This window comes from Styela clava, chromosome 13 (genome assembly GCF_964204865.1).
Source record: "Styela clava chromosome 13, kaStyClav1.hap1.2, whole genome shotgun sequence".
Taxonomy (NCBI): domain Eukaryota; kingdom Metazoa; phylum Chordata; class Ascidiacea; order Stolidobranchia; family Styelidae; genus Styela; species Styela clava.
In genome coordinates, this window is record NC_135262.1 from 17,155,859 (window position 1) to 17,287,966 (window position 132,108).

Consider the following 132,108-nt stretch of genomic DNA (forward strand, 5'->3'; position numbering starts at 1 on the left):
CATCTCAACAATTTCGGACAGAAGAAGTTTGCCTTTGTTTAATGTGTGCTCAATCCACAGCGTTTATTAATTAGACATGTCAGATTGATAGACAATATTTTCTGATGAGATATAAACAACACAACTTAGATCAAGATCATTTATGATTAGGTGAATGAGCGTGTACTTCCTGCATTAATGATATAAGAATGATTTCACAATGCAACAGAGTACTGAAGTACAACCAATGTTTCACCATGTCATTTAATTTCTTGTAGTTATAATACAGAAATGATATTGTTTAATAATCCTGATGATAATATGAATGCAATTTTCAAACGAAACTTCTTTTTATTTTGGTTTTGGAAATAAAGAATATATAACAGACGATGTAGCAAAGTTGCATTGTCCATTATATATCTTCAGGTGGTTTTTGGTACTGAAATTTAATCTTAGCAAAATATGAATAATTCCTTAATCTGTTCTTATCAAAGCATTGATAGTTTGCCTCAAATATTATACACCACTGATAAGAGACTGTAAGGGTTGTATTCTCTTCATCATTTTTAGTTGTTACAGCAAGATTTCCTATTCTCTTTACCGCCCTCTGTGTTTGTTGGCGGGATGATGTCGACTACATCATTGGTCGGTGTATCCTCTGTTGTGTTCTGTGAGTCTCGAATTTGTTTCTGAGATACTATGCGATAAATCTCTGCGAGAAATCAATATAGTAAATAGGCTACATAGTTGACTTACCCATACTTAAATGCCCAGAATGAAATTAATATATACATAATCAGTGTAAATATTCTCAAAACAACGTTTTTTTTTAATTTGGGATAATTGCAGCCTTCGAAAAAGAAGTAAATATTACAAATTTCATCATCAAACCAATATTTATAGCAATCTCATAGTCATAATAAAGTTAAAATGTAGCGGTTAAAAAACCCTTTCTTGTATTATAAAATCAATTTGACTTGGGCAATCCTTTCCGAAATGGGAAAGTTATTCACCAATTCCAAGAAGAACCTGTGTTGCCCAATGCTTACTCATAAATGACGTTATAGTAAAAACACCAGTCAACAATCAGTACTGGACCGGTAATGACTTCCTGTAGAAATTCAATCTGAAACTGTGCCATTATGCTCGGGCTACACAACATTTTTAAATCATAAAGTCCAGCATTGAAATAGAGCACCGTTGGTACAGGATGCAATTGCCTCCTCTTTCGATAAAATTTTTGCGTTGCCTACCGTGTGAGATTCAGAGTAGGCTACTTCCAAAAATTTATAGCTCAGTAAGTATATTAGGCTATCTATTTAGTATTTAATATGAATTATGATTAACGCTTACTGTAATTGCGATAATTCTTGCTTCAAATATGAAAATGACAAGTGAATTCCCAATTCTATGAAGCAAGTTTCATTTATCATACCAATTCACTTTCATTTTATAAGAGACAATAGAATCAACATTACTATACCAATACAGCAATTCAATCAACTATCCAAATCTTTATGATAGAATAATAAAATAGTAAGATATTGATGTGCTTGAGTTAAAATTGTTCTTTAAGCCCTTTCCTCCAACTAATAATAAATCAAGCAATGAAAACTAAGTTTGGCTTGAAATAATTTTACAAGTATCAGAATATTAGACACATTGAAGCTTTGAAACAAGTACCAATATAGTCTTTTGATATATATTATTAAATGATGCCAATATTATTTGAAATAAGATACCAGAATCTAAGTTATATATTATATAGGCACGTTCAATTATATCAAATCAATTCTAGTCAACTGTGTTTAATCATCACAGGGAACGCTCTATTCATAACTGTTTAATCTCTAAATATGAACGAGATGTCACCACAGAGTCGTTTGATTAAACATATGACATCATTCTCATGAATGAGGAAATATCCACATGAATAAACAAATAACCTAACATTTCTGAACTTCAGTATTGAAAGCAATAGCCTGGTTTGACAAGATAACTATAAGTTGTAATGTTTGCTATAAATACATTAGAAATGGGATTTTTATATACTGAAATCATGATCTCAAGATGGAAACAAACTACCGTACTAATTTAAAATTGTGAAAAATTATTATTCAAATTATAAAAGACTGAACCAAGATGAAAATATTCCACCACATATTCAGCAACTTAAGTCAAAAACCGAATCGCTGGTAAAATTTCCATTCCACTAATAGTGTTGAAAAAATCAGCAGCATAACCTCAAATATCCAAAAAGGATATGAAATTGATTTCATAGCATATAAAAATGCACACAATGCTAACACAATTACAATTGTAAATAATAAAAAAAAATTAAACGTACATTACATAACCAGTGGATTCTGAAGGCAAATCTCAAACAAACAGTCAAACACACTCTCAACTCTTTCGTTATACTAACAATCAACTAAAAGAATTTTCTATTATAAGTAAAACATTACCTGTAAGTATATTATGGAAAGCTGTCTCTACATTGGTTGAATCTAAAGCCGAAGTTTCAATGAATGATAGACCATGAGTTTCTGAAAAAAAGAGAATTAGGTTACAGATTTGTAGATCTCACAAATTTGAATTGACAAAAATATTATAACAATAGAAACAGAAATTCGAATTGTGACGATTCTTAAGAAAATTTTCGTTTTTATGAATCATACAGGGTGGCCATAAATGGTTCCATTACATTTGAACCCACGTACATTTGAACCCATGGCAATTGCACCTGTATGCTATTGCACCTATGGAATTTTTTTTGTTTTTCGGATAGTTGAACCCACACTAACCCTAACCCATGAGTTTTAGCACCCGCATATAGATTGAACCCGTGGATATACACATGGGTTCAAATGTACATGGGTTCAAATGTACGGTCACCGCCATAAATACCTATACAATATCAATTTTGTTATGAAGTCAGTTCTCAATATTCATCTGTGAGCACCAAAACAATTTATGGTATCGATAAATTCCCTTTGCAATTGTATTGTACTGCAATTGTACTGTATTTGAAAAAAGATGTAGCTCACCTGAAAATGCTTTCGCCTCATCAGAAGGTACAGCTCTCAAATGTCGTAAATCACTCTTGTTTCCGACTAACATGATGACTATATTGTTATCTGCATGATCACGGAGTTCCTTCAACCATCGGTCAACATTTTCATATGTCAAATGTTTTGCTATATCATAAACTAACAAAGCACCAACTGCACCCCTGTAGTACCTGTTAAGCAATAAACAATTTTTTCCATCTTTCAAGCAGGACAAATGTAGGCTTTTTTATTTTAGAAGCGTTCAGCAATATTTTCTCCAATCTCCAAAGATATTCTCATATATTCCTTTATTGGGCTCATATTTCAATGTAACGTGTGCCACAATTTGAAATATATGGTTTTTTCAAATAAAAATGAATGGTATGGAATAAAAAATAATCATACTACAACAATATAGTGTCTATATCTATAGCAATTATGTCATCCCAACAAAATGTACGGTCAGGTAATGCAGCCAATATTGCAGATTAAGATACTATATGATAATGATAATCTTACGCCGATGTGATGGCCCTGTATCTTTCTTGTCCTGCAGTATCCCATATTTGAGCTTTGATTGTCTTCCCGTCAACTTGTATACTTCTCGTTGCAAATTCTACACCGATTGTACTTTTGCTCTCGAGATTAAATTCATTCCTCGTAAATCTTGACAGAAGGTTACTTTTTCCGACACCAGAATCTCCAATTAGGACAACTGTAAAATGAAAAAAAAATCTTTGTTACACTGGGATGTTCTGATTATCCCAAAAGATACGAGTTGAAAATGAGTAACATAAAAAAAAATCTGAACTGCAGTGGACCTCAGTTAAAAAACAACTTTTTAAAATCAACTTGGTATCATTAAAGTTGTGTTCACAAGTGCATGGCTAGAATTGTTATTTATATCGACGATACCGTCCCTATTAAACTATCAGTTTGGCTTATCAAATTAATAAATGAGTTTTAATCTTTACTCATAAACTAACGATACTACAGAAAACTTATCCATTGTAAGAGCTCATGACTGAGGGTATAATAATCCATAGAATTAAATGTTCAGGTGTCTATTGATTTATTTAAAACATGTGCATGAGTGCCGATTACATACCTGTGTTTTTAATTTGAGACTACCAATCAATGTTAAATTAATTATCATGCCAATTCAAAGCCGAAACAATAACGACGAACAGGGTTTATTTTACATTACCAAGTAGCCTTTCAATTCAAAGTATTTTAATGATGTTTGTGGTTTTAAGGTTAATGAGAGAAGTTTTTATCTTGGATTTTCCAACTAACAGGTGATTTCAAATTTATTCTTCAAATTCAGAATATTAAAATTACTATTCTGACACTGACACCCATCTGGTATCTTTCTTCATATCTATTATATAACATAATTTCATGGTATAGTATTGGAAAAGAAAATAGCAGCAGAATAATGATACCTCTAAAGATCTCTCATTCCAAAGATGAATGACTTAAATATAAAAAAGACATCCATGTTCTAAAAGCCCCAAAATTTGAGTAAATGGAATCTCATTGTAAAAATTCATGTTAAAAGCTAGTTTGAGTAAATGGAAACTCATTGTAGATGTTCATGTCGAAAGATAGTTTGATATGCCTGATTTCAGGTACAATACAATGGTATTTCACATAATAAACAGTTGATGCTCTTTTTGTAAATATGAGAAAGGTCTTGTCTGGGTGCAAGCCGGCACCAACATCAGTGATGCAATACCAATAGTTCAATAGAAAGCTAATGCAAACACACAATGTATGTCAAATTTGTCTATATACTGCAAATCATTTATTAGCTCTGATGCATTACATACCCAACATAGTTGTATGCATTGATATTTAAAAGAAAATTCTTATATTCTCTTGTTATCAAGAGCTATATCAAGATAAATATCTTACACTATCTTGTATAGGCTACTAATTATAATTTGATACCAATTTAAATGTCTTCACAAAACATGTATATTTTAATAAATTTAAAAAAAATATATATTTCTCCATTTGAAAAATGCAGTCATTTTAACAACAAAATAAAGTACTACAAATAAATTCTATATATAATCAACCGCAACAAAATGATGGCCAAAAAATTGATTAATATATATGACATTTGAGTCCAACGGCAAAGCATTTTCTAGTCTAGCTAAAGTAATAATGGTGATATTACATAACCTAGTGAAAAAAATTCTAGTGTAACGTGATGTATAATTTTGAACTTTCATTTTATTAAAAACCGCCACTTTTGAATTTGTGGATGTGTAAAGGCTTGTTCATGAGCTCTAATAAGATTTCAGTTGTAAAATGCTTTAAAATAAGTATCAAAATAATTAATGATTAACAAAATTATGAATCGGCCTGAATAGACAAACACCACAGCGGTTGAAAGACCATATATATCGAGAGTTTGTATTCACAATATAGAATGTAATTTGAATTGAGAAATATGCCTATATTTGGTCTGGAGATAAATGCCTAATTTAACAAAGGATCAAGCTAGTCACATAGTATATGTCGGACATACCAAAATTTCATTTAGTGTATTTATGCCTTGATACAAACCTTTAAATAAATAATCGTATTCATCATCTTTAGTACCCATGATTTGAGTTTGTGATTTTGATTTTCAAATTTGCCCTGTGAAGATAAGTATAAAAATCATTACGTCAACGACTCAGCATCAAAAATTCAGACATTGTTCATCAATGTCGATATGCAACCAATATATTTAAAATTCAAAGGAATACATTGACATAAAAGTTTTTAATTCAGAATTACAAATTCTGGCAAATCTATGGGAAAATTTTTTAAAGTCAAAAAGTGAATATAATTTGGTAGAAGTATAACTTTTTATTAATAATGATATGTTTGATAAAACAAAACTAAAACTTACTGGTACACTGGTCCAGAGATCAATAAGAAATCCAGGTAGATTGGAGTGTGATACCCAATTGCTAAAAAGCAATTAACTGTACTGTTCTGTGGCTTGTAGAGCTTAATTAGGGAAATATGTCAATCACACTAAAATAGTCAAAAAAAGAACAAATCATATTTAGATCTTGTTTGGGCGCTCCAGAAGTACGGTATGTGTACCAATATGAAGGTAACTAATTTTGTTCAGCTACTTGACATCAAGTGTAAAGGGATGGGAGCCTATGGGCAGGGGGTATATTCACTTGGCTAACACAAACAGTGCCCAAAATCGTAATAGGACTAAAATAAGGAAAATCGGAATAAAATTATGGCCTAACCCTCACCTGGTACACATACTATGGAGATACCCTTGTTTGATATGACACTGTATGGCCACCCTCATGCTCCATGGAAACTAAACTCTCGTCATTAAAAGAACGTAACATGGTACCATTGATTGATTTTGGGCCACATTGAAAATATTATAAAGAAAGCAAGGCAAAATATAAAGTGACAAATCCATATTTTGCAAAATTAAAACTAAAATAAATATGAACTGCTCACACAATAATTAGTTTACCATTATAAATTTGGCATATGAAGGAATACTCATAAAGGATGCAAATAACAGAAACAAAAACATGGGCTATTTGATGAAACACACCATGGTATGTTCCACAACACACTGGTTTGCAGTGAAGTAGATCAAGGTGTACCAAATAGGTTTTGAGCTCAAACAGAAAGCTTATAAAATGCTTGGTCCATGCTGCACTGTTTGTTTTCAAACTACCCTTATATATTAATTAACAATTATTGTTGGGTTATTTTTACTTGATCCAAGCCTTCTGAGCATAATGAACATGAACCGTGTGGGCTTTGTCAGCATTTGAACTACCGGTATTTCACACCTGTTTTTCACTGAAATGGAGCATACTCTGCAATAATTGTTAACCCTAGGAAAATACATAGGTATGTAAATCGCATAGTGAAGACTACTGGATATAACAAAGCAAGCACTTCAGTAAGATATTAATATGACACTGCTGATATTCGTAAAATGTCAGCAACCAAAGTAGGGCCATTCCAAGGAACTGTTGAACTTCATAAATTTTTTTAATAGTGTAGTGAAAGTAATTGTTTTGTATTTTTTATATCAAAAGACACTTGAACGTTATTGGACTGCATTCATTTCACCAAAAAAGTTTAAATTTCATCCAGGTTTTTGATGATTTGAACAAAGTGGCCTGAAATGTAGAAATTTTGTTTTCTGGTGACTCATAACATGAATTGTTTGATTGTCTGGTACAGTTATTTCATTTCGAATAGATGCACTAGACTTGAGTTTGAGCCTAAGTGTTTGCAGTGCTGTAGGACATGTCTTTACCGATTTAACGATTTATTACCAGAATTTTAAGAGATGATAGAGGCTGCTGTTCCAAAGAGGAAAAATGTGTCCCGTACAATGTGCACATTATCGTCATGGATCTACAGTGTTACATTGAGTAACTTGAGTGACACAGAGGGGTCTGTCCTTCAGTTATTGCACCAGAAAATAGCTCTTGCTGTACTAACGCGACAATTTACAACACAACACAATGAAACGTTGATGCATGGTGAACTTGCCGTTCCGTAATGTCACGCTATATTTTATATCCACTAAGTGAATCTTGTTTTTACCTTTCGTGCAGTTTTGTTCAAACCCTCATAAAGCAACTGATTGGACAATGATACAAAACATGTAGCTGACAATGTGAAAATATAGTACATCTCACAAGTCCGTACATTGTTCCGTAGAGTCACTTGGAATAGCCCAGTACGCAAGTAATAAGTTCCAAACGGACGCCAAGAGCAAGTGGGACAGGACTTAACAAATCACAGCTAACCCCAATACAGCCCATGTTACAAAGGCACAATGATATTCTTTCGCTTAGAAAACAATAATACAAAAGAAAAAAATCATTGAGTCTAAAATGTTTGATGGAGCCACATAAACAAGTATGAATGAACTTATTACAGTATTTCTGTATTGTGGATGAAACAAATGTTCAAAACTGGGGTACACGTCCTCAAGTACTTCTACTGGCAGACTGGGCGTAGGATAACGATTTTCGCATATAATATTCCTAACCCCAGCGACTTCGCAGTGATGTAATTTTCGGATTACGTAGTCAGGTGGGGATTAGGCATGAGATATACAAAAATTGTCCAGCCGGGCCAATTAGAATTACTTGCTGCGTGTACTTCACGAGACCCCAAAACTGGAACCTATTTCAGGCTGTTTTGCATGTATTTGAAACAATGTTCGCAATGGCGTAGCCAGGGGGGTGGTTTTGCGGGTCGAAACCCCCCCCCCCCCCCTTTTAAAATGTAAAAAAAATAAAATCAATTTTCTGTATCATAGATAGCAATTTTCCGTAGCTTGAAATGCTTTTTAGACCCACAAGACTACTAGAAACAGGCGTATTCCAGAGTTCGATCGAACCCGCTAGCAGTTTCGGTCTAACTTGGCAAAAAAAAATTCAGAACCCCCCCCTTCGAAAATTTCTGGCTACGCCCTGGCATGTTCGGTATGATAGCAGGGGTCTGGTGTAGTTTCATAACTCAAGTACTTCCAATGGGCGTAGCATAACAACTTTTGCATATGTCAATCCCAATCCTAACCTCCACCTGACTGCGTCACTGAAAAATCACGTCAGGACGTCCTAGTGCAGTAGTGATGTAATAGGGCCCTTCAAACTATAAGAACTGTCATCCATAATGGGCAGGCGATCACCTAAATTTAAGCAAGCTATTTCTCTCGTTTTTGGATGACATCGTCAGGTGGTGGTTAGGATTGACAAAATCGTTATGCTACATCCACTAGAGGTATTTGAGATACGATACTACACAAGACCCGATAGCAGTCCTTAGCAAGCTTAATGCAGTAATGATTTCATGGTGCCGCGGTGTCCAGTAAAGTCATTATAACGATATGAGTTTTTTGAATCCAACTACTGAACTACAATATTTATCTGCAAGATGAGTCCTGTATTCTTTCATGCGCCTCGAAATACAGCATCACTGTACCTAACAGATAGATTATCAGAAACCTATAATGCCAGATCTAAAATCAAACGTTTAACCGCAAGCACACTATTTCATTGGTGGACATTCAGACATTGGGGTCTAGTAAAGTTTAGTACCACAAGTACTTCCAGTGGGCGTAGCATAACAATTTTTGCATATGTTATTCCTAACCCTCACCTGACTACAGGACTATGCCATCCAAAAATTACGTCACTACCACGTCATAGGGATTGCCAAAGTATAACTACGATCGCCCAAAATGGCATCTGCGCCGCCGATCAGAACTTGCTAAAGCCGGCGATCTCTCTCCTATCGTGATCGTTGTGACGAGAAAAATAGCTTGCTCGATTTCGGGTTATCGTCTGCGCGTTTTGGATGACCATCCGCATACTTCGGTGAGCCGTATTACGCCACTGTGACGTCGGAATGACGTAATTTTTCGGTGACGTAGTCAGGTGGGGGTTAGAATTGACATATGCAAAAATTGTTGAGCCAGGCCAACTAGAAGTGGATGTGGTACTAAACCAGTAAACTATACCAGACCCAGACATTGAGTGGGTGTATAACTGCTGAACTGTATAATGGTATCTCTCAGATGCCCCAACCCTTAAACTGATGCCTAGATGAGAGGGAATTTACAGACTATCTACGTACGGTCCCGGTACCGGTACTATATAGCATCAAAATTGTTACAATAGCATTGTGAGGCAAGTTTTATTTTTCATTGGAATGCAGGAATGGCATGCTATTTTCGGGTGGAGACTGACTCGCCATGGAGGCTGGTATGACATACCAACAGTACCAATGCGGTAATTCAGTAATATTTTGATCTAGCCAGACTGTACAGCTGTAAGAGAACTAGCAAATCGCAAGCAATACAGCAATGACCGACTGACGTCTCCACCGTCAGTCGTAGTCTACCGATAAGGTGCTGAAATAACTCTGTATCGTATACCGTAATAGTATAATGAAAATCAGATAGAACTACATCCTATCCCTGGATACGTTACACACAAGGTGGTACGCCACTTACATTATTCAACACCCTCGCATAAAATACGATAATACGACTAAATCAAAACGAAACAAAGATTTGGCCAGGCCGGCACAAACGCCCCGATGTCTCAGATTGAAACGCTTGCGCGATTAATGTGACGTCATAAATAACGACGATTTCAGGAAAATATGAGCTCACGTGACGGAAGTTGACAGGAGGAGGATGGGGTCGCGATCGGGTTTGCCGGTCGTGCATTAACTTTTGTGGTGTTTTCCCGCAGTGGGATTAAATATTTTGAAAACGAATTATTTTTATATCGAACTCACTAATAACAGCTTCTCTCATTTCAGAAAATATATATGTCACTGAGTTCTACCGTAAATATGGTTCTACCGGTACTCCTATCCTAATGATCTTGCTGTCCTGGATAAGGATTACGGAGAAGGTTCGTGTCGGCTCCGTGGAGGGAGAGAAAGGAGAAAAAGAGTAAATAGCCATTGTGGTTCTATGCTATTAAAAGTTAAATGAATCAAATACATAACTTTTGTAACTTATTTCCTGCAGTCGTGTAACGGATAAATCCAAAACGGGTTCGCTTATTATTAAGACATTTCAGGAACGGGTTCGAGCCAGTATGTTCCCCAGCTTTTCCATTTAGGGGGGGTGTTTCGAAATTTAGGGGGTGGTAAATAATTTGCTATTTGAGATAAAACTAGGCTATTTGTATTCTTAAAAAAATGGTATGTATTTAAGAAACGATGTACAAGAGGGGCCCCCCAAGTTGATTGACGGCGAGCCAAAATCCACAGCAGAATAAAATTGTAGGGCCAGAAAAGGGCAGCGAGGAAAAGTGCGGGACGGCACGGCTGGGGTTCAGGGCGCTTAGAAAATTTTGAGAAATAGGCACCAAAATAGGCTCTAAGCTTGATTTTAGATACACCTAGCATCGCAGTTTGTTATGTAATGAAATCAATAATTATAATATTTAGCTGATAGAACTCCCGGGAAATAGATAATAAAGCAAGGCTTTCAACCGTAACTATATACTACTAGGTTTCAACAAGTAATTTGCAATTGATAGTGACTAATGAAGTTACTAGCTCATCTGGTATTGTATGAATGGCTACTTATGGCTTGTTTTGTTACACATTTCACATTGTTTTTAACATGTTTGTTTGAACTTTGTATGAATTATGCAATGAATTAAATTTTGAAATACGCGCGTCAACTGATCATAATGGCGCATAATGTTGTATTCCTTCAGAACTGAAATATTTTGTTGGTAAGAAGACAAATCGCTGAAATTTGATTCTTTTCAATAAAAAAATAAAAACGCTGTCATTCATCTAAAAAACGTCTGTTTTCGGTGCCTAGTTTTCGTTTTGTGACATTATTGAGCTTTCCTAATATACGGCTGATATCTAAAATACTGCAGTGTGTAATCCTAATACCCATACGTATACATAAGATACCGATATAATTCAATTGTTACGAAATAAACGTCCTTAAACTATGATAATGATGTAACAATAGACGGTATCTAAAACTCAAAAGGTACCATATGAAGGGTTAAACTATTTCACTCAAGTTCGGCGGGCCATTTTAAATCGCCACGCGAGCCGTAATTGGCCCGCAGACTGCGGTTTGGAACCCCTCATCTACACTGATGAATATGCCATAGGCGTTATATTTGAATACAATTATACTAGAGTTAGGAATTACAGTGTGGAATCTCACCCTATAGGGGGGGTGTAGGGAAATCACTGGTTCGAGCGAATCCCCGAACTGCCTACCACTGGTGAGTGGTGATATCCAATCGCGAAAAGTTATGAATTATTTTATTCGAGGCATGTGAATGACCAAAAGGATTAGGTAGGTGCAAATGATTTATTAATTTCGTCCAATGCATAAGTGGTTTCCGAAAGTTTCAAATATTAGACCAGAGCCGGTATATAATGGATCTGATTAAGGATTCATAATAGAGGTAAGATCGGGCCGAAAAATTCCAGCTCGGCCTGACCCAGTCCCGAAATTACCTATTTTATTTAGGAGTTTTGTGAATTGTCATTGCAAGAGTTTAGTACAGTATGCAGACCGCGGTCTCTCGCGGCCGAAACGCCCCAACGCACTGTGATGGGGAGGGAGAGAGCGCAAGCAAGCAGCGGGCACTGCACTGCTGGATTATCGACTGACGTGATTTAAAATTAGTTAGCGGTTCAAACCCCGAGATCCTTCTTTGATTTATGAGGTGACAACCTCGCTCACAGGCTATCGCCACGGTGACAGCCAACTGTGAACCATGCATAACACCATATGTTGCAGGTGTTTATTTTTTGGTGAAGCTCATATCATAATCTTAATCAAGCAATATTATTAACGGACAGTCACCAGAGAAAGAGAGAGGACGGAACTGTAGTCCGTATGAGTGATTTTTGTTCTGAAGAGACTATTTTTAGCATCTGGTGATCTGATTTGGGCACGGTGTTTCTGGCTCAACATGGGCCATGCTATTACCGTAGCTCTGACGCTGACAGGCCATTACGCACTCATATGCGCACTTGCTTAATAACGGGAGAAATGCTGCAGCCCACTAGGCTTACAATAGAAAAAATGCGAATCAAATAGGAAAAGGTATATGAAATTCAGCTTTAATTTTCTCTATCTTTAATTTGGTCCAAAAATGGAAAATCTAATGAAATGATCAAAAACCAAGAAAACAGAAATAGCCTAGGCTTACAATAAATCTACATAAACTAGATCAGCGAAGCCAACGCAAGTTTTTGCAGCATTTTCAACAATCAGTTTGAAGGTTTTCCACACCTTACTCTTACCAGTGTTTGTTTTCCTTTTCAGTTCCCCTGTCTTTAGTTTATCCTTAATTTATTGCTTCTCCATATCGGGCATACCCCGCCAAAATTATGCGGACTTGCGGAGGGGAAGATTATCAAGAGAGCAGTGTCCAAATGCACAGAGCATGCCCTGGCCTGCGGCTCGTGTTTAGTAGTTAAATTGCAATTACGGCTCCTTCCCCGTTTTATCCATGTTAGCGTAGGTATTTTATATCAAGTATCTTAATTTAGTATCCACACATAGTTTTAGTATATATATATTATTTATAAACATATATATACATTTATTTAAAGAAAAAAAAGTCAGCGATAAGGAAGCCCGGCCCGAGAAAGCTGCGCTAAAATTAGCTATTGGTAAGTGAGAGGCAGAGCTAGTTTGGTAGATACTGCCCTTCTCCCGACCATACAATACACTTCAAGAAATTGATTGATGCGCTGGTGTTCGGACAGGATATTATCTTATCTTCTGTCAGTTGTCTTACGATGTTGGCTGCAGGATGCTTGGCGGCTTGACATTTTGTTGAAGATGCTTGAATGTCTTCAAACGACCTAACTCTGGGTCGCGACTAGGGCTGGGCATTTCGAATCGAATAGTAAATTATTCGAATCGGTTCAGAGCGAAATTCTGAATCGCCGCCATCTTGTTTTTTTTCCGCCAATTGTCGAGTTAAATTTCTCAATTTTTTTTATTGAAGCCATACTTTTTCAACGCAATTGTGACATATGACTCTTTTTCTGTAGTGAGTTATTGACGAAAACGTGTTTTTTATTGTGTGCAAACGCTCAGCAATCTGTCTGAGGGATGTATATTACGTTCCCAGTGATTTATATATATGTCTGGAGAACCAAATACAGAAAGAAAGTTACATACAATTCTTATCTCCCAAATATTCGGGATTCGATTCGAAAAAAATATTCGATTCGATTCTGAAATCATCAGGTATTTGAAAATGCCCAGCCCTACTCGCGACCCACAGGTTGGGAAACAATCCATCAGCACCCCTGAAAATGTACTTCCACCTATGTTTATATTACTACGCGTAAACTTTCACAACCACTTCGTCATATGGGGATCACCGGACTGACAAGCAACAAAATCTGGCTGGAATGATGAAGAACGTATTCTTGTGTAGGATATCGGAACATCTCCTACGCCAGGCATTGTATAGCAAATTCAAATGACAGCTATGACATTGAGAAATATTTTATCTGGATTCCAATCACTGGAATATGCCCTTACAATCGCGATATTTTTATCGATGTAGATTTTGGCTCTTCCTGTTAGCGTGAATCATATAATAACGCGTTTATAATTTGGTGACATTTTACGTTGTTACGCAGACGTTGCAAACGTCCTGTTTCTAGATTAATCCCAGGAACTCTAAATTATCGCCGCGCTGCTCCGATGAGTTGGCACCTTCTGTCTTGTATCCAGTGTAGGGTTACCATATTTGAAAAAGCAAAATTCCGGACAGTGCATGAGTATTTTCAGCGCTCCCAAAGTATGTGCACCAAGATGGCACACAATCTATACTATGTTCAGGCTCTTATGTGTAATATAATTATAAAAACAAGAGAGCTATGCTCAAATATATGGACACGTAGAGTCACATAATTTTGATGACGTCATAGCGAAAAAAAAAGTAATAGCCTTCTGGAGAAAATTTTTATCTTTAACCACTAAAAATTTCAAAGCAATTGGTCCAGTATTCGAAGAGAAAAGCGACTTTTTAAAAACGTGTCAAAGAACAACAAGAACAACAACAACATAATATTGAAACGATCGTTATGTCCACTACGTGTCCAACAATAAACCACATTAGTGTATTATCCATTAAAAATAATCACAACCAACAGTAAAAAAAACAATTTTTACGAACATTTTTAGATTTTTCAACTGTTATATATAGCCGATATATATATCGACCGTTTACTGCCGATAGAGATATCGGTAAACACACAACATTTGGCCGATGTAACGGTTGAGCTCTAATCATGAAGGATTGTGACAATAAAGATTCATGCCTCCAGTCTCAACGTGAATCGAAATACCAATAGATACAAGTCACAACTGTAGTTTGAAATTTTACCGGTACCTAGTAGTCTACCTCAGGGTGGTTCAAGGTTGCTAGGTTGAAGGACCGCAAAAACTTTTGAGGAGGTCTCGCGGGCCGCAAGTCGGAGAAACCCAAAAGTGATCGAATTATTGCGAGTTTACTTACTTTTAATTTGATAAACAACGAGAGTTTACCGTTCTAATCAGACTATTATTATGTTGTTTCTAATAAGTTTCAGTGTTTGTTTTTGATAAAGAAGGATAATATTATGATACTTGAAGACGAAAAATAAGCGAATATGGTGAAGTTTGAGTCGCATGGTGAACTCGTAATATTTTAAATAAACACCGATAAACTATATAAAATTCTGCTATAAAAACTTCTGTGGGGCCCCTTTTTGCTTGGTGCCATAAGCACGTGCTTATAATGTTCAATGGTTAATCCCGCGCTTCGTATATATTCAGGCCTGACTTATGGCTAAACCAAATCATTTATATCAAAGTTTAACATGAGATTTCAATTGCATCACAGATTGTTTTATATAATGACCTGCACTTGAACCAAACTCAACGGAATTCTGGATCATCAAATATTTCATTTTTATAAAATGAGTTTCATTTCGTATGACAAAAGCCCAATTTTTAGAATAAATCATCAAAACTATACTGTACATCAGCAATGCAGTTATTGCAAATTTGCAACTCAGAATTGAAGCAAGAAAAAATGAAGTTACGTCTTTTAACGTATTGAACATGGATACTGCACACAAACTACAGATTGAGCATAGTATCAAGAGTTATTGCACACACGAGAGTCTTGCTTCGCCACTGCATATGCAGTATATGTATCGGCTAATTCGGCCAATAAGCTGGTATTCGTTCTCCTGGAAGTGGGAATTATAACGCCAGAAAGCGATGGGAATGCAACAAGAAACGGAGCAAGTGTCACCGACAAGTGGAAACCACTCGGCCACGCATGAATGTCGTCAATGGTAGCACAGTTCCAGTACTACTAGCCTTTTAACTACAGTAGCCAATCGCAATCGCCCCAATCTTGGTGAGCATTTTCGCATTGCACTCAGGTGAAACTGAGTCGTGAATATTACGAATTGGAAACTTCAGTTTCATCTATCACACTTATGAGATAATGACTGCTTTCTATAATAAATCCTTGTTTCAGAGTATTGTGTGCTATTACTAGGGCTGGGAATGGTTATCTGATTAATCGATTTTAGTTGGTTAACGGTTACGATTTATTTCAACCGTTAACTGACACCTCAGGTACAAATCATCTTTATAATGTATATGTATAATGTATAATGCACTCAGGTGAAACTGAGTCGTGCATTGAAAATATTACGAATGGGAAACTTCAGTTTCATCTATCACACTAATGAGATAATGACTGCTTTCTATAATAAATCCTTGTTTCAGAGTATTGTGTGCTATTACTAGGGCTGGGAATGGTTATCTGATTAATCGATTTTAGTTGGTTAACGGTTACGATTTATTTCAACCGTTAACTGACACCTCAGGTACAAATCATCTTTATAATGTACAATTTCCACAAAAATGATTACGTCATCGCTAATTTATCTCCTGTGGCGTTTAATTGAGAATATATTGTCAAAATATATTGTTCACGATTTTATTGCAAAATCGTATATTCAATGTCATCCAAAAAGTGCGCAGTTGATTCTTTTTTTTTATGATATCTCAAAGTAGAATTTGCAAGTAAAGCACTAAATATTTCGCACATAAATTACATTTAATACTGGAATCTGGTTGTACTTATATGCTTCAATATATCCGGAGCACGCTGCAGCAGAGCTCTCTTGGATCAGAGCGATCACGAAACTATCTCTTAATTAGGCAATGCCGGGATAAGATCACGCGAAATTGCTTTGTAACCATTGTGACGTAACAAAATAAAATCATAAATCACTACGTCAAACGTCACGCTGCGGTTAACCGGTTAATTTTACCCGATTTACGGTTAAAGTGTTTTCCCTGAAATTTCCAGCCCTAGCTATAACTCGTATGTGCCATGAATATATCACACATATCTGAAAAATTAGCGGAGTTCTAATATCAATACATTTGCAAGAGGTTCATAAAACTCAAATTTGAGTCGTGCTTAGAAAAGTTAAAGAACCACTGGCTTAATATACTTCACACGTCGTGTCGACCGAAACCTGCGGACTTTTGCTATATAAAAATTAGAATATTATTTGGGGTATTTTAGATCAGTGGTTCCCAAACTTTTTGTACCATCGCCCCCCTAAAGTAGTTTATACAACTTCATCGCCCCCCGGCACTGCGAAAAAAAAGGTTGAAACGAATATATTACAGACCAAATAAGAAGACAAATCATAGTTCATAGTGTTTTTTAATGAGATGGATGAGCTTGGTGTTCTTCAGCGAGTTTTTCATTATATCTAAAATTACCCCGTTTACTGAGGGAAAGGCGATTTAGTTGTTTTGATAGCAATAGCAGCACGGCTGAAAACCCTTCTTTCACCATATCAGAGGTCGGAAATGAATTTCACATTGAAATCACCGCATTTCACATTGAAATAATGAAAACAAAATTAATTTTTCAAAACTTATAATGATGATTTTCGTACATCTCATTCATCCCTACAGCCTGATGATGAGCTTTACCAAAATACATGATATACAACGGTCTCCGGTAAAATTCATCCCCTATTCCACGTCCTCCAGTCCGATTACCAGTCCATAGATTTAATCAGCCATTTGTTTTGGATTCGTGGACTCGGATGGCCCAAGGGGCGGCAAATTTTACGTCGCTCGCGGGACAAAATTTAGGGTTGCTATTCTTTCGCGGATCGCATATATTTTTTGAAAGTTAAAAACGGAACATCGTGCAAAAACTGCGACAATTCGTGAATTCAACTGAGTCGTCTTATTAAAAAATTATTACAATGACATTTAATGTGACACTGTCTTGTTGCTGCATCACGCTTGATAGGACGCCAAGATTGGAAGATTTTCTAAATGGGCATCACTAATCTTAGTTTTTTGCTTGTTCTTTGTAATGATCATTTTTGAAAATAATTGTTCGCACAAATATGTACTTCCAAACATCGAAGTGAATATTTTCGCATGGTTTGTGAAATTTTGATAAAGATTTTCTTTAAGAAGATACATTCTTACAAAAATTGAGCAGTGATGAATCTTTGGAATAGAATATGAATTTTTTTTTCCTTATTGCATTGCAATATATTCGAATATTTACTGCGCTATTGAACTCCTGCATAAACTTTTCTGCGTGTTTCCATTTGTCTAATTATAATTAAATTGTAGGCTCATTAAACGAGTAGCTGTTATATATAATAGCTGTTATATAAAGGATATAATAAAATTTAGTCTAAACGTGTCTCACGATAAATTCTGTTACGTAAAAAAATGTAATTTACTCCTCGAGCGTAGATGATAAATAAAATCAATTCATCATTAAAACCGCCGTTTGGACGTTTCTCCTGGCATAGACTTCCTTGTTTACTTCTTGACATAGGCCAATCAGCAAGATGCAAAAATAAACGTAACAATGCCCCCTTTTGCATCCACTCAGACACATTCCTCACTCAGACAGACTCACTTTCAGGCGTGGTCGTAAACATTACCTCACCTCATTTTCGCGACTTTGAATTATATTCGTTAGTTTTTAGTTTTTCGGAAATTTAAATATAATAGGTCAATAATCACTTTGTCCCCCTAGGAGTTTCAGTCCAATTACAGTGATCAAAAATTAGTGTAGAAATAGCTGTGATAGACTAGGCTAAAATTATTTACCGGTACTCCCTAAAAAACAGATTGTTGAATAGTATGAATTAGAAAGATAGTTTGAAACAAATACCTTATTTTATAGGCCACGGGAAACCACTCTTAAAAATAAGCACCGAAAATTTTAGAATGATAAAGTATAGGAAGAATTTTCCGGGGTCAAAGGTCGGGGAAAGGTCCATTAAGTGAAGCGTCCCGGGCCAGATTACTACAGATTTTCCGACCTCTGGGATACGCAAACTACCGTACCTCACTGCGAAGACGAGTCCAGCTATCATTTCGCGTGCAATCACATCGCCCACGTGATTCAAACCTACGAAAGCACGCAGAGTACAGTAATCAAGTGCACGAGGCGCCGAGCAAAAACAGGTTTCGCGAAATCGCCCCCCTATCGCCCACTCCGACTTTTTCGCCCCCCTCTGTATCGTTTTCGCCCACCGGGGGGCGATATCGCCCACTTTGGGAATCACTGTTTTAGATTACTCCCACATCCTTCGTGTGTGCTAACATTAATTGATCCGTATTTGATTTTGAAAGTAGAATAGTATAAATCGTTTCATTCCATCACATAGCTGTAGATCACAAGCTCTCGCCAGGTCCTCCTATATGATTAAATATATAAATATATTTATATATTCAGGGTGTCCAATAATTCGCCCGATTTTATAGTAATAACAATTAAAAGTTTCGCCTGGTTTTAAAGAAATAACAATTGTAAGTTTAATTAAATTTTATTGTATGATAGATGAGAAATACGATCACAAAAGAACTATTAATAAACAAAGACAAGGAAATTTTTTAAATGATATTACTATAAAATCGGGCAAAACTTTATGGACACCCCGTATATAGGAATAAAACAAAGTAGAATTTCCAATCAAAAAAATCTAAAGATTCTTGGATAATAAAAATGAATGTTTTTTTTTTCAATTTTATTTTTCAATCAAAATACTGTTGTTTGTTTTAAACGTAAAATAAACATGTAATTGAACAATTTTATTTACGTGTATTGAACAAAATTTAAAATCTCAGAATCTCTCTCGAGAAGGACAATCAGATTGTATTGTATTTTTTACGTGATTTTCTTTTCATTTTCTGACAACTCTTCCTCATCACTTCGGTGGTCGCTGAGTTTCTGAAAACAACTGCAGTTGGGTATTTTCTCTCTTTGCACTTCTGATGGTACTCATGTAGTATGCGAACCAGAAGGCGGGCACCGGAACGAACGTAGTATGTGTATCAGATTAGGCCATAATCCCCGAACACGTAATAGAACTAGGATAGGGAAAATTAAAATAAAATTATGGCCTAACCCTAACCTGGTACACATACTACGTTCCGGTGTCCGCCATCTTGGTTCGCATACTACGGGAATACCCTTCTGATAGCACATGATCCAACTTACATTACTATTTACAAACAGTAACCAGGATATAATTATACGCATTACGATAATATTCTTTAAACCAAAACTGCACTGAAACAATCGCATGGTTTTCGCATAAAATATGTGTCATGGTCCAAACGATATTACGATATATATATATATATTGAGTTGTTGAAGCAACAGTTTAATTGTAGTTTAAAAAATACCTCTCCAGGTTTACGGAACATCATTTCCTTCGCCATTTTAAGTATAATCAAAGACCAGTATACATGTAAACACTGGAGAATGCATAGAAGTCCAGTAAAGAGGTAATTTGCTGTGTATGGTCCTATTATCGAAACGCTCGTGACGGCGTTATGAATTATCCTGTGAAATAAATAAAAAAGGAAAAAAAAATTTGTGATTTACAAACACATATTGTATCTAAAGGCGAATCTAATCAGACATAAATAAGCTGTAATTTGTGACTAACTAACTTATTCGTAGGGGGGAATTCAAAATGACGAGAAAGAGGAAAAAATTGAAATTAAAATCGAATATTGTCCTTGTTAAATTAAATTAAGTGAATTTGGATATTTTGTTAAATCATACTTTATTAAAAAAGCAATTTTTTCTATACGACCCTAGTCCACTCGAGATTTAGAAAAATACAAATCGAAAAAACTTAAAAAAGAATGTGAAACTTCTCATTCTCACCACCTATTGTGTTGTTAAATAGGCATGTATCAATCGTCTATTTATGAATATTCTTACCAAAATGGAAATATGACAAGTCTCGTCACTAAGAAAGTGATTGCAAAACATAGAAAGGTAAAATCCGCCATTTTTGATTTTTGAATATATGCTAGGCATTTTGCCCCTTGTAACAACAAGTCTGCGGCATCATGGAGAACCATAGTCAGTGCCCCTATTCTGACAAAGTTCAAGGCGTATGAGAATATTATGAGTATCAATGTTGCAATATGATGTATCATCTGTTCCCAAAAGTCCTAAAAAAGAAAATAGGAATTCAATAAACCAATTACATGGATTCGACAACTATATTCAATACAAAATTCAAAGTAAAATTCCGTGCTAATAATCATTCGAAATGTCAAATTTCAAGTATTAAAGGTGCCATAAACATTGAATGTGGCGAGTATTGCTTACAACAGTGGTTCCCAGCCGCTGATCCAGTGCCGTTCCGCGAAACTTTTTTGCCGGTCAGCGAAAAATTTCGTTGTTTTCCTCTGACTCAATCGCTTTACCGAAGCCGAAGTTGCGATGGTTTATTACGCAATTTCTCTTCCGCCGCGATATTGCTGTTTGATAAGTGCGGTATTAATGACCCGGTGACGTCTTGGCTCCGAGTAATCACGCTTTTCCGGTTCCGATTCATCGCGAAAGCGCTCCGTCAAATCTCGCAAGATTCAGAAACCTAAAGATCGGCGTGATTTTTCAATTCTGCATGCTATTCCTGCTTAATATGACCATCCAAATAAAAGGTTTTAAGCCTGGTGCCAAATTGCCGACGACTTTGTTACTATGTTATTATTTTCCGTTCCACTCATTTCAATTTTTTGCCGGTCCGGGAGTATATTTTATTTAATTTTACCGGTCCCCCAGGGTAGAAAGGTTGGGAACCACTGGCTTACAACGTAAACAGACTAGAGATGTACCGATGTATCGGGTATCGGTATCGGCAATATCGGCCATGTATCGGTATCGGTGAGATTAAGGCCGATATTTCCGATATATTTACCTTTTTGAGAATGTTTTAAAGATAAGTTGGAATACTACTTTTTAATTTATTTTTTGTCTGGAGAGATCGTGAGCTATGAGCCATACATGTCCCCACCCCCGCGAGAGAATAGGATTCACGTGTTTTTAGCTATTTATCAGCTCAACTAATTTGGCTATTTTCGCTGTCAAATTTTTATATTGACATTTTTATTATTACATAGTAATCATGAAGAAATATATCAACACGGCACATAACAAAAAGCAATTAGACGCCCAGTTTTAAATCATACATGGGGTCCTTATTAACGGCACATGGACTTTTGGCACGGGTATAAATTCTGACTGTTTGTCGTCAAGTACGAGTGTCATTTAGTCCGTCGACATCAATAAACTAAATTCCGACACAATTATCTCTCTACGCAGGTATTAATTTTGTTTAACTACACAATTTCTTTATAGATATATTGACATGACCGCCTAGCCCTAGACTGTCACAAAATATATGATAGCAATTGTATAATAATATAAAATAGTAAAGTAAAAAAACGTCCTCGACGGTTATAGGTAGGCCTTCTTTTGGTCGGTGCTGATTGATATTCTTTCATGTGGGCTTTGACTTACTTATTGCGTCGACGATTACGATCAGCCACGAAATGAAATATTTGAAAAATGCTTTTAATTTGATCGTAGGACGGCGGCTCTAGAATGTGTGGGTGATATTCGATATTCTTTTAAACACGAATAACGATTTTTGAAGGTCGCGATATTAACATTAAATTCATATTGGACATTCCGGCTTATGAGTTTCAATTGAACACCGAGATTACTAGCGTTACTGTACAATGTATCTTAATCAGTTAAAGCATATGGATACCAAACATTAGTTTCATATTATGCGACATATATATCTTTTTTTTTCGATCTGAAATATTTTGTACTATGAACAACGCTCAAAGACCATTGTTTTAACCCGTCTGCCCTACACAACACATCTAATTAAGTAATATTTACATAGTATCGGAATATCGGTAATATCGGCCTTTTTGTAGTATCGGCGTATCGGTATCGGCGTTTTTAGCTGGTATCGAATCGGTATCGGCGACAAAAGTGGTATCGGTACATCTCTAAAACAGACTAGTGTTTTGTATACCACAGCTATGAAATCGATGTGAAATAAACGTAGTAACACTTAGAATGAGGTGTATGATTCCCTACCTTTCTTATAATATCATTCGGTGCTGAAATCACGAGTGATGCATAATATCCTGATTCAATAACGAAATGAATGTAAATAGCAGCATCGAGATTCTGATGTGGGAAATTATCCCAGCATTTAGCGTGATCCCAAAACCAAGGTTCCTGTAGGAGGAACAAACATTGTCAATCCAGTGGCAAATTATTATTACATGCATCGATCAATGGCAGATATATACAAAATTTGTAACAAAAATTGGAATTAATTTAAACAACAGTTTACCTTCCAAAGATATGACATCCCATAAATAAATATTGCGGTGTAATATGTGAATTTCCAGCTGTAAGAAATTGTAAAACCGTTGATTTGTCACCATATTTATTGATCATCAAAACTTAAAAAATGCTTCGAATTTATTTTATTAGGTCTTACTTACTTGTAATATGGCATATACAGGATGGGTCAAATATAGTGTAATATTTAAAAGCAATCAATAAATAAAAGTATGGGTGCTCCCGAAGTATGCGAACCAAGATGGCGGACATCGGAACGTAACACCGGTAACAGGTTAGGGTTAGGCGATAATTTTTTTCCAATTTTCCTTATTTTAGTCCTATTATCAGTTCGAAGACTAGCCAAGAGCCTCCCGTAGTATTTATACCTAAAATTGTGGCCTAACCCTAACCTAGTACACATATTACATTCCGATGTCCGCCATCTTGGTTCGCATACTTCGGGAGCCCCAAAGTATGTAATGATAACTGTTACCTATGCTTTAGGCCCACGCTGTATATTGACTCGATATTGCTTTGATAACAAGCACTACTGTTATACATAGGTAATAGTAGTAACAAAATGGTTAGTGTGACAAATATACAGTCAAACGATTCACACTTTTCAATACTTTGTTCTGATAATATGTTTTACAGTCTTTATGAATAACCTCGTTTCGATGAACTTCGTTTGTACGCTCGGTTTGTCATTATTTCTTCTGCGCCGGAACCAATTACGTATGTCCGATTGATGCATGTTTAATCGTTTTGATAATTCTTCGATATTCGACTAAAATGAAACAAAATTGGGTTTCCAGTTTTCACAAGACTGTAAATTTGACTGAATTTTCGTTACCAATGCTTCAAAGATAAATTCGGATTACCATGCTGAAATTTCAATCAAGATTAAGGACATATATGCCCGTGATCGTCCTAATTAGGAATAATGCAATATAGTCAAAATCACAATAAGCAAGCTCATTTAAAATGGCAAACTGTTCAGGGCACGTGGAAATCTAAAGTCTGATTTCGGACCGCAGTTTACATTCAAAAAGGTGTCAATAATAATATACGGTTTCTGTTATTCCCTAGGAATTCTTGTCAAACAAATCCAGTACAAGTATTTTAGACTAATCTAACTAATCAAAAATACATTTGTCTTTATACCTTCGTAGGATGTACTGATTTTTTCCTATAAAAAGTTTCCAACGTCCTATTGGGTATTTGAGATTTCATCTTTTTTTCATCAGAAAGCTCATTGTACTTTGCAAACGGGAGGGCAACGAATCTGCAATATTATATTTAACGTTTAGAATATAGAAATGGTGATCGATAAGCTCTCTGCTAATCCCACAGCCACAACTAACTTTTAGAACAACCCATCACCCATTATAGTCGCCATAAAGTAAATAAATATTTTATGTACATGATTTTTTGCGTCTTCCCGCCAGTCTCTACATTCACCATAACATTTACCTTTCGAATAAATATCTTATTAACAGCATTGCGAGTGCAAAACATGGCACAAACAACATATCTCTTGGTTTTGGGTATGATGTACCTTCATTATCTTCAAAATCATCGAAAGATATACCATCTGGAAGCCAGAATGAACTTTTCCAAAACCATTCTGAAAATTTCCACATTTGTTCTTTTTTGTGCAAAGCGACAAAAGATATATTTTATACGCCTAACTGTAAAATAAATTTGGTAAGAATTGTCTACGTTATTGCACAAACAAATTATTTCCTAGAAATAAAATAATGTATTTTCCGTTTAGGCTTTGGAAATAAATGAAAAATAGTAGTCAATATTTAATTGTTGCTTGAAGAAGTTTACCCTGTAGCGTAGATGGTCTCAACCGGCCCTCCTAATTTGTAGAATTACAATCGGTCTTTCACCGGCTGCGGCCATCGAACCGGTAAACTTGCAACAAACTGTTGAGTGAACAGACGTTTCAAAACATAAATATTGTGACGAACTTTAACATGACTTTTGTTCAAATCAATTTCCTGTGCAAGACAAATCAATACTTGTATAGTTCATATTGTATATATCCTTCAAAATTTCTACGAATTTCGCCATATTAAACTAAGGCCCAGTAGTGGAATTTTGGTACAAATATATCTCTACGCAGACGACAGCGTGTTATATAGAGGATTGGATGTCCCTATCTGCGTGTCCTTACTCGCGTATTATTATACACGCGTTAGCGGAGTAAAACCCCAACTGACTTCTCAGAGGTCAATAAGCCCACAATATATTGTAATGCGAGATGTTCGTATATTGTAAAGTTGCAAGATCGAATTGAATCCAAACAGATATATTCAGTGGTGATATTCGATTTTTTTTGTCAGCCGGTTCCATCACAAAAGTCATATTTTTCACCCGGTTCTGTTACAAAAAGTCATTGACAGTAGCCAGTAATGCTAACCGGTTCGCTAATCTCATGAAACTCGGTAAGACGGTTCTATAGAACCGGTGTGAACCGGCTGAATCCCACCGCTGCATATATTGAAATATACACTTACATCTTAATACCAGCTGTCCGATTGAAATCCAAATCAGCAAGCAACAAAAAACATGAAAAACACTGAATCCTTAACTCTTGAATGGGGGCCGGAAACACGTCACAAACTGATCGATATATAGAACGGTCGATAACAAAGAAGCATTGCTAGGACTTTTTGCGATAAATCATAGTCAGGGGAATAGGGCACTGACCATCGCATACTATTAACACAAAGGGGTTAAATAACATTAAAATCCATAGTTACATTTCACATTCGCTATAGTGTTAGTACACTATGTACAATTCTCACAGAACATTTGCATTACCAGTAAGCATTATAACCCGGGAAATATTCCGACGTGAATATTTTCAGTGGAACATATATAATTTACTATGAGCATGTATGAATCAGAGCTTGTTTTTTAATAATGAAAAATAAGATATAAAAACGAAAAAGCATTGTCAATCTATGGCGAGCAACTAAACTATCTTTCAGCACTCTAGAACCGATATGCCCAGTATGTAGTTGTTTGATTTAAGATATAAAGCAAGGTTATAAAGCAACGACACCCAAGTCTTGGGGCCAGTGGTTCTCAACCTTTTTTCTCCCGTGACCCACTTCCGTTGCACAAAAAATTCTGTGGCTCATTAACTTTCTCGTGCAAAGGATAAACTACGAGGAAAGCAAAAAAAATCTTTATACAAAATTAGACTGTTCTATATTCATAATTAATATAATAATTACCATGTAGTAGCTTAGTACAGTATTATCATCCATTGCTACTACAATCAAAGTTTAACTATAGTTAACTCTTGTAAATTTTTATTATGTTTTTGGCCCAGCAATAGGCTAGACAATTTTGCATTTTTCTTAAAAGGGTTCCACTTTAGCGTACGCTCAACCATAGTCCGATTAATATTAGCACATCTGGACGTTATTATAAGAAATGTATCTATTGGAGTTTCCAAGTGTGTCTCAAACCATCTGAGAATAACATATTTGCTTTAGACTGCAATACTCTTCAATCTAACCAAAGTAACGAAAAAATAGGAATCATATCCTGATTATATATACACATACACTACATAATTTCACTCTGTCATTTACACATTTTATACTTTCAATTTAAATAATTACACTGTCGATAAGTCATTACAGTCGTTAGTTAATTTTTGTCGCAGTTCATTCTGTTATATCTACCTACTACCACACACGAGTTGACGCGTTGAATGCAAGTAAGAATGGATAAAATCAATCTTTTTACAAGTAGGGAAATTGCACAAGACGCCGCCAGTATCCGCTCGTCTCGTTTTTTTTTCTAGTTTCTTTACAACTTCACGGAAATGCTAGACGCGAAGCTCAATACAGTCAATGGTGTATGAACGTACAACCAACACAATACGCTATTACTTGAATTAAAAAGTGCCCCCTTTAATTAAAATAAAAGAGCAATATTTTGGGTTATTTAACGCGTCCATAGTCTCGAAAAAAATGGCCATCTAGCGGCTTCAAGTCTAAGCATCTCCATACACTGAGAACTTGTAATCGATTTTCTCAACAAAAAAACAAGAAATCAGCGTAACGTTCCATATGTACGAGTACACTTCTTGTCATAACATTTAAAAATAGGATGTTTAGATACCTACCTACCTACTGACATACAGTATTCATAAAGTTACGTAGTTTTAAACAGACCTGAAGTACGTGTACCGATAATGAATAAAACAAATTCTCCATCATTTTTGTTATGGCAAGATTATTCTGATGAATCAATATTTCGACTCACAATCGGGTTTTTAGTAATTATTACAGTGTTTGCATGCGGTTGTCTGGTTATAGTGCAGTGGTTCCCAAACTTTTATGGCTCGGGGTCCCCCTCCAGAAGCTTTCTGCACCCTATTCACCAATCCAAAAATATTATGTATAATACTACTTTTATGGTATATATAAACCAAAGGCTAAAAAGTCAAAGGTGTTTAATTTACAATCAATAACAAAGGTTAAAATTAGAGAATTCGCGAAGCACATAGGCTACCACTATATATATTGTTATTTTGTATAATCAACTGTATAATATATTTCATGTTGTTGTGATACAGTTATGTCATTTCTGGTTTACACACTGTGTGGCTTTGAGACGACATCTTAGTTCTGATGTTTGTGCCTGATTACAAGTGAGGGTCATGCAATATTTTCATGGATGCGACCTGGCGGTTTGAATTAGTTCTACGTCACTAATCAATTCATAATTACCATGTATTAGAGTGGCATCTTCGACTGTATGTTGCCCCTGAAAAAGTTTTAATCCCCCTTTCCCATATCATTTAAAGAATCGTGATTTCTAATTACATCCAACATGATATAGCACGAAAAATACTACTGTATCTGCAAAATAACTCTTATACTAAGAGACTTGTTCTTCTTTACCCAAATATTTAATAGCTTCTTTATAGCGAAAAATACACACTGTTGAGAAATTGTGGATTTTTGGATAATGCATGTCGTTTCTGACTTGAGAATCAAATCACAGTGAGAATCAAAGTGTTAATTGGCTGGTAAGACCACGGATATTGCTACAATTATCGGTAGCCACCGTCGAAAGCCCGCGAAGTTAATATTAAGTCGCCACACACTTTTTGTTATCGTATGGCGAATTAATTCTAATCGAAGTTATGCAAATACGTCGAAACACAGCGAAATAAAATAATAGCGACAACCCCCAGAGCGCCACGGGGAAGGTGCGAAAAGAGAATGCATCTACAAAACGCGGTTTAATTTATCTCTTTGTGGGGGATAGGCTATAGCCTATTAAATACGAATAATTTTGTAACATTGGTTTGTGTACTAGCATTACACTTACAGGTTTATATGTCCTACAATTGGTCATCCAGGTATTACCGTCAGAATTATATTAACTTGTTTTCCGCCTTAACTGTTCACGTCCTTAAAACTTGAAAAAAAAAAAATTTTCGTGTCGCGAGTGTTTCATTATCAGAGGTCTTTAACAGGCTTCCCGCGTAAAAAAAAATTTGCATTTTATTGCTAGCTGAGAACTTCTGCACATTTGAGGTGAATTTCAAGTTTGTAGGACCAATTTGGAAAAATAATAATAATAAATAAATAATAATAAAACACAGGAATACAATAGGTTCCCTGCTGACAAGCAGCGGGAAGCCTAATTAAATATAGCTCATAAAGGGCGATCTATCTTATTGGCGGCCGCAGTGCTTTTACAAAAACGTAATGCGGCCGTCTGTATAATGATGTACAGTTCACCCATGGTCTGATGTTTAGAGAAAAAAAGACTAGATTGACTGCGTTTACGACATTCCAAGAACGAACCTCGTCAGGGTGGGGGACATTTTAAAGCTGCACGCAGCTCTAGTTATAGAATTGGTTTTTATTGATATATCTCATAGACTTGCGCCTAAAACTGTGTTCATGAATAGTCAAAATTTGAACGAGTTTACTGAGTAAAAGTTTCCAAAAGATGTTGAATATTTTATCGAATGGATCAATTTTCAACGAATGCTGTCAAGATTTATTGCTGTCAGGTTTAGACCGAGGTTCTATGCACACAATAAACTTGATCCAAATATTCATCAGCCGGACGAACGGCCTTTATTAAACAGTATACACTAAGATTCAGCACGATATAATTACACAGTTATAAATAGACAGCAGTCCCAGACAAAGAAGACAGTGACAAGCGTATTCACGCTGCACGTCACTTCTCGATTATTACGTCACAATCCCTTTAATGGAAGTCAACGTAAACAAGTCTGTAAAATCATAATACTACAACAAATACTATATATTCGTATACTTTTAATCTACAGTCGGAGGGGAGACCAATGCACTAAGGGCCGATACTACCTATAAATTATTATAAGGACGGAAAAGTTGTTAAAAACGCGACGTATTTTTCGTCGTAACTGCAGATATTGTTTTCCAGCGTTCATTTATCCCTGAGCAAGTACTCGAATGAGTTATATTTTCAACGTTTCTGCCTACCTCACGACTTGAGCTAATTCTTGCGCTAAAACAGGCGACGCGAAAGTCGTTGGGCTATCATAGATATTGAAGAATTTGGATTTCCGTGGAGACGATGATCACTTTCATCTACTTCACGACTTTTTGAATTATCATGATCATGAAATAAACTTTAAAAGTTCAGTTTCTTTATTTGACCTGTTATACCGAGGCCAATAGGAAGTATACTAACTGCAAATAAAATTGAAATTCCTGCAAATGCGAATGAATATACACATGATCCACTCATATCAAAAAGCAGGCCGCCGATGATAGGCCCAGATGCAATTCCAACTCCATGCATAAATTCGAGATATCCAAATGCTGTGTTGAAAAGTTGTCGATCTGAAAGAAAAAATTGTAATATTTGAACGTACATTTTGCTCTCTCCTTTACCCAAACGACATTTCCTTTAATCAAGGCGTATGTTCGAAACGTTGAAGGCGAAAACCTATTTATTCTGCAAATAAATTTCAGTTATTTGCAACTTGACAAATCTCGCATATACTAAATTTCTTGAGTTGTTTAAATAGCGTTATATATTCAACTTAGACATTGAAGTCTTGTTATCTTGTTAAAATGGGACTATGAAATGCCGTTATCTTGCTGCATAGGATATGCACAATAAAAAATGATACAAAACTTTTTCAAGCAACATTATATTGACAACATTTTCAGCAGAATTGCTCATCCAATAGATATTGAAGAAATTGATAGGCATTTTATATCCATATGTATAGAGTCATATTTACCAAGTTTTGTAACGAAAAATGCGTGTAATGCAACCATTTATTTAAAAATCCATTTGAGTTTTTGGTAAATATAAAAACTTACCGTATACTTCATACACAAGTAGATGGTAATGTGAAAGCGATGCAAACAAAGATGCACTAAGCAAGCAATAGATTAGTTGAAGAGTAAAGGTTTTGGCAAGAAGCGAAAATAATGCCAATGCACCGGCTGTTGCAAAACACGACAGGTACACCACAGAACATTTGATAAGTTTCATTTCCGCAATAATACCAATGAATATTCGAGAAAGTGAATTTATTCCAAATGCTGCGACCAATTGGGATGCTGAAAAGGATGATTTGTAAAATGATTAATAATCAAGAATAGGGTTGCCAAACGTTTATCGTAATACGTCATATCAATGGCGCATGCGCGGCGTTGAAGATAATTAAAGGAGTGAATCCGTCACACAAATTTTGACAGCCGATGTACAAATACAGAGGGTAGGATGGTATTGTGTGCTGAAATGTAACTCCTTATTTAGTGCCTACTTCGGATCCGTATGTGTCAGTTGCCACTAGGGCTGGGCATTTTCGAAACACTGGTGTTTCGAAATCGAAACGAAACACACGTTTGTCACAAACAGTAAAACATGTCCAATATTACCAATCGAATTTAATGTATAATGGACAATTGCACATATTTTCTAGAATTAAAACCACAAAAAGGAAGCACTGGGGGATAATTCGAGAGCATGAAACGATAATGATAATTCCACGAAGGTTTCTGCTTAATGACAAAGCAGAGACCAAATGGCAACATAATAATACGGATTACGTCATTGTTTGAGATGGGGCTCACAAGCAGTATAGCATATGGGGCCTCTCAACGTATCAATGCTCCTTTTCTAGTTTATCCGTTGCCACAGATCCTCGTGATCCAGTACATTCTAAAAAATATTTTTGATCATTGATTGAAATTAGTTCTTTTGGCTCTAGGAAAATAAATACTTGATAAACATTACAGTAGGTACGAACTGTGGTGTATATTGACAAGCTCAGAAAAAAAAAACTAGGCGCCCAGAGAAATGTTTTAAATTATACAGTAAAATTAACATTAACTCAGATTTTTGACACGGCTAATTTCTGACTGTTTATCGTCAGCGTGACATCGTTAAGCTAAATTCCGCCACGATTCCCACCCACAGATATTGACTGTTGTGCTACTGGGGGGACATAATTTTTATTTTGCTTTTAACGCGATCATCATCATAATCAAAGGAGTGAACCCGATTCACAAATTTTCATCCGCCAATGACGGAGAATTAGGACTAAAAATCGTATTTTATTTTTCTTCAAGTCAGCTCTGATTTAAATATTCCATGTCGACTGTTATGCTTTTATTATTGTTTTTGAATTAATACCGCACATGTCGGCAGTAATTTATTGCGCGTCGCAAAGAGTGTCTTCGATTACGATAAAACATAAAAATGAAATAAATATGAAATGATTTCAATCGAAACGTGGACCGCGGCGCTAGGACTTGTGCGCGATATGCAATATTCCTATTAACACTAAAAACGATATTTGAGAGTCGCAATATTCGATTAAATTAAGATATTAAATTCGAATTGGACATCGCTGAATGATACCTTCGTCCTTCACAAATTTCAGATTGCATTCGCTATGACGTCATAATATCTGTTTCGGAAGTCGAAACAGCGTCGTTCGACATATCAGTGTTTCGAAACGAATCGAAACATTGTCTCGAAACGCCCAGCCCTAGTTGCCACACGGGTGATTTACATGGAAGTGTTATTGTAACTTACTATTAATATGAATAGTATCATAGTAATAGTATCATTCATATTAATAGTAAGTTACATTCTCTGAAAATAGGTCACTTTATGATTCATAGTTACAATCCACATTCGCTACAAGTTGCCACAAGGACGCTTGACATGTACGAATAATAGTCTTATAAAGAAAAGATAAATAAGAATAGCATAATCTCTTTCCACAAAACAGCAATCCTGGAGGATTACTAATATTAAAAACAGTGGTTTAACGTCGTCAATTTTTCTGATCTTATGTCTTGTGTCGACTGATCGACTTATCTCTGATCATAAAGTTAATTTAAAGTGAACCACTCATAAACGACTGGAGGATTTTGATTTTTGCAATTGACGAAAAAAGTGTTATTTTAAAACGGGTTACCTTGTTCTATCGACATATCCAGATCATATGATGCTCTCAGTGGAGTCAATCCAAGTACTAGGTAGTAGCCCATGTATAAAGTTACGTTGTGGAGAACCATAATATAGAAACTCCACAAACTTAGCAACGTTTTAGAAATTTGTAGAAATGACATCTTTGTTGAAAAATCTGCTTCATATTTTTCTGCTACAATGTTAACCAAAGTTGAAATCTCAGTGGTATCAGAATGAATATGTTCTACATTTTTGTCAAAATAGGCAACATTATTTGATAGTTTTGCATTGTCATTATCGCCCGTTTCTTCACACATACTTTCTTTTATTTGTTCATCTTGTTGAGATTCAGCATTTGTAGGATGTGATACATGTTCTTGTATTATGTTGTGAGTATTTGATTCTACTTCTATTGATGGATTTGCATTCGGCATCTCAGAACAACTCGATTCTTCTTTGCACGCAGTTGAATACTCGATGGAAGTATTACTTGCATCCGAAATTTTATCTTTTTTGTCAAAAAAATATGACTTTGGAAACGGAGGAGTAGCAGATGCCGGATACAGCAAAAGACCGCAAACTAATAAATTTCCAAAAATCCCAGCCACTACTATCATAGCACCTCTCCATGTGTATTTAACAATTAGTACTTCAAACAAAAGGGGGAAAATTAACCCGCCAACACCGTATCCGCTAGTGACAATTGCGAAAGCAAGACCTTGGTGATCGGTAAAGTGTTCACTCACAGCGTTTACATATGAAACATGGCACAACGATGACCCAAAACCTGTAAAACAAACTTTTTTATTACCCAGGCAATGACATGGCCCATCTTGATCAATTATCTGATATAAGTCAGCAACGAAGAGGCTTTTAAAAATGAAAAGGACTTATGTAACAGACGCTATTGTTGGAAAATTATTCAATATATTCTATATTCACTATGATGTTCACAAAAAGAAACAAACCTCCCAAGATACTGTAAGCGAAAAACATCTGAAGCAGGGTAGTTACGTGTGCTGAGCAAATAAATGAAATCATCATCATTACTCCTCCGATAACATGAGTCCATCTATATCCACTTTTTTCCACAAAGAAACTTCCTAGTGGACCTGGAAACAAATGATGCTTAGATTAAGATAATTTTTTTTTACAGATCAGTCTTCAAGAATAATTAGGTTAGGATTTACATATTTATTCCGGGAGGAAAGCCGATAAGACGGCTTAATCATATGTCGAACCACGACCTCTTGTCCGGTTAACAGTCCAGGAGGGTATGGGGTTAGTTAACCAGTTACTTTCCGGAAGCATGGACGTAACCGACCAGCGGTTACGTGAACCCCTCCCCCCCCCTCGACGGCGAGGAGTTCAGCAGTCTTCTCGCACATAATCATCCCCGCATGAGATTCTTATGTGCGAGAGCATTGCTGGACTCTTGGCCTTAAGAACGATATTGATAAATCTCATCCACAAGTATGACTAAAATCAATATTGCAATAAATTTGCCAATTTGTAGCGATCGCCGCTCCATTTTTGTCAATTTATACTTCAAATTAATATAATTAATTAATATTTATGTATTTATTATAACGATTTCGAAATTTTGTGAGATTCGATATTGCTACATACATCCAATGGAAGAAAGTGCAGCCCCACAACTGGTCACGGTCGCAATGGCAGCTCCAGATGCAGAGAATTCATCTTTCCAGGGTAAAACGAAAGTTCCAAATGCAAAGAAAACGGTTGAATTGGCCATCGTGGAGAAAAAGCAAGCGATAAGCACAACCCATCGCCACTTCCGCTGATCTCTGTTCATTCTACCAATGACTCTAATAATCTATGTTCTTCAAAATAATTCAGTTTAAAAGAAAGTAGAGTCCGCTATAACGAAGGACCATAAAGAAGTAGTGATCTTTTATGAGCTAAGCGGAAATCACGTATGCATGACGGAATATATTTGATATCAACTGAAACAAATTACAATCATTTCCATTGCCAAGCGTACATGGTAGTGAATTATAGCATAATTTGTGAATCGGTCGATTAGTGAATGTCAATTACCCTTACGGAATTACTCACAAATGAGAATATCAAATTTCATCCGAAAGGCTTAGCTATCCTCCGTCATCGAGTCATAATAGATTACTAATACGTACCGTTGGTTCCATTACATTTGAACCCACGTACATTTGAACCCATGACAATTGCACCTGTATGCTATTGCACCTATGGAATTTTTTTTGTTTCACGGATAGTTAAACCCATACTCACCCTAACCCATGGGTTTTAGCACCCGCATATAGATTGAACCCGTGGATATACGCATGGGTTCAAATGTACATGGGTTCAAATGTACGGTCACCGTACCGTTCAACACTTTCGTTTGGGGTAAAAACGAAGATCGTACACAGGGCATAAACATTGCGAAGACGGTGAAAAATAACACTGTACGAACTGGAATAAAGTGGGGGTGATACAACTCTATGCAACTGCCTTACGCTTGCTATTCCTCGTCCAATTCCAAATAACATACATCTACACAGATTTGACTATCAATACATGCGTTTATAGTTTATTTAGATGGCGATTCGCTGTAAAAGGCCGTTAAAACGTATACGTAGCCCCTAACGAATAACTCCTGTGCCTGTTAATTCATTTGAATCGCGCTCTTTCACTACAACAATGGGTAACTCGAGCTCAATTTCAGAATTCAGAGACGATTACACACGCACGCGGCGACTAAACTAAATGGGCGCAGTAATTGAGCATTTTGTGATAATGTAACGATATAGAAATACGCGATTGTGAAGCCAGCTATCATTAGGGAGGACGGTGTAGCCTAGTATAGGTATAGTATATCCAGTGCAGTTAATAAACTACAAATATCAACGTCTTGTTAATAAAACACGAGTATATAATACAATAATATATATATCAAAATGATTAAGAGTCCAACGCAAATACTGAGTTACAAGAACGTGATAAAAGCAATAAACCGCCTTAAGCATTTATTATTTTGCCAACAGAAACAAACATGTATGGAATCGAGAGTAACTCGCTTCCACTAAAACTAAATTAAGGTACGTTTAACTCAGGTAGTTTTTGCAGGCCAAATGAACACTAACCATGCGTAACGAAATCCATTTGTCGCCTGACTGAGAGCAGATAGTTTCATATAAAACAGCCTTGCGCATGTTAGTATGAGACCGCGGATTCTGCCTGTCTTTCAAATGTAATCGTATTTTGGAGAATTGAAAAAATTGTCCAAGCCGGAAGCCTACACTGCATGATTACTCATGGTAATGTTGGCAAGCTAGACTAAGCTAGGTAATTGATAAACAGCTGTCATTTTAGCGCAGGGATCACCAAACTTCTTTGGCCGCGGGCCAGGCATGACTCAAACAGAGTTGAAACAGGCCGGACAAATATTTTTGTCAATGCAATACAATAAATGTCCAAAATTTGGGAAATCCATTCAATTTATTCAACTATATAAATTCTACATTTTTGATGTCTTGAATATTAAATTCTATATATCGCAGAATATAGATCAAGAAGATCATAGCAAAATAAATATACAAGATTTTTAGACAACTATCCCTAGGTTAGCTGTTAGCAAAAAAAATTGCTGTCATGAATATACGCATGTAAGCAGTACATAAGTTAACTTGTACTATAAGCGCAAAATGCACGTTTGATGTTCATTTTAGCACGAAAAACGAACACAGCAACAGTTTCGCCGAAAGTATGCGCCACGAGTGCAAACTTCGCAGAAAACGTTGCGTACCGGTAAAGAATTTTAGCCTATTTTATCACAGCTATTTCTAGACAATTTTTGATTACTGCAATTGAACTACAACTCTTCGTAAAGCAAAATGATGATTGACATACTAAAAATTCGGAATCACCACCAAAAACTGACGAATAGCATTCAAAAATCGCATATCGCAAATGAGGTATTGTTTAAAACCACGACTGAAAATCTGTCCCAGTGACAAAAGTGTCCGAGCGGATGCGAAAGGGTCTATTGCAGGGGTGAGCAATCTTTTTCGGCTCGCGTGCCATAATCGACTAAATTTAACGACAAAATTCTTCCGCGTGCCGACCAAAATTAAAAACAATGCTTTGCTACTTTCAAAGCAAAAATACATAATAATAAATCTTTTAAACATGTACAGACATGTTCACTATTCAGGTAAATACGAGTCTGATTAATAGATTTGATTAATTTTATATCATTTTCTATCAGTGAGACTTCTGCTGCTGCATTACCGCTGATAGAGATTTCACGCTGGGTTTATATTTTGTATCTTTCAAAGAAATACGCGAACTACTGGTTTCATCTTTCGGCTACTCCTGTTACGAGACTTAATAAATTACATAACTGAGAACAGAGATTCACAAATATATTTATATGAAAACATAGTTCCTCACGCAATAGTTAGTTTTCTGCACTTGTATTCCCTTCCCTAATCGCTTGTATTTCTTCCGAAATCAGTTTATAACAGTAAGTTAGCAAGCATTTCTAACCAACACGATGCACAACCTCATAAATCAAGCAAAGAAGAATACAAAGGGTGGCACAGAAGAACTATATGTAAGAATATAGCCAAAGGGATGCTGCCCACTTCTCGACGAGAGCACACCCAGTTGTTAGGTCATAATATATTTCTTTGTGGCCATATGTCATGAAAGGACAAAACGTTCAAATAAATAACGGATTGTTAACAAACGATATTGAATAAACGAACACCTAGTTTCATCAGATACTTCAGTCATGAAAGTTTTTATCTGTAGAAGTCAGAAGAATGATATCGTTTCCGAGGCCTCGCTCGCGTGCCGAATAAATGAGCTCGCGTGCCAAATGTGGCACGCGTGCCAGGGGTTGCCCACCCCTGGTCTATTGTTACGTCAGTTTTTGCATCTAGCTGATTGGCCAATGTTACGAAATGAACAAGAAAATCGATGCTTGGAGAGGAAATACTAGACTCTAGAGCAGGGGTACGTACACAACTTGCGCCGTCGAAAATGAACTTTGTGACTCTGTCGTTGTGTATTTTAGCCGCAAAGCAAGCACAAGATAAAAATATATACAACGCCATTATTAATAATTATATTAATTATAATTAATTAACCAGAATTTAGATGAACTACATGTGGTGTCGTTGACGTGTTGGCTTCTTTGTACATCAAAAACTTATCCTTGAGTTAAAAATAACTCATAAAAAGACATTGACCTCACTGACAGCCGCACTGTTTATACCAAAAACTCAAGCTTATTGTAATAATTACGCATCGCTAAATATTACTTATCAAGCTACTGTTCTTTGCACTGCGTCTGCTACATTACATATCCGTACGAGACAAAGGCAAGTAATACTCAATGGGACAAAACGCGTAGTTAGTCGTTCACCAGGGAGTTGTGAATACCACCAACAAGTTTGAACTTGCTATACTTTAATTACTCAATTGTGAGAATTTATGCTGTGGGGACCTGTAGCAATGGTTGCTGAAGCCAACAAAGAAAATGTGATTCGGAGGATGTGGACAGACGCAACACGGAAAGCTACAAATCAAGTAGTGAATAATAAAGCAATCTTAAGGTAAATGAACTGACTGGTGTTACTGGGAGAGCTGATTACTTGCTGATAAAAATGAAGTTGCAAATCAATTTAGTGCATTTTTCTGATATTGAAAGCAAATTGGTCCCTACAATTAAACCCACATCAGGAGCCTCCACGCTCACCTCTTCAACACTCGCTCATCGCACCATCAACAGATATGGAAGATTATAATGTGATAAAACCTGAAAAATGGAATGGCTGTTGCAGTGGCGGCGCGTGGTCATTTTGACAACCGGGGCAAGCTACTGCGGGACCAAGTCACCCCCATCTACGGGGACAGGATGAGCGCTGTAAGTTCTCCCATCATTTTATGAGTATAAAAACCATTCCATCGGTAACAACCAATCGGCAAAAACAACAATTTTTAACGATAAGAAAGTGTTTTTAAAACCGGTCCAAGTCAAGGGATTAATAAATATAGACATAGTTTATTTTGAAACCTCTTTCAAAAGGAAAGGCAATATTTACCCAGATAAATACAATGACATATTAACAGAAACTTCGGGAAAGCAGACAAAACCTAAAATAAGGTTTAAAACGTTACTATGAAGAAAGGAAAGCTAATGCAAAGATAAGGACATGCGTCGCTCACTCATAGATATATATGCTGCTAGACTTCTACTGCTTGAACATATGTGCAACACGCCGCGGTTTCTTGGAAGCAAAATGCTCAATAACGCGCTGATTAAAGTCATGCATCCCAGAAATAACGTCTCTGTGAATGGATAAAACAGCCAAGGAATTTTATCTATCTTGCTTCATTGTGTTTCTGGGATACGTTTTAATACGCTTCAGCGTGCTGAATGTTCGCTCTGCGTCGGCGGAAGAAATAGGCGTCGTCAAAATGATGTCCAGAAATTTTGCAGACGCCGCAAAGGTAGTTACTAGAGTGTTATCTATGAGGAACCCATAGAGCGCGCAAGTTGATGTGATGTTCAAAAAAGTTTGATTGGTGTATATACATCGCAAATCATTTTCCAATTTACCCACGCTTATCATGGGATAAAATTTGGAGACAGTAGCCGACAAATGGATGGGAAATTGACGTGCAAATTTTGAAAAATTTTTGGGGTTCATCAAAGAGAACGCGGCAAGGTGTTCAGTGCGCAGACGATCGCCTATTTAATTCACCAGAATGTCACAGCATTCCTTTGCAGACAAAATCAAACGCTGCGTTGTTTGCCCGCGGCATAAAGAAGCACTCCATGTGTCGTCGTATTTTATTGTTTCCCGGATACGAGATACAGCATCGCAGAAGTCTGAAATACACGACTGCACAGACGCTCCATCCATTAGCCTTGACTGCAATGCGCCGTATAATACATCCACGTGATAGAATATTGTGGAGAAAAAAGCGAGAAAAAATGAAAACTCACCATCTTCTAGCAGACGCTTTAGACCTGCCGCCTCCCTCACAGAGCGTTCGTCCCAAACCGGAGAGCTCTGAATGCCATTGAAACACTCAATGAGCTCAGACCTAATTTCGGACACGCCCTGCACCACGCGTGATTGGAAGTTCCAACGTGTTGGTGCACAAGCTGGGAGACGGCGGCTACATATCTGGCGAAGGAGGTCAGAGCGCTTCGGCGAAACGGAAAAAAATGAAGAAAACCCCGAAACATTTGCAAAAAATATGCGGACGAGAGGTGTATCAAGACACATATTTTTAATAACGAGGTTAAATTGGTGTGCATAACAATGTAAAGAATGCGCATGAGGAAAATCTTCTTTTATATAAACTTGAACACCATGTTTCGACCCACTCATGACTGTCGCGCCGTCATAAGTTTGAGCTATCAATTTTGACTTCGCGTTGTAAGGCTGTAACACTTCTTTCAGTACAGCCGATATCCCGCAAGCTGTGCGATCAACGATTGGTACAAAGCTGTGAAATCTCTAGGTAGGTTTACCATCTTTCACAAACCGAAAAATCACAGCCAGTTGGGAAACGCACGTGATGTCAGTTGTCTCGTCAGACTGAATCGAAAGGGACTGGCAATTCTCAATTTCCAGAGCCAAATGTTGTAAATAACTTTTATACATTGAGTCGAGCAAATCATTTTGGATATCCTTTGATGTCCCTTTCGAAACAGTTGCGGCATCAAGATGATCTCCACCATATCCAAAAATACCCCTCTATTAGAAGAGCCAGCCCGTTCATCGTGCCCACGGAGGGACAGCTCGTGACAACCAATGAACTTCAAAACATCTATCAATCGACCGAGAACATGGCGGTTTTTTTCGACGTTTTGGTTGTGCCGACGAATAGAAACCGCGCGTCCTTCATCCAACTGTGCTGCAATATTAACATTTCCGAATGTTCGGTATTTTACTGCATTGTCCAAATGCTCCATAGAAGATTGATGATCCCTGGCACGCTCGGAAAGATGTTTAAGATCTCTAAAACCAAATTTACACCAACGTGAGTCACGGGCGGTAGCAAAAAGTAGGCAATAAAAACAAAAAAGTGCATTTTTGTCCTCGCTGTAACACAACCATTCGTGTTTTTTATACCAAGTTTCTGCGCAGAATGTACGCCGACGCTTTCCTCCGTCATGGGATTGTTCCAGTGAACAATTTTTTGGTTGATAAGGCCCAAGACGTTGTACCTCTAATTTTTGTTCCAGCGGCAGCTGCGAAAACGGAGTGCGAAGTAGTGCATCAACCTTATTCATTATGAGGTCTAAGGCTAAGAAATGCGAAGCCGGAAAGAAGTGAGGAGCTCAAAAGGAATGTGGAAAATCGAAAGCAAATGGACTAAAGGTCTCTAACTGATTTAAATATCGAAACAAGCGACAAAAACGAAGGCGAGGAAACTATCAACTCTTCAAGCAACCAACGAACGAGAAGGAATGCGTGAATATGTCAACACGTTGTTGTAAGAAACGTCGGCATTGTGTCGTCATAATTTCGGGGCTAGCCCCAATCGGCCCCGATGATTTCGTAAAAGAAACAGAAAACAAACGAGACAAACGCGGCGAGTGGAAGTTAAAGAAAGAATACGATATACAATGAGCAACCGGGGCAAAATCGGCGTCGCCCCGTCGACGTTCGGCGAAGGCTTTGCGAGCGAAAAATGAACCATGTCGGGAGAATATGGCTAGTGTAGACAGTCTGTGCAACCGATATTGAGGTATTTTTCGAATATTTTTCATTATACCGAAAAAACAACCGGGGCATTGCCCCTATTGACGCGCCGCCACTGGCATTACCACTGCATTCGGCGCGTCTCGAGGAAAAACTAATACTGTTTTAGTGAAATGTTGTGACCAATTCTACCAAGAAATATTTCAATTTTTTCTTCACTACGGTTAAAACTCCGTACATCGAAATGCATCATGTCCATTGCAATTATCTGCCTGAGCTCGCCCTGAACGCCAGCCGGACCGCACGCACCCCTCTCCCGGCCCGTGGATATGCTTCCGCTTCTAATTCTGGCTCTCGGTCAATCAACTTTGGAAACCGCTGTATTAAAGTGTTGGTATATTTTCTAAAGTTAAAAAATGTAGCTAGACCCGATATTTCAGGAAAATTGCATATTTCTAATATGAAACTATCGAATTTTTACTACATCATCAGAAAAAGATGTTTTCAAAGAGGCTTTCATCGTAACGGTTTCAGTAGTCAAGATGAAAATACTTTTTTGGAGAAGAAAGTCAGGCATAGATATACGCTACAGCTATGCAAGGCCGAATTGTCAGGTGAACGGTTATCTGTAGGCGCTGCAGTAGTATGTGTACCATTATGGAGATAACTAATTTTGTTCGCCTACTTTACATCAAGTTGTGTAAAGGGACTGAAACCCACGGGCATTGAGTATATTCACTTGGCTAACACAAACAGTCCAAAAATTCGTAATAGAACTAATATAAGGAAAATTGGAATAAAATTATGGCCTAACCCTAACCTGATACACATACCACTGGAGTACCTATCTGTAATGGATACCAATAATGTTGATTCTGTTGAACCAGGACCAGCTCTAGAAGCACAAATCTTCTTGGTATGGAAAATCTTTCGTCACCAAAGATCGCGCAGTTTACGAAATTTCTCTCATAACCTTCCAGAACAATTGGCTTATTATTATGCCTAAAATGAGCTTCATTTATTTTTACGATTTTACCCCTTGTTCGCGAGTGGACTTGCAGGAGACACTGATAGAATCTGATATGATCAAAGTTTATCAAAAACAGAATGCCAAAAGTGCGGTGGTGAACAAGAGAAAGCCAATGTAGTGGTATCTCATCACTCAAGAAAACTTGCACGAGTGTGACCAATACTATTCAAAAGAAAAATCTACAGTCAAGAAAATTATAAGAAATTCTGGTCATTCTATTTTACAACTATTGATTAGATTTTAAGATCAACCGCAAGAAAAATCCTGAAAACCATCTAATATCCAAACACATATAACACAAGCTGAATCCAGGACTGCAACCAGTACTATATTTATTCATATTCACAATGTCCTTTCCCAAAAGTACATTATCAGATAGCAGAGTTCCAAACAGTAATACTGAATTTGATTGAAATTGATTTCACCACATATAGAACACCTTTATACATATGACACAATAGTGGCACACGCTATTCAAATAGTATGATATATCTTAGTACAATCCATCTGTTAAAGATAGGGGGTACTCCCCTGACTCTCATATCTATGTCCTTAAATCTCCCACACAAACGAGCCATTCAGCTGATGATTAGCATGAAACTAAATATACTGGCTTAAAATTACATTATGCACTGCCCAATTAAGCAAAACGCTATTTTGCTCTCGGCCAGTTTGTACACAGCAGTTGACCCAATAATGGCAGCACTTATTGACTGATAACTGTAAAAGATTGAGAGATAATTTTTTGAAAATATAAATACAATTCTGTGTGATGCGAGTGCCAACGAACATGATAAAAATAACTGCTTTCTGAATTTTGTGACAAAGTCTTCGAAAAAGTTTACATTACTCATGTAGCCCTTGCTCTCATCCTTGGGATTGTTCCAGTGAACAATTTTTTGGTTGATAAGGCCCAAGACGTTGTACCTCTAATTTTTGTTCCAGCGGCAGCTGCGAGATAACTAATTTTGTTCGCCTACTTTACATCAAGTTGTGTAAAGGGACTGAAACCCACGGGCATTGAGTATATTCACTTGGCTAACACAAACAGTCCAAAAATTCGTAATAGAACTAAAATAAGGAAAATTGGAATAAAATTATGGCCTAACCCTAACCTGATACACATACCACTGGAGTACCTATCTGTAATGGATACCAATAATGTTGATTCTGTTGAACCAGGACCAGCTCTAGAAGCACAAATCTTCTTGGTAGGGAAAATCTTTCGTCACCAAAGATCGCGCAGTTTACGAAATTTCTCTCATAACCTTCCAGAACAATTGGCTTATTATTATGCCTAAAATGAGCTTCATTTATTTTTACGATTTTACCCCTTGTTCGCGAGTGGACTTGCAGGAGACACTGATAGAATCTGATATGATCAAAGTTTATCAAAAACAGAATGCCAAAAGTGCGGTGGTGAACAAGAGAAAGCCAATGTAGTGGTATCTCATCACTCAAGAAAACTTGCACGAGTGTGACCAATACTATTCAAAAGAAAAATCTACAGTCAAGAAAATTATAAGAAATTCTGGTCATTCTATTTTACAACTATTGATTAGATTTTAAGATCAACCGCAAGAAAAATCCTGAAAACCATCTAATATCCAAACACATATAACACAAGCTGAATCCAGGACTGCAACCAGTACTATATTTATTCATATTCACAATGTCCTTTCCCAAAAGTACATTATCAGATAGCAGAGTTCCAAACAGTAATACTGAATTTGATTGAAATTGATTTCACCACATATAGAACACCTTTATACATATGACACAATAGTGGCACACGCTATTCAAATAGTATGATATATCTTAGTACAATCCATCTGTTAAAGATAGGGGGTACTCCCCTGACTCTCATATCTATGTCCTTAAATCTCCCACACAAACGAGCCATTCAGCTGATGATTAGCATGAAACTAAATATACTGGCTTAAAATTACATTATGCACTGCCCAATTAAGCAAAACGCTATTTTGCTCTCGGCCAGTTTGTACACAGCAGTTGTCCCAATAATGGCAGCACTTATTGACTGATAACTGTAAAAGATTGAGAGATAATTTTTTGAAAATATAAATACAATTCTGTGTGATGCGAGTGCCAACGAACATGATAAAAATAACTGCTTTCTGAATTTTGTGACAAAGTCTTCGAAAAAGTTTACATTACTCATGTAGCCCTTGCTCTCATCCTTGCTCTTCTGCCTGTGACAGCTTGGAAACCTGATTTGATGCTTACGACGGAGCAGCGTGATTGACATACATTACATCGAAGAAAATATAATCTATCCTTTCTCTCAAGAACTGTGTCAGGTGAGCGGCAGGTATGACAAGTCACATATTCCTCTGAAAAAACGAGAGTAAGAATGTCATGTACTATTCGGATATTAATTTAAAAAAAGTCAACAACATTGGCTTAATCCAGGGGTGTGCAAGGGCGGCCTGCTGGCCACAACCCGGCCCGCCAAACCATTTCGTGTGGCCCTTTCCAACATTCAGATTTTTCCCCATCAAGCATAAAATCTTTATCACTACTTTTCTTTGAAGCCATGATCAACGGCAAAAAAGCAAGAAAAAGCACACAATCACAAAAATTTATTCACACATGTTATTCTGCTAACATCTTGATTCGTCGAATGGTTGAGAGGCAGACAAAATGCACGGTTTGAGTGGTGTCATCTCACTAGGTCGTGCGCTAGTCTCAGCTCAGTTGCAGAGCTCCCAATTTCCATTTGAAGATTCCAACAAAGATTACAAATTAAAACATACTTATGTAACTTCTCAGGACACTTTCAAGTTGTTTTTGTTGGAATCTTCCTTTTATAATGAGTTGATTGTTTCCGTCAACAGAACCACTAAAATAAAGAGTATATTTATATAAACTTGAAAACATATCCACTCAGACTTTGAATTGATTATAGTGAAAATTGCGTCACCAAGAAGCAAGAGGAACAGTTAGTCTGGTTGATTTATCCTGTTGCTTTGATTTATTTAACTCATTTCAAGAAATCGGAAACCCGACAGAAAATTATTTGAAAAATATCATTTGAAAGTACACTCAATGCAGTGGCATATACAATCAATAACAAATTAAACCTTTTTTCGTTCTTCAAATAATTCAGTTTTGAATGGAGTATGAATTCCAACGACAAGAAGCAAACACACTCACGACTAACAAATGGAAATAAATGCTACGAACCTCGTTCCAAGCTCAGCGAGAATAAAAGAAAGGCAATGTTTTGGTTGTCTTCGAAGGCTGTAAAAAGAAGAAAAATAGTAAAAAAATAAGCTCGAAAAATCATGAGAATACTAGAAATAATTCAAACCCGAAAATTTTATTTTTTAGAACTGCAACATTGCTCTTAGGTATACAGCGTATGAAATCGCTAAACACAGACCAACTACACATGGGCTCAAAATTTAGTAGTATGGAACACATTGATGAACAATTGCATTTCATGTGAGCATATGACTAGTTTAACTTACACTGCGCATATTTCTGTGAAGTTAATAAAAGAGGTTTTTCTTGTTCCAACACGAGCACATTGTGGGGGTCTCATTATAAATCTCTTCTTTTCACCGGCGACCATTTCTGGATTTTTTTTTCTCATGATGTCAAATACCCTTGCCAATAACTGAAATGAATAAATTAGACATTTTACACGGGATTTACAGTTAAATGAGCAAACAGATAGCCAAGTGTGCCAACTAAGTACATTTATCCATCAAATATTCATTTTTATTTACAATTCTTCTCCTGATAGAGGGACCAAGTAAGAAGATAACAGTTGACACAAGGGTACTCATATCATATATGAACAAACTTGGCTCAGACAAAAACATCAAATGAAACCACATTTTGTGTACCACGTGTTAATTACATTAACATATTCATAATAATAAAATAACACTTTAGCATATCAATAAAGGTGTTGAAGAAAAATCTGTTATTAACATTACTATAGATATCATGACATTTTAAATAAATTAACTGCCGCCCTCTCATCGTTATTCGGAATAGAAATACGAGTCTGCAGAAGTATTTACTCAAACCCAACTAATTCAGCCAACGATATACATGCAATGACATAACCAGGCCAAAATGAAGATACCAGGTTAGAGTTAGCCCATGATTTTATTCGATTTTTTCTTATTTTAGTTCTATTACGAGTTCGGGGACTGTCTGTGTTAGCCAGTGAATATACCCCCTGTCCATAAGATTCAGTCCCCTTACACATCTTGATGTAAAGTAAGCGAACAAAATTAGTTACATCTATATTGCTATACACACTCCTGGAGCGCCAAAATGGAAATATAGAATGTGTGAATTAACAAACCTCTTCATATGTATAGTCTCTATCTGTTCCTGCCCATGTTGATTCTCCTGGAGTTACATGAATTTCTTCTTGTTCTGAAATAAACAAATGAAACCCATGAAAATGTGTTAAATTATGCATAGAACAAATTTCGACAAAAAATTGACAAAACAAATACCATTTTGTTCCTCAACTTGGTCTGCGAAAGCAACTTCTTTGCCCTTTTTCTTTTTCTTCTTATGAGTTAAATCGAGTTCTTCTTCTTCTCCGTCTTCTTTCTATGGAACAAAACGTATTATCCAATAAGAATTGAGAACAGGAATAATACTTAGAACGGTGGACTATAAAAAGTATTCAGATATAAACTTTGTAGATAACTGATAAAAATGACATTCTATATAAATAACATTAAATTTAACTACCATACTGATGAGATAAAAACAACCAACACATAAAGTAACTCACAATACAATTTCAATAAAGAAAATATTAAAATAATTTACTTTTTCTTGAGCTGTGCCCTCATCCCCAGCATCACCTGCAAAATATGAATAAACAAGATATTTTAGATTTATTTATGCAGAGAGATGATAAAAATATTAAAAAAAACTTTTTCCTATAGGCACCCAAAGTTTTCACCGTAAGTTTCTACAGGTCACATAATGAAATGTATTGTTTTAATTCTGTTGGACCAAAAGTATTACATTGATGCAACATAATTTATTCATTTTTATTTACACCATTTTTATTTCACCTTTTCATCCTCGGAATAAGAGCAAACCACGAAAACAGTTTTATCGTCAATTAAAACACAATTTAAAGCACAAAATTAGTACCACTGCAAAAATTATATCCTACATTTTTAGGTCAAACAAAGCCAACAAAAATATTTTAGGCGAAAGGAATTTGTGCATCACTGTTTACACTATGACAAAAACTTGGTTATCACTTATCGATCTCGATCGGTAAGTATGTTGATAGGTATTTGTCTGTTAGACACTTTCGTATGTTACGCAATATCTCACGAAAGCGAAGTTGAATCTGCTCCAAATTTTGCATGTGCATACATCATATCTAGAAGCCTATTGATTTTGGATGAATTATGTCGTATAATTAGAGTTATTAATTAATTACTGATAGGACACGCAGTGTCTCTATTAAGTCAGAGCAAAGGAATCGAAACCGCAGATCGATAAGTCGGCGGTCTCCGATCGCAATCTAGTTGATCCTTTTACAACTTTGCTTTGCACAAGCTTGTGTTTGGGGCACTGTAACGTCATAGACATAGATAATTATTGGACTAGGCCTTGCAATGCAAAGGGTCGCAAGTAACAGATAAAACTGAATTAAAAAAACTTGTTTCACGGGCAGCACACTATTCAAAATTAGCACTTCTCCACAGGCCGCACTATTTTTGTGGGCCGCAGTTCGCACACCCCTGCACTAAATAACCCCACAATACCTGTTTCGTTTTTATCTTTGTCACCTTCACCATCTTCGTCATCCAGGACAAACTTCTTTTTCTTCTTCTTTTTTTTCAGATTTGTGAGTGATAATTCATCTTCAACTATAAAAAGAACATTTAAAATAATTTCTACCTATATTCCATCTCAAGAATTTTTCCTGCCAAAAAAATTCAAAGAGCAATCATAGTAAAAATGACTCAAAACTTGAGTCAAAAATGGAGCTGGACAGCAATTTTCAAATTTTATCAGATATCACATATTCCCGCCACGCTAATATTCTGTGGCTTATTATCTTATTTTTGAGAAAGTAACTGAGTGAAAATATTAAAAGATTATTTATCTTGTCACCGGATCGTATCATCATGTAATCACACATGGGGAAAATTTGCTAGAAATAGTAATTGTATTAACAAAGGTAGTCTTTTAACAGTTTTTATCATACTCTTAGTGGTAATACCTTCTGGAGCCGGAGTTTCTCCATTTTCTTGTTTTAGTACTTCGGTCGACTCTGTATTACCAATGAGTTCATCTAAATTTGCAGTCTTCTTTTTCTTCTTCTTCTTTGTTAATTCAAGATTCTGTGATTCAATAGTCAAAAAAAAAGTTCGAAGTTACACTCAACTAGTATACAGGGCTTTTTGGTTAGAAGGATGAAATATTACTATTTATCCTTAAAGAGGAAAGTAATCACGGATGTGGTGGCGAGCATATTCCAGTTCCTTATGACTGTATGCTTTGAGTGATGCCCCACACTGCATAGCTGATTAATATGAAATATGGGAAATTTATTTTAAGATCGGTACTCGGTATCCACATACCGTAGGTACAACTGTACAAAGCAAATTTCAGAACACAATGCACAGAATATAGAACATAACTCTGTAACTTCATGTTGCACCTGACAAATCTGAAATGCCAAAACTTACCATATCGTCATTGTCCTCTGCCGCGGCCATTGCTGATTTATTAATCAATTCGTGTATTTATGAAAAAAACTAATATAAATAAGGAACTTGTTAGCTGAACAAAAGAACTGAGAGCATACGGTCCAAACAGCTCCACTGCAATTTCTGCGTTAAAACGTGAGCAAGACCTCGTCAACGAATGACGATTTCGCAATTTTTCATAACAGAACAGATGGTGTTCGGTGTTGCGTGAAGGGTGGATCTCATTAAAATTTCTTAAAATTGCATCATTTTTACATTGAATCAGTCGTACATTCAATTACTTCATGATCAATCAATTTTTGACAAACTTTTTACTTGATATTTGTTGTCGAAATATTGCCAATAATGACATCCATAATACGGTGCTCACTCAGCCGTTAAAAAAGAAATCATTGCATCAGCCATATAGAAAAGGGAACGCAGTTGGCGTAGTGATACCAGAGCCATTATATAACGGCTTTGGTGATAGTGACCACGGCACTTGCCACGCTGCCCTTTGCGATTTTCTCAAAATTATGGTGACTATGGATGTTTCTCCGAGCGTCGATTCCCTTGTTTATTTTGTACCAATGAACAATCAGCAATAAGTCAACAATGGAACTTTGTGCAGTCGCTCGTACACTTTATTTCGGCCTCACTTTCATTATTAAATTTAGAATATTAAATTGTCGACTCGTACATATACATTTTATCTCTATTTTTTATCCATATTTCATCGCCAATGCTTTATCTGACTGATTTTTATATACAGCATGGATCAGGAACCTCGGTGACTGAAACGGCGCGGATTTGACAAGCCAACCTTTCATTCCAGGGGCATAGTAATAGTTTAATTTAAACGTTTTCCATACCATTGTGGGTAGATTACGGGCCTAAAAATTAGCTGTAAATACTTTTAAAAAATATCCTCTATGACTATAAGTCTTTGCTTCAAATAATTGAAATCGTTCAACTCATTAGAAAACTTGCACTTTGTTTCCGGCACTTTGATAATTCAACGACATTCGGGTGTTAAATTAACGCATGGTTCATACTGTCATATCCTAACCATGACGCAAATATTTTTCTCTATATCTGAACTAGTCAAGTGAGACGCGAATCAGTGGTGAATCGGATGCCTCCGTTAAAAACATTTAGTAGTTTCAAATAGAAAAACTATTTATGACTGTCATACTGCAAAACCGTAAACCACATTCAAGTCTTTCGGCGGGACGGCGGAAAACATGCTAAAACCGGGACGTATGGTAAGCCTAGAAATTAGTCCCGAAAAATCTGCGACAGAATAGGCTAAAACTGACGTGTTATGACCTATGGAAATTTATTCGGTCAATCACTTTTACATCGTACATTTTAGTTTACAAATATATCTACTGCTGTACAAAGTTAAATTAACAGTAACTGTCTCATATTCCAATGTCAGAGCAGATTATGGAGGAGGATAATGCGTAATTTAATTGACTCGACATGAAATGAATGCAATAAAATTTCTCTCCCAGTTTTTCGATATCTTTCTGTTATTAGTATAACGAAGTTGTACCCATGTCTGTCAGAAATAATACAAACAAAAAAAGCAAAATTGGCATTTCTGTACTGGTATGTATATATACCCCAGCATCGTCCTAAAAAAAGGTTAATGTAAATGATGAAAACAAAATGTATAAAACTGATCACAGAATCGGGAGAGCAAACAAAACTTAATAGTGAGTGGTACGTGTTCGCTCACACAAAAGTCCAAGAAAAACTGCTTTAAACACTCCAAAAAGAGGAAAAACTTCAGATGTAATAATAATATAGTAAGTTTATTTCGACTCCATAATAAGCATAACAATACATTTGACAGATAAAAACAAATAAATAAAAACTGATTATGAAATCAGGGGAGCAAACGAAACCTTAGATAAGGTTTATAACGTACAAAATATAAGATGGGAGGTTTTGCCAAGAGGAAGTGGTACGTGTTTACTCACCTAAAATGATTAAGTTATTTCACACACGCTGACATGCACACACACTCAACCACTGAGAAGTTATTTTAAGTCAGAATAAAACGCGATAAATTTAGGGTAGACTATAGGGCAGTAAACAAAAAAAATAAAAATAAATACTAGAGAAAGAAAAAAAAAATTATTTGCCACTACATATGGATAATTTTGTAATGGTTGCCATTGCCAAATTGATCGATCTTCTAATCGTTAATTAAAATATAAAAGGAAGATTCTATTGAAAACATATTGCCAAGCTGATTATAGTTGGAGTCAAATGCCAAGTTGCCCAATCAAAGTTACCAGAATTGGGTGCATGAAGAGGTGGGCGAGACCATTTCATTCCCCAAGTTAGAGCCTATTATTGCCAAATTATAGTCCAGATTGTAATAAGTAATTAAAGTTACCGGTAACAGTAAAATTACTATAATTAAGTAAAGTAGGATATGGAAATAAATTGGTTACAAAGGGTGTAAGTGAGGTTTTTCATTTTTGGGTATTGATTTCAGACAAGGATATAGGAATAAGATTGTTATTTCACAGGATATCAGAGTCTTTGTTTGATTTTTTTCTTATGTGTTTTACTTCATTTAATCACTTTGAAGAAACCTGAAAAACAAAAAATAAAACTGCGAGTAGATGTTTCAATGATTTGGTGAAGGGGAACAAGCTGAACTATTTATTACAGGCAAAAAATAAGTGTTTAATTAAATGGGATGTATTGTCATTATATAGCGATGGATAGATGATCTATGATGACATTCTGCCTGGGACAGAGAAAAATTTATCACACCATGCAAAAAACACACAAAATTTTACTATCTATACCTTGGCCAACATGTCAACTCAAACACCAATACCCTGCCTTAACATAAAATGCATGCATACATAAATGATATAAAAACCACATCCAATTAAAATGACCCACCGCAAATTAAAATCTGAAGGGGAGAATCCAACATAGCTCTACTACTCGCCTTGTTGCAATGATTAGTAACCTTGCAGGAACTATATTATACATCTACAACCCTTACACCACCACTCAAACATAAGACCATGCATGTATGATAAGGACATCACAGCTAGAAAAAGGTAAAAACACGAGCGTGAAGTGATAGAATGTGTGCAGTTATTTAAAGATAATATTATCCAGGTATGACAGCTACCTATATATTTAAAAAAAATATACTCATGCATGTCACAATACCATTTTTTGATGCTGGACTAGGTCTGGCCAAGTCATGGCAAGATATAACCATATTATTATAGCTGTTCAACATTTTCATTAAAACAATAATGTGCAAGGGTGGAGTGGAGTGTCCCAAGTTTTTGTCATCGAATACCGCCATTAGTAATTTTAATATTTGCAAACTAAATGAGACTTGACTTGTTTTTGAAAAGATTTTTTGGACTTTAACGTCTTCAAATTTAGGGGAAGAGAATTCCAAAGTTTGGGTCCAGTAAAAGACAAGGAATGCTGACTCACAGATTTACTCATGAAAGGTACGAATAAATCAGAACTACTTCTTCGGTTGGAGGTATTTTTGACAAGTATGTCGTTAAAGCAATTGGGCAGCGCATTATTAAGGAAATTGTAATCTAGGGATAATATTTCAAATTTCATCATATCTTCAACCTTAAATATATTTAGTGATTTGAAGTAAGGGTCTACACTTTCACGTTTTCTTTTACCAAAAACTATTCTTAAAAAATTATTACAAATACTCTGCAGTTTTGAGACAAGTGTTTTATTACCATGAAGCCAGACTGAACAACAATATCGAATATGGCTAAGTAGTAATGATTGAAACATTGCTAGTAGAGCTGATTGATCAACACACTTGGATACTTTGGCAGAAACTGCTAGGTTTCTTTTAGTTTTACGAATAACATGCATTATTTGTGATTTCCATGACAGATTTTCATCAAAGATAACTCCTAGAAATTTTATTTCTTTCCCTCTTTCAATTTCATTGCCATTGAGCAGTAGTTTTTTTGAACAACTCACACTTTTATGCTTGCTTGGATGGAATAATACAAATTTAGTTTTGTTAGCATTAAGAGATAATTTATTAACTAACATCCAGCTATGAATGTCGGTTAGTTCTTGGTTTGCAACTGTGAATAGATCTTCAAGGTTTTTCCCATGAAGAATCAAATCAGTGTCATCAGCAAACATGATCGACTCAGAGGATTTCAGACACCTGGACATGTCATTAATGTAAGCTAGAAAAAATAATGGGCCAAGTAAAGATCCTTGTGGAACTCCGTGCTTCATGACACAAATATTTGTAGACAATGAGTTGTCATATTGCACAATTTGCTTCCTGTCTTGAAGGTCCTGATCCAATTGAATGGGACGCCTCTAATTCCATAGTGATAGAGCTTAGTTTTGAAGATTTTAATGAATAATCCACTAGATAGTGAGTGGTTGAGTATATATGCCTTGATATCAATGATATCTTCTGGAACATATTACTGCAATATTTTGAATGGAGTACAATCGATTCCAAAACTTGAGTTGGACTTTGGCAGTTCGCATAATTATGATGCAGTTGGCTATTGATTGCAATGATGTAGTTGACCTCAATAACATAGATGGGAATACCTGCTTTCCAAGATATGAGAGGTGTTTTTTTGTCATAGCTAGCTGGTTGAGCCATATTGTCAAGCAATCTTTGTGTCACTTGGGTAAAGTACTAAATTTATTTGCAATTTGTGTACTACCGCAGTCGAGTTCAACAGATGGACAGAAATTGCTTTTATTTTCACCAATTAGTTCATTAATTGTTTTTCACACTGCCTCGATTTGATTTCTTTTTTGGAGTAGTCGAGCTTGAAGATTCCTGCATTCATTATATATTGTGATTTGTGTCATCTATCTTTTTATTATTAATTAGTTTCTTATACAGTTTTTGTTGATTTTGCGTAGCTCAGTATCGTACCAAGGTTTGGATATTTGGTTTGTCTGTTTTGCTGTGTAGAAACAAATCAAAACATTATATTATTTATGGTGCGACAAAACTAAACAAACAACAAAATAAACCAGACTAAAATATGACATGAGGCATAGCCTACTGCTGATTTTAACAGTGGTGTCATTGGCTAAGTCACAAGTTTGACAGAAAGTGAGTGGGAATCCTGGGAAACCAACAAAGAGGGCCACTTTCGTGTTTCACAATAGCAGTGAAAGAGATATAAAAGTAGCTGTTTCCTAATGGCGTTGTGGCAAACAAAGTGCGAACACTCAAAAAAATGATTTGTTAGCCTGAAAAATTTCTTTATTGAAGATTAGGTAGCAGATTGGCAAACAGTAATCACAAAACCTGGACCAGTCGAAAATTACAATGCGTCAATTTTCGCATGCACCCCTGACTGACGATTCAAACGATCTGGGACTAGTGACGCATGATCTAGCTCACGCATAAATCAAGTTCTACCGGTCAAGTATATCACCCCTGAAGCCAACAAGTCTATATACACTTGACATGTTATTTTTTAAGTATAATATTCTTCTAACCAGCATTACCAACTACTTTAAAAGTTATGTAGCTCGCCAATCTCATGAATTGAATATATATACAGAGAAGAATATTGCCACCATACCTTTATTGAACAATGGAATAAAGAAACATGATAATAACGTTTTGGTTTCCACATGATATTATTTTTCACAATACAGACAGAATATTATTATGATGAATTGTAGTTAACTATAGTCTAAATATATATATTTTCCCATGCACTTTTCTTTTGATTTGTAATGTTTTGAATGTTTCCTCGAGCAACGGCTTCCTTGTTTAGTTCTTCTGCAATAATGACAAATTAGCACATCGACGGTGTGGTGAAAATGGAAGTTTGTGAAGCAATCCAGACATTTTTCCCAGCATATTTGTAAGCCGTTTTTATGACTATTACGGGTGTTTGACAGTTTTTAGGTATTTTGGGGGAATTTAGGATCGACCAAAATAATTCGAGGGATAAGTATTTTTCCGACGAAGTTTAGTCTAGTTCATTCGATCAAAAATTAGTCCTGAAAAGGCTGCGAAAGAACGATTAAATTAGGTATCAGAACTGAATAACACGTAGTTAAATGCTATTGAGTGAGGATTTTGGTTATGAATAAATACATAACACAGTTTGTAATCGGTAGCTCACAAAAACACTTTGGGGAAAGATATTAACCAGAATTTTTTTTTTAAACAACAAATAAAATGGGTAGCTTAGTGCTAAATTTGTCTTGTGTGATAACTGCATTAGCTCGAAATTACCAAAATTTCGCAACATTTTGGCACTTCAGAATCAATAATCATCATTAAATCACACATCAAACTAAATATCAGCATTAAAATTTGTTTATCAGTGTCAGTCCTCGTTTTATATATGTAAAAAAATAAAGTAACCATTCGGTCATCTAATATTTAAATACGATGGAACGCTTCTTGTTACTTTCAAAAGATAATATCGTCACGCTAATAACCGAATTGCGTAAGTCATTTTTGGCGATTTTGAGTTTTTTATAAAATAGGTATTTATGTAATGCTGCGCACCTGTCTGTTACCTCAGATTTTATTTTAAGAGTTCTGAAACCCATAAAAATGGAGATTTAGTATGACATGCACATTTGTGCAATTGTTTCGTCATAATGATTTATCATTGTTACCGCAGTACTATTGTGACGTCACAAAGGCAAAATAACCTCGGCTATGTATTTTTGAGTTTTTGCATCTCGGATTCTAGCTAAGTGCGTATTAATTTGAATTTATACTACAGTATAGGAAGACGTGCACTTGTGATATTTACTGTCCGAGTCCAATTCACCTTGGTTGGCTTTTATATTGGGTGCATTGCTGTTCTTAGTCTTATTTCGGTGGGTGTGCAGAACGTGTTATATTGATGAAATATATATTTTTAAACATAAAAAATAATGTAATTGAAACTGATTAGCTATTTTGGGGATTAGACATTGTAGATAATGAGAATTACATTCGTTTTTGGAATGTTTAGTTTTCAGGACTGGTAAAGTAAAGTTGCAAAATTGCGTATGTACCCAAGTCATAGACACATTTCTGCCTAAGCCACAGTGTGCCATTATGACGTCACTTAGCTGCGTCATACAAATTAACTTAAATCCGGCTACGATCAAAAAATTGACCATGGTAAATTATTGACTCCCAATGGTATAACAATATCATTAGGAAGTTTTTTACGTTTTTCTCAAAACTGCTAAAATAGACTTACGCAATTCAGTTATTAGCGTGACGATATATATATGCTATCTATGGATCTAACGCATTGGTTACAAGACATTTTTCAACCAAACTTTTCTTTGATTATTGTTTTAATCTGGAGAACTTCATTGGAGTAAATCAGTGTATTGACAAAACCGTTAAATATGGATTCATACCGATAAAAACATAAATTCAGATCACAATTCCACTTACCTTCTCGTTAGAACGTATTATATCTGCGACATTCTAAGATAAAAATTTTGCAATGAATTCTTATTAGAAAATGATACATATTATATATATAGCGGTAGAATTCGCTTTGTTATAATACTATTCATTTATCCTTAGCTGAATTGAAAAACAATAACTTCATTTAATTTGTAATCACAAAATAGTTGACGTTAGAAAAGAATTCATATTTTTGGAAACCATATTGGCCTATATATATAAAATTGGTATTATTACGTATAATAATGTTTTTTCATGTGTGATTTCGTACTAGAAATTTGCGCTCTTTGAAGTGAGTATTTTTGATTGGAGTCAATTTCAGGGAAAAATGACTGAATTATTGAAGTCAACAACAGTTATTACTTACTTGTGCGGTGTTCAAAATCGGACTGTCTTTCTGTAATGTACAATATTTATTTACTACTAATAACAACGAACAAAAAGTTAATATTTTTCTCCATAATTTTACTTTAGTTCTATTTTACCACTGATTCAAGCTCTATTGGTATCGTTCTATGAATTTGCATTCATAATAATAATACTTACTATTTTTTGCAGAAGTCCAGTTCCAACGCTTCCGCCCTTAAAAATTTGAATGATTCATTATCTTATCTAAAATCATGTACTAGTTCTTTAAATAGAATCATTTTCTGTTACTCGCTGAAAAAAGTTGACAAGAGGACATTTGGAGAGAATTATAGTTTCAAAGTTATCCATGATGCTTACCATTATTATTTTATAATATCGATTCTGGCTTTTTGTGTCTTCTTAAATATAATTGGTTTTCAGACATTTTGCAGATATATTCATTTTAAACACAGGGACAACGAAATGGGTTCAGAAATATATATATACAGTCCATTGTCACAGACCCACCGCATGTCGATAAATTACTTACTCTGGTAGCATCGGTAGCATCACTCGACGGAGTCAATATGTCACTCCCTACCTATAATATATAATTTTAGTTTTAGTATATATTTCAAACCAATTGGAATCTCAAAGTGATGAAATATGTTGTAATTTTATATTTTACACAGTAATTTTACTTTCTCGGGGATGTCATGCTTCTAAATTTTCTGTTATAGATGGAACATATAGTTTGAATCATATTTATTAATCGCTACCAACATTCTAATTTATTGTATTCAAGTTGTGAATAAATCGGGATTATCTTAACTTATACAAACGGATTTCAAAATAAAATTTCAACAAACTTACAGTAATCCCCTTTTTCCACGTCTCCGTGCTCTATAAAATAATAAAAAGACGCATATATATATATAAGATACATAAATGCATGAATATCACATCCAAATGCTCAAATACTATAGTAATTACAGATGTGAAAACTTTAGTAACACATCGGAAGAAATTATCGAAGAAGATATTCAATATTTGTCTGAAAAAAGAACAGAATAAAGAACATACTTGGTATTTTAGACTGGCAAAAATATGAAGCAAAATTTATCTACTTTATCACAAAATGTTATTTATCAATCAGTATATATACACGAGTTTCCATGTATGATTACAGAAATGTAGCGATTTTTTGCCACATTCAACGGTTAGCAGTCAATATTCAATGTTTTTCTTCTTCTCGGTATTATAAACAAAAGCAATTTCAAAACTCGTATACTGGATGTTTATTAAGCAGTTTTGTTGAACAGATTAATCATTGAAGTATAGTGTTTTTCGAAGTTTGCTCCAAAATTACTCACTGTTGTCGGTGTAACATCGCTAGACAAAAGAGGGGTTTTCTGAAATTCACGAAAAAGTAGATATTACTTAAGTTTACCAATAACGACAATAATATAACATACTGCTCAAATTTTTGCCCAAGGAGATTTGCTGCTTCTATGTATAAATTCATATGTTGGTTAGGAGCTGCGGAACTGGCCATAACGCAATCTAGTCGAAACTTGGCCGCACAAGTATCACAAGTCAGTTGTTGTTTCTATCAAAATGACACAAGACTATTACTAGATTGATTGTAATAATCAATGATTCGATTCATTGGTGGATGATACAGCGAAAATTCCAAAAAAAAAACAAGCTGTCCTAGTTCTCAAGTGGTAAGGCGCCTTTGAAAAGTGAGGCATTATGTTATTTCTAAGTGTTTTATATTTATTAAATGTAATGCAAATAATATAGTTTTATTTAGGCTCACCGAATTCGTGCTGATTTGCAAAGTTGGTTCGTTCGTCTCTCGCTTGGAAGGGAATCAAAGAATAGTTTATTTTAAAACAACATGCATTCAAAATAGACTAACAACACTAGTCATAAAATTATTTTTTGGTTACTCGCTTTTCGAGTGGGTAGTCAATGTTGGCACTTGTCATACTGCTTGGATATCAGAATGCATTACAGTCTTGAAGCCTGCGTTATAATTGAATAAATTTAAAAAAAAATGGTTCTTACCGCTTCAGGACGTTGTATTTTTATCTAATAAAAAAAAATTGTAGATTATCAAAAATGTGACTACACCTTATCTGCCCGTCGCGCAGAATCATAGATAAATTTATTTTTATGAATTGATGTTATAATCATTGTAGTCGGAAATAGGAATGAAGTATATTCAAACTTTTTGAAGTAGGTGAGGAAACAAGCGTCGAAATTTTATACGTTCTATAAGTCGTGTCTTAATATCTCATTAAAAGTTGAGCAATCTATTGTTTTAGTAAGAAAAATCGTGAAGTAAACACTACTGTTTTGAGAATACACATGTACGCACCGTAAATTTTGGATTTTGTTGGTTCGCTCCTTGACTCTAAAATATAATTAAAATAAGTTTTGTTGTGTGTAGCATACAATCTTTCAAGGCTTCTATATGTTTTGTATGAAATGACCTACCTGCTTCACGTTTTGTTCTGGATTGGTATTTCCCTTATAAAAAAAATTATCCAGTATTAGTAAGAATCAGTAACCGAGTAACGAAAAAACATTATTGTATACATCGAAAAAATGTATTGGTATTATAAAAAAAATAACTCTGCAAATTGCAGAAAAGTAGAAATATTCCACTTTTCTCCATTTTCTAGAACTTATACGCATCAGAGCTTGAGGAAAAAACGATTGTAAACTGTTATCAAAAGGAAAAATCTAGTTTTTATATAGAATCGACCACTCTAAATTTACTACAAAAACTATTATTATAAAATACTTAGATAATATTCGATACTTGAATCTAATTCAATTCTTCTATTTTGATTATTGAGCATTTATTTGAAAAAGGGTCGAGTTTATTATATTCAAATCACTATAGTGCTGATTTTTCCATGGTGTCAAATCGATATTGAGATGGACGAAATAAAAATATCGTTATTTAAAAACTTCTTAAAATTTACCATGATTTATTGAACGCATGTGAAAACGCTGCCATCGTTTGGAATTGTATTCTCTGGAACTGTTCAGACCTTTAATAAACTATTTTGTTCGATACAAATACCACGTTACCACTAACTATATAATAACGAAGAGCATGCTTACCGAACGACCTAGAGCTATCTCCGATGAGCCTACTCTGATATCGACCTAAATAAACCACAATGATGTCAACCAAATTTGGTAATGAATATCAACCACGTTTTGCTGAAAAACAGAATAGTATACTTACACCAGGATTATTATTCGCGTTCTTCTGGCGTGGAGTCAATTTGTCGTTGCGTCCCTGTAAAATACAGTGTGGATTTTTACGTACTGTTTTAAACTCCAATGCAGTGGGAAGAACGAATTAAATGGTTTCTCTGTTGATATATAAAACAATGAAAATGGCAAGAATGACTGAGCTAAAATGTAAACATTTCTTGAAATCAAGTCTTTAAGCTGACGGGATAACATTTTCTTATAGTGTTTCAAGTGTCAAGACTGTGTTTAGTAGTTTTCCTGTCTCGAATCAAAAATATTCCAATAAAATGAAAAAGATAGTTGAATAGCTTGCGGCAAATCTTACCACAACAAGTTCAGGTGATGTATTCTAAAAACAAACAAAATAAACATTGAATATATTGAAAATAATAAACACTTTCATTAGTATTAATTGTGGGTGACCTGTAATAATAGTCAATAATGAAAATAAAACAACTCTTCAAAACGAGTGGAAATATGCAACCAAATGACCAACTTTGTTAGTGATGTATATAATAGGAAAAAGAATGTAAACTTACAGATTGGCTGTTCGGCATCTGATCTCCCCGTTTTTCTGTCTAAAATAGGTGACAGTTTTTAAAAAGATATTATATAAAACTATTGTGTAAATGCAGACCAGAATTGAACAATTCGTCTCTGAAAATCGAAATAAAAGCCAGAAATATTCCTGTAACTTCCTAACGCGCAACGGATAGAAATTGTGACAAGGATGCTATGTATAGATAGAATATAAGGCTACAAAAATTTTATGGCAACTCATTGGGTTGTCAATACTTGACTTTCGCTGAGCGTTTCTATTTATGACGCGAAGAGGTAAATATCTCGGTATCTCCAACAATATTGTAACTCAAACTCAATATAGTAAATAAGTAAAAATAAAAAAGATGTTGTTTATTTACCACTATTTGCAGAGGACGCACTCGATTTGTTGGATCGGTTGTTACCTGTGAAACCATGCAGTTGGTTGAACTATAAATTGGCAGCTTGACAACATAGTTGTTAAAATAAGTTTAACCCTCGCAACAAATGACAAGGCTGACACTAGCTATACTGTAAGTGTATTTCATGAACAAGATTTGTTAATTGTATGTTATATTTTAAAAATGTAATGTAACTTCTAATTTAAATAGCTTATCGATATTAGATACAAAACACCACAATCGCCATATTTATTGTTGGCTCAATATTTCATGGTTTTTCATGATATCAGTAACTTACCCCAGTCTGTATAGTGGGCTGAATATATAAAACATAAATAATGCAATAATATTTCAAATTGAACATATTGAACTATATACATATCGTCTTATGGCTTTTCCACCGACAAAAAATTTAAAGATTAACCTAGTACTGCTTTAATGGAAAATGTTAGAAATGCATTCTTATGAATATTTTCATTCCTTTGCTTTTTTAGAAGTTAATCTGATTATCTTCAAAATCTTCAATATTAAAAATCAGCCATGAAATTACCGTTTGAACCATTACTTGCATATTGTATCAGACTTATATTTTCAATTAGATGTTAAAATAAATTACTGTATTTTTATTTTACTCACCGCAGATTTGACCTGTAAATATGAGAACGGTTGTTAACATTACATACATTGTACGGGCCTATTTCAGATTAGTAATTCAGCTCTTGGTCGGTAATAAACATTTCTATTATCTAAGTAATTTACTCGTCGTGGAAGACTGCTGATAGAATAACTGTGCAGATTCTATGTATATATATGTAAATACCGTAGATTTGAATCTGATTTGCATGATCGCTCAGAGTGCGTGAGGTGCCGTTGCGTTTTAGCAACAACTCAGGGTTAAGATTCCAGGTTTTGGGAAACGTGTTCTAAGTGTTAAGACGCTGCGATATCGAGTCAATAGATCAAATGTATTAGGAAGGTTCGCGAAACCGACTACCTCCACTATCAAATCCATTTGTTTGTTGTGAATCATTTTCGTCCAGATATGGGTTGGTTATCGCCAAGAAGAAATGATTCGCCATATGTCCGAACCGCTTTATTGGTATGCCTATCCCTCGAGAATACCAAAAACATTGCAAAATTGTCTATGAACTGATACTCCCGAGGTGGGAAATCCTTATAATTTATAACATACATACATATAAAAAACATACCCCTTTGTTAAATGAAAACAATCTCGTACGGCCAGATGATGAACTTGATCCAGTATTCTTAATTCAATATATAGATAAATATAACAAATATTATATAACCAATATATATACAAATTATTATGTATTCGGTTGAAGTTTTTTTCAACTGATTTTACGTGATTAATATAAAAAAACATACCCCTTTGTTGAATGAAAAGAATCTTATACGGCCAGATGATGAACTTGATCCAGTATTCTTAATTCAATATGTAGATAAATATAACAAATATTATTATAACCAATATATATACAAATTATTATGTATTCGGTTGAAGTTTTTTTCAACTGATTTTACGTGATTGATGTTATGACTTAACTCTCAGTGCTTGTGCTACCTTTTCACCGAATGGTGTATATGTTGACCTTTGACTCCGATATTTGGAAAATACTATTATTAGGTTTTCCAATTTTTTGGAAAAAAAATAAAATTTTGGTTCCAACATACCTTATTAGAGGCAGACAGTGTAGTTCCCTGTATAATGAAAATTAGTAATATTCACATCATAAACAAGCCAGATATGTGTAGGAATATTATTTTTCAATCTAACCACAAATACTCGTAAAATATCACTCATTTTTCAATTCAAGTAAAGTTAAAATTAACTCTAATTACAATTAACCTCAGTATCTTTGATTTCAGTTTGTTGATTTTTTTCTTGGGCTCAGTAAACTACTGACTAAGTGAAAAGAATTGAAGTAGATTCACAAGAAAGGAACTCAGAATGCGAAATATATTTACATAAAAGCAAAAGTAAAACGAATTTTGTTTTATACATACTTGGTTTGAGTTTTGGTTTTGTGGTAAAAGAGGTTGCTTTTTATTCTGCAATAATATAAATAATTATTATATGTCAAAGCTATAGTTGGCACCTGCAACGTTTTCGATTAGGTGAGCGCAAACTCTAATTTCCTTGTAGATTGCAATTGTGTGATTTTTTGTCGGCTATAACAAATCACTTTTCAGTCGTAATTTGCATGCTGCTTTACCAAAAGCAGTTTTTAAACCGATTATATATATTGTTGGTACAAGAGTTAAAAACTATTCAATGTATCAAACAGGAAATGTATTTGCTTGAATCTACTTTGAAATTTAAAATATAATAAAATGTTTTGCAAACTATTGCATGTCTGATAGCTCTAAAGTTTTTCAAAACTGGTGGAAAGGGACGGATGGACATTAAAGTTCTTTTGGAACGCTAAGCCTTAGACTTAGCTATGTTAGCATCGCAAATCACGCATTCGGGTTCAATCCCATGTTCACTACCGCACCTAGGGTGTGATAAATAAATTGCGTAGGCAATGGCGGACAGGAAATATTCCAGTTCTACGAAATCCTATTTGATACCAGTGGATGTTGGCTTGGAGAGCGAGACAAAATCGACGACTTACCCCACTGTTTGAAGTTCTGAAAATAAAATATTTTGCAATCATAATAGATCAAATTGAGTCAAATAAAAGAATGATGTAATTTATGACGTTTTTTTTTAAAAAAGAGGAAATTTTCACAATCAATCAAATCATATAATTCATGTCTAATTCAACTGTTGTCTCAAAATATACTCACCCCGTGTTATCACCATTTTCACTCTCACTTCCACACAACCCAAAGCATCCTAGTACTGACTCAATGCTGAGACATATTATCATAATTACAAAAATTTTATTCATTGTGATAAATTATTTTTCGACAAATTTCCTCAAAAAATAACCTGTGACGTGGTGGAAAAAAATTATCATCTAGTAATCTAGTTGATTAATTCATTTGACGAAATCTTTCGATGCAGTGTGAGAACATGCGAAATTATTAAATATTTCAAATAGAAAAAGAATTATTAAATTAGTATTTTCTTTTTTATTTATTTAATAAGTGCTAGGTTTCAGTTACCACCCAATTGTACCATACCATCTTAGGTGCAATGAATTAGGCATAGCATCTAGGCAACACGTTGACTGAACTTTCTGCGAAACTCAACTGCGGAACATGTAGTGGTTCACGCAGCAGTGGGTCAGTTGTCTTTCTTTACGACCTAGGTATATGGATAAGCATGAACAAATCAAACCTAGCTTCTTATTATTATTGATAAATATTGCAAAATGTAGTTTCTATTTAAATAGATTTCAAAACTCATTTTAATGTTAATTTCACTGAGCAAAAGAGAGGGCGTAGATATTAGCAATGCCAATCATATACATAAGATAAAATATTTTCACTGATTATACAAACTCGGAAAATTTTGAGTTCCAGATATATAAAATATGGTCAGAGGCATATTTTCAGGCTCTTTTATACCTATTGGGTAGCATTTTTTTTATACAACAAAAGACATCAGCGTATGGATACAGACTTCTAATCAATATCAGTAGATTTATGGCCATAGATAAGTAATTGTTTTTATTCTTTCCTATTCCTTCCATCTATCCCTGATACTTGTCTTGAATATCCAATGGACTATACATCGCTGGTCCATGTCTTTAAACAATGTTTGAGGAATTTATATTGATATTCAAAGTTTTGCATATGGTTGTGATGAGCCCAAAACAATAGAAACATTATCCCAAGAATGAATACATGCAAATAACGCATGGCAAAGAATTCAATGTGTTGCATGCATATGTATTTGAGAACCATTGTGCATTCTCATAAAGAAGTTGAATAAATAAAAATCAGTACACGAAGTCTCGAACGTCACAACAATTCCGGCCTCAATATGAATCGTATTCACGGTTATACATTGCATTCTTGTCCAAATTACTGGTCGCAGATTGTGTTTTTTAATTGTTTTGCATGCTGGTGGATTAACAGGCACTTGCAAAACAATATTCATTTTAATTTTTACCGTGAAAGGTTTTATATTTTATTTTAGGATGAGACCTAGATTCGTTAATAATCTATGGTTGAGCTACAAGTAAAATTAAAAATCTAATGATAGCCGTGTATACAACGTTCGATTCTGGTTTATCAAAGCTTCGAAACCATTGTACAGCGACTATATTTTAACTTTACAGCGTTGAAAATTCTGCAACATTCATTCTGGCAATGTGGTAATATATTTGAATGACAATATAAGAAGCTAAAACGGTACCGGTATATTCCAAAAGGGTTTTCAATAATTTCTATCGAACATAAAAATTGAGATGGAGGAGTATCGTGAAATTATCTCGTTACAACGTAGTACTAGCACTACGTATTTTCCAATCAATTTCAATGTTTTTGTAACTTATTTCAGTATTAAAAACAAATGTGTGATAAATTAACAAGGTGCGTTTTAAGGAATGACAAATAACAGTATATATGTATGCCTTTAGGCGAACAGTACCCTATAATTTGGATACAAATGAAAAATAGATCTAGTATATTGGCGATGGGTCTGACCCGGTACAATAGTATCGTTTATCTAAATATTTCTGTACAGAAGAATAACTGAATCAAAGCACTAAATGATTTTTAAATATGTTTTTCTCAACGTACAAGAATGATTTTTTTAGATTCGATTCGTTCATTGCAGTGTTTCCCAACCCGAGTCCGCGGTCTCAAATGAGTCCGCAGAGTGTTTAAATGAGTCCGCAACAAGTCAGAAATTCACTGCGGGTCGCAAACGTTTTTGCGAAACTTCACCATCAGCCAAGTTACGATTTACGTTAGAATTCACATAAAACATAAAAAGCAATTTTATTCACATAACATTAATCGATCCAATAATTACTGGATACTGAGTAGGGCTGGGCATATATTCAGCTATTAGAATAGCAATTTACTATTCGAAAATTTGGTAACAGGTGACGCGACAGGTCACTCTCGCGTCGCTTAATCAAACGATTCGAGTTCACAACTCACTTGCGGATTTCCGACGAAATCACGAGTCGGCAAACGCGTGGATAGATACCTAAATTGTGTTTCTCGCGCGCTCGAACAACTAGAAAGAATGTTTTTTTTTTCTGGTAGGTATCAATGGTGGCAACCTGAATTTTGTAAATCGAAAAGCGGCAATACTAAAAACGAGGATATCGGTCGGAGACCGAAGACTTATCGATCGGAGGTTAGGGATCCCCCAAAACAACGCTCTTACTCCATAGTGACACCGTGTGTCCCATCACTAATTAATTAATAACTAGCTAATTATACGACATAATACATCGAAAATCAATAGGCTCCTGATCACAGCTATGATGAATACACATGCAAAATTTGGAGCAGATTCAGCCTCGTGAAATATCGCGTGCATCTAACAGACAAACAAAAAAACAGACAAATACCTATCAACATACTTACCGATCTTAAGATCGATAATTAATAAAATGGAGAACACCATAAATTTTGTTTTATGATGGTCCACGACAGATTAAAAACGCTTTTTTATACATTGCAAATCGCGAAATTTCGGGCGCTACTGTAGTATACTGTGGTAAGGGCTTTTTCTCTTAAGATTATTTGCTTTACTATCTCCACACTGGTACGTACAGTACTAGAGCGCTGTAAGTGTTGTACAAACAGCTCAGATATGTCGAATTTGAACGCTTTTTTATACATTGCAAATCGCAAAATTTCGGGTGCTACTGTAGTAAGGGCTTTTCCCCTTCGGATTATTTGCTTTACTGTCTCCACGCTGGTACGTACAGTACTGCAGCGCCGTAAGTGTTGTACAAACAGCTAAGATTTGTTGAATTTATAAAAATACAAATCAAAACAAAATATAAACAGGCACTTCACCACGCATTTTTGTGTCCACGGATTGTCGTGGTATTTCCTGAGTAGTATTGCTTTTGCTCAACACAACCGCAGATTAACCGTACTTTCTGGGAATTTATAGCAGGTAGTAGAAATTTTGTAACGGCGGTAACAAATTCGCAAGATCGCAAAAAAATATGTATCAAAACTAAATATAATCGGGCAATATATTCTCATATTATTATGTTCGCGGAGAGCGGTTGCATTTTAAAAAAGTAATGCTTTCATCTTGTCACAAGTCGACGCGACCGCGAGTGACTATGAACACAATTAAATTAAAATCGAAAGAAATTTTAAATTCTCGTCGTTGTCATGGATTGAATATTGTGCGACAGAAAAGGCCATTTATACACTAAAAATTCGACTCTTTTAACAAATGCGCAATTGCGACGAATTTCCGATTTTGGAAATTGTTAAAATTTTGTTGTGTTTGGTTTTATTACTTTTTCACACCGAGTACATTGGCAATAAACGCACGTTGAGTCCGCAAAGGTTTTCGCTGGTGAGAAAATAGTCCGCGACCAAAAAAGATTGGGAAACGCTGGTTTATTGGGTCGATGTGATTTTTGTCTAGGGCTTGAAGCGTCTTAAGTATTAATTATTACTTAAGCAAGATACTAATATGACTCCAAAATGTAAAGGAATAAAAAAATAAAATGTAAAGGAATAATAAAATATTGCCTTGTAACTGTTCGGATGCAAAGATGGGCCTCGACACTTTTCTCAAATAAAAATTGGAGGTTCCGCGGATATTTTTTGTGCACAGGCGCTGGCGATAGCGGTGAAAATCTATTGTAATATTTTATTGATATTTCGCTTTGTAATTATATTTACTATTCAAAATGTAAATAACACAATTGGTATATATACAATGATAGCGAAAATAGTCAAATTCGAATGATAAATATCTTAAAACTAGTAAGAATTAGGGAAAATCGATATCATAAATTTGGTGTACAAAGTTAAAACTCATAGAAAACGTCATAATCCGTATTTTGCACATCGCTGTGGCCACGTGTTAGTTTTTAAATGCATTATGCCGCCATAATCAATAACGCCTATATTCTACTTAATCTGCGTAAATTATAAACTTTACTTATAAGTAAATATTTTTGATTTTGGATTTTAAAAAACATTTTAAGAAGTTATGAATTGTAATGAAAGACCATGGTTCCAGATACCACGAAGACATAATTAATACCCGTTTCTAGTCGCGAGAGTGGGCCGCGTACATGTTTCCTCTACAGCAAAAAATGTCATATAAGCATACTGCCAATGTCATATGCATTTGCAGTCAATGCTATATGCATATAGGACCAACCAATTATGCATATAGAGCCAGCCAAATATGCATATTATATCGCCAATTCCATATGCATAAAAGCCAACCCATATACATATACTCATATACATATAACCAATGTCATATGCATAAAAAGTCAACTTATATACATATGCAGTCAACTCACATACATCCGGCGCCAATGTCTAGTGCACATACTGTACAGCTAATGCTATATGCGTATACAGCCAACTCATATGTACATGCAGCCGACTCATATCGTGTGCATATACAGATAACTATTATGAATATACAGCCAATGCCATATGTATATACAGCTAAATCACATCGTATAAAACAGTGGTTCTCAACCACCGGTCCGCGTCAGCCTTCCTGTCGGTTTGCCAAATATATAACAATATTATATCGCAATTGCAAAATGCGAGGCATTGATGGCCGACTCATTTATTTTGTAAGTTTTTACTTCTATTGATGTGTAAACCAAACTTGTTCGGAGGTCATACGCCCATTTCAAACCTTGAACGGCTGAATGTTTCGGCTGGAGTTCGAGAGCACATAGTACTTTTCTTCTTAAACACGTAGTGGACCTAGGTATCGTTTTGTCATTACTTATCGATTTTAATCAGTAAGTATGATGATGGGTATTTGTCTGTTTATCTGTCTGTTTGTCTGTTAGATGCACGCGATATCTCACGAAAGTGAGATTGAATCTGCTGCAGATTTTGCATGTGCATTCATCATATCTCGGATCAGTAGCCTATTGATTTTGGGCGAATTATGTCGTATAATTAGCGAGTTATTAATTAATTAGTGATGGGACACAAGGTGTCACTATGGAGTAAGAGCGCTGTTTTGGGAATCCCTTAACTTTCTATCGATAAGTCTTCGGTCTCTGACCGATATTCTCGTTTTGTTGTTATTGATTATCATGTTAGTATTTCTTTTCTTCTTATTTTTCTTGTTGTGAAAAACCTCTTTTCTCATAACTACTGGACCAATTGCTTTGAAATTTTTAATGATGAAAGATTGTATTTTATTAGACTATCACTTTTATTTATTTAAAAAAATTTTGTGGCCTTTATGGGAGTTGACTGCCTATACCAGGGGTTCCCAAGCTTTTTTCAGGACGACCCCAAAGACAACTTTCAAGTGTCCAGTGCGACCCCAGTTCAATATATATATATTTTTTTTTCATGAAACTTTAGAGCTTCTTTCACTGAACTTTTGAGTTTAGTCATGTGGTGGTATTAAGTAAAATAAGCTAAAACCCAACAGTGATGTCACAATAAACACCTACATTTTCAATAACAAAAGCATAGAGTGATGCCTATGTGCCTGTTTTACATTAAGCCATGGTACAAACTGCTAAATTTAACATGGTTTTTCAAATCTTAGATGAGTTGTACACCCATCCTCTACCATACCTCAGCAACCCCACCGACCCCATGACCTATTTATCACTCCGACCCAATTTGGGGTCGCGACCCCTGGTTTGGAAACCCCTGGCCTATGCATATGAGTTGACTGTATATGTATATGACATTGGATGTATATGCATATGACATTCGCTGAATATGCATATGAGTTGGCTGTATGTGCATATGGCATTGGCTGTATCTGCATATAGCAATGGCTGTGTTTGCATATGGCATTGACGCTATAAATATATGAGTTGGCTGTATTTGCATGTAACCTTACCAACTCCACTCTCTTTGCAGAAGTCGCGTGTCTCGTTTAAAGCTGATTTACGATTTAAAACCACGGTGACTACATTTAAACGTTACTACACTATAAATTCCACCACGCTGGTAAGTAATATATTTGAATGGCAACATAAAAGAATACTAGCATAGCCAAATAATATTTTCAATCATTTCTATTAAGCATAAAAAATTTACACGAAATGGCGTTGTATGAATACAACTTTTCACTGCCATTGCTTGATATTCTCGTTTGCTAATGAGTTTTGATGTTTTATCAACTTATTTTAATTACAAAAACAGATTCTCAATACAAATGTGTGATTTATACATAACATCATTACCAATGGGCGTTTTCCTAAATACCATAATAACAGGTTTTGCAAAAATGTCACCAGAATACCATAATCTCATGTTACTTATTCACTCTAAAAAAATGTGTTAAAATTTAGTGTTTTTTTAGTTAATTTCAAAACATTAAAATATGATCCTATTCAGCAAAACTACACGACCGACGCTCACCAAATGTACATTTTATTACCGGTAAATATAATTTATAAATGTATCCCGTACATGAATATGTATATCACAAAATATTCCAAGATATGCTTTATAACTATGACAAAATACCATGCGTATTAACTAGATTAGGTTCAGTATTAATACGGTACTTTTTCCGCCTCGTCTAAAAGCGATTATTAAAAACATCACGAAATCCTTGAAATATTTGTAGATTGCTTTACGTCGAGGTAGCAGGCTTCCATATAATACCTTTAGTTTTTAGTCTGTTCAAAATAGAAAATTGTTATCATCTTTTTATGCAGATGTTTCTAAATATGAAGAGTTTATTACTCGTTCTTCTTCTCATTGGTCAAGTGTTCGCGTAAGTTATCTTTATTAATCGGATTGAGGTAGAAGGAATTTATTGAGGGAATTTATAGTTTCCACATGGTTTCCAGATATATATGTCGCTGCCGTCTGGAAAAATATTCATATATAAACATATATCCCAATATTACTATATTGTATAGTGACGGAGATAATTGAAAAATGAATTCGATACATTGGTGGTGGGTCTGACCCGCTAACGTAATAGTGTTTACCTGAATATTGCTGTACAGAAAAACGACTAAAATTAAAGACTAAATGCCATTCAATGGATATATGTTTTATATTATATTAGGATCTTTTGTACAAAGCCCCCGCCACTAATGCAGGGTAACTAAATAATGACTTTCTAAATAATGATTGGGAATGATTTGAAGATTTGAATGTCCAGCGCATTCTGCATCCCCAACTTTAACCCTTAGTGGATACTTGCTAATTTTTTTTTATATTTTGAGCCTTGACGGGGGTGTATTTTCGGCGGGGATTTGTACAAAAGATGCTTATACCACATATGGCAGATATCTTTTCTCAACGGTCAAGAACAATTTTTTAGATTCGATCCGTTTATTGAGTGTCCTGATGTAGAATGTTCGTCTAGTTCGTATTGCTGCAAAACAGTACAAGATGATGAAACGACCTATCAGTGCAGTGAGATCGTTGATGTGGTAATGTTTAAATTCAATTGGTCATCGGCAGAAATTTTTTCAAAATTCATCAATTTTTTGTCTTTGCATATAACTAGTTCCGTACATATGTACATTTCAAACTGGTCTGCCGGTCTGGCTAGTTACTCTTCCGCATAGCTCACCCCATTGGGTATTACATTTCTATCCGACTTGATACGATTAGCATTTTATTTGAAGTTATATAGATGGGGAGTCTGGGCTCGCCACGTGGTGGTTGATCCCATCACTTGGTATTTTTCTGTTTTAACAAGATTCCTAATAGTCCAAATGACAAGCTAACGGTATAGTACGTTAATAATTAATCAATATTAGTTGCGCAAAAAATTGAAAACTAGATATATTTTATAGTTGGCCGACGAGTGCATTCAAATGGATCCCTTGGATGAAGGAGAAGAAGAAGATTCTGACGATGATGGTAATGGTGAATCTGAGGAACCAAATTTTGAAGATGAGTTTGAAACAGAATCTTGGCCTATGAATATCGGTTAATTTTTACCTGCCATAAACGCTAGAAAATTGTTGTCAAGAATGCAAAATAAAAGTCTAAATAAATGCAACTTCGTCTATTTGAGGCAGAAGCATAATTGATAGCACAAATAACTTATTAGTCGAGTCGCCCAAGGCCATTCACAACTACAGATTATCATGGTTGTTGAAAGATCCGTCAAGTTTGATAGCTCATGCCCAGTTCCTTAAACTCTTTACGATAGTCGGTCATGTGTGACAGAATAAAGTATTCCCGTATCTCATAAAAAGTGTTCACGTGAAAAAAAATGATTATTGGCCCAATCGTACGAGTAAATTAAACTTCGGCCTTCTTCAAGTATATACTGAAAATCTGGAATCGATTGTCTATCTACAATTTTTTAACATCGCGATCCTTATGTATATACACTGTCATATCTTAAAAAATATTTGCCTCGTGCAGATGACTATGTACTACGGAACAGTGTGCCAAAACAGGTTTTTACTGTTCACTTCCAACTTACACATCTTACTGACAGAAAGATAGAAAAAGCGAAAATCAAGTTATGACAATCTACAAAACACCTTTAATAATAAGTTTTATTAGCAATATACATTCATGTCATATGGGAATCAAATCACAAAATTAAGTAACAACGAACGGTAATAATTCAATAAAGTACAAAATAAAGTTCAATTTTAATGCAAGTTTTTGCGATCAGCTAAGGTTCCTAACTAAAGTCATGTGGTCTCCAAAACCTCGCATAGGTAAGGGTGCGGTGTTGTACATTTTCCGTCTGCTAATCTCCAGTTTTTCAATCCCCATAATTCTGCACATTTGTGATTTCCAGAATTGTTTGGTTCCCCAGGAGCCCAATTTGTATCATTGAAAGCAGCGATCACGCCATCAGACCACGCCCATTTGCCATCAAAATACACAAGACCAATCCAAACATTCTTTTCTGGAGAATCCAACAAAACGTCAAAGATTTGTCTGAAAATATTAACATAATCAGCCGCAAAGAAAATAAAATTATAGTAAAATTTCATGAAAAAAGGCAAATGAGTTTTGTAGAAGAAGATTTAAAATTCATCACTTACTTTCTGATATTGGAATCCCTCACTCCAGTTGCAGCAAGTCTTGCGCCAGATTTTTGACACGCTTTAACAGCATCTGTGTAATCTTGCGTTGTGTTAATTTTTTTGTATAAATACCCATTCGATGCTGAATACCATCCTTGGTGTAACGAAACCTGCGTCTTTATTGAAATCTTTAATATTGTTATTCAACGTTGAAACTGTGATGTGTTAACTAAAATATATATTTATAAATGTATACTCACATCATTTGATGATTTCACTTTGTTGCCACTAAGTTGGAGGGCTAATGGCGTTGTAGATTCATTAATCTGTGACAAATCGTCTGATAGTTCTGAATTATAAAAACAGCGTTGCTTTAATTGTGAACGAGATCAGGATAAGATTTAGGAGCCTCGGAAGCTAATCTACAATAATCATTTTAATGAAGCCAAAGAAACTCTGGGAAGGCCCACGTAGTGAAAAAAAAAATTAAACAGTTCATCTCAAGAGGAACGAAAGTTTCTAAGCAGGTGGGCATCAATACTTGGTGGTGGTAAGTCTCCATGAGCTGATTAAAAGCGTTTTGTTTCGACATAGAATTTCATGCAAATATATATAATACTTACGTGACTGGCTGGTTGTTTTTTGACTCAACTGTGAAATACAACATACAATCAAAAAATATCTATAATTGTTTCCAATATGCCAATTGTTATGCCAATGAGTTGTTTTGGCTTTGGCGTGAGAATGCTATTCTCGGTTTTATATCTAAGAAGGAATTGTAGGTTATTGGGAATGTTATTTTTGGTTCCATGTCTAATGAGGGATTGTAGTTTAATGGGATTACATGTAGAGTATTGGTTCTAATACAAACGGTGTTTTATCAATATTCCTCACAGTGGCCAATGTAATATTTCTGAGTAGTTCAGTCAAGGTATTGTAATTTTTAAAGTTTAAGTGATTGCGTGACGACTCAACGTCAAGTGAGCTTGCTTCTATTATGTACAATTCCTTGATCTAATATATTCAGCGGTATGTACTTGTTTTCCTGTCAATTGTTCTAAAGTACCGGAAGAGGTAATTTGTCAGTTTATTTATTATAATCAATAGGGATACTCGTATTTGTGTATTAAGTATTTATTTTGTGACGTAATGGTCTGAAGTATTTGGTGTTGGCCTATCTGTAGTGTCCGTATTTTAACGTACGATTCATACCGTGCAAAAAGATTTCCAGAAATTCCAAAATTGCCAATTATTATATATTTAGGAATCATAATTGATGACGATTCAAGTTACCTGAGAAATCAGCACGAAAATCACGATAAACATAATCCCGAATACAACAATGACGAAAACGCCAACAGCCAGAAGCATCCATGATGATCGCCATCTCTTGATTTCTGACAGAGACTCGGATACTTAAATTTAGATTGAAGCTTTTTAAATTTTATACAATTGGTAGAACAGCTTGGATATGCTTGAGCATGAAATTAAAAGATTGCTTCAGGCACGATGCACTTCATGCGAACTCGACTTCCATGTAATTACATCTGTGGTGATCACCTGTGAGATGTCTAAATTTGTTTGCGATAGTGATTTCTCGCTCGCGGATAAAATGCGAGATATTCTGAGCAGATTGTATTGCAAAATATCTTTCAAGGTATATATATTTTAAATTCAATTGTGTGAAATCCAAAATTGTTTCACTGGCAGTAAACTTTACAATGCAGTTTTGCGCTCTCATTTATATTTTTAATAAAATTTCTTGATTTGATCTCAAATATATAGACACGAAAGTCAAACGAAGTACTGCAGTATCAAATTTACAATACCGAATCCTATAGAGCCCGCATATACTTTTGAAATAAATAAAAGTAATTGTATTCTAGCAACAACAACAAGCTTTAACCACTGGAAATTTGAAAGCGATTGGTCCAATAGTTAAAAAGAAAAGTGACTTTTTCACAACAACAAACTGATCCATAAAAGCAATTGGTTCGATCCTTGAAAAGAAAATCGATTTTTTCATAACAATAAGATGAAAAATACCAACAACAACATAATATTAACAAAACGATTCATAGGTCCAAAAACACTACAAACAAATGAGCAAGGTTTACCCATAACCGTCACAATTCCTACTTCAATTTCCCACCAATATATATATATATTATATATATAATACAATACACATGCATACTCACCCCTGTCCATATTATTGTATGGTACAGATGACGATTGGTCGGTGTCCATTATTGATGCAAGTTCGTTCACGGACAATTTGAAATAAATCGCAAAACACGGAAAGCTATGCGTTTTATAACATATATATTCTATTTCCAAGTATTGTATTTGTGACGAATAATATCCCGGGGCACTCCAAAATCAGGATTATGTTGTGTCCGTATAAAAAACAGTCTAATTTAGAAAATGATAGTAAGCCATTGGTAGTAAAGCAAATATTGTTCTGTTTTTGCAGAAAACAAAAATATGCATTCATTCGAGATCAATCCATTTTAGTTAACGCTGTATTTTAACGCCGTGCAGTCTCATAAATGAAACTATATCACACAAAGCTCTAAATAAAATAAAAAATTAGGGTGGCTTGAACGTACAATCGGCAACCACATGTTTCACATGTTAATAATTTCACTATATATATTTTAAATTTACGAAATATTAATTCCAAATTCGATTTGACGCTTTGAAAAAAGATTTTACATTTATTCGGCTGAATGCAATGTTCGCATTTTTCAGAAGAGTTAAGAAACCCGTATGTACCACGGGTCATCAATTTTTACAAGTGACTAAGGCAGGTCACATTAAACTCATTAAAACAATCCAATCCATCACCTGATGATCATTGAATCGACTCAGGCTCAAATTGTCTCCGTCTTGTTTTCGCCAGTCAAAGGGTTTTGCTCGTGATCAACGAAAAACAGAAACCGACGATAGCAACGAAACTCGTGCATTTTTGTATCGCTGTCGGATATTAGTTCAGTATTGTTAATAAAATGTTACAGATTGTATTAATTCTCAACAAGTCCAATGGTAATATCTTAACGATGTATGCTGAATATTATCATATCGTCATAAAAGCAGTTATTCGTCTTATACGGATTAGTCTAAAATGTTTCATTCAGATTTGACTTATTAGTTGCTATATAGCCTGCCCTACGCAACAGACATATTAGTCTCGCCCGAATAAATTGGATAATATATTATAACCATTCCCTTGTCTCCAAAAAAGTAGAAGCAAATATTTTTGTCAATGAGCATAAGCGAATAAGAAAGCAGTTAGAAAATGAAGAAAAATGTTTGCCGTTTTTCACGAAGCTCTGACTTTATGATCATGTTTACGTAACAGGTAATGTCTCGCGCGAATAACTTGAAGAATTTATTTAAACCATTCATTTGCATCAATGAGAGTGAGAGAAAATATTTTTATCTGACGAGCATACGCAAATAAAAACGTATGCAACACATAAACATGACGACTTTAACCCCGGAAATTCAAGTTGTGCTATATATACTTCGAAATATATTTGCATGCAACACATAAACATGTCTTTACACAGATAAATTAAAATTGCGGTATATATACTCCGTAAATATATTTAGTGTGTCAGTTGTGATGAGTTACCCCTGCCCATTAGTGTGATCCAATGGAATCTCTCTAACTTCGAAACCAACATTCAAATTAGCCATGATATTGCATTTTGTAGACTATCCGCATTGAGCACCCCAATTATTTCTATAACCCTCATTTTTTTCCGGAAATTTTAGCAAAACCATATAAAGGCTCAAAAGTTATAAGATATAGATCGGTAAAACGTGTTAGGTTTATTTCGGATTTGATCAACCGGATTCAAATTAGTTTTCATTTATAGAATATAGCGACGAAAGCAGCATGTAAGAAATTTTTCGCTAGAATAAGTGGAAAGATCGCCACAGTAAATCGCTACGTTAGTGCACCCTATTAACATAATTGTTACGATGTTCAGCCTCTAAACAAGCAAGTTTTAACTCTATTTAGCCTTCTTCTTTGAACTTGGTCAATATATTCCATAAGTCTTCTGCTGTTATGCTCCGTATCATTTCAACTTATTTTGCTTAATTAAAACGAAGAATTATTCTAGCAGAATTATAAATATTAGGATAGCGTGAGATTAAACACACGCAGTGAAGTCTGCACTGAAAATGGTCGCATGTTACATCACTAACTATAGTGACATAGTTTAATATACACCAGAATTTTTGCTATCCTATTTGCTGTCGCTGTTCTTGGAAGATAAAACCAAACGCATTCTTCTGTTTATGTCATTTTAATTTCCCTGGCCAAATATATATATAGAGAATAGATATTTAATATACGGTCATAGATAGGCAATACACATTAGCTTAAAAACGGCGTGTCGAAATGTTTAACAATCATTCCGCGCACTTGCGACGAATGGATCACTTTTACAGCCCAATACTGTGGTCTAAGAGAATATCTACCAGTTTTATGCGGCCACGCATGACAGCCAATATTGTGCATCTAGGGGTTTGCAAATAAAAGAGAACATGAAGTGGTACAATCGGAAAAAAACTCAAAATTCTGAGTCAAAATTACATAAAGACACAGGAACAACTTCAATGTCATAGTTGATATTGATACAACTGACCCATTTCACCAGGCTTTTTTGGTTTTGCGAATATAAAAGATGGAACAACTTATTTTTGGAGCAGCACAAACATGGATTGAAAAATTGTTAAAAAATACAAAAAATAATAAGAATTTCGATATCCAGATAATACTAATTTTTGCGCGAAATTTCGTAAACACGTAAACACTCGTTTCCACGTCTTTTTCAACATGTAAACAACGACAATTTAATTTTATAAGGCAGAAAAAATAGCGAAAGTTTGAAAAAAAGGCTACACAAAAAGGTTATCATAATGATCATTGTATCATACATTTAATTAGTTTTAATTCATTTCATGGTTAATATTGAGAAAAACAATCAAAATTAGTATTCGCTTTACAATGATTATCAACCATATCAAAAATTATTCGATTTATACACGATCGAAGATGAACCATAGATGAAAGAAACTGGCAAAGTCGGTTTTATCTACGGACCAAATTTGCAAGAATAATTTTTGATATGAAAAAATTTTCCAATAGATATTCACTTGTAATAGGACTGTTTGGTTTCAAGACAAACAAAAATAGAAAACGTTTGAAAAATATTTTAGAAAATGCACTAAATTTGGGGCAGGCATGTGAATGTTTCATTAATATTTTTCATCACACAATTTGCAAAACAACGCATTTCTTGCAATTAAGAAATAATCCCGATAAATGATAATTTGAAATTTTAATATTGTTATTTCGAGCAGCACATTGAATCAAAAAATTATATCACGTATTTTCAAGTTCAAAATTAAAAAAAACATATTTTGTGGGCTCATTGCACATGCCTATGTACAAAATTTATACAATAATACACAAAATCGGGTTTTTCTCATTTACAATTTTATATTCAACACTGAGTGAGCGCGCCGACATGATTTCTTGTCGGTGTATGTATTGAGATTTCATTTACAAATGCACTACATGGGAAGCTGGCGCATTTCTCTCGTGTTTGAGATACTGTTGTTAGTCTTGCAACCTTGTAGTTTTTTTCGATTTTGGTTAGTCAGAATCAGATTGATCTTTGTAACGCATTCTCCTAATTTGGGCGAGTTTTTCTCTCGCAGCGTTTAGTTCTCTCTCCTTTCTCAAAATCTCTTCTTGAGCCATCATTTCTTGTGCAATTCCGCCGACCCTTCGCGAATCGATGACGACTTCTGAATTTACGGTTTCTTCAAATGATGACGCTTCCCGTGCCGCGTTCACCAAGTCTTCTGATGCGTGTTTTACAGCATTGCCGGCAATCTAGAAGTTCCATGAGAAGACGCAGAAATGGTCGATGTTCGGGAATAGGAAGAAAATGAAAAACAAAAATAAAAATAATAAAAATAACTAAGCCATGACATGCAAAAGTAAATGATTGGTGTATGGCTATCGAAATTAGACAATTATGATGAAAATAATAACTGAATGCAGTAATTTTTTTTTATACAAGAAAGCCAAATTTCACGATTTTTTTGATCTGTTATTATCTGGACCTCTTTAAGCAGTAACAAACAAATAAAATGATGCTAATTAAAAAAACTTTTGCTCCTGGTGACTCCCATGCACTGCTGTAAATAAAAATAAAAATAACAAAAAAAGAATAAAATAAGATAATTTATGTACAGCTAACCATGTCCATCTTTCGTACATGCTTGGTAGAATCAAGTATTTAAGTAATTCTGCTAAAAATGTATGATGGAATCGTCATAGCTAACAAAAAATAAAAATTGCATCCATCCTTTCCAAGTGTTGAAGAATCTCCGCAAAAACAAAAGAAGCAGGAAAACATTCCAACAAAAAATTCTCCATTATTCGTTCAACAAAGAGAAAAAAAGGAACCAAAACGATGATAGCAATCTTCAAAGCTCAGGAAGATGCCAGGAAAATAGAAACAAAAGAGATGGAAAAATAATCAGAAGGTGGCCATCGCTTTCAAGCAAAAAGAATAAATGACAAAAGAGATATAGGAATGGTTATAGAAACGGGAATTCTTTGAGTAGGTTGATTATTTTTTGACGTTCTTCTCATAATTTTTGTTGCGAATACGAAAGAGTCTTTGCCGAGCGGCTTCCAACTCTTTCTCCTTTTTAAGAATTTCTGCCTGAAATTCCATTTCTGCTCGCATTTGCATGACGGTACTAGAAGAACCGCCGTTATTCCATGGAAGTGAATCTTCTTCTTCGACATTATCAACGGCATCTTTAGCCGCTTGCACAAGCATTTCAGTTGCGCGGTTTACACTAGTTCCAGCCATCTGCGATTTACATCAAGGTATTTTAAATTCATAGAAATCGTAATTTTGAAATTCAATTTTTAAAATTCTGTATGTCATAAAGTAAGTTCAAATGAACTTCAAATTTAACCAACTCAGCAAATCACATAATATTCTAGTAACGTCCCAAACAAAAAATTTTCCAATCCTGAGCAAGAAAGGTATTGGGAAATGTCATCCTCCGATATCTAATAGTGAACACTACTTGGTTACCAATATGTATTAGGGGTCTGTCGACTTTGTTGATCTTGAAGTTTTGCCCATCTCCTTCTGATTATATTTTATGGTTATTGTTTGTTGTTTATTCTTATTGCAATATGTACTTTAATGAAATATTCGGAGATAAAATCATTGTACCTAAAAAACGTTTTTTTTTTTCTAGTTCATAATAGGTATCAGAATCAAAATCCTATATGAAAAATATCATCACTGTTGTAACCTGGAAAAACTATTTGTATCCTGATTATAACAAAATTTTACCTGTAATCGTTTCATGTTTTCACTGTTCGGGTCAGCTTTTACTTTACAAGCGACCAAAAGTTGAGCAGTTGATGCAGCGACTTGTTTCGCAGAGCTGACAAGTTTTTCTTCACTTGCTTCTCCTTGTACAGCTTGGTTAGCAGCTTCACACAAATTACCTGTCGCTTGGGCAACAGTTTGTGCGGCTGAAATTAAACCTGAGGACCATTGACCGTCATCGTGACGCATTTCTGGAACTGAACCAACCTGGAAAAATTGAAAGTTATTGTTAAATAATTGGAAATCCATGAATATCAATCTGAATTCCTTTAAGTAGACAAAGCTATTCAGAACTTGTTACGAGTGCATTGCTGTTTTCTGCCAACTGTACAGATTCTTAAAAAAATTTTGTTCCTTGTACAGTATTAATTATAATATATAACATAACACTCTTTGACAACTTCGGCAGTAGGTCAAATTTTAAAATTACAATATTCAAAAAAGGAATATCATTAATATATGAACATTTAGCTCGGCTCAGGTTTGGATCCCATGCAGGATTAATTATGTGCGAGAAGATTACTGGACTCCTTATCACCGCAGGGTGGTTCACATAACCGCTGGTCAGTTACGGCTTCCTCCACCATCAAAGTCCCTGCACCTAAAAACAAATAACTGGCTGACTAATCCCATACCTGACTTGGACTGGTAACCAGACAAGAGGCCATGATTCACCATATGATTAGGGCATCTTATTGGCTTTCTTCCCTCCCAGGATAAATATGTACATTCTTCTATCTATTTGCCAAAACCCATTATTTCCATAGAACAAATATGTCATAGTATTTATTTTCAAAAAAAAAATTTCATACCTTTCCTTGAAGCACAAGTTCCTTCTGTGCAGCAGAGGCCGCTTTGACCAGTGCAGTAGTAGCAGTTGCAATAGATTTTGCAGCTTCCAGAATTTGTTCTTCAAAGTTAAGACTTTCGTCTGCTTGCTAAAAATAGAAAGATTAGAGTTAAAAAACGAACTTGAAGACTCAAATGAACTGGTGAACTATTTCCATACCAGAACCTAAAATGTACTAGACGAGTGGACCTAGATCGTCATCGAATGAGTGCCCTTACCAAATTCTCCCGCCCTCAAAATGAACAAAAAAATGTAAAATAGCATATTTCAAAAGATTAGAATCACAAAATTCGTTTAGTGTATGTGCGAATTGTAAAAAGTTTGTTCAATTGTGGTGTGATAATAAGGATTGTCTTACAACTTGTTATGATGATGAATAGAGTAGTTTGAGAACAATTTGAAAAAAATTTCAAATTTTTCAATACCTTTGGCTTCTTTCTTGGTCGCAACAAAGCGAGTTTCTTTGCAGCTGCTTCAATAGATGCTGCAGCAGCAAGAAGTTCTTGTTCAGCGATAACGTTTGGATCATTAGGATCGACCCAGTCTGGCCCTAACATAAAAACAATCACATAATTAATAATAAGTTAAGGTTGAAATTGATTTTTGACTGAGTAATTCACAATCATGAAGAAATTAATGCAATGCTATTCGATGTTAATTAGGAATAAGAATGGGGAAGCATCATTGGCTGGATAAACTACGGTATATAATTGATTTAGTTCATCAACCAATAGTATTTTAAAAATTAAAATGGTAATTTTGATAGTTTTATCTCCGATAGAATATTGCACTAGGACAGGGAATGTTAACATTTATTCTGTCGTGTATGGCAAATTTCAAAATTCAAATGTACTCCCAGAACTACATATATAAACTGTCTCTTCCAATGTGCCGAAAGTGAATTAATAGCGTTAATATGCGCATCTATATACATTTGTTAGATCATAGTAAAATAGGGAGAAGTTATAACTATTTTTAAATATGGCCTCCGAATTGATCAATTGTGTTCCAATATGATGTGTCGCAGATTACATTCCACTACCAGTTCGTGAGAACTTGTGTGACAGTAATACTGAAGAAACAAAAAAACAAATTACCTTTCATGGATTCGGAGAATCTTACGAGATTGCTGACAGAAATGGCAACATTTTTTGAATAAGCTCCAAGGTTTTGCTTCAATTCCTGGTTATTTGGTTGTTGGGAAATGGCCAGAACATTTGACAAAAGTTTGCCGTAAGATTCCGCCACACCGCGACCCAGTTGAAGTGTAGATGATAACTGTTCTCCGTTTTCTGTATTAGCTGCAGTTGCCTTAAGCAAATACAATTATTAAAATTTAAAGTTTAATTTAAAATATTCTAAAGTTACCTATTGCCTCGAAGGTACCTATTTTTCAATGAAACTGTGATACAAAATAATTTCACTGCAAAAATAGTGATTTTCCAGAATGAATAGCAATTTAGATATCTGATTCCATGGAACCCTTTTTTGAAACTTGTCTAATTACTTCTCATATTTCTCATATACCAAAACATTTGAGCGTGAAAAATTCAAATATTAGAGCTGAAATTTTAATACTAATATATTGAAGCGTTTCAATTTGCCTATCACAATTTTGAATTTAAAACAAGAACCCACTTTTTTGGTGTCGCAAGCATTAATTTTGTGATCAGATCCCTGTTTATTCCCTCCTAAGCTAAATTGTAAATGAGGGGTGTGCAATCTATAGGCTTTGCGACGCATAGAGATTGGAATTGCTCACACATACTAGATTAACTAAACTAAAAACTTGTTTCGCAGCACACTATTCAAAATTGGCACTTCTCCACGAGCCGCACAATTTTTTCCTTGGGGGCCGCATTTGTCCCGCAGGCCGCAGTATTTACACCTGGTTTAGAGTATACAAAACACCAACAGGGAAAAAATATACTAAAAATAAAAAAAATTACCCTGCATTTATAGATCATATCAACAACAGCTTTGCGTCCCATATTTGCTGCCACAACCATATCTTCTTGTTTACATGATTTTCCTGCCGCGACAGCTTTTGCTGTGGCACTGGTAATTGGTTTTGTGGCATGAATGAGTTCCTCGGGTAATGCTCTTTGTTCTTCTCCATCCACAGACATGAGTGTCTGAATATAGTAAATAAATATAATACTGAAATTTTGGCGCCACAGAAGTATGTGCACCAATATGGAGGTAACTAATTTTGTTTGCCTACTTTACATCAAGTTGTGTTAAGGGACTGAAGCCTATGGGCAGGGGATATATTCACTTAGCTAACACAAACAGTCCCCGAACTCGTAATAGAACCAAAATAAGGAAAATCGAAATAAAATTATGGCCTAACTTTAACCAGGTACACACACTGTGTGAGACTACCCAAATTTTCGAAGTCACAATTATTACTTAGGAGATAGAACATGCCGTGACATTCGTGAAATGCGATGGGTCAACTTTTTCTATACTAAATAGATTCTACAAAAATTATATCATTACCGGTATATGTAATATCAAGAAACTTAATTTAAAATAAATGGCACTAACCATTAGATATATATTCAATGCAATTAGTTTGTATATGTAGAAATATTAATACAATTACTGCTGGATTATAAAGTTTCTATTTTCTACTATTTTTAGAAGAAGAATAAACATCAATTTTGTCTGAATGACAATTTTCAAATGAATATACTTCAAATTTATCACATCGAATGTAACTAATTTCAGTTTGATGCAGACTAAAAAACAATTCAATATATGAAGTCACTTACCCTAGATTCAGTTTTGATGGCATGAATAGTCTGTTCGAGAGCTCGTGGTCCTTTTGCTGCTTCATCTTCAACTGCTTTGACTGTTTTGAGAAGCGACGTAACATTGGTCACCATAGCCTGAGGAAAAAAAATAGAATTTCACATCATTTCATACTGTACTTTCCTTTCTCTGCGATAAATATCAAAATCCTATCAAAGTAATATTGTTTCCAATTGAATCAATTGTTAATCTGAAAATCAAGTCAGTTTCAATAAACAAAACACTCAGTAAATGTTCTTGAAGCTTCATAAGACTATGACCATAGGCTTTAGTTATTTTGTCGACTTTCAATCTCTCCTTTCATTTTACATAATTTTATTTGAAAATTTCCAACATACTTTTGCAGATGCCTTCAGATGGAACATGGCATTATCTTGTGCAGATTTTCCAGAAGCATTCTTTGTGGCAGTTATCAAATCATCTAGTGCTGACGCTACATCTCGAACAGCATTGATCAGAACGACTTGAGTATCAGGATCATCAGCTCCGAGACTGGCTGCTCCAAGTTTAACAATGTCTGCCAATTTGGTAATAGTGCCAGAAGCTGATCCAGCAGCCCCAGCAAGCATTTCTTGACTGTGTGCAGCTCCTGACACAAGTTTTTTGGTGTCTTCCACAAGGGCCTTGGCTGTTGTCAGTATTTTCTCTCTGTTTGATTGAAAAATAGATAATAATAATGAATGCATCTGATAGCTTAATTAAATTTTTGGGTTAAAATAAAGTAACAGACTGTGAATGAGAATCAAATTTGGTACTAATCTACCTGTAATCAGCAAATGTTTCTGCTTCATTTTCAGAATTCAATGTGCCTGCTGTGGCAAACATGATAGTGGTGTCGAGATCTCCTATGATGGCTTGTACGGCAGAATGTGCATTGATACATGCTTGAGTACCTCGTGCTCCAGCTTGCAATGAAGCGAGAACAAAAGAGACCTGAAATGCACAGAAAAAAATATAAATAGGTTTTTTCATATTTATTATAAAGATAGCAAAGGAGGATTATTTATAACCAATATGTAAAATAAATTTCTCAAAGTACAATAAAAAAACTTTTTTGTTTGTTTGACATTTTAATGTTACAAAAAATGAATTTGAAGCGTAAATATTGTGCACAGCAAAAAAAATCACAAAAACATAAAACATTTTGAGTTAAATAATAATTTTACCATAAATCTAGATTATATTTGATCCAATATTTTATCTCTAGATCTATCAGAAATAAGAAATTATAGTTATTTTGACAACTCACAAAATTACAAAAAAAATCGCAAACCTTCTCAACAACTCCTCTCGATTTTTGAGTGAGTTCTTTCTTAGAGTAAGGATCTCTCGGATCACTTTGTACGGCACCAGATGCCGATACTAAATCAATGCAAGATTTACCGAGTTCCGAAACACTGTTCTTAATTTGATGAGCAACCTGAATAAATAAAAATATATCTGTTAGTAAAGAGGAATTTTTCATCATAGTCTAGATTTTTTCATTTCATGTCTAGATTCTATTTCATTTGCCATATATGGATGCCACCTAAACAACACAGCTGCTATTTAGCAAATGCTTGAATTATTACAGGCCAATAGAAAAAAATTATATGTAACCGTTAATAATGCAAAATTTTCATCATTTTTTTCAAATGGCCAAAATAATAGTTCCATAATTTATGTTCGAAAAAGGTCAAAAATAAAAATCTCCAAAAACTTACGTCATCTGTGTCAGCAAATGCAATGGCTCCCTTGCTGTCATTAGCAAGTGTTGTGAATTCTTGAGTCAATTCTTTCGCTTGAGGTCCGAGATCCTCTGGTTTTACAACGGCCGAACTCACCATTTCTTTACTGACTGTAGCAATTGCTTTAGCAGTTTTTACCATTCGTGTTTGGAATTCGGCAAAGCTTCCTTCTTCATAGTCAGAAGGCTGATCAACCTAAGAAAATAAATATTGTATTTATCAAAGCATACGAATGTTGCGGTTTGAAAATAAAGATTTAGTTAGATTTTATGTTCAATTACACTTTGAAATACAGATATATTGTAATGAATTTCAGATTTGAAAAATTTAAAATCTCGTTTGTAAAAGTGAATAACTTGGGTTTTGGATTAAACAATTTTCAAAAAAGATATTGGTCCATCAAAATTTATTGAACACCTACATTGAAAACTTACGGTACTTCTGTACACAAAAGTGCAGTAATCTAGGACACTTTGTCCAAAAAGTTATGTTCTTTCTAGAACATGTTTCAAATGACTTGGGTACTGTTTTTTGGATCTTAAAATTTAAAACTTTCATACAAACTTATTTTGCATATAGCAATATTTTCATGCATATGCACTATAGTCATGATCGTAAATAAATAATTTAATCAGAAATTTAGATTTATAGATCAATACCTAAAATCAACATAATTAAGATTTCAATGATGACAAAGTATTTCAGAGAAAGAAGCCATATTAAAAATATTAGAATGAAAAATTGTATAGCTAAATACAGTATTAATATTCGCTCGGCAATGAAGTGAAAACTGCCCCATACCCCCATTGAATATACTTACATCTGAAACAGCTTTATTGATAGAATCAACCATTCCCGAAACAAGAGCTTCGGGAGCTTCTTCTACCGATTTCAATAAATCTTCTATTGCTTCTTTCATTCCTTCCGCAGCCTCATCTATCGCTTGATGGGTGTTGGTCGCCTGTAGCATGAAATTGAAAGGTTTTAAGGTAAGCCTAAAAGATAAATTACGAATGATGAGAACTTTAACTTGAATAGACTGATCATTCAGAAATTATTCCGATATGAAGGATACAATAGTGTAAAAGGATTATTGTAAACTTTTACTATAAATTACAAATGTGCATAAAATTACGCCATATACCATATACATTTAAATCATTAAATTTTCGATTCCAAATTATATGTCAGGATAATAATTTTTCTACTAAGCATATAAAATGGAGAATGAATTTTTATAAAATTATTTGATTAGAATAATAAAACAGTGAGTACAAAAAATTAAATACTGCTCATGTTTCGATTAACACATATTAAATTCAGTAAGTTTAGGAATAAATATCCTCAGAAATTATTAAAATAAAACATACATTCAAAATTTGAGGCATTCAATATGTTAAAATCATGATTTTAGGAAAAATTTAGAAAATTTGCATTTGATATTTTATTATCAGGCATTGAAGGCAAAGATTCAATTCAATCATTCTGTATAACCAAATTTAATTTCAATAAACTCGAAATGATTTCTGAAAATTTCTCTGTCATTAACCACGACCCAATTAGAAATATATTCGTTAATATTCGTAAATATTATTTAGAATGTGTTTGGAATAGTAAGTCATTCAATTTTGGCAATCCCTAGATATACTATTCGCCGCAATAAAACTAAAGTAGCTCATGTAACATTTTTCAGAAATGGACCTTTTTGATCTTCTGCTATTATGAACCAAGGGCTATCTTCAAGTCTGGGTTCCACAGCTATACCTGATTTTAAGGAGTGTTTTATGTTCATTTTTAGATGTGCAAGTCGAAAAATTACACAAATGCAATTTTTTTTAAACTTTAAAAAGTGACATGAGCTAGTTTGATTCCACTGCGGCATATTATTTATATTATGAATACAAATTAAAATTTGTTAGTTATTGGCATGCTACTTCCACACTCCTGTAATAACACATACATAATCAATAATGGAGAGTTACAGATGACAATCTGTATCAAAAACTGGACACATACCCATTACATGAATGAGAATAAACCAGTTTTATGAAACAGACAGCATTCGACTCCATACAAAACAAGACTATATTCATTAATGTTAATGAAACAGAAAAAAATTACCAACGTCTTAGGGTACCACACAAAATTAAACAAACATAACAAAACAGTAAAGTTGCTATTAAAAATCCTTTATTCATTAGCTAGTTATGCCCAAATAATTTGTAATTGAAAAAAACTGAACATTTTATAAATTCAAAACTTGTTGGAATAATGAACCATATTTATGTATAAAATAATCAGTTATCTTGCTTTTGTTATAAGAGAAGCCGCAATTTTATACAATATGAAAATTTGTTATTTTTTCAAATAAACTAAGATTCAGAATTCGGTTCATTACTAAATTATTTGGACATTCATAATCATTATTAATTAATTAGTTTAATAATTACTCTTATTATCTTGTTTCGGTACAAGCCAAAATTTTATACAATATGAAAAAATTTTGTTTTTTCGAATGAACTCAGATTCAGTTCATTACTAAATTATTTGGACATTCATAATCATTAATTAATTAGTTTAATAATTACTCTTAACCATGACACGATTTATTATTCTTTTTACAAAAGGTCACCAGCAACTTGAACATAAAAATTATGTGAAATCACTCAATTAAATAACAAAAAGAAACAATCAATACTAATTAATCATATACTGATTTGAATATTTTAAAATTTGTAATGACCGAATGACAATTACACTATTTATAAAAGACAATTAGGTATTTCTATTTTAAACTCTTCATCAAAAAAATTTCACGTTATGTTCCAAGTCTATGCTAACTGAAAAGAAATCACTAGTTTAACGAGAACCAGCTTAAGTGAAAAAATTTTGACCGTTATTTTTACTGATTTTAACTTATTCATGAAACAAAAAATCAAACTTAAATTATCTTAAGGTTTCATTTAGCAGCATTGCAATTAAAATTGAACATCAGTAATTAAATAATTCGTAACACAATGGGCTAAGCATATACCAAATTTTTTTTTACAGAAATTTTAAATTTTTTGTTTCAAGAAAGATATATTTTAACAGTAATACAAATATTCAAAATTGGTGCTTATTTATTTAAAAAATTTGCCATATTTGCCAATCAATAATATAATATAATGTCAAATATTACCAAGTAGGCGAGTACAATTTGGCATACGACATGATTTTGGGGCAAAAAAGGTTTATTAGGATAATTTGAAACAAACAGGATTTTATACAATTCAGATACATACAAATTATGGATCACATATGAACCTAGCTTATATTCAACACCCAGTTCCGTTAAATATGATTCGATGATAAAACAAATCCACTAAATTTATTTCTAAAACAACAATCAAACATGCTAACAAACGAAGAAAGACAAATAAAAATTAACGGAATACAATGTTACCACATAGATGACCTGTTTATATTGATGACTTGCGATCAGCTCAGTTGACTAGAAGAAAATGTGCATTAGGTTATGAAATACTCACACATACGCACACACACACACACATGTTAAATATAAATATGTGAAAAAAATTTCATAATTTCTTCCTACCATATATGGATATGTACTAAATTTAATACTCCCGCGACTTTTTTAAACATCACATCATTTGGACCTGACACATATGCTACACATACACATGTGTTTGGGGATGTGGCATGGGAGAAAATCAGTGAAAAGCTATATCAAACTTTTTAAATATATTTTTTTTTATAATTGACAAATATTATTTGTGATGGCATATAAATTGGGTGGTTTTATGTCACTAAATTAGTATATCGAGGGCTATAGCTCAAAAGTGGGAAAGTTGAAAAAGCTGCTTCGAGAAAATGAAGGGGGGCTCATAGTCATATTTGTATATAAAGTTCAGTAACTCTTTATGAAATACTTATGAATTTTTTATCCCATTTTTCTTTCCCACTTATCAAGTATTTATATCACAAATATATTCTAGGAAAAGGGTAGTATTATATTCAAGTATTGCCCTTTTTTCACTATCTTGAAAACAAACTTCAGCCTAAAAGGGCTATGCTCTCTAAAGTATTAAGCTTGAAGTATTTCTTGCTACATTTTCAAATAATTTATTTTCATTCGCCCCATTTTTCTTGAAACCCTCGATATATGAAAGTGTTTAAAATGTATAGATTTTGAATTGATACATTTTCATATTATGAGAATTCGAAATAAAAAAATTCATGATGTGTTAGATTTTGTGAAGTTAATTGTGGAGCACATGATGATTATTTTGTATTATTGTATATAATGGATAACACCAATAGCACAGAGCAAAATATACTCTTTATGTTAGCATTAAGGCAGTTGGAAGTTATAAACAAAATTTAGAAATAAACATAAAAAAACAACAAGAGACAAAAAAATCAAAAAGTGCCAGAATTTGAACACCCAAGTAACATGCGGTGTGAGATTGAAAACAAAAATTTTGGTTATTTCAAATAATTCTGTACAAACCAGTTTAGGACCGTTGGGGTCGTGTCGAATAAATTCTCCGATAGAATTATTATGCATGTGAAGTTGAAGATCCTGGAATAAAAAATTAAAAATAGCATGCCGAAAAAAACAAGAAAAACTAAGATGAAATTAAATGTAAATTACAAAAATATTCAATCAACTTTTTTGTTAATAAAATGGCATCAAAATTAAACTAATAAGTACAGTCATAAAAATGAAAGTACACCACCAAAAATAGGAAAGAGACAGAATAAAACAAACTATATTTACTGAAGAATAAGATAGGTCACTAATGAAAATTATTTTGCAGGATATATTTATATGCTTTTTATTATGTAAGATCAGCCATCGCTAGATAAAAGGATATAAAAGTTTTGAAGAAACGGAACGGCTTAGCATTGCCTACCATTGATATTAGTAATACCTGGGTGAGGTGATGGGCATGGGATTCGAACCCGCAATTTTCACCTACGATCCGATTATAGTTATATCTACTTCCTAGTGTAAGGCAATGTGTGTGTGAAAATAGAATAACCCAACACATAAAAGAGGAAGAGATCGACATGGCGTAACATTTTTAATGAAGCATATGTGCAGAGTGCAGCCATGCATTGTTACCAACTTATTTGATTACATTAGTAACAATATCACATAAGATATGTAAATTAGATATTTGTCAAAAAGAGTAGATATTTAATTATATAAAACAAAAAGAAAATCTAGATCATTGCCTTTTTTGAAATGTTTTTAGCATCAGTTTTTGATAATTATACGAATAATTATGAATCAAAATTAATTAGACAACTTAAATTAACTTGGAACATTTCAGATGGATGGGCATCCCTAATTAGCAAACGCATGCATTTTATCATAACTACTTCTAAATTTATAAAATGGGGTAACCCCCAGAAAAAACACAGAACCCATACACTTTTCAATTACTTCTACAATAATGAAGAAAATTCAATCAACACTTGAACTTAAGTTTCAGTAGTCTATGAAGCTTTGCGAACGGTGGGGCGCACCCCACACGAGGGACCTAGACAATTTTTTTGAAGGGGGGGAAGCTAATTGAAAATATTATTTGTTAAATTTGATCTTGCCTGCCTTATTTTGAATATTCACATTTCTTTACTTTAGATATTTACGTTCCATCCATGTATTTTCAAGGTGTTTTTTGAATGAAATATACTTCCGCCTTACTATCTGCTATTTGTAGCTTATTGTTAGCTAGTTATTTTTAAGGTGGGCCCCGAGACCCACTGCTCTAATGCCGCGGCACACAATTTGGGAAACCCTGTTCTATACTGGGGGTAGGAATTCTGCTTGGTCAAAAACCGAGCTTATCTAAGTATAAGCAGAAGAAGCAGAAGAATGATTTAATGATATATCATGCAAGAACAAAATCAAATCATGATTAGCTAAACAAGATCTGACATGAATTAAGACAAAAAAAAATAAAAATTAATAAAAAAAAATGTAAGATTTTGAAATAAAATATTCAAATAACTGCCCGAATGCTAACTTGCTCGAAAATTAGATTTGAAAGATGAGAATTATGAAATATACTACTAAAAACGTGAAAATTTCATGAAATTATTGTTGATTTAATTAACAACATTAGCTGCCACAAATATTATGAATAACTTATTGGAAACTTGATTTATAAATTGAGTCAACACACGAACGTTATGACATTAAATTACAGAGATTGTAATGACTCATCTTTATACGTAGTTCCCTATTTTGAGCTGAGTGATTGCAATACAAACAAGTAGAGAATTACTCTAAAAAGCACACTAAAATTACTGACATTTTTCTATTAAATTTTGAACTGAAATTACACATTCAAGATTATTTTGATTTGAGGGCCAAACGCTAAAAATTTTTACAGATCGACACCTACCAAAAACGTTTTTCGAAAAGCCTGCAAAAAATATCGTCACAAAAAATTTAAGACTCAAAATTGAAAAATGTGTAAAAAAAAACTTGTAATTTCTAAGTAATTCAGTTTACCTATTACTAGTTATCAATAAGTACATATTTTTGTGAAGATAAATTAAAGATTATTATACCTTGGGATTTCCACCTCCTTCTTTTGCAGCATACATAAGTTGGAGAGCAGATTCTGCGAGTGTTTTACTGTATTCTAGAATGTCCATTTGCCTTTGATGATTCTGTGAGTTTGAAGCTGCACCGATAGTGCCATTGACGAGAGGCTCGAAGTAGTTGGCAATTTGAGCAACCTAACAATATTTCAAGGTTATTATATACAGTTTTTCAAGAAAGGAAAAGTTGAATTTAAATCAGGAGTGGCCGAAACCAAATATTCTGCAATTCATTCTTAAATAATATGGGGACTCTTTATGTTATGCAAGTTACATCGATAACATTGCCATATTTTCAAAAAAAATGTTAAAAAATATTATCACTTATCATTATTACCTTGTGTCCTAGTTGAGATGCATCTCCTTTAGCAGCATGTACAAGCGGGTCAACGCAAGTTCCAATTTCATTAACTGTGTTAACAACCTGACAATAGAAAATAATTTGAAGTGTTTGCCACAAGAAATAAGTTATGGATTTTGATTCTATATGCATAACCATAAATACAACATGATTTTCAAACGGATGTATGCATTCGATGGTGAAAGAAGCCACGAGTGAACCATCGGTTACGTGAACCACACTAAGAGTGCAGCAATATGCCTTACGAAGCTGCGAAAGGTAATCAGAGGTGCAATTGTATTTGTAACACTTAGCGCCGGGGATTGATTTGAGCTCTTTTAACCCTATCTACCAGAGTTTCCCAGAGGCCATTTTGTATGGTCTCTTCCGAATTTTTCATTATCGTCTACCATTAGTCCCTAACACGACACTCGTGGCTTTTTAAAAGCGTATGCTAGAGTTCTTTTCCGCGAGATGACGCTCTATCAAATGTTGTTAGAGCCCCATGCAATTGCTTGATTACATCTCAGATAGTACCTTCTTCAAATAGCCTCAGCATAAAATGGTATTTCAATGACATGCGGATATCAACAAAACTGTTACCTTTTCTTGGAAGCCTTTCATGGTGTTATCGTCTCTGAGAGGCAGACTTTGGCTCATAACAGATAGAGATGCATTGTTGAGATCACGTATGGCTTGATTGATGGAATCGATAGCATCATCACATTCTATTTGTCCTGGTGCCTTGTCCCTACAAATTTCATGAATTCATTAGAATATCAGATTTTATGAATAATAATATTAAAAAACAATAACGATCAAAAGTCACCAACTACAGACTTGTTTAGTCTAGGTAGAAGCAGGAGAGACACGGCCATGATTTGTTTAGCAAGGGAGTTTTGCTAAAATTAGTAATGTGCCATAGGTATAATTCATGATGCCATGAAGTGCCCGCATGCTTACAAAACTAAAAAGTGATCTCTGTTAACAGCAAAACACAGTTAAATGATTCCCAGCCTCCTGTGTCACCCGCATGTTCGCTTTAGCTTGTTCTATTTCAAACATCCGACAATGGCCGATCATTACCCAACTGCCATTATATAATTTCATAACAGTTACAACGCTAAATAGAACTAGCTGCAACCCCGGGTAGAAGTATGCATAAGGTTCCTTTTATTAATAATGATTTGTACAAGAGAGCGTGAAGAATAATGATTGCCATGGGCCCTTATGATGTGTGAGGTAAACTTCTAGACCTGACTATAGTGACATGGCATGTTCGGAATCTGAGAGAGTACTAATAATGAAGTATGTAATGCCGCAAAAGTTCTGGTTCGTTTAAAAACATAATATAGCTAATATATATCCTTGCCGATACAGAGTTTCGTTGAAAATGTTAAAATATTTAAGCCAATAAGAGAAGTTCAGAAAAGTTGAAATTAATAAAATCCCGCTAAAAATACACTATATAATATCATAAATTAGAGCAATACCTTATAGATGACACAAGTTTTTTAATGGAGTCTGAGACAACGCGAGAATGTCCGCTGAGAACTTGCCAGGTTGGTGGATCTTTTGGATTATTTGCGAGTTTTCTTGCTGTTTTTATCAACTCGCTCGAGCTGTCCAGCATCTGAGCAGCTGATTCAATAATTGGGGCTTGCGCTTCACGAGCTTCCTCACTAATTTTAGCCGGTACACTTGCAAATTCTGGGTTGGAAGCAAATGTTGTTAGATTTTCAACAGCTTCGATGAGTGGCTTTGTCGCGCCGGCACAATTTGCTCTGTTTCCCTCTGAGAAATCTCCGTCAAGAGCCTGAAAAGATAAAAAGTAGAAGTTTGGTATTGATTTTGGGCGCTTCAGAAATGTGTGTACCAATATGGAGGTAACTAATTTTGTTCGCCTATTTTACATCAAGTTGTGTAAAGGGAGTGAAACCTATAGGCAGGGGGTATATTTACTTGGCTAACATAGACAGTCCCCGAACTCATAATAGAACTAAAATAAGGAAAATCGGAATCAAATTATGACCTAACCCTAACCTGGTACACAGTACACACTCTACGGGAGTACCGAATTTTGTAAATTGGAATTTGCCTTGAAAATGTCTCAATTCATATTAGAAACAGCTGAAGGAAACTGATACAGATTATATATTGACGGTTGATTTGTGTTTGCTTGAAGAAGTCGGATTTTAGATGAAGATTAACGAAATACATTTGCATTAGAGTGTGGCAAGAATTTTGAAAGGCAATGAACATTCATTTTAATTCCTGCTACAGCATCTTCAGATACTGATCTACCATCGCATAGACATCGCATACCAAAAGCATAGAGGATAGTAATTAATCTCACAAGACCCCAACTGATAGAGGATAGTAATTAATCTCACAAGACCCCAACTGATAGAGGATAGTAATTAATCTCACAAGACCCCAACTGATAGATACTTCAGGATAACAAGGTATATTTTGATGCTTTTTTACCTTGATGGACTTGACGAGATTGGCAGTGCTGTTGGCAACTTCTTTCGCTGATTGCACAAAATGTTTTCGTGCGACAGCGTTCGAGGTCTTGGAAGAAGCAATACGACATACGTTGCAGAGAGCGGAAGTGTGCTTTGCAACGATAGTGGCGGCAGACAAAACCTAAAAAATCGAAAATAAAAAAAGTGAAAAACTCAAAAATTATTTTTGTAAAAAGATCGTAACTTGACTTAAGTGATTCAATATTCTCGCTGTCGCTGCACACTAACACAAATATATTCCTGTACATTTCATCTGACCAAGGTCAGACTTCCTTAGACATACATAGTTCAATGTCTGAGAAAGTCTGACCTTGGTCAGATGAAGCGTTACAAAAATATATTTGTGTTAGTGTGCAGTGAGACTATTGAATCACTCAGGATAGCTATCTTCACTCTTGCTAGATAGTATAAAATAACTTACTTGAGATTGATTGCTCGATGGATCGACGAGACTTTCGCAAGCCATTTGAATTGCTTGATTTGCTCTTGCGAATTGTGTTTGATCAACAAGTCCAGCAGTGCCAGCTTCACTATTTGGATCTGATATTCCAACAAGATAGGCAGCCTAAAGATAAAAAATTATGAAAAAATATAAGTAAAGACTCAATATGAAAAACATCCTGAAGAATTTAGCCTTAATGATTAGAGCAGTGGATTTTTTAACCTTTACAGTGGACCAGAAACTCAGTAAAACAATACAGATTCTAGAACCATTTTGGAACATTTCTAAGGCTGTAACAAGAACTATAAATATGGATAAAAGAAAACCTATTACTGAAAAACAAAACTATCTTTAAACTGTAGCAAGTTTAATAATAGTGGCAAACCTAATAGGTAATTGATTATTTTTTAACAACATACATATATTAATATAGACTCCCTGACTTGGATGTAAAGTTGGGGAACCCCTGGACTGTACTGGCGGAGCGGAACCCCAGGGTGTCATGTAACATTGGTTGATAACCACTGGGGTTGGGCAGTGGTTCTCAATCTTTTTTAGTGTCAGAGCCAAATTTCAACACTTGAAGTTGTAAAAAGCGACATAAAAAAACTATGCAAATTAAAATAGCAATATAACAAAACTCAAGTATGTATTTTCAAATAACAACATCAACAAAACTCAGGATAAAAACCGATTGGACGATAAACTTGACACTGGCTTTGACTTTCAACTCTGAAGTCTGAAAAAGCGAGACTATAATAATGGCTAACTTTATATTTTCATAATGATTTCCATTTCAATTCGAAAATACTTCTATTTCCAATCACATTTTTTGACAATGAGTTTTTTTAGATACAGCCACCTTTCTAATAAATTGTCCAAGCCACCCACCTGTGCTGCTGCTTCTGTAAGTCCACACAAAGCCTTTGATGCATTAGTTACTGATTCCCCAAACTCTTCCAGTTTGCTATTTTTTGCATGTTGAGAGATTCCACTCAATGATTCACCGAGTCCTTTCGAATTTTCCATAACACTCTCGAGGCAATCGAAATATGAGAAATCGTTCACTGGCTCATTCGGATTCTCAAGCAAGCCTTTGACAGTCTGAAATAAAATTTAACAATTTCTTAAAAATTGCTCGAAAATCTCTAATGCGAAATGACCATCCACACTTACATTAAGTTGTCTCAATGCATTATCACATTCCTTTTGTCCCGGTGCAGTCTTTGTACAATGTGTTATCAGGTTGTTGATGCTTTCAGTGACAGCTCTGTAAGAAAAGTTAAAAAAATTTGTTAAACGAAGGTACAAAATAGAATTATAATTCGAGTGGAAACAATGTCCATCAAACAAAATTGTCGTGCTATCTTTGAATAGGAAAATAGGCTGGATACGGGGTAAATATGAAAACCAGAACCAGGTCATATAGAACATATTCTAGAGATAGCATAACTTTTGTACAAAGTGTCATACATTACTGAAACTTTTGGGCACAATTATACAAAACAGTTCGATTTAAATACATTTTCTTTATTGCTGTAGAAGCAATTTAAGAAATTTATGGATTCTGTTATTTTTTGGTCAACCTTTTGGCGGATCAACGAAGACTAATATATTGACATTTTGTAAAAAAACGCATTTGCAAAAATGGAAAATAGCTACCTCGCTGCAGCAGCAAGTTGATTCTTCGCATTTGGAGCTCCTGGATCGGCAGATAATGCTTTTGCGCCGAGTAACAATTTACTGGATGACATAGAAATAGTCTTCAAATTACTGACAACTTCACTCTGGTCTTCTTTGTCCTGGAGAGTAATTTGTACAATTATTAATTAATTATAATTGTCTAATTATAATTTTCAATTAAACCTTTTTGAAATTTGCATATTCGCCAGCTTGTCTTAATACCCCTCAATTTGGTCTTACCTTTGAATGTCCAGCCATATTCATTCCGGCGTTCAATAGCATTGCAAATTTTGAAGTATAGTTTTGACTAGCGTGTGATAATTCTTCTGGTGAATTACGAGATGCCCCGACCAAATCACTAGCTGCGATGTTCAGTTCTTCAGCAGCGTGATTTAGACCGGATTGTGCCCCTTGGAAGTTGCGAGATGAAGTTTGAATCTGAAAAATTTAATTGAGCTAAGTTAAAATACAAGCATCTTTCTGATGATAATATAAAATATGTATTTACGCAAATAGATTCAAAATAATCCATTAACTTTGCTCTGAATATAGAAAGTTAAGAAGATTGAAACAAAGAAAGATACATTAAAAAATTGTGCTTCAAACATTGGGAACAAAATTTGGAGTGATTGCCAAAAAATTTCAATAAAGTATTCTGTTGTATATATATATACAGGGTGACCTGAAAATGGAACCCAAATTCTATTGGAACTTCGTATTCTCTCTTGAAGATGTTCCAAATTTACTGTGGATTCAGTTTTTTTAGGGGGGGCACATTCAATGTGAAATAGTTTATCAGATTGACATGATTTCGGCTGACCACATTTTTGAATAGTCTAAAATTCTTATCTGAGACTTCGCTTTGTAAAACTGGTAACATATTAATATATATATATATATAGTCAATATTAAAACATCTACCGGTAATTGTACCGGGATTTCAAATGAAAACATTCACATTAATGACAGTTTCAAACCATATTATTGTGCACCTCTGAGTACAGATTCTTTTATATGATAAGAAAATATGGCATGAATTTCACTTCCACTGAATATAGGGAAATAACATAGAAACAGTGTCATCATGATGCCGATAAACTCACATAACCTTGAGCATTTAACATGCATAGCAATAAGTGAGGCAAACTTTAATAAAGCAGTGAGGTATGCAAAACAATGTGTAATGGTCGACAAGAATGATAATATCACAATGAATAGTTTGTAGAACAAGTATTAGGCCTATTTCAAGGTCTAATTTGGCAACTTCAAATTTATATTTGATATTGTTATAGATTTTAGTACTTGAGGGTTGTAGAAGTTACAAAACTATTCCTGCTGACGACAAATTTTGACCAAAAATTGTGCTGTTATAAAATAATTTGTGGGACTTTTTTATGAAAGCATGTATGTACACGTGTTGTTTCATTAAAATTATTTTGAAATTTTTTGCATTTTAGTATACATTGCTTATTACTAAGCCTATTTATTTGTATCTATGTATTTATTTGTTTTTGCTTTTATCATATTGAGATTACGGTCTCAGAGTAATGGTCTCAGAGTAATAAACGAATCGAATAGCTAACTTTGAATGTAAGAATTGTTTTTATGGCAAATTTAAATTTCTTGATATTATTTCTATGGATTAGTAATACAGGGCAAATTTTTTTTGTGAGATGACAGTATTGATGAATATTGTCCGCAACACTTATATTCAAATAACTCTCTATGACAGATACAATATCAGGGATAACCAAAACAAATGGAATATTTTAATACATTCAAAATTCTACATACCGGTATTATTCAATAGAGTGTCTAAATTTACCAAGTAATTTAAAATTTTTTTTTTTTTTTTTTCAAAATTAGAAATTTTGAACCTTCAGACAAGCATATCAAGATGTATATTATGTCAACTGGTAACAAACTACACAGAAAACAATGACCTTTATATTTATATATATTTATATTTATGATTTACCGTATGAAATTTTCCACATAATTCTTATTTAAAATGTGTTCACTATTTTTTATTTTAAAATATTTATTCGGAATAGTGAAATATTATTTGACTTCTGTCATCCCTGTAATCTAAACTATCCATTCTGCGTTTCCATCTATGTTTACAAACACATTCAGTTATATATATCCCAAACACGAAAACTGAAAAATGCAAACATCACAAAAACTTCTGAAGCATTAATAACTGCATGATAGCAGGGGCATAGCCAGTTGAAGGGGTTGTGGGTCTGAACCCCACCCCATATTGAAATGTAAAAACAGGCATTTTTCTGTACCATACAAAGAAATCTTTCATAGCTTGAAACGCTTTAAGACCCTCAAGACTCTTGAAAATCAACGTTTTCCCCCTTCCAGTTGACCCGCCAGCTGATACGAACCCCCATCCCCTTTAAAAATTACGCTCCTGCATTACAGTATTCAGTGACCTTTCACCCTTACGCACTTGTGAAATATCGTGCCACAAGACTCACAGGCAAAGCAATTTAAGCATAATATCGCTATGATTTCATACTCAGTGCATATGTGCTGTTTATCTTACCCCTGAATGTAGACCCATTTGACCTACGTTTGTTGACAGAATTCCATTGATATACTTTGAAGATGAGAAGAAACGAAGAGAATTAGATAACGAATCCAAGAAAACAAAAGATGGCCAACGAATTATGATGAAAACGAAAATAAAATATAAACAGAACAAATTTGAACTTGAATTATTCATATTGTTCCAAAAAATCCTGATAAGTATATAAAAATTATTCTAAATGGATTGCCAATTCAAAAATGAAGCATGAATAGCATGGTGGATTTCAAACAAAAGTGTAAAACAAAATTCTGGATTGTTTTTATATTGCAGATTACTAATTGTATTCCAGTGGTCATAAAGAAAAATTTACTACCTGACTGGAAAGGAGTTTTTTGCTTGTTTCTGCGATATTTTTCAATGCTTCGTCGACATCACGTTGCCCAGGGAGACAGTTGATGCAATTGTTGAGAGCATGGGATACTGCTTTAGCAACCTGGAAAATGATACAAACGATATAAGCAAAGACCAAAACAAAATGGATGGGTCAAACAGTCAAAATATCTCTATATTAATATGGATCTGAGCATGTGCCATTATATTATCTATGGCTTATATAAGGAACAAATAAGATGAGTTATTATAGTGTATGTGTCTCATTAGATGAATAATCTGAAACACACTTGAGCCAATCTCTGTTGATTCTCTGGGTTATCAGGATCTTCAACAGCTTTTTTAGCTTCCACCATAAGATTTTGAGATTTATCCATGACGTCTCGGGCAGTACCAAGAAGATGCAATTGTCCGTTCAAATCCTGGGTATTGGCTGCAACACCTCGAGCTGCTTTCGCCAATGTTTTCAAAGCAGTGGCAGTGTCACGAGCGGCTGCACCTGTGTAGTCTTCATTACCCTGAAATGATGAATATAGTTTTTGAACAATGTAACTGGCCTGTCTTTCAAGCTAGTGTTAAACCATTTCTAACCGGTTAAAACCAGAATTTTGAGAAGACACAAATTTTATGGCATATTATATATGCACAATATTAGAGAGTTTCAAAACTAAGTGAATGTTGCAGTTATTTCAAAATATTACAAAGTGATATATGCTCATCTAGTCAATGTTTGAAAGAATTTCCACTATATTTTTCCACAGTATTTAAATAAAAATTAATAGGAGTTTAAAAGTCAAAAATACCAAGTTTTCTTCAATGCATTAAAACTTCATATTCAAATTTCACCCTTTTTGGGTTGAAGACCTCGAATTGGCAAACCATAATTTTAGCTGAATGAATTGCAAATCTCCAAGAAAAAAAAAACAGAAAAACATTAGATATCATAAAAAAACTCCTAAACTCTTTGATTTAAAATTTTGTTCGAACTGAAGTTTTAAACACCCATAGTAATTTTATTAACCTGTGCGGCAGCAGTCAAGAGTTGTGCCATAGATCCTCCAACACTCTTTGAAGTAGCTCCAAGTTCCTGTGCACAACTGGCCATAGTTTGTCCCGGAAGTGGCAGCAGATTTCTAGCATGAGCGTCATTACAATATTCTGACAATTGTTGATCCAAAGCACGAACTGTTTCTAAGGCAGTGTCAATTTCACTGGGTCCGCAAACTTCAGAAGCCTAAATAAAGAAAATTTTTTTTGAATTTTCTCTGAAGGATGGGAACAAGGAATTTACGGCAATTAGTGAAGAAAAGTGCAAAGCTCCAAATAGGTGAACATCGGTACTTGTGACTTTGTGAGGCCATAGTTGAGCATGGAGTTTACTGAAAAGTTTGGCATGCAAGTATGATAGAATCCCACATGACGGCGCAATATATCCCAGAACGAGACTCAAAGAAAATTTGAAATAAATCAAAGTATTAGTCTTGTAGTGATTTCTTCATCTTTACCTATTGAAAATTTGAAATCGATCTGACACATTTTTTTCGATTTTTTCCAGTAAAAACAACAATTTGCAAACTGATCTATCCCTAGGTCCAGTCCACATCGAATAACATTATAATACACTTAAAATACCTTCAATGTAGCTGTCTTTAGTTCTGCGATGGCAGTTGCGAGTTTCTTGGTGAAGTTAGTAAGTTGTAAAGCAGTTGCTTGATCAGAGATTGTTGGTACAACAGCTTTTGAAGATGCGACCATTTTACTGCCAGGCTGATAAGAGGAAATGAAAAAAATTCATGTATTGTTTATAACAAAATATTATACATTGAGAAAATAAAGTGTTCCTATTGTTTATAGCAAAGTATTCCACATCGAATAAATAAAGTGTTCCCTTCCAAAATACAAGACGACTGATTATTTTAAATCTTGTGAATTTTTTTTCTCTACTATAAACCACAGGTAAGCAATTACAAATTTAGGAGACAAAATGTCCTCTCACTTATGTTGTATCCTAAAACATGGCCCAAGGTATTACACATAAAACAAAAAACCGGCGGAAGTGAGAAAAAATAAATCTTACTTGTACAAAATCAGTAGAAGCATTGATGAGTTGTTGTTGAGCTGCTGGATTTTCTTGATCTTGCATACTTGCCCGGATCGCTTGGACTAAACCAGGAATTTGCTCTTGAAGTGCCTGAATAGAGAAATTACCTGTATTAATGCTTTTGGTTAACAGCATATGTATAGCAAAATGGTTATGTATAACAATGTCTGACATAGAATAGAAGACTTCAATTTCTGTGGAAATTATTACTACGGTTACAGCTCAATATTACAGTGAAAATTAAATTTTTATTTTTACAGGAAAAACTTTGGCGTAATTAAGCCTTCTTTTATTGACTGTTAAATACCATTAGTCAAATTTTTTTTGTACGAAATTTTGACTTCGATTATCCCGATTAAATGTCTGAAATTCTGACTTCAGAATCCAGAAAATTCAAAATTTTGCATTTCGATTTCTGTGAGTTTAAAGATGCGACTCCAAGAAAACTCGGGCTCCGAAGTCGTGATTTATTCTCCACATTTGACCAAATATTTATTTTGAACTGTATACCAAATGTCTCGTAAATAAAATCGCATCGTGTGACATTCAAGAATATTGTAATTGAATGTTGTTTGTTTATCAGATCACACAAAATCATTAAAAAGCGTATGAAGCCTGATTGCGGTATCTCTTAAGCAAGGGCACTCGTAAAATGGTCCCCAAATTCCAGACGGATCATCAAATAAGTTAATGGCTTGAAAATGGAAATGATAAAAATAAATGAATAAGATCGTTTGAAAAATAAAAAAAATTTTGAAACCTATTCTCTAGTTCCCCTATATCTGGTTTATGAGCATTTTACCCTGAATCCATTTTGCCTCTCATACTATAAAAAGACTTTTGAAAGCTGTGAAGCAAAAAATTGACTATTATATCTGCTGTATACCTTGCTCTGTGCGATAAGCGCATGTTGGCTGGACTTGTTGGTGTTATATTGATCTGCTGAATGTGCTGCTGCTATAGTTTGTGTTGCAGATGCTGCAGCTTGTCTTGCAGCAGCTTCCAATTTCCTCATCAATTTTTTGCGAAGTGCATTCTGTGCTGCGGAGTTTGTTGCAGATCGAAGATTTTCAGCCGCTTGTTTCAATCGTTGTTGTTGCTGGGAATCGTGAGGGTTGCTGGCCGCACCCTAGAATGAAAAAATAGAAAAAAGTCTGCTTTTAGAAGTACAGAATGTAACTAAAAATTGTGGATTATTTAGGAAAATTAGATCAAAGCGAAGTCACACCCACGCACTCAGAAGTACTCACCTCTAAGCAAAGTTATAGGCAACTACTCAAATGTCAACAGCAACTATATTCAAACTTTTATGGTGGTGCGATATATGCCAGCAAATGCCGATCGCCAAAATTTGAAGTTGTTCGAGTCAATATAATCATTAAAGTAGCTACTAGGGAATAGTGGCTTTCATATATTTGTCTTAATAAACCAGGGTTTCCCAAACTTTTTGAGCTGTGGAGTCTGTGGACCCCTATTTGGAAATATTAGTTTTGACACACCCACCCCATGTCGTACCAATTTCTGTGCCTGACTAACAAGGAAGGATAATGTTTCATTTACAACACAACAACATAAACGACATTAATGTGATGGACGAGGTTGCTTTTCATTGCATAATTTATCGATTCTCGGAGCAATTTGTGACAAAAAAAACTTGTAGATCCGACTCTACAGAAATGTCAACCCAAATTTTGGTAATCACATTGGTAAGAGCTGAAAATGCTGCCACACGTAGGTTGTTGCGGAAGGCAATAAAATTTTAATTGCCTTTTCTGACAGCAATGCAATGGCTTTTCGAATAAAATCAATCATTAAAGATCGATCAAGCTCTTTTCATATCATTGTGGACCCCCTGTGAAGTCTTCTCACCCCAGTTCGGGAAACCCTGTTAATAAACAATGAATAGACTTCATAAAAAACCTCACCTTTGCTGCTTCCACCATTTTAGCAGTGGCATCAGCGAGTAACTTAGCAGCGGCAAGTAATCTTTTCTGTCTATCGTCATCAGATTCAGTTTCTGCTTCAAGTTTCAACATGTTGACAAGGTCAGAGGTCGCCTGAAAACAGGAAGTAGATTCCAAATAAGGAAGTATGAAACAACACGTGACTCCGACCAAAATTCTTAAATGTGAATACTTTAACAGTTATGATAAAAACAATAGAATAACACTCTACGTTGAAACACTGATGCATGGATGTGATGTATTGTATTACTCATTGCTGAGAAAGGAAATAGTTTGAGAATAATGCACCAGTCAACTATTCTGTAATATGACTCAGTTTCTAAATTAAAATACATACCAATACTCCATATCTATTATACACATTATGAATTCAGGACTCGCAGAAATAAACTAATAAAATTAGGTAGCCGTTTTGATACAACTTAAATTTTTCAGTCAAACCTTTTGTTATATTGAAATAAATTGAGGAAATCATTAAAAAAGGGCGTTCTCTCTATTTTTGTTGAAATTTAGATTACCGCAAACAAAACATACATAATTGATAAATTTTGAGTGTGTTGGAGGAAAAACATGCAGAAATACTACCAAAAATGGTCATACGAAATCTCCTCATTTTATTCCAAACATTTTTAATTATAAAGCAATCATCATGAAGTTGTAGTTATATTATTTAGTGATTTTTAAAAAAGACAATTTCTTCAAAAAAGAAGTGTTTTTGTTTCTGCATCAAGTCTACACACCTACATTTATTTTTACATTCAAATAAAAAAAAATTTGATAAAATTATTCAATCTTCGGGGATGTGCAATCGAATCTAATACGTTCCGAATTATTATGTGAATTTGAACGAACAACACCAACTCTAGTAACCACCTTTAATGTTTTGAGTTTATTAAATCTTGACGATTGGTGAACCAAAAAAACACTAACAAATACCAATAATAAGATACATCTATTAAACTTGAAATTCAACAAATTGAATCAATGTTAAACTTTTTACAAAATTTAAATATCCTACCTGCCCTAATACTCTAGCTTGCTTCACCATTTCTGCAGCGTTCCCCATGCTACTGCACAATTTATCGGTTGCGTTTAAGATAGTATCGCAAGCATCATCATAATGTCCAGCTTCTCCATCGCCTCCGAGTTTAATATGATCAATGAGACGGTTCAATTGACGAGAAACATCTGTAGCTGCTTTAGCCAACTCTCGAAGAAGATTTTGATCGCTTGTTGCAAGATGTGAGGAATCGACACATCCATCTACTGCACGAGAAACGTCTCTGGCTGCTTCAATCAACTGATCTTGACAAGCAGGATTGCTGATAGTCGGAGCAACAACCTGAGAGAATTACAGTTGCAGGTTTGAGTAAGATTGGCGAAACACATAGTTGTAACGTATTACCCACTACAAATATTAAATTTAAAAGTTATTTCATAAATAAATTAAGGGCATCATGTTGAAATAGAGAAAATTTGGCAAAACAACTACCTATATTATATCAGTAGCGTATAAACATCAATAACATTGATTCTGATTGAGTGTGAGAGCAGAAAAAGATGATTGAAAACATTGATATGTTTTACAATTTCCTTCAGAGTCTCGCAAACTTTTTAGGTCACGAACCCTGGTTTGTGAATCTTAGTTTTGACAGACCCCCATCCTGTCCCCATGGCATATCTAATTTCCATGCCTCACACATGTAGGTTGTTACAGAAAGCAATAAAATATTAATTGCCTTCTCTGACAGTAATGAATATCTGCCCACATGGCTGAACCATAAAATGACATTTTGATTGAAATCAACCATTAAAGATCCATCAGACGCTTCATATCGTTGCGAACCCCCTGTGCCGTCATCACAGACCTCCAGGGATCCAGGGACCCTAGTTTAAAAAACCCTGCTCCATTTCACTGACCACCAATTAGACAGGTTCCAAAACTAAACAAAGAAACATGTTGGATATACCTTTGTGCACGCAACAAGCTGAGAAGTGGAAAGAGCACATTGTGTAGCGCTGGCAATAACACGATTTTGAGTCGGTTGATCCTCACTTTTACTTGCCACCATTTTTGCTTGCAAAACAAGAGCGGCTGTCGCGTTTGCCACTGCTTTCGCCAAATTCATGAGAGTATCCTAAAAAAAAGTATTCATAAACAACAGATCAAAATTATGTAATATTGCAGAGCGTTATGAATTAATCGTACAGTACACATATAATGTCACACAACCTTTACCTGAAATTCCTGGTCGTTTCCATCTCCAATATATTTTAAAATTTCATGACTGGCGTCACCAATTTTTCCAGCAGCTCCTAAAAGATTTTGTCTAGGTTCGTCACTGTACGGTTTCGCCGCATTCAATAAATCATTGATGGCTGCTGTCAGATCTTTCGCAGCCTGAATAAATACATATATCCAATTGAAAAAGGATGAAAACAACAAAAAATATGAAAATTTTTATGGCATTTTTATGTTATACCTTCAGAAGATTGTCACCTATGTTGTCATCTTCTAACAGAGCAGCCATTAATTTCAATCCTTTGGTCATCTCGCTTAAATTTGATGAGATTGTTGTAACAGCAGAACCAACTGTGGTATAGTCAGTTGATTGTGGGTCTAAAAACAATTTATATTTGATTTAATGATTTAAATATCAGGCATTACATTCATTTGACAGGAGTATGCAACCTTCAATACAGGAGGACCAGATACAAATAACTGTGTAAAACCGCGAGCCGCACCTTCATTTAACATAGACTTGCTAGTAGATGCAGACACAAAAATTTTGGATATTGATCTTATGTTGTTCACTTCTAAAAAATTAGCTTGTGGGGCGTTGTACTGTCATAGGCATGGATAATAAATTGGACTCAAGAAAAGGCTTTGCAAAGCAAAGGGATTGGAATTACTCGCACATTGCAAATTAAACTAAATTTAAAACTCGTTTTGTGGGCCGCACGCCATTAAAATTTGGCACTTTTCAGGCGCACAATTTTTCCTTGTGGGCCACATTTGGCCCGTGTGGCTGCAGGTTGCACACCCCTGATTTAAAACAAGAAATCCAGTATCACAGTGAATGCCATGTCATTTTGGTTAAATTTTTAGGAATCTATAAAATTCACCTGAAGTCTGTGTTATCACAGTTGCAGTAGCTGCATCAATGGCTGCCAGATTGGATTGTATGTTGTGACGATTTTCTTCCAAAGCATTTTGTCTCCATTGTTTTGCAGCCTGAATGATAATCAAATAAATTTAAACTATTATTTACTGAATATTGTCTGAATAAATATGCCTTAATGGCAAAGTTTTAGAACATTGAAAATTAGTATGCATTTATTTATAGTGTGTAAAATGAATCTATATTCGAAAGTTATTTTGTATTCCACAAATCCAATGAAACTAAAAATCTTACGGCATCGGATCCTAGTGGCGGAAGTTCGCTTTTCCCGTCTAAATCATCTTGTGCTGCCTGTACTGCGTTGTAACCAAGTTCAATGTTTCCCATAAAAGCTTGCTGTGCAGCTGTCTGTAATACGTAAATTGATAGCGTTAATTAAGAGTATGTATTTAACCATAAAACAAAATTTCATGGCACGACTAGTCTTGAGTTTAAGCTGGGCTTGTTTTTATTGATACTGGAGTCGGAGCAGAGCCATATTCAGAATCAAAATTATTTTTCCACTGGTGATCATAAAAGTCCAAATTTCTGACGTAAACTCCAAATGCATCAAGTTAAATAAGATTTTCAACAGATAATTTAAAAAGGCTTGCATATGCCAAAACTATTGTTCTGCTCAGACTATTTTCAACCATTTTCTTCATCCCAGAGCTGGGAAATTCAGGTATAAATTTGAGTGCAGATTTTTTTTAAGTTTGAAATTGGAGTTGGATATAAAAAGACTCCATAGCCTCGATTTTTGCATTGATGCCAAAAAACTCGAAAAACTTTTTGAAGCAGCATTGTGCTACAGCTTTTTTTGTCAATAGAACTTCTTCAATTTTTGCTAAACTGGAATAAATCAATCTTCTCCAATCTGATTTTATTTAAATTAGCAGCAAATTCATATTTTTCAGCCAATCAGCATAATACAGACAAAAACGACAGAAAATGAAACCTACCAAAGGCTGTCCACCGTAACTCAAGTTACTATGTTTAGTTCCATGTGAAGCTCCTTGTACGGCACCCATTGAATAACGATCAGGATGAGCTGATGACGATCCTATGATTCCTGGTACTGCAACATTACCTTGTCGCATTTGACTTTGAGTCCCGGAATGGTGGGCCATGTAATGAGCTCTAAAGAAATAAATAGTAAAAAGTTAAAAACAATGGTTAACATGTAAATGAGAGCAGAATTATCGACTTACTAGAACGTTAACTGACAAAAATATGTCCAATTGATCATATCGAATAGGTCTTGAGAATTTTTTTTTCCGAAATAAAGCAATGATGTGCAATCAGTCACTGTTTCCAGAATGAAATGGATATATTTTATTTAGCATTTTCTACCCTATTTAACAACATCATGGTTTGAAGTGATGCAAATGCAGTTTCAGCCAAAATCTTTGACCTCCACTATGCAAATTCTCACAATATGTCATGTCATACATTCAGGAATCTTTCCATGACGATCAATAATATAACTTATGATTAACAAACAAATTATACCATTCGTCATTTGAGATTTAGGATAGTGATGTCAAAAATGATTTTATACGTTGACAATGTCGAGTAATGTCATCAGACAAATTTAGAAATATTCTACGAATGCAAATCATTGACTGGCGCGACACAGACTTGAGTGATCGATCAAAGTTATGTGACGTCATTTGATTGATCTAAAGATAACGTATAATTTGTCTAGCTGAAAGAAGTTAACTAAAAACTATTCAGAACACCATGGATTTCTTTATACATGTTTTCACAAAGTCGCTTTTAAGGGTTTTCATTTGAGCAGCTACAATTTTTAGAAGCGCTTGAAATTAGACTATTTTCCAGAATAATTTAAATAAAAATAGGATCTCGAATTTGATTCAAGTATTTTAGAACAGTAAATTTTTTTGGAATTGCCCATCCCCGGGCGAAATTAAATTCCTTCGACATGGCCAACCCAATTTATCACACATTTGGTGAAGGAAGGTAATTTTTGAAATGGTACTCCCTAAGTATTTGAACCAAGATGGCAGACACCGGAACGTAGTAGTGACTCCCGTAGTATTTGTACCTGAAATTATGGTCTAACCCTACCCTGGTACGCATACTACATTCTGGTGTCCGCCATCTTGGTTCACATACTTCGGGAGTACCTTCGAAATAGCAAGTCCCTATTAATCACCACAAATTTCCTCATCTGACAATCAACCAAACATAGTAATAGTGTCAACAGGAATGATTCATAGTCATATCCTGGTAATCAATACTGACATCAGGTTCACAACCACAAAAATGTCAATTCCAATCAGACATTACTGAATTGGCCACATATTTGTATTAAGAGTTACTGCCATAAAAAGTTGAAAATTCAAAATCTAAATCATTTAAAAAATAAACAAACTTCCTATACATTGTCAAGCCACTATTATCCTAGCTAGAAGGTCATAAACCATGAAACAATATTTATTTTACGCGAAGTTTAAATATAGCCAGGTGAGCCACCATATGCCAATCTGTTTCAATATACATTGAGGTCTCTTAATACCGACATTGGAATTTCAATTTGTGTTTGTATGTTTGCTAAGTCAATCGTGATATTTGAACAATTTTTTTACCCAAAGCTTGAGTATATGATTGGCATACCATTGTAAGGATCGGAAAAGTGATTATGCATTCTTGAATCAGAATTTGGTAATGGGGAACTCCTTGTGAATTAAGGTTGATTTCGAGCACTTGGTCAGCAATAATGATATTGATTCGGATGGGTGATAAAATGAAAAACAATGATTTCTCTCATAATTTGAGTCATGAGTCTAGGGAGCTGGGAGTTTTCATGGCTCCAGATCCTAACAATCAAATTGTGTTTTCACATTTAAATAATACCTTACTCTAATACCTTATTAAATACCAAAATTTATTCTTTTCAATTTATAATATTTCTTCATTAAAGCATATTCTAATACAGTTGTTCTCAACTTTTATGACTTTGCGGACCCTTCTGGTTCTCTCAAAGCGGTCGCGGACCCCTCTAAAGTTTTTTATTTGAAATTTAGTTTATAGCTTAAACAGCAACCTAATGTTCCATACAGATTTAACCAAGTCAAAAATAACACCAAACTAGTGGACATTTTCATTTATTTTGTCAAATCAAATACACTTAATGGGGTTTCTGCTGTTGCATATCAGAAGCAAGTCTTGAAATACGTCGTCGTGCTTTTGATAACGATAGACGCATATCGTCTTCAACGTTCAGTTGGTTTCGAGCCTTGAATTTGATATGAACAAAAGCAAAAAATCCATTTTCACAAATGTAAGTGGAGGACAATGAAACAATAAAACGTAATGCTTCCATCAATTCTTTTAGGTATGACGGCAGAATGGCGCACCAAAACTGAGAAAGTGATTTGTGAGAAAGTTGCTGAGAACAGCATAACACAAAACGCATTGCGGTTTTTCCTTGCCATCCTCTGACATTGAGGTAAACCCAATTTCAAGATAACTTTCTCAATTAACTTGATTCTACTTTCCTGATTTAGCCATGCTGATTAAATTTTAGAAAGCAACACAATCTCCTTTGTTACACGTTGGCTGTAGAACAAACAGCTAATTCGCTTCAAATGAGAACGTGACCAGTGACCACAATCCCTTGAAATCACTGTAGCTGCGTTCTCGTATTTATCATCGTGATGTCATAACTCGTATTTGTCACAATAGGTCTACGGTAGATAAATCAAAATAGTTTTTGTAGGCTATTGTCACATTGTCATAGGCAGTAAATGTTCGAGCGTATTCCAAAAAAAAACGATATTAAACTGCAAATAATTCCCTGGAATCTTAATTTAATCGCGGACCCCCTGGGCCCTGGAAATGCTTCACGGACCTGCGGAACCCCTGGTTGAGAACCATTCTAATGTTCTAATATTAGTTTAAAAAATTCAAGTCGACTTTGTATGATCAAAATTTTAATCTCGAAACCCTTGTATCATAGTTTGAGTCCTGTTTACGTGAAACTGGGTACACACACTACGGGAGTACCATCAATTGCACTAAAAACAATGTGTTGCTATCTTGGTACCTGTCGTTTTAAGACAAAAAATTCTTTACCGATTATAGAAAAAACCTAAACCACCCACCTTAGGGGTGAAACACTATCTTCTACCATCATTGCTTCTTCATCTCCATCTGGACCGAACGAATCTTTTGCCGATCTTTTCTTCAGAATGATGTCGATGTAACCCGCAATGAGTTGAGCTATTTGTTCACCTTCTGTTGTCTGAACACTGTAAAAGCCTTCTTGATAATCACCAAAATCCTGAAATTGAAAAAAATAAGGAATTTGATTTAGGCAATTCGCACAGCTTGATGGCATAGCGCAGTAATTCTCAAAAAGTGCGGCACGCCCCACAAAGGGGGCTGTAGACAATTTTTTGAGGGGGCTCGAAGCTAATTGAAAATAAAAATATTTGTTAGATTTGAAAAAAATTTCAATTTGATAACTGAACATAATGTGAAAAAAATCTGTAAAATATTGTCACAACGCATTGTAATTAAATAAATTTTCAGTTGACTTACCAATGTGAAAGACTTTGGTGATGCTGCCCATCTTTTGACGGAGGTCAGAGGCCAAATTTTCATAACATCTTTGGTGCGTTCGTCAACCCTCATTACACATTCTCTTGTAACCCCGAACAAACGTGGAACAAGCTTGTTACGTCCTGACATTTTTTCCTGCACAAAAAATAATCATCAATATAAAGCGAAGTGAAGGAGAAAATTTTGATAAAAACAGCATGTTTTGGTTTTTCATTATAAATTCCAGTATCACAGTAAAATCATAAACTTACTTTGACTAAAAAGAAAGTTACACCGTATGTTTTCAACCCTCTACATCTTTTGACGTATTGTGATTTAGCGTCCATTTCATTGATTTGTCCGAGTGTCTTATGTTCCATAAAAATTTTCTTTTCGAGGCCACGAGCTTTGACGTATTCCTTTGGTAAGAATTCCTTCAGTCTAAAAAAGGCGGATACACATTTTTTTATAATAATAAATCTCAGAAAAAGATTTTTTCAAAATTTATTCAGGTTTCAAAAATTTTTTTTTATTAATATTATTAATCAATATTTGATTATATATATATTCTAAATCATTGAAGAAAAAGGAAAAAATTTGAATGATAATCATCTACGTTATTAACTTACAATTATTAATTACAAAACGCAAAAAACGGGGGCTCTAGTTTGGATGATTAATAATGGTAAAACGTTACACTTCACTGTGTTGGCATCGCAGATTACACATCTGGGGTTTAAATCCCATGCCCCAACCTTACCCAGAGTATAAAAAATTGGGTAAGTATTGGCATTGCCAACAGAAGTATTTCTTTTTCTAAAAAAAAGTAGCCCTTTCCCCTTGTTAGTTTATATAAAGGGGCGAAGGGCATGAATAAGAGTCGAATAAAAAAATAAGTTTAGCTCAACCTAATTTACAGATTTGCCATGAGTTATAATCGGCCAAAAATAAAGTTAAAAATTTGATATGGACCAAAATTAAAACCTTACTCGAGATATCCTGGTTTATGTTTTTTCTCATTATGAACACCAAATTGAATTTGACATTGGTACGCCGCAAATGTCGTGGCATCTTTTTCACTAACTGGGTATTGTCCTTTGATAATTCCATCACGACATTGAACATAAAGTAAATTGAGTTGGATCGGATCACGAGAATCAACATTTTGATCAGAATAGAAATATTTTCGTCGCAAAATGAGGGTTTCCAGTTCCTCAACGCCTTGCTCTCGTAAAGTTTGTCCATGATTCAACCAGTTCACTAAAAATTGAGAATATTATTTGTATAGAATAAAAAGCAGGAGTGCAGAATTGGGAGTAGGAAGTTTGAGTTGTATTTTCAAATGGCTTGAATGCAGAGTCCAAGTTAAAATTTTATAAATAAAATGTTGATAATAGGATTCGAAATTTAAATTTTTAACAGAAAACTCAATAATTTTATTTATCGGTATTAAGAGTCTATTAATGTTTAATGATAATAATAAAGGAGCCAAAGTTTTTGTCATCAAAATTTGATTTTCACAGAGATCAATATTTAGTTTTCTCACAATCTGGGATTTTTCTTGACCAGAAGTAGGAAACCAGAGTCAAATTTCAGTAATTGAAAATTTTCCCTGAACCCACAAACATGATAAAAATATGTAATTGTGAATTTCAAGAAGAGTTACAACTTACATTCATCATCTGTATGAAGTTTCTTTTTCAGTGTTTCAAATTTTCTGTCAGTGTCACCTCGAAGCAATGTTCCTCCGCTCTATAAACAATAAACAACAATAATGGTACCGAAAAAAATTATGAAATTTGACACAATAATAGAAACAAAAATCTGTGCATCATTAATAATTTAGATATCTTTCTCTGGAATAATTTCAATTTATAATATTAAGCATAATTGCATCTTAGAACTGAGTTACAAGTACTCAAAATTTCAATACAATCAATTATTCCCCAAGCAATAGCTTCTAATAACTTGGAATACAAAATACGAGAAAAGTGAATCAACATTGCATAGTTATTGTGCGGTCAATATTCCGTTGAAAATTGAAATACCTTTTTCTGGTTAGCTCCATCGTCGGTCGCAACATCTCTTACGAGAGAGTATTCCTCGTGATTCACAATACCTATAATATATTATAATGATAATAAAATAATCTAAAAAAAGAAATATAATTTCAGATATTTTTATATGGTGCTATATCATGCCTTTTGCTCCAAACAAGAGACCTCATGATATGTAATGAAGTACTTTTGTATTTGGAAAGGCTGTAATCTATGTAGTTGGGAATTGCCTACCCAATGGGAGAGGTGGAGGGCAAAATATTTAAGCCTGAGATTGCACCGTCCAGATTATGGACAGTGGCAAAAAAATGGGAAAAGCTAAGGCAAAACATGAGCTTTGAATGCCGCTAGGTAAAATATTACACCACCAATCACTGGACCATGTTTTTATTAACGCTAAAAACAAAAATACATCTTGAAATAGAAATTTTAAAAAGTTAGAAATATTTACCTAGCCTGGTGCATATAGTGACCATCAATTGTCCTACTGTGTTGCTGTCATCAATCTAAAACAGTACAAATAGTATGAAAATATTAATTTTAAGAATGATGCTGATATTGAGGAGAATGTAAATATGTGCTTATTTATTAAATTTTCAGTCATTGTTGTCTGTGAAAAATTATTAATTTGAACAGAGAGACAGAGAGTGTAATTACTTTTTATCATCTGCAGAAACAAATTCAAAAATGATCATTCTCAGCACAGGCTGGGTGGGGGTGGTCACGAAATGACCACGCTATCATTAGAGTAGGCTGTTACCAATAACAGAACAGATGGCAGAATGTTGTTTTTAATATTTTCTATTATAAAAAAAACACTTCTTGTAACTCAATACAATATTTATATGGATTCATTTATTCATACCATAACAGTCTTGATACTGGCGTCCAAAGTTTGTACTTTGAGCGGCCTCTGTTTTTGCTTATATTCCAATATATCCTGAACAAAAAAGATAAATTCAAATATAACAAATTGAAAATGAAATATTGCATAGGGATAATGGGATGTTTATAAAATTTTATTACAATTTCATAATTTAGTCTCAATATATCTTAACTACCTAGGTTTATTTTAATCAGTATTAAGTTTTATTATATTTCATTTGATAAAACACCTTTATGCCCGCTATTTAAGATTGAAGGATACATTTTAACATTACTCAAACAGAGATTTTCTGGTATGATAAAAATGCTGTCCTGGTAGAACACACCCTGCAGCGATCAACGCGGAATTTAACGCATGAAAAGCAGTAAGATACTGTTTTTATTGATGCTCTCAAATAGTAAATGAACGTAATAAGAAGAATATATTTTCCAACCATCTTGAAACAACGCGGAATTTAACGCATGAAAAGCAGTAAGATACTGTTTTTATTGATGCTCTAAAATAGTAAATGAACGTAATAAGAAGAATATATTTTCCAACCATCTTGAAACAAATATTGGCTTTTGATGTTTTATTTAATAATCATTTCTGTTGGTTGTTTAACAAATACTCATCGACTGAAAGCTATTCATAAATTTGCACATATTATACCATATCTGTAGTTAAAATGGTATTTTCTGAAGTTTCGGAAAAATATGTAATGTTTATCGAAAAAAAATATTTATCAATTTCTTACCCCATCTCTGAGCAGATAATATTCCAATGGCCTTCTAGATTCAAGCCAAACCCCTTTCTTTGGGTCTTTATCAGACAGAAATAAACTGAAATCTTGAGCTGAAATAAAAGAAAACAACTTTATAAAAATGTAAAAATTATAAGCCATCTGTATGTGAATAGCATTGTTAAACAATTTTGATATTAATAAATATTGAGTACTTGATTTATAAAGCAATTAGCAAATACGCTCTCTATGACAAAAGCAAATCGATAATCATTTTGCTTAAATTGAAAACAAGTTATGAATACAGTGGCTAATTAACAAATTTGTTTTCAAAACTTGCTTGTGAGGTATTTTATGTGAGAGAGGGTATGAATAGTCTTCAATATAATACTATATTCTGTGCTTTTACTTTACGATTTATACACATAGTTGGATTCAATTTTAGGGGCATTTCGGTTATATTAAAGGCTTTTAATTTTAGGACAGCCCTTGCTAACTTAAGTTTAATGTTATCTGTATAGTATGTTCAGTAATCTTGTAGTTAGTATGTGTACCAGGTTAGGGTTAGGGCAAAATTTATTCTTATTTTCGTTATTTTTTTTCTATTAGGAGTTCGGGAACTGTCTGTGTTAGCCAAGTGAATATACCCCTTCCCATAGGTTTCAGTCCTATTACACAACTTGATGTAAAATAGCCGAACAAATAAAGGAGGTACATAATATAGGTACTTCTGGAGCGCCGAATATTCCCTGTTGGATTTCTCTTGTGCTATTGCGGAATTGCCGCTGTACAAACAAAGTCAACAAACATCTATTTTACAATATCGCCGGTATATGATAAGTGCTTTATAACAAGATGCCGCTATTTCCAAGTGGTCAACTACGTAAGGCGCAAAATAATCATGATCCTCGCTTTCAAAACCGATTACCGCCCATTGAAAATGTCGTGTTTGTCAAATCAAAGTGAACACGCCTTCATACGCGATTGGTATCCTGTCCTATTATGTCTTCAACTTTCGCGTTGCGGTGAAACGCAGAGGTTGAAAATGTCAATGAGAGGGCATGTTGGATACCTACCTAAAACAAGCACAGGGGTTATTGCATTCCTTCGCGATGCAAAAATTTACCTAACACCCATATTACGACTGCAAATCTAGAATATTTTAATTGTGAAATTTGAATCGCGCTGTGGAATCGAAATACTTCCATTAGTGGAGATCGAGAGAGTAAAAATTATGGAGAAATAGCCATAAAAGAGCGGCTGACGCACGATGTCCGTTTTTCTGGCATATCACCGTACCATATAAGGCAATGTTAGGGCTGCGGGCAGACGAACGTAAACCTCATGCGTCTGACGTTCTCTCGTTTTTTAAGACTTTGCAAGAAGATATACGACGTCAAGAGATACGTACGCATTGTGTACATCCATACAATTCGTTTTTGGTGGGTATGAACCTCGATAAAAAAATGTAAAAAATTTACTGTAGACAATAATCCGAAAATTACTTTGCCGACAGATAATATTTCAAATTGCGTATTCGATACGATAAACAAGTTAAGACAATGCTGAATTGCCCTGTAATTGGGCTCATGTTTCTTTATAGAAAACATTATATCCCAGTAACAAAAGGTATCACTCAGTACCGGATAATAATAACGACATCTCATCTTTTAACACCTAAATATTTATATGACCTAACACGGCTGTCCCGTAGTCATCAAGAATGGGCCTACTATCAGCGCTTCTGCATATGTCTATTTACATCATCGAAAATAACGAATAATTAAAACAAACAAATTGTTCGTGTGGTATAAGATTGATATGCCATGGCTAGATTTGTTCATACGGAATGCATTATTCCAAATTTAGCGTGTTTGTCTCCGAAAGACACAACTGTGACGTCACAAATCACCATCTTACATAAAATGACTAATTTCAATGAAATAACGTCTTGGGCGTGATCCGTGGACGTGTAAGAAATAGACACGCTTTTGTTGCCTTGTTATCAGACAAACCAAAATTCACTACTCAATATCGGAAACTGCATATAATATTTTCATTTCTACACATGGCCAAGCATAATCCATTCATAACTTTCAATCGGGATTTTCCTAAGTGTAATAATCTAACACAAACGAAAATCAAATTTCAGACATCTTAGCGATGCGCACATTTATTTATACATCCGCACATCAGACACTTTAAATTGAAAATTTATTTAGTCGATTCAGTATTATCTGGCTGATATATATTTCTAATAGTGACGCACCAGAAAGTCAGAAACGACACTAAAAGTACAATCTGACAATAGTCAATTGTGGATATCCGCGAACAGTTTCGAAAAGGCACAATTGAAAAACAAAATCGGGGAAATAAAAACACGGAATGTCGCCGATAAAGTTGTTGTTAATATGACTATTATCCATTCCGATTTCCTACCATCATCATTGAATCGTGTTTAAACGTTTCGATTTTTATAATTAATAATTGAAAAACAATGCACATAGTACCAATGAACAGGTAAAATCGAGTTTAAAATAATTTGAAAAAAGGAATTTTTGAGAATATTAAAACAATGAACGCTTTGCCAGTCCTATTGTGTCTTTTGCGCTTATTGAACTGATAGTTCCGCCATAAGTGAAATCAAAAATACGGAAATCGGCTCTGATTCATAATCCTATAAGCAAAAGCTACCTCGAACGGTAGGATGAAAACGGCCGACAGTATTGTCATATTCTCATAATTAAAAACCTTGACACTAAATGTGATTATTTTCATGTACGACGAAAAAAATTTAACTGTCGGAAAAAAATAATTTATTTTTAATAGTCTAACGATGACAAGACAGGAATATAATAGTATCACGGTTAATGGCATAAAAGTGTTCTAGTAACATACAATTTTATAATTATTTCGTAATATTGCGTAAAGTATAAAAGAATAAGGAGTAGATTTGAAAGATATATCGCAACTTAACACATAGGGCTTGCGTCATTCTATTTGGCGCAGCCTATCCAAGAAACCGGCCACGATTTACTGATCAATAGGCTTCCATTACAAAATCAATTAATAAACTCTACATACGTCGATTACCCTATCACGAAAAACTTTTATAATAACCAATATCGAAATTGGAAATTCCGTGACCGTTTTTGTGATCTGATCTGAGGAACGCCAAGAAATAGTAATGCGTCAAAGTCGAATGGACAACAGAATGCCAACCAGTATACAAATAACAGGTCATGAATATATCCAAATACATGCAAGTGAATCAGCTATGATCATTCAAGAATAGGGACGCAAAAAGACATATCTCCAAGGGGTAAGTTTCAATGATAAAACCTTTATTGCGCAATGATTTGCGTATGATATTATAGCGTGCCATTCCATGCATATTCAGCACGGCTCAGGAAACGCATCGACACTAATACTATATCACATCCGCGGCCATTCTCGTAAAATTCATTACACCAGCTTGACATGTACACGGGAGTGTTAGAACAGCAGGTTATTTTTTTTCAAGTGCTTTTCTCATTATTAAATCGAAATGAATGTATATTTGTCTGCCAATTATCCCCTGTAATTACATACACCAGTAAATATAATTAAGTAATTCACAATGATGACATAATGGATCGTGCTCACTGCAAATCAATACCTACTTATAGTTTCAATAAATTTCACCTCTTTGAAAACTATGGAATAATTCTAATAGAATAGTTGCTTTGTGGTTCCCTTTTATCTGACTCATTTCCATACAATCTAGTATCAGAGAGTTTCAAGTCCTGTGTCAACCACTGTCTATTGAAATCTTTGTGGTAAGGATTAATCAAAGAGAATCGGAATTTGCTCGTAAAACTTTGACTAGTACTATTTCCGATAAGTTTGGAGCTCGGGGCCTTGTATTCGGGCCACTCGTGTAAAACAAACACATAAAAATATTGATATAAAAATATCAGTTAGTAGCCTACATTTTTATAATTAAGTCAATCAAATTATAATTTAACATATCATAATATTGTATTATAATTTTCCTATGCAAACAACCCAATTTAGAGGATCTGAAAATAAAAATAATAATCATGGCAGTTTTCTCCTAGAATATTCCCAGATTTTAAATATATATTTTACCACCGCAGCGCCAAAGCCCTAAATGTATCCAAAATAGTACATAATGCTATTTCCACCATGTTTAACTATGTCTGACCCTGATTTGAGCATAGCTGATCCAGATTAGACTTATCCATTTATATTTATAAGCAAAATAATTAAAGTAGCGTTAAAACCGGGTTTTTGTGTGAAAATTAATTTTAATAATATATAAGCAGGAAACAGAATGGGTTAAAACACTGGCTGATACATAATGGGATACCCTCAAAAAACAGAACCCAGGTTATTTGAAACATATTACAGAGAGAAGACAGTTTTTATGCAAAATGTCATAGATTACCTACTTTTGGGCACAATCACATACAAGCTGTTTTATGGATCCCCCTGTAAAAGTGAAACACTTCTTCACAAAAGGTGATATTTGTTTCTTGTTCTATAAATTTATGCATTTAAATCAGTGGTTCCCGAAGGTATTTGACCAGGGGCCAAAATTAGAAGCTGAAGGACATTCGGGGGCCAAGATAGGGAAACGCCCGCAAGGGGTCGGTGCTGGTACATATGATGAAGATACAGGTATAATTGTATTGTTACGAATATACAAATGCTTGAACTGTGATAATACCATAAAATTGGCTGTATCTAGAACACGAAAAGGTAAAACAAACAAAGTGTTGAACTATTTCACTAAGTTAAGCGGGCCAATTTAAATTGTAACGCGGGCCGTACTTGACCCGCGGGCTGCGGTTCGGGAACCACTGAATTAAATGAGGTACCGGTATTGGGATATTACATATTCAACTATCATTTTGAAATATCAAAATAACAATCCCACAATTATATAATACACACCTTGTCCTACTTGAGCTTCAGGCGTTTTCTCTCTGATAATTCTACAGGCATCGTAAACAATGCAGGCAGGATCAAACTGCATAGTTTTGACGACATTTTTGCTTTTAATTTCGATCTTCAGTGAAAGATTCACCATCCTGATTTTTCTATTTAATTGATCTGCTGATTTTATTCTTCGAAAATTACGCCCTTTCTGATACAAGGCGAAGACGGTCTTTAAATATTTATTCCTCGGCTTACGGAAGCCGCATTGATTTTGGCTTTGTGAGATTTCTAATTTTTATTATTATTTTTGTTCTTAAATTCTATTTCATTAACTTAATGTGAAGATGTGGCTGGAATATATATTTAGATGAAATTAATTAAATTAGAAACTAGAATAGAAAAGACAAAAACTATTCTACTATTATGACAAATAAATTTATCAGAAAACTAATTTTAACTAAACATTTCGGATAGAGACAATAAATACTTTAATTCTAATAATTTCAAATATTCCGATAACTTAATTCAATGAACCCATTGACAAAAAACTATTCTTCCTCATGAGTTTCTGTGTGCGTCAAAATTTATAAAGTACGTCACAGACTCACAGCCAGTCATTCTGATTTGTACTGGCACCATTCCACTTTGGATAAAGGTCAAAATCTCTATCATGTTAGCCTGTATGAACTTAACCTGAACTGAACTCAATGTACCAGTGAAAATGGACATTTCAATGACCATGAAGATGTTTTCAATATTCAGTATTTCTCTGTTACCTTGATAACAAAGCGAGGATGAATTCCGTATTTATAAAGAACCAATTAGAACTAACAACTGAAAATCATATATTCTACATTCTACAAATATATCTTTCAAATTCCAAACAAAAGTTTGTTGCAGCCTAAACTCTCAATTTCTCAATTCTTTCAAATAGGCCTATTAGGTTAAAAAGGATTGAAATACTGATTAAGGTATAAAACCCATGTAATACCAATATGTGATATTTTTGAGCCATCATTTCATATCAAATTGATGAAAAAAAAATGATATTTCAATCCTTAAACCTCAATTTCAAATAAATGAAAACATGGTGATAGTTAGACCTGCCAACAAGCTGGTGTAATTTAATAATACTGTTGCAATATTGCCACCAGCTATCCAGTACTCCCTTTAATTATTTATACAATGAAACCCAACTGCTTACAAGAAGAATGTGCATGGATCACCGATAAATTATCACTGTAGCTGAAATCAAGTGTGATAAGAGATAGATGAATAAAATTTAAAATTCGGAAGTTTTATACAAGTCTTCCATTAGATGGACGACCAACAGCTTGGGTGGTCATTTTTTACACAAAACACAGGTTGACACTGAAATCCGAAATTGATATTGATTCGGTAGTAACGTGTGTCAAGTTGCGTAATTTGTATAATTGCATTAACATGTATAAATCGAACAAAAGCTTTTTTCCGTTTATGATTGAATTCCGTATTCAAATAATTTGGCATTTTGGTAAGCTGTGGTGCAATTAATCTGAATTGTTGATTAATGCCTTCGCAATTAAATGCGAAATAATATAACATAGAAACAAATAATTAATTTGAATGCACAAATAAGTATATTTGAAATTCTATTTGAATATAATTCTTTGACATTCCTATTCGTAAAATAAGACAAATAAAATAACCTAAACTTTTATCTCAGGAAAACTTCATCTCTATACATAGTTGTATATAGACGTTGTCTCGAGCAATCAAATACATTGTGGCTTATGGTGCTTTATAAGCATTTTTAATAATTTTGCATCTGTATTTCAATCTCTAATAAGTAATATCATACAGGAAATTTAAAATTATGGAATGTTAAAGATCAGGGTTGGGCAATATTTGTAGCCACAGAACATAGAAATTAGCTGAGGGCCGCACTTTTTAATGAGCGCATTTTGCGTTTTGTGATGAATTAAAAACTAACAGATATTAGTAAATGAATCAACAGTATCAATTTAATCTACGGTAATATGCAAGCACATTTAATTTTCAAATACTATTAATGGGAAATTATTAATTACTCATATACTGTCATATTTCTCGGTAAGATCCTCATTGAAATTTCACCTAAATTGAAATTTTTATACTCCTATTTCTAAATATAAACTGATGTAAGTAAACTTACAAAACTTTTTTGAAGATATCAACAATTATCAAACTCAATAACATATCAGTTTGGTACAGCAGAAGTAAATCAGTCTGATGAATTTTAACTTCTCGAAGCCTAAGCTTCAAATAACCAACGCATTTCCTTCCTCTCTTTTGAATACACACTACAGTAAGGTGAATGTTCTGTATACTATAACTGCAATACTGAGAAATCAATGACTATTTATTAAGGCAAGTCATTCATACAATTTGATTTAGCAAAAAAAACTATCTTGAAAAATTTGTACCACAATCTACAGGCTTCACTGATAATAGTATAAATAAGAGAAATTTTGCAGCAAATTTATTGAAATTTTACAGTTAATGAATCTATGGTACTTTGAAATGAATGTGGCGTTGAATGCAAAGTGCTCCTGAAACTTATTGGCATATTTTGGTACTCCAATTAAAATTTGACACAATGGGGCGATACCCAGGTGCCAAGAAATTAATTTTTGTCAGTTGGATCAAATTATGAATATACTTCGAGCAAACAAAAATCATTCCCCACTCAATGTTACTCTAAGAGTAGATTATTAGATACTATTCAAATTACAAGCAGAGTGATTCTTATATTAAACACACACTTATTCTATACCAGCATATTTCAAATGCAGTCACTTGCATAATCTCATTTTCTGCATCCAACAGCAAAACTTGAATATTTTGAGATAAATTCATTGAATATTCACTGAATATTCTATGCTAAATATATTATTTATCAAATATTCCGTGAAATATCTCTAAAAATCTCTTCATGTAAACCCATACAGATACAGTATATACGGTAAATACATTTTTAGCTTCTGGTGTTGGACCCACCACATCATTCTATTATGATAAATGTTTTAAAATATTTTTTCTGCAAAATGCGTAGTAGGAATCCATCCAAGTATCTTTTTTAAATAAATATATATACCCTTAAGATATGAATCGAAGACAGAATGTATTTACGAAGATTAGATTTCAAAATGCATAACTGACAGTATGCTTCTTATCGATAAACACTCTTGAAATGCCCCCCATTGTATCGGTATGTTTATACAAGCCAAAAATGTACCGCCTCACTGAAGATGGAAGCAGGCTTAAAAGTACGATAACACCTTTCATTCGCTGCTATTAACGGGTGCCAATTTTTTAAATGCACTTAAAAATAAATCGGGGTTGCCTACTATCTATCAAACAGAGAAAATTCCTTAGTGCGCCTTAGTCTTGCTTCAGTGATTTACCCATGTTATCGCAGTAAAAATTGAAGGATACGGTCTGCATGACAAAAGAATTTGAAAAATGTGGCGCCACACAAAATTTTACTGTTAGCTGAAACTTAGTGGTTTAGATTAGTGCATAAAGATTATCATGAAGAGTACAAAGCCACAGAAGATAAAACTTAAAATTACATTCCATTTTTATACCTACACGACTGCCACGACCGAAGAATTAAGCATGATCATTCCATAACCAGCATACTTTATGGATTGCCCAAATGTGTAAAGAAGATAATTATTCAAAAGAGATAGATACGCTTGTTGTACCAATTTGGCCCCAAGCTATGTTAGTAATATGTGGTACAAAAAATGCCAACATATCAAAATATGAACATCAATATAACTTTAAAATAAAAACATATTAGCTACTCCGACGAGTCTATAACTTTATAAAAAATATTGATTTGTACTGCTCTGTTTTTAATTGTAAGTGTAACTTCATTAGGGCGAAATTAGTGATTTTGGCCCTTGGGTAAAATAAATGAAATCAGTGATAGGAGATCAAATTTTTTCATTGAAATCAGTGTTTGAAAAGTATAAGTTTCCATAACATTTTGAAATCAAAATGACTGATTTGGATCACAATTCTTCACAAATTTAGTCGAACATACAGGGGGACTGGGTGATCCAAAATAAACAGAAGCCAGGTTATTTGGAACATGTTCTAGAGCAGGGGTGGTCAATTACTTTTCTGAGTTGGCCAGTTACACATAATAGACTTGGTTACTGGGCCGGCGACTCAAAACTCCATATAAAAAACTATGAATAAAAAACAATGGATACACAAAAGGTAGTCGAACAGCTATGCTAACGTTCATATAATAAAAAGAAGCATGGTGTAACGTAACAATCAGAGTCATTATTACGATATTCACACTTCTGTGGGCCAAATCTGGCCCGCGGGTCACAACTTGTCCATCCCTGTTCTAGAGAGAACATAAAATCATTATCAATCCAATTTAAGCAAATATAGTATGACATAAATTGCTATATACCAGTAGTTGTGAATAGAGTGCAATCCTTGGATGAAGTACCAATTTGGATTATATGTACCTACATAGCACATCATCTAATATATAATCTGAATGAAATAATTATGGTGGTAAGTGGCAACAGGGACCTGAAATGTCCAGCAAATTCAACATAAACAGAAAAGAACATGACTGAATTTTAAAATATTAATATTATAAAACTGAAGCAATATCCATATAATAATACTGTTTTGCATCAACACAAAAACTACTGCTCATGTTAAATTTTGGAAGTAGATAATTAGTCATCAGGCACACCACTATTATATCATCACAATATATTTCAGACAATGCAATATTAAATTAACGTGCAAATACAATAATTCGCAGAAGATAATATTTAAAATACTTCCTTCAAACATTATAGAAACATAATATTATCATAGCTAGGCTACTCGATGATTAGTGGCATAAAAATCTTTAGACAATAATAGTCATAGCAGGATGCAACATCATGTGGTGAGTCAGTGATATTGCATGAATATCAATAAATTTAATTTAGTTAGGTAGCCATGATCATACAAGCCAATAGAACAACTACGTTAAGTTATGAAAATCTGGTGGCATAGCTTTGAATTTCTGGCGGCAGTGGCTTATCGGTTGAAGACTTAGATGTAACTGTGTTGAAATAATATTATCAATAATATCAAATCTTAATAAAGATGTAAATTACAAATACTGACATTTAATTAATATTATATAGTGTTTATTCATATATATACATAATATAAATTTAGTCATGAAACAAGTATCATACATACATAATCGATGACATATTAATATGGTGCAGAACATTACACTGGGGAATATAGCTATTAATTTTTATCAAATTAATTTCACAAACCGATAACGGTAAAGCTCAAAGCCACAGACAGAAATCCAAGGTTGATTTACTCCGTTCTTCCATTTTTTCTTCGAGATGTTAACATGTTACCGTACTTTATTATCATGAAATTTATCATATTACTTTTAAGTGCGAGACAGAACTAAATCACTCACGAAAACATTTTTTGAGACATTTATATGTACGTATACAAATTCAGATAATATTGACTACATCACGAATAATAATACCACTAGGTTCTTGGGTCCCTCCAGGGAAGTGGTTTCTGACCTTTTTTCAAGCAACCCAAAATTTTTAAAAACAAATTTTTCAAAATCTTGGGACCTAAGGATATGCTTAAATTCTAGGCAGTATGTAATGCATCACAAAATTAACCAACTAATATGAAACAACCATTTTTACATAAAATTTATTTTTCTGAAACTTAACTCAAAGTGTGAAAGCTGCGCTTATTTGCCACAATCGAGTTTTCAAAATCGTGGCCTGGCTTTACTTAAGCAGCCTACAGGAGTGGTGACTCCTCTACGGCCCATAAGTCGGGGCCACGACACTTCCACTCTAAGCAGCAGCTTCCAAGTTTCTACGCTATGATACTTACCACATGCACAATTACTATTGAGCAACACTTCAATACAAAATAAGCAATAAAATTTACTAGAAAAGCAGTTACTTTTAGGTTATTGTTGAAAAAAAATGACCTGAGAAAATTTTCAGGCGACCCAATTTTGGGTTGCTATCCATAGCATAGGTTGCTCACTGCTCTAGGGGTCATGGTATATACTAGGTACCATTCTTAGTGATTGACTGTATTTTGTGACTAAAATACCTTTTATTTTATTCTTTTCATTTGCACATGTTTTAAATTAAAAAACTTGGCTCATAAAATAAAACTGATGGACTGAACATTTTAAATGCAGAACTCGGTATTTGTATAGAAAACAATCGGGCCACAAGTATTGATAGTGTTCGAAAGAGGGCCGCGATCTCATGGATTATACCATACCATTTTGTGACAGATTTTTAATAAATATCAATTAATAAAGTTCAGTATAACAACCACAAAAATTTTCTACTTGAGTAATAGCTTGCTTAAAACAATGCTGTGAATGGACATAGAAAAAAAACATAAAATTATGTTACTGAATAGCTGTGAATGATGAGTGGTATGAAAACAGTTATAAGAAAATTGTCGAAAAAGTCAATTGACAATGAACTGGTTTACTACAAAAATAATGGTGCAAAAGACAAGTGGGATTAATTGAGAACAGAAAATGTGAGTTCTAATCTTATTATAGATATAACTCTACTGGTGAGTACATAGAACATCACACAGACATTGGGAAATATTAGGTCCTGACAGGTAATGCTCCACTGATTATTTCACAAAACTACATATCTGGAATGTTGCAATCTGTTATCATACTTTCTCCTAAATCCAACACAATTAAATATTATTAAATAAAAGCATTATCTCCCACCTACTGACCAAAGCCTGAAAGCGGTAAAGGGATAATATTTAATAATCAGACTGTCGAATTTGTTAATTTCAGGTGGACGAAAGATCTGATAGGTAGCAAATACCTGATAACAATGCAGTACGCTATCATGAAAGAACAAAACACTATTAGGCTCCCGTATTATGCACACAAACATAATTATACAACTCAAATACTGCAAATATGTATTGGCTGAAAAATTCATTAAATAAAAAATTTCTGGAAATATCAGAAAATCTGATAGTTTCCACAAACCCTAACACAAGATGACATAAAAATTGCAACAATGAATAGATACTTAAAACACTGAGTATTTGGTAATTCAGGTAATTTTTGCTACTGTTTTAATTTCAGAATTTGCACTTTAAAACTTATTGCATATTGCAGTATTGTATCTAGATAAACCATTTTGCTTATATCTGTATTTCAAAATTAAATTTACATCTGTCAGTCTGTTTTTCTGATATTATTCAATTCCCTAATTAGTTACACCAATCTTTAGATCTATATAACACACCAGCTTGATTTCAGTCCTCGACTAGCTGTCGACTTTCTGACTTTAGTCGACGTAAGTTAAAGGTAAACCCATGGTAAACTTGATTTAATGTATATTACCGAAACAGTTCTTTTGGCAATAGCCTCAATCAAGCTACTTTTATTGGCAACAAAGCATGCATATTGGAGATTCAATACATTCAACAAAGTATTCCACTCTAAAATTGTATTGAATAAAACAAGCCGAACGCAACATTACTTCACACGGCGATGTGGCCTTACTGAATGCCTCACCCAAATGCTGAGTTTCCGGCTGTGGTCGCGCCCTGAAAATTTATGACATCGTTGCGCCCCCTTGCGACTGATTGAATGCAAGGGACTGTGATTTCACAATTCTTTCTCCCAAAGTGACTGGTTTATAGTCACTTTGCTTTCTCCTTCGCGAATCGCTACTACTTTTTAGTTGGCTACGAGGCTTGAGATGGTAGGTTGGTAACGCCTTCATTCTTCCAAGAGTTGAGATAAATTTCATTTTTTTTTCCTTATTTAAAGTTTAATATTATACCGTAATTACATTTTCATCATTACTTTCAAAATAATCGAGGCATTATAAAAGCATCGTCACATACCCCCTGCTCAAAGAAAAACTTCTGCAAAAGGTTCATTTTAGGCTCCAGGGAGAACTATTTGAACGAAGATGGAATATAAAAAGTTTTTTCAACACGGATATATTTTACCAAAAAGGTTATGCATCGTCTCTGATTTTACCGTGGCATTTTTAGGGAAGTAGCAATAGTCAACTAATCATTTTTATCCCTACGTAGAAGAAAGTCAATATTACGACTTGAACATATGGCGTGCCACGGTTTCTCGTCCAGTTATCAGTCCATGTCGGGTATGAGTTAGCCAGATATGGGTTGGCCAGATATGGGTTGGCGGGGGCGAGGGGGGCGAAAAAATCGGAAGAAGTGATATATAACGGGGCGACTGCCAATTTTTGAAATATCAGAATTATCGCGAAATGCGCGTTTTGTATATTTTCTGTCGCAGGGTATTTTTCTCATTCGCGAGCGAATTCACTGGAAGGAAAGCATGACGGATTGTACTTACCATTTATGGCAATATTTTGAAGAATCGATCCACTTTTGTCGATGTAAAGAAGGGATCGGCAACCTTTTGTCGCTCGCGGGCAAAAGTTGAAGGTTGCAAGTCATTGGCGGGCCGCACCTAAAGTTAAAATCCGATCGGATGGCCGATGAATCACATTTTTTCACACAGATCAGAAGTTAAATTTTAAGCAAAAGACTGACGATTTGAATATTTTCTGCGCCATTAAACAGTTTGCACTGAGCGTCAACTTTTCTGTGTTTTGTTGTCATTTGTCCAATTATAATAAAATTATAGGCTCAATAAACGAGTAATTGTGGATTATATACTTGTTAGGTTATAATATAATATAGTATACACGTGTCTAAACATAAATTCTGTTACGTAAAGAATATATTCGTCAAAACAGCTGTTCTGTTACTATAATTCAGTGAAGCGTCGCGGGCAGGATCCGGCCCACGGGCCTTAGGTTGCCGACCCCTGATGTAGAGGTATATGTCGAAATATATATATATAGGGAATTAAATTAATGCAAAATGAGAGTACAAATACTACTATGAGTCGTTTATTCACAATTACAAAGGTGGAATAAACAAAGAGGAATATGCTTATATATGCCGAAATATATTTAGGGAATGAAAGTAATGAGAAAATACTGAAGGTCGAAAGAAAAGTCCAATAGCCTGATTAATTTGCAGCTCACTATCAGTAGAAACTCCCGCAACTGTCGTATATGCAAACACTAAAAAATGCAAATGTTATACATCGGTATGGAAATGGCTTTGTTCCCCTAGTCTTCAAGCACTCCCCCAAAAAAAAATGTGACCCATTAACATTACGACTTGCATTTTTAACTTTAAAATCATAAATTGCTGACGTGACGTTCCAATTTCAAAAATATCTTCCACACGCTAAATTTGAAAATACGAATACCCCTCCCCCTAAATGAAAAGCTGGGGAACATAATGGATCCCGAGAACCCACAAAGGATAATCGGGGGTTTGGTGGCAATCGTAATTATCATGTTAACATGATGCGTATACCACGCGGGCTCGAAAAGTTATGTATTAGAATAATTATGTAATTAGAATAATTTGTGTAAAACGTTTCACGTTAATCCAACTTACGCAGTGTCATTGACATACAGTGGCGGCGCGTGGTCATTTTGACAACCGGGGCAAGCTACTGCGGGACCAAGTCACCCGCATCTACGGGGACAGGATGAGCGCTGTAAGTTCTCCCATCATTTTATGAGTATAAAAACCATTCCATCGGTAACAACCAATCGGCAAAAGCGACAATTTTTAACGATAAGAAAGTCTCTTTAAACCCGATCCAAGTCAAGAGATTAATAAATATAGACATAGTTTATTTTGAAACCTCTTTCAAAAGGAAAGGCAATATTTACCCAGATAAATACAATGACATATTAACAGAAACTTCGGGAAAGCAGACAAAATCTAAAATAAGGTTTAAAACGTTACTATGAAGAAAGGAAGACGATCACCGCAGACGATCGCCTATTTGATTCACCAGAATGTCACAGCATTCCTTTGCAGACAAAATCAAACGCTGCGTTGTTTGCCCGCGGCGTAAAGAAGCACTCCATGTGTCGTCGTATTTTATTGCTTCCCGGATACGAGATACAGCATCGCAGAAGTCTGAAATACACGACTGCACAGATGCTCCATCCATTAGCCTTGACTGCAATGTGCCGTATAATACATCCACGTGATAGAATATTGTGGAGAAAAAAGCGAGAAAAAATGAAAACTCACCATCTTCTAGCAGACGCTTTAGACCTGCCGCCTCCCTCACAGAGCGTTCGTCTCAAACCGGAGAGCTCTGAATGCCATTGAAACACTCAATGAGCTCAGACCTAATTTCTGACACGCCCTGCACCACGCGTGATTGGAAGTTCCAACGTGTTGGTGCACAAGCTGGGAGACGGCGGCTACATATCTGGCGAAGGAGGTCAGAGCGCTTCGGCGAAACGGAAAAAAATGAAGAAAACCCCGAAACATTTGCAAAAAATATACGGACGAGAGGGGTATCAAGACACATATTTTTAATAACGAGGTTAAATTGGTGTGCATAACAACGTAAAAAATGCGCATGAGGAAAATCTTCTTTTATATAAACTTGAACACCATGTTTCGACCCACTCATGACTGCCGCGCCGTCATAAGTTTGAGCTATCAATTTTGACTTCGCGTTGTAAGGCTGTAACACTTCTTTCAGTACAGCCGATATCCCGCAAGCCGTGCGATCAACGATTGGTACAAAGCTGTGAAATCTCTCGGTAGGTTTACCATCTTTCACAAACCGAAAAATCACAGCCAGTTGGGAAACGCACGTGATGTCAGTTGTCTCGTCAGACTGAATCGAAAGGAACTGGCAATTCTCAATTTCCAGAGCCAAATGTTGTAAATAAATTTTATACATTGAGTCGAGCAAATCATTTTGGATATCCTTAGATGTCCCTTTCGAAACAGTTG

At 34.6% G+C, this 132,108-nt stretch overlaps 7 protein-coding genes across 19 annotated transcripts in view; 1 reads left to right on the plus strand and 6 right to left on the minus strand.

The window, feature by feature from the left end:
• The window catches only part of LOC120332134 (ras-related protein Rab-11B-like), a 10,149-nt gene extending 4,053 nt beyond the window's left edge, over positions 1 to 6,096 (minus strand). Inside the window, exons 1-6 of one of the 2 annotated variants that reach the window (XM_039399315.2) lie at positions 5,938 to 6,096; positions 5,607 to 5,681; positions 3,549 to 3,744; positions 3,027 to 3,220; positions 2,445 to 2,525; positions 1 to 691 (exon numbers count right to left, since the gene is read on the minus strand). The exon at positions 1 to 691 is cut by the window's left edge and continues 131 nt beyond it. In XM_039399315.2, coding sequence (XP_039255249.1) covers positions 546 to 691; positions 2,445 to 2,525; positions 3,027 to 3,220; positions 3,549 to 3,744; positions 5,607 to 5,646 — 657 coding nt within the window. In that variant the 5' untranslated portion in view covers positions 5,647 to 5,681; positions 5,938 to 6,096 and the 3' untranslated portion in view covers positions 1 to 545. The remainder of the gene's footprint in view (positions 692 to 2,444; positions 2,526 to 3,026; positions 3,221 to 3,548; positions 3,745 to 5,606; positions 5,682 to 5,937) is intronic. The other variant, XM_039399316.2, reaches the window with a different exon arrangement.
• Positions 6,097 to 19,389: 13,293 nt separating this feature from the next.
• Positions 19,390 to 25,020, minus strand: LOC120332681 (ceramide synthase 4-like). The gene is made up of 8 exons (XM_039399981.2): positions 24,785 to 25,020; positions 24,476 to 24,596; positions 23,980 to 24,098; positions 23,319 to 23,376; positions 23,057 to 23,200; positions 20,873 to 21,108; positions 20,326 to 20,485; positions 19,390 to 19,867 (listed from the first exon to the last, which is right to left on the minus strand). Exons 1-8 carry the CDS (start codon positions 24,952 to 24,954, stop codon positions 19,805 to 19,807), a joined length of 1,071 nt encoding a protein of 356 aa, XP_039255915.2. The 5' UTR covers positions 24,955 to 25,020; the 3' UTR covers positions 19,390 to 19,804.
• Positions 25,021 to 29,980: 4,960 nt separating this feature from the next.
• On the minus strand, positions 29,981 to 34,721 carry LOC120332491 (monocarboxylate transporter 5-like). Of its 2 annotated transcripts, none has more exons than XM_078119281.1 (5): positions 34,424 to 34,721; positions 33,763 to 33,906; positions 32,802 to 33,302; positions 30,688 to 30,930; positions 29,981 to 30,198 (listed from the first exon to the last, which is right to left on the minus strand). In XM_078119281.1, the coding sequence occupies exons 1-5, from the start codon at positions 34,608 to 34,610 to the stop codon at positions 29,987 to 29,989; spliced, it is 1,287 nt and encodes a 428-aa protein (XP_077975407.1). In that variant the 5' UTR covers positions 34,611 to 34,721; the 3' UTR covers positions 29,981 to 29,986. The 2 variants fall into 2 exon arrangements, with proteins under 2 accessions (XP_077975407.1, XP_039255676.1); XM_039399742.2 differs by having other exon boundaries at positions 32,802 to 33,581.
• Positions 34,722 to 42,842: 8,121 nt separating this feature from the next.
• Positions 42,843 to 49,430, minus strand: LOC120332908 (eukaryotic translation initiation factor 2 subunit 2-like). The gene is made up of 10 exons (XM_039400251.2): positions 49,249 to 49,430; positions 48,780 to 48,900; positions 48,319 to 48,423; positions 47,360 to 47,394; positions 47,035 to 47,134; positions 46,878 to 46,951; positions 46,027 to 46,175; positions 45,740 to 45,796; positions 45,310 to 45,395; positions 42,843 to 44,886 (listed from the first exon to the last, which is right to left on the minus strand). The coding sequence occupies exons 1-10, from the start codon at positions 49,276 to 49,278 to the stop codon at positions 44,711 to 44,713; spliced, it is 933 nt and encodes a 310-aa protein (XP_039256185.2). The 5' UTR covers positions 49,279 to 49,430; the 3' UTR covers positions 42,843 to 44,710.
• Positions 49,431 to 71,005: 21,575 nt separating this feature from the next.
• On the plus strand, positions 71,006 to 72,352 carry LOC120332673 (uncharacterized). The gene is made up of 3 exons (XM_039399970.2): positions 71,006 to 71,140; positions 71,699 to 71,810; positions 72,180 to 72,352. Exons 1-3 carry the CDS (start codon positions 71,076 to 71,078, stop codon positions 72,318 to 72,320), a joined length of 318 nt encoding a protein of 105 aa, XP_039255904.2. The 5' UTR covers positions 71,006 to 71,075; the 3' UTR covers positions 72,321 to 72,352.
• Positions 72,353 to 72,930: 578 nt separating this feature from the next.
• Positions 72,931 to 75,866, minus strand: LOC120332794 (C-type lectin mannose-binding isoform-like). Of its 4 annotated transcripts, none has more exons than XM_078119559.1 (6): positions 75,581 to 75,866; positions 74,673 to 74,794; positions 74,003 to 74,030; positions 73,640 to 73,728; positions 73,398 to 73,549; positions 72,931 to 73,290 (listed from the first exon to the last, which is right to left on the minus strand). In XM_078119559.1, exons 1-6 carry the CDS (start codon positions 75,627 to 75,629, stop codon positions 73,038 to 73,040), a joined length of 693 nt encoding a protein of 230 aa, XP_077975685.1. In that variant the 5' UTR covers positions 75,630 to 75,866; the 3' UTR covers positions 72,931 to 73,037. The 4 variants fall into 4 exon arrangements, with proteins under 4 accessions (XP_077975685.1, XP_039256042.2, XP_039256043.2 ...); XM_039400108.2 differs by having other exon boundaries at positions 73,398 to 73,555; XM_039400109.2 differs by having other exon boundaries at positions 73,398 to 73,567; positions 75,581 to 75,864.
• Positions 75,867 to 77,682: 1,816 nt separating this feature from the next.
• Positions 77,683 to 121,522, minus strand: LOC120332624 (talin-2-like). 8 transcript variants are annotated; one of them, XM_078119188.1, is made up of 48 exons: positions 121,192 to 121,522; positions 116,248 to 116,345; positions 115,491 to 115,565; positions 115,077 to 115,131; positions 114,617 to 114,687; positions 114,242 to 114,320; positions 113,558 to 113,828; positions 112,841 to 113,009; positions 112,569 to 112,724; positions 112,130 to 112,308; positions 108,962 to 109,139; positions 108,255 to 108,368; positions 107,965 to 108,073; positions 107,322 to 107,458; positions 107,078 to 107,239; positions 106,809 to 106,976; positions 105,857 to 106,180; positions 104,800 to 104,931; positions 103,761 to 104,003; positions 102,851 to 102,964; positions 102,406 to 102,540; positions 101,795 to 102,007; positions 101,064 to 101,291; positions 100,757 to 100,876; positions 100,399 to 100,452; positions 98,082 to 98,279; positions 97,821 to 97,960; positions 97,335 to 97,428; positions 97,050 to 97,262; positions 96,138 to 96,281; positions 95,676 to 95,837; positions 94,682 to 95,004; positions 93,792 to 93,939; positions 93,186 to 93,272; positions 92,816 to 92,986; positions 90,741 to 90,812; positions 87,045 to 87,185; positions 86,201 to 86,419; positions 85,771 to 85,917; positions 85,261 to 85,430; positions 84,836 to 85,145; positions 84,458 to 84,574; positions 83,630 to 83,815; positions 82,778 to 82,991; positions 82,106 to 82,230; positions 81,643 to 81,768; positions 80,792 to 81,037; positions 77,683 to 79,299 (listed from the first exon to the last, which is right to left on the minus strand). In XM_078119188.1, the coding sequence occupies exons 1-48, from the start codon at positions 121,325 to 121,327 to the stop codon at positions 79,057 to 79,059; spliced, it is 7,716 nt and encodes a 2,571-aa protein (XP_077975314.1). In that variant the 5' UTR covers positions 121,328 to 121,522; the 3' UTR covers positions 77,683 to 79,056. The 8 variants fall into 8 exon arrangements, with proteins under 8 accessions (XP_077975314.1, XP_039255850.1, XP_039255853.1 ...); XM_039399915.2 differs by lacking the exon at positions 90,741 to 90,812 and adding an exon at positions 89,682 to 89,717 and having other exon boundaries at positions 79,156 to 80,293; XM_039399912.2 differs by having other exon boundaries at positions 79,156 to 80,293.
• Between the last annotated feature and the right edge of the window lie 10,586 nt (positions 121,523 to 132,108).

Excerpts from the sequence above, each read along its gene's own strand:
- LOC120332681 (XM_039399981.2), bottom strand. The coding sequence starts at position 24,954 with ATGTGGAAATTTTCAGAATGGTTTTGGAAAAGTTCATTCTGGCTTCCA. Across the intron at positions 24,597-24,784 it reads ATAAGATATTTATTCGAAAG|ATTCGTTGCCCTCCCGTTTG; the intron begins GTAAATGTTATG and ends ATAATATTGCAG. Across the intron at positions 23,201-23,318 it reads GGATGTCATATCTTTGGAAG|GAACCTTGGTTTTGGGATCA; the intron begins GTAAACTGTTGT and ends TTCCTCCTACAG.
- LOC120332491 (XM_039399742.2), bottom strand. The coding sequence starts at position 34,610 with ATGAACAGAGATCAGCGGAAGTGGCGATGGGTTGTGCTTATCGCTTGC. Across the intron at positions 33,907-34,423 it reads TGCACTTTCTTCCATTGGAT|GTCCACTAGGAAGTTTCTTT; the intron begins GTATGTAGCAAT and ends ATTTGTTTCCAG. Across the intron at positions 33,582-33,762 it reads CGCTTACAGTATCTTGGGAG|GTTTTGGGTCATCGTTGTGC; the intron begins GTTTGTTTCTTT and ends TTTGTTTTACAG.
- LOC120332908 (XM_039400251.2), bottom strand. The coding sequence starts at position 49,278 with ATGGCCGCGGCAGAGGACAATGACGATATG. Across the intron at positions 47,395-48,318 it reads CAAAGATAAAAACGAAACAG|GTGATGCTGGGGATGAGGGC; the intron begins GTATTGTGGGGT and ends CATATTTTGCAG. Across the intron at positions 46,176-46,877 it reads GAGACTATACATATGAAGAG|TTATTGGCAAGGGTATTTGA; the intron begins GTTTGTTAATTC and ends TATTCATTTCAG.
- LOC120332673 (XM_039399970.2), top strand. The coding sequence starts at position 71,076 with ATGCAGATGTTTCTAAATATGAAGAGTTTATTACTCGTTCTTCTTCTC. Across the intron at positions 71,141-71,698 it reads CTCATTGGTCAAGTGTTCGC|ATTCGATCCGTTTATTGAGT; the intron begins GTAAGTTATCTT and ends ACAATTTTTTAG. Across the intron at positions 71,811-72,179 it reads GCAGTGAGATCGTTGATGTG|TTGGCCGACGAGTGCATTCA; the intron begins GTAATGTTTAAA and ends TATATTTTATAG.
- LOC120332794 (XM_039400109.2), bottom strand. The coding sequence starts at position 75,629 with ATGGACACCGACCAATCGTCATCTGTACCATACAATAATATGGACAGG. Across the intron at positions 74,795-75,580 it reads ATACAATAATATGGACAGGG|TATCCGAGTCTCTGTCAGAA; the intron begins GTGAGTATGCAT and ends TCTAAATTTAAG. Across the intron at positions 73,568-73,639 it reads AAGTGAAATCATCAAATGAT|ATTTCAATAAAGACGCAGGT; the intron begins GTGAGTATACAT and ends ACAATATTAAAG.
- LOC120332624 (XM_039399912.2), bottom strand. The coding sequence starts at position 121,327 with ATGGTGAATCTTTCACTGAAGATCGAAATTAAAAGCAAAAATGTCGTC. Across the intron at positions 116,346-121,191 it reads TGAAGCTCAAGTAGGACAAG|CTCAAGATTTCAGTTTATTT; the intron begins GTGTGTATTATA and ends CTTTTATTTCAG. Across the intron at positions 97,429-97,820 it reads CAACTTGCTGCTGCAGCGAG|AGCTGTCACTGAAAGCATCA; the intron begins GTAGCTATTTTC and ends CTTTTCTTACAG.